The 144,179-nt window shown below is 39.4% G+C and overlaps 4 protein-coding genes across 9 annotated transcripts; 2 read left to right on the top strand and 2 right to left on the bottom strand.

The window, feature by feature from the left end:
- Positions 1–32,185: 32,185 nt before the first annotated feature.
- lg6h4orf33 (linkage group 6 C4orf33 homolog) lies at positions 32,186–38,355 on the bottom strand. 5 transcript variants are annotated; one of them, XM_044028696.1, is made up of 7 exons: positions 38,251–38,355; positions 37,594–37,703; positions 37,012–37,205; positions 35,725–35,785; positions 35,059–35,110; positions 34,776–34,975; positions 32,186–33,000 (listed from the first exon to the last, which is right to left on the bottom strand). In XM_044028696.1, exons 3-7 carry the CDS (start codon positions 37,190–37,192, stop codon positions 32,904–32,906), a joined length of 591 nt encoding a protein of 196 aa, XP_043884631.1. In that variant the 5' UTR covers positions 37,193–37,205; positions 37,594–37,703; positions 38,251–38,355; the 3' UTR covers positions 32,186–32,903. The 5 variants fall into 5 exon arrangements, with proteins under 5 accessions (XP_043884631.1, XP_043884632.1, XP_043884630.1 ...); XM_044028697.1 differs by lacking the exon at positions 37,594–37,703; XM_044028695.1 differs by lacking the exon at positions 38,251–38,355 and having other exon boundaries at positions 37,594–37,849.
- sclt1 (sodium channel and clathrin linker 1) lies at positions 37,877–50,130 on the top strand. 2 transcript variants are annotated; one of them, XM_044028691.1, is made up of 22 exons: positions 37,879–38,069; positions 38,337–38,388; positions 38,913–38,980; positions 39,216–39,268; positions 39,394–39,466; positions 39,615–39,670; positions 40,074–40,209; positions 41,153–41,275; positions 41,472–41,537; positions 42,250–42,320; positions 42,393–42,483; positions 42,742–42,833; positions 43,074–43,251; positions 43,438–43,536; positions 45,488–45,559; positions 45,712–45,786; positions 45,931–46,073; positions 46,274–46,466; positions 47,705–47,901; positions 48,833–48,911; positions 49,764–49,859; positions 50,000–50,130. In XM_044028691.1, exons 1-22 carry the CDS (start codon positions 38,046–38,048, stop codon positions 50,057–50,059), a joined length of 2,097 nt encoding a protein of 698 aa, XP_043884626.1. In that variant the 5' UTR covers positions 37,879–38,045; the 3' UTR covers positions 50,060–50,130. The 2 variants fall into 2 exon arrangements, with proteins under 2 accessions (XP_043884627.1, XP_043884626.1); XM_044028692.1 differs by lacking the exons at positions 48,833–48,911; positions 49,764–49,859; positions 50,000–50,130 and having other exon boundaries at positions 37,877–38,069; positions 47,682–47,804.
- A 414-nt stretch (positions 50,131–50,544) lies between these two features.
- On the top strand, positions 50,545–102,904 carry dnah6 (dynein, axonemal, heavy chain 6). The gene is given in 84 exon segments (XM_044027370.1): positions 50,545–50,606; positions 50,877–50,911; positions 51,472–51,598; positions 51,693–51,766; positions 51,996–52,175; positions 53,412–53,750; positions 53,899–54,033; positions 54,138–54,240; positions 54,333–54,399; positions 55,381–55,567; positions 55,685–55,786; positions 55,870–55,977; positions 56,097–56,186; positions 56,291–56,411; positions 57,327–57,478; positions 57,965–58,117; positions 58,233–58,484; positions 58,606–58,734; positions 58,823–58,936; positions 59,619–59,762; positions 60,025–60,180; positions 60,369–60,419; positions 63,484–63,576; positions 63,683–63,802; positions 64,117–64,297; positions 64,386–64,482; positions 64,689–64,917; positions 65,523–65,687; positions 66,116–66,226; positions 66,394–66,519; positions 66,647–66,802; positions 67,070–67,231; positions 68,702–68,839; positions 69,217–69,384; positions 69,482–69,630; positions 70,848–70,955; positions 71,093–71,219; positions 71,862–72,074; positions 72,152–72,373; positions 72,556–72,678; positions 73,970–74,036; positions 74,039–74,142; positions 74,791–74,934; positions 75,914–76,135; positions 76,404–76,551; positions 76,991–77,148; positions 78,292–78,423; positions 78,630–78,801; positions 79,861–80,007; positions 80,114–80,187; positions 80,292–80,446; positions 81,467–81,698; positions 81,803–81,955; positions 82,853–82,993; positions 83,111–83,353; positions 83,495–83,662; positions 83,755–83,990; positions 84,962–85,106; positions 85,358–85,474; positions 85,718–85,841; positions 86,030–86,226; positions 86,787–86,990; positions 87,440–87,565; positions 87,669–87,833; positions 88,476–88,543; positions 88,641–88,821; positions 89,695–89,874; positions 90,015–90,248; positions 92,900–93,035; positions 93,234–93,397; positions 93,699–93,889; positions 94,509–94,669; positions 95,455–95,543; positions 96,180–96,326; positions 96,463–96,601; positions 98,409–98,528; positions 98,655–98,776; positions 99,461–99,590; positions 100,013–100,140; positions 100,517–100,702; positions 101,243–101,315; positions 101,487–101,638; positions 102,413–102,635; positions 102,740–102,904. Coding segments are annotated over 82 exon segments (12,117 nt in total). The 5' UTR covers positions 50,545–50,606; positions 50,877–50,911; positions 51,472–51,528; the 3' UTR covers positions 102,844–102,904.
- A 3,660-nt stretch (positions 102,905–106,564) lies between these two features.
- Positions 106,565–139,294, bottom strand: LOC122770489 (neuronal acetylcholine receptor subunit alpha-7-like). The gene is made up of 10 exons (XM_044027371.1): positions 139,177–139,294; positions 131,757–131,896; positions 126,872–126,916; positions 123,505–123,614; positions 117,381–117,460; positions 116,434–116,601; positions 113,843–114,037; positions 113,306–113,392; positions 111,094–111,203; positions 106,565–109,982 (listed from the first exon to the last, which is right to left on the bottom strand). Exons 1-10 carry the CDS (start codon positions 139,244–139,246, stop codon positions 109,395–109,397), a joined length of 1,593 nt encoding a protein of 530 aa, XP_043883306.1. The 5' UTR covers positions 139,247–139,294; the 3' UTR covers positions 106,565–109,394.
- Positions 139,295–144,179: the final 4,885 nt, after the last annotated feature.

Consider the following 144,179-nt stretch of genomic DNA (forward strand, 5'->3'; position numbering starts at 1 on the left):
CAACATATGAATTACTAACATATCAAAACACATGTAATGTGCATTAACAAAACTGTGCAAATTAGCCATTTTCCCAAGGTGGAAATTAAGGAAAATGAAGTAGCAAACTGGACCAAATGGACAAACCAGCTACCGTGTGAGTGATAAATGAAGCCACAGGAATCATTAAACTAACACACAGACATAACCATCATCAGGGTGAGAAACTACAGCCCAACTATAATTTGCCTAAAACAAAAAAAACACACACAGCCGTTTCCCTCACTGTCATTAATCTCTTGCAGGATGATTTCCTGCACTTTTTCTTTGCCAACTGCAAGAACAGGCAAAGTACTACTTCACCGAGTTCTCGTACGTGACACCTAATATAAGTTTTGCCCCAGAAGTGAGATGGGAGGCAGACTTTATTAATTTCATGGATTTGGAAATGAGCCGTGGTGATAAGGCTATCACTCTCTTATCTGGGGATGGCGGGGGCGTAATTAAGCCGATAGCCAGCGATGATGAGGAAGTGGCGTGAAAAAAAAAAGCCTTGGGGATATGAGGGCGGATTCTTCAGGGCTCGTTTACCAGCAAGATGATTAGATTGGCATTTAATTGCCACCTTTTCTATTTTTAGGGTGGGAGGTTTTCTTATAAAGCTCCCTCCCCCGCTTTTTCAATTCTTCTTTTTTTGTGTGTGTGTGTGTGGTCAAGGTCAGTTTAAAGAATGTTCGATTGTGAGATGCGCCGACTTTAGGGCAAAATGGTATGTGGCGGGTTAGACTGTGGAGGTGGAACGTGGATATGTGGGAGATTGGGGTCAAGAGTGGGTGGATTGCAGCATAAGACAGAATGTTTGTTGCAAATGGCCAAGTTTCATCTCGCGCACCTCAAACTCTGATAATAGTTTCGCGGCAACAAACTCCAATCAACTTGTTATTGATTTCTGGCCTCACTGTCTCACTGCACCAACAATCCAACCTCAAAGTCTGGATCCTGTGAATCCTATTTCATGTCTGATTATGACCAGGTCAACTGTACAAAAGCTGCTCCTAATATAAAATGGCTGTGTTCTCACTCTCTCTCTCTGCAGTCTAAAGTTTAAAACATAAGTCACTCCAATCAGAATCTGAATTCCTGACAAGGTAAATTGAGAGCGAGGCAGAGGAGCTGCCGGGAGGCAATGAAGATATTTTCCACTGGACAGGTGTCAAGAAGAAACATTGTGGTTTAAATGTTAAACCACAAGTCAATATCAGCCTCCAGTGATTAAAATAAATCTCTCTCATTGAAAAGACCTAAATCCACAAAGTTTTTTTTTTTTCCATCCGTCTCAATACTCTGTGTTTTCCCTGACCTTTAGATGTTTCCATGCTGACAGTGGTGTGTTGGGTCAGTTCTCATTTTTGTTGGTGGTTTGATTTCACTTATAAAGTAACTGCTAACACAGTGCACATATTTATATTTCATTTATATTACTCTAAACCACTTGTCTATACTTTGTATATCACAGTGCACTTTTCTGTCTTTGCAAAATGACAATAAAGTTGAATCTAATCTGATCTAATCTAATTACATTTATGACAGGTTAAAAGTAACCCTACAACTGCAACCTAAATCCAACTGTTGCTGCATTTGTGACCATATATATGAACATTTGAGGTCCAAATCCCTACTATATCTAAATGTTCTTATGTCTAAACATCATTGTTGTTGAGTTTTAACACTGTAATATCTAATTTCTTTTCATTTTAAGGTTTTATATTTGTTGTGAATGTCTTGTTTTAATAAATTTCTTAACAGAGCCGTCATTCTCAGTTTTCCCTGCCAGGGAAGGACAGATGTAAACGAGCTTATAGCTCACTCAAGTGCAGCCAAAAATAAACCCTCTACACACCGTCCCTGACAACTAAACTAACAAATAAACAATGTCATGGACCTCGGTGTCATTAAGAAGTGTTCGCTTGTCTCGTCGAGTCTTTGCATCAGTGATTCTCCCTTTGGCAGAAATGTAGGTGTGATACCTCTGTGCAACTGGACAAAACAAATTATAACTACATCCTTGAATCTAGGGCTCCAGGAATGCTAATATCCTGTGGGAGCAATAACGTTTGATAGTGTGACTTTGCTCGTCCACTAACAGATGATTGCGCGACGTGAGGCACACAAAGCTCTAAACTAATGAAGACCTTTGTGCGAGCCAGACGTGAGAATATTCCTCTGCCGCCCCCTGACACCCCTGATACCTTTCCAGTGTAAACATCCAAGCCTGCAGAAAGGGCCTGCAAATTGGCAAAGGCTGCCTGTAAAACCATAATCCCTGCTCCTTCTACAGACGTGCAGCAGAATAGAGTGTTATCACCCCACCTGACACACTCCGGTGTTTTCCCCCAGCATCCTCAGGGGTTTATCACTCCAGCATTTCATTCCATTATCCTGAGCACACCGGGGCCGTCCTCGGAGCAGGGGAACGAGACGACTTGTCAGGGTGGCAGAACAAAGAGGGAGCATGTCGAGCAGCAGATTAGACTGGGAGAAGAAGTGCAGGGCTTTGGGGAACGGAAATAACGTAAAAGAGGGGAGGGAGGGGGGGGGATTCAGGTGGAGAGGAAACACGGGGGATGGAGAAACTGAACAAGGGAGTGAAGGAGGAGCAGCAACTTTTTTCTATCTCACCTGTAGCGGTGATTTCCCCTTCTACTCATGAGTGGGAAAGTCCCCGCGTTTACAAAATCTCATTTGTTGCTTCTTTATCAAACGTTATACCTTGCATGCAATTCCCTGCGAGGAGAAGCACATCATTCTTTTAATTTTCTTTTAAATTGTGCAGTGAGTTTGGATTTGTGCACCACAAACTATGATGAATTACAAAGGAAGACGAGCAAACAGGGACAGGAGAATTTACAAAGACCTTGTTTTTGCCTTATACTAACAATCATTTGAATTACTGTAGTCATTATTCTAATCTACTTCCTGCCTTACCTAAAACATCTGCTTGGTATTTGTTTTTCTTATAATCTTATCCTTCAAAACACTAATGAGAACATTGTACATTACAGTGAAGGCAATTTATATATAAAAATCTTCAGTTGATACAATAGATAACTAATGAATTAAATGTCAATAAACTAATGTAAACATGAGTTTTTTTTATGCTCATGTAAACCATTTTATTTTTTAAACTAGACTTAGTTCTTTCTACTCAAATCAATTTTAAAAATAAAAAAACGCTCTTTGATGTTAAGTAAGTTAAGTAAATGTTGCACTGTGCACGTCTTTGGGCACAACATTTAGAGGTTATACGGTCTAGTGGTTTTGGAGCGTCTGGCTCTTGTAGTTTTAAAAGATCGAGGCTGTTTGTCAGACAATCAATGGCCGGCTCGAGCGAGGCATCCTGCAGACACAGACCTCATTTTGTGTTTAACCACAGCGGATTAGACTTTAACTATGTGCATGTTCCACCCACACACACACAGGTGAGACATCATAGCACAGTACATCCACAGAGCATCCACAGAGCTATAAGGAGTAGACAAACACACGTGGCAACCCCTAGATCCCACACTTCATTACACTTGCCGCCATCCCTGACTGGAGTAAATAGCTGCAGAAGCGGTTGGGCATTTGGGCTTGCACAGAAACTACGAACACTTTAAAGATGGTCCTCCTTTGGTCTAGGAGATCACCCAGCTGTCCATCTTCCAGATGACTGCAATTGTTTCTGATGCAACATTGGAGCAAAATATACAAACCTGATGCTGAAACCAGTTATTCAAATTCATAGTCACTCAAACCACGTTTCTTTTTCCACTTGCACTTCAGCAGGCCATCTTAACCAGGACTTCATGTCTAAATGCCTTGAGTTGCTCCCATTGGCTGATAAGTTAGTTGAATGTGTGTTAAAACCCAGAAATGCTCATATAACAGAGCATGCCATTGCAGTGTCTGGAATAAAGTCGCAATCTGGTATTTTCCTTTACATTTCCCCCTCATTACTCACTCTTGGTTATCTAAACGTTTGACAAGCACATGAATTTCCTAACTATAACTACACAACACAGACATACATTTAGAGGAATTTGAAACAAAGGGAAATAAATCGATACAACTCAAAAGAAAAACTTCAAACATCACTGTAGTTGCCTGACACTATTACACTATTAAGAGGGAATAGTCAAAAAAAGAAACATAAGCTTTATCACTGGCCACTTAGCACTGTGTTATAGACACAAGATTAGAGAGGAGCAAGGAGTTGAAATGTCAGGTTTGGGGAGAACGTGCCCAGATTGAGATTCACTACCATCCTTTTAATCACTGAGTCACGCTATGCTGTGTGGAACACTGCCAAGGTGTGTACGTACGACTGCGAGTGTGTATATCATGAAAAGCGAGAGGCAAATTTAATGGAACCCCACATCCATCTCATCGCCGCTCCAAATTGAAATGAGACATTTTGCCTTTTAGCGATGAGACATATTAATAAGCATGGAAGAGATGCTGAAAGGTTACACAAGTTTTTTTTTTTATACCGGGATTTTAAATTACGTGGATTGTCTAAAGTGCTTTGAGGCTTTAGGTCTGTGTGTGTGTGTGTGTGTGTTGAGATGAGGTTAGGCGAGGCAAGGCAGTCGGACATTGGAGATAAACCAGAGTTGAGTGGATCAAGAAGAGAAAGGTTGCTCAAACACTGGTTAAAGGTCTGTCTCAGTTGTGAGACTTGGAGAAGTGTTTTATTATGCTTGAAAACAGTAAAAGGCAGCCTGCCTTGTGACTTAGTCACTTCCTTGCCTATACTTCCATCTCTTTCACACCACCCTCCAGTTATTTCATTACTTTTCTTCCCATACCTCATTCCTGCTTTGTCTCTGTCCCATTGCTTCCCTCAGTCCTTATCAGAAGGTGACAGATTGGTTGTGTGGCACAGCTCAGAGTCACTCTGTAAAAGGCCATGCGCGGCTCATTCTTGTTTTGGAGAGCACTTGTCATTTGCTAATCTCTTTTAATTGTCTCATTCCCTCATTTGCAGGTGGAAGCAGTGGCATTGGAGGGCGGCAGCTGCCTCTGATGTTGTTATTACCTACACAACAGATCTTGTTATCATCTTACCTCAGCATAAATGCGCCTTGGCCAATTTCTCGTAGGCGTGATTAAAGCTTTATTGTGGAGTACACTGCTGTTTGGTGATTTTCATAATGATGAGGAAATGGACTTGTGTACGTGCAGATGTGTGTTTGCATGCGTGTGTGTCTATTTATCATGTGAGCATGTGTGCTTGTGTGTTTAATAGAGGGCAGAAACCTGACCAGGGCCTGTTAGGTTGTGTATGAAAATGGATGTAATCTTCCAGTTGCAAAATGAGCTCCCATTGTGAAGCAGCAAGATTCAAAAGTCCACAGACGTCATCTGTTTGACAATACCAGCTGTCAATCACACTGCTGTCCAACTCAAAATTGCCATGCCTTATCATCCATTTCCCAAAATGTGTTCTCCACACGGTTGGTGTAGTGGTTAGCACTCGTGCCTTTCTGCATGGAGTTTGCATGTTCACCCCGTGTGTGTGTGGGTTTTCTCCAGATTCTCCGGTTTCCTCCCATAGTCCAAAAACGTACAGATTTGGGGATCATGATGACCAAATAGGATGGACATCATGTTCTTTTGAAGAAGACCTAAAACTAGTAATTGAGATCACATTTCAAACCCTGAAAAATGGGTCGAGATCAAAAAAAACTATTTTTGAATTGTAATTGGATTTGGGTCAGGTTTGGTCGCACTGGTTTTAGTGTGTGTAGCATCATTTGTGTTATTATTTCACATGTACTGTTTGTGTGTATTGATGGGGCACACTACATGTGCCTGTAAACAGGAAAATGAACAATAACAAATGTAACTGTTGCAAGACAGGTACAGGGTATCACAAAGAAAGCATAGCTTCTATAAACTGCATCAGGTTCTGCCAGAAAAAAAACTAAACCCCTGTTAGTTCATTGGTCAGTGTGTTGGTCAGTGTATTGGATATAGGATAAAACTTTTATGGCAGATTATGTGCCTTAAAATATCTCTCAGTGACAGTGTGATTACTGAGTGGTCACTTCCCTTTAGCACTTGGTCTCACAACTTCAGAATACTATATATCCCTCTCTAAATTTTGATCCATTACTGCTCCATTTATCAAATGTGTCTTCACCTTCAAAATGTTGGACCAAGTCTCCTCCCCTTCACAATTTTGAATAATCACATGGCAGCTGAAATGGAGAATAATACATCTTTATTTCTCATTCTAATGTTCTGTACAACTGCCAACGAGGAGATGAAATCACAGGTGCTGTTGTCATCAATCTTACTGGCTTGTTCTATCTCCAGCACAACCATGGTCTGCTGGTTCTGCTGTCAGAAGCCTGAATAGAAATGTGTAAGAACAAGAGGCTACATAGTGATTTACAATTTAAACATGGACCAAAAAAAACCCAAAAACTGATATTGCAGTTGAAAATACTGAAAGACATTTAGGGGCAATACATTTACTTATATCAGGATAGAGGAGCTTGCTTAGCCTGACTCTTTTTTGCCTGACTCGTATACCCCATTCCACTGGTCAAAAAACTAATTGGACTAGTGAAAATAATAATTAATGGGCATTCTCTATTGGGGAAAATTTACTCTCTAAAGCCCACTGGGATTTTTATTGTTTTCAACTCTGATTGGTATTGGTGGGAAAGCAAGACCGTGTAGAACACAATTAGAACAAAACCATTTTTGGCGACAAATTCAAATTCTTGCTTCATTTCCAGCGTCCATCTTCAGGCTATTAGCATATAAATATCATTCAGATCAATTGAAAGCGGGGCTGAAGTGGATGACACAAAATAGTAACCATCATGATAACGTTGTCATTGAGGTTCATGGGGTTGTTATTTTCTTCATTATTTGACTTGTGTTAATTGTCCTTTTTTACTGTTCTCCCAGGTTCTTAAATCCCAGGTATCCCTGTGAGTAGTTTTGAAGATGTTTATCACATACATATACTGTATACAGTATATATATATACAAGCAAGTAGCATGACTTGTCATCAAAATGTTACAATAACATTACTACTACTAGTACTACTAATCAGAGTGTCTCCACCTGCGTCTCCTCCTGCACTTCCTCCTCTCCCTCCTGCATGCAATCACGTTACCTACATCAGGAGCACACCTGCTCTCAATCTCCTCGTCCACGCAGCATATTTATGCTCTGGGTCTGCAATCACTCATTGCCAGATGGTTACAGTATACCCCGCGGTAACATCACGGTCCTCCTGAGTTTTAACTCTAGTGTCTACTCGTTGTTGGTGTTTTCTAAATCATGTGTCTTCTTGTGCTTAGGACCTAATTCCGTTCGCATGCTGCCTCTGACGCTTATACACCATCTATACACACACTATATACCATTCATCATTTGTTAGCAAACCATTAAAACTGCTACGCCTGCACCTGCATGCTTTGGGTCCTAACTGACTCGTAGTTGGATGTGGATCCTGCAACCTTTGAGATACATGGCCAGCAAGGACAGAGAGAGTATGATTGTTATTAGTAGTATTCTTCTTATTATTATTATTATAGTGTCAATGTCTGGATCTGGATCCTGCAGCTCTGGAGCCACAGGTATCAGCGGAATTGTAACCACTGAGAAACCTACTATACATTTATACATTTAGAGACTAGGGAGTAGCCCGGCTATTAGTATTTTTGCTTTAAAGTTATAAGATAATGTTTGTATCACTCGCTAAAGAATAGCAGGTAAAGTAAATCCAAGCACGTATGACAGAGCATACAAGCTGTATACTCATTGCTCATTCATGGGTTAGAAAGCAGCAAACCCTGTCATAATGAATGAAAACAAAGAACATTAGTGTTATTACTGGCCAGACGTTGTAGTAGACTAGTGACATGCTGTCAGTGCCCCAGTAAAATGTTCATAGGCTCTTGTAAAGAAAGTTAACAGGAAGGTAGGCAGGCTGCCCAATTACTAAATTCCCCTGACTTCTCCTTTTTTCCCCTTTCATTTTCCAGACAGTAATTCGGGATACAGCTAATTAGTCCATGCACTAAGCTCACTGGTGTCATCGTGTTGGTTTAACACAAGCACTCCTCCAATGTGCATCTTATTTTTAGAAATCTCTCAAAAGCTACCAGGGCATGAACTGTCATGTCAACATGTTGCCAAGCATGGCACGTGTTTGCACTTGATTAACATAACATTTACACATTCTCTATGTCCATCACATGAGCACACGTATGTGTTTATGTGCCCAACACTCATAGGCAGCTTTTTTTTTTCCCCGTGCCAGCTGCAAGTGTGTGAAGGCACGAGCAATTGGAATCACTGTAATTATGCATCTTCCTTTCGGAGAGTAAGGTGGTATTAAGGAACAAATGACAAGCTGTGAAGAAATTGGGAAGTGGAGGGGAAAGCGTAGAGTAAATCAGAGGCAAACGGGAATCAGAACATGATGCTACGTGAAATTGTCATGCCAGAAACTCCAGTCAAGTCTGTAAAGGATGTGCCTCCACCTTCACTCTTCTCCATTAATTTGAAAACTGCCAAATTATAGAGAGCGAATCATTTATTCTGCATTGCATCAATAAATATTCTCCCTTTGAACACGATTTGACAGAATATTGAATCCAAACACAGTTCTGTGCTTTCCATCGGAAACACTCAACACAAATATTCGTTTTCTTGAATTTCTTCTTTTTTTAAAATAACAGGCAGTCTTTACATCTTTAATCGTTAATCAAGGCATTTGGTGCACACACACACACACAGTTGGCATGTAGTTGATAAAGGGGTTTGGGTGGATTTTTTGGCTGAGGAACTGTTGTGGTAAAGCTCTGATGTGATCCTCAAGGGAAAATGTGAAGGATATTCACAGCCAGTGGAAACAGCGATAGTGTGAGAGGAAGAGGAAGAGCAAGTGGGAAGAGAGAGAGAGAGGTTAAATGTACAGATTGTTGAGACTGTAAACTTTAAGTCTTGAGACAGAAAAAAAAGAGATGTGGCCGTATAAGCAGAGAGACTGACCCAGAGTGTAAAGGAAACTGTCAGGGAGCTGAACTGTATGTGTTAAGAGCGAAAGGGGAACTGACACAGAGAGACTTATCTCAGTGAGGGGGATTTAATCACAGTCCCAGCAGTTAACCAGTAACATCATCACCCCCTGTTTCCCCTTATTCCCTCCAACCATCTCTGCGTTCTTCTTTTTCCCAGGACACAGACGGTTGACTCCACGCAACTACCTTTTCCTCACTGCTGCGGCCTTAGTGGAAAATTAAAGGCATTTGTTGATCTGAGTCAGATGCAATAACTCTCTAAACAGAGCTTGTTATTCCATTATCACCCGTGTTTGTGTGCATGCAGCGTGCTTATGTGATACCTAAGCTGTCCCACGACAGTTTAAGAGCAGAGTCATCAGGTGCCACAGTGTGAGTCATAAAGGATGAGTCAGTCACAGCAAGGAAGCAGATTGGGATGATGCGTGTCAGACTGAGGAAGTTTCTCATGCGCAGCCCCTTCAGTGCACTGAAACACTCTTGCAAGATTGGTTTTAAAACACTTCATGTCTAAAAAAAAGCACATATTGTCAAAAGGAACATTAGAATTGGAGACCCAAGCTAGGGATATTAGGGGCTGTCCACACGAAAACTAGTCTAGGTGAATCCGTGAAGGTTTGTTTTTTTTATCGTACTGGCATTTTATCCACACGGAAACTGTGTTTTTAAACTCTACTTTGAGAAAACGGTGATGTCATAGTCCCACCTCTCTCTTGCTCTGGCATCCGCTGTCGCTGTCGTCATCATTGTCGCTGTCTTCCTTCTCTTGGGTTTGGAGATTGTTTGGTCGATTCCCATTATGATCACTTTAATTTTGGCTTGGTCCCTTCTTGGTCCTTTTCCATTATGGAGTTCTAGCGCTACTCGGATCTACTTGACTCGACTCTTTTCGGTTTGGTATCAGGCATTTTCCATTACTTCATAGTACCTCCTCAACGTGCGCAAACAGTGGCTGCGCAAAACTGTCGCGACGTTGTTTTATATGCGACACAAACACACAAATTAGTGACAAGCGAAAGCAGCTGTTTTCAGTGTACTGAATCATTAGAATCAGTTCATTAAAAAGATTAGTCCAATACTTCCTGCACAGGAGCACAGACTCCGTCTGACACAGTCACTGAACTGAAAATACTGAAAATGCTAAACGGGTTGTGATTCGGCGCACGGTCACTGGCTCTCCTCTATTAAATATTGGGATTTTAGATATTTCCTTGCTAAATGTTGGAGATTAACCCATGTTTTCAGGATTTTTAACGGATCTACAGTTTGACATTGTTCAGTTAGATTCTTGTGTCGGACGCCACACTCATGACTCGTCCAGTGACAACAGTCTATTTATGTCTCATTTTAGTATTGGTTCAGCTCACTTGGAATTTCACCAGAGCAGGTACTAAAAGAAGCACCCGGTAGCCCTCATGAAAAAGCAAAAAAACGAGTAGAGACAAGCCGAGCCGAGGAGTTCTAGAACTGTTTAAATGAAAAATGAAAGTGCCATAAGTCTCTGTTGTTGTAGATTTAAAAAAATAATAATAATATCCAAAAAAAAATTGTTTAGAATTTGTTTGTGGGTTTTTGTCTGGATGAAGACATTTATACCTGAAACAATGCCGTGTTTACGGGAAATCTTTTCCAAAACAAACACTTTAGTCTCATTCATAGATTCACTCATTTTGCTTCGAACTTCAGTTTCGTTAGAGACAAACAAGACGAAATACAAAAGCTGTATCGAAGACACAAATGAATGTTTTTGTGAAAAAAGGAGATTTGTTTTACTAATATTTTAAGACTGAATAATAAGTGCACAGAGCAAAGCATCTGTTAGGAAACTGTGAAACATAATGCCTAATTGGAAGATGGAAATGAAATGCATTTCACTAGGGGTTGGTGAAGTTCACCAATTACCAAAGAAGGATGCAGGAAAACATTCACAGTGACAAACAAGGTCATATACTGTAAATATATATGAAAGAAAAGGGTCACAAGCAGCTCTGTGTTCTTCTTGTTGTCAGCAATCAATGAGAACTTGAAAATTCGAAGTATTAATGGAGATAAAACACAACAGTTCTGCGAATCTATACACTTATTCATTGCAATACAATCCGAGCTGTATTGCTTTCCATAAACTGGTATGTGAATTGCTTACTTGACCTGTGCATTGTGCAAATTAAATCACACTTCAGCTGGAAACTGCTGCCTCAGCATCTCCTGTCGTTAGTTATCCATACCAGTCGAGCTGCAATCTATTTTCCTGGGGATGCAAAGTCACAAAATTTCTACACTGAATCTGTTTCCCACTGCGCTTATTTATGCATTTACTTTTTAAACTTTTCCGTCTCCCTCAAGTGTAAAAATGTTTGTGCAGTATTTAAAAATTCTAGTCAGGGTTTATTATGCTCAAATCAAAATGCGCATAAAAACAAACAAACAAAAAAGTTGTGTTTATCAGAACAAGATTTTTTCGGATTTTCTGTGTTTCTATTCAGATATTTTTGTTTGTGCAAATCAAAAATGTGCATAAAAACAGCCTGACTGAAATCCACCTTGTGTTGTGGTGTCTTTCCACCGTGTAGAACATTCAGCTGACTCAGTCACTCCTCGCAGTGGCAGACACAATACACGGCAAAACAACACAAAAAAGACACCATATAAATGTATCTGCATACCCATAAACACGCATATTTCACATCTCATGTCATGCCTGCACACACGTGCCTTTAATACAAATCCGCACACAATCACAATAAATCAGAAATTAAAGCACCTGAGGCAGGGAAATTGGGCGCAGATTGAGGTTGTGTTTAGGCTATCCTTCATAGACATAGGCTATCCTTCACATCCAAGGTTTATGTGCAATTTCCTATCAAGGAAGTGGGTCACTTTCAGATTGGTACTTGATATTGATGCTTTGATTCACAGCTCTGTACACAGCATCAGAATTGGAAATGACTACAGGGAGAAAGAGGATTAAGCACCCGTCGCTACAGCTCGGCCCAATCTCAATCCTTTTTTTTACAAGTTGATTTTTATTTACATTTTACATCTGTTGTAAAAAAACAGAAACTGGACTGAATTAAAACAAGCTTCAAATGATAGTAGTATTACATCTAGTATTTATTTATTTATTTTTCAGATACTGCATCATTACATTGAAAGGACCTTCCGTGATGCATTATTCCCTCAAAACGACAGGACTCCATCTACAATAATCCCCACTCGGAAAATAGTTATAGCCACACTCAAACTCAAACTAATTTATTTTCATGTCATTCCCATGGCTTCCTGTTTTCTTACTATAATGTGTCCCATGATTACTGTGTAAGTGCGTAATAACTACAAAATAATCACACTGCAATCTGACTGTGCTCTTAAAATATTCAAAACAAATCCTAGTAACCAGCTTTCAAATCATACTTTCCCTACTTGATCTCTCTCCTGTGTATTTTATTTTATTTTATATAGCTTTTTGGTACAGAATATTATGATAACTAATTCAGTTGGTTAATTTAAGGTCAAAGTGTGAACCTGAGGTGAATGTAACTACATAAAGTGTTTCTAGTTGACCATAGTTCATCGTGTGAATGCTGACATGGAGTCTTGATTCCTCAGTTCTGCATTATTATGCACCCCGAGTGTTTGGGATGAAACAGTCCCTCCACCAGCCAGCTACAACACACTGAATTATCTCCTGTTACATGGGAGCATTTATATAATATTCCCACTGCTGGTACAGTTGGATTTATGGACTGAGAGAAACTGTGTTCCATTCCTCTTTTCTTCTGTCCTCTTCCACAAGCAGAGTCTGTTCATCTGGAGGAAGATGAAAGGTTGACTTTTGCTCACTGATATAAATAAATGGAGAGAGAAAGAAAGATGAGGCGAAGCAGTGTAGGAGGGGAGATATCCTTGGGGCAAAAGAAGGAGTATCGGAGAGAGGGATGAGCCGACCACAGGGAGGAGAGGAGGTGGAGGGTGAACGTCAGAGGGAGGTGGAGAATGAACAGAGGAGATGCCCTTGCGGGTCACTATATTAGGCACACCTCATTTACACAAATATCTAATCAAACATGGAACATGGAAGCAACTCAGTGCACAGTATTAGGCATGTAGACATGGTGGAAATGACCTGCTGAAGTTCAAACTGAGCATCACAATGAGGAAGAAAGGTGATTTAAAATTACTCTGAACGTGGCCAGACAGGCTGGTCTTATTTCATAAACAAAACAGAGAAAATATTCATTGAGCACTTTTAAAGACTGACCTCTCTGGTCTTCACTTCAAAATGAGAACATTTTATTCAAACTGACAGATCTTACAAGACTTTTACCATTATCTATTTTACTTTTTTAATATCTTATTATTTGACTGTTTATTATGATTGACTGTGTTTTATGTTCTTGTACCTTGTTGTTGTACCTTGTATAATTGACTTGAGACTGGTTCAAGATGATGAAAACCTTCAATCCTTAAAGGAATATGTCACAGATTTGCATTTAGCTTTGTATTACTATAGAATAGGGGTAGTATTTTTGAAAAAGTGTGCCTCCCAACCTCAGTTTCCTCTGAGTCGAGAAATATCTTGACACTTGGTCACTTGGTCTGAGGCTTGAAACTGCAACACTAATTCCCCCCTTTAAAGGCCACATAGACTGGAAACTCCAATTAACGCTGTGTTTGTGTGTGTGTATCTGCGTCATTACCTCGTTTATGAAACCCTAAAGTTTCAGAACAACAGTTCAGCCACTGCTGAGAAAATAGTGTTGTATTGTTTTCCTGGGCTCTGCGAAGCGGGTCGGCACTTCCGTAATTTGATGTCGTCATCAGAAATCCTCACCACTCCCCTCACTAGTCCGGGCACATCCGGTTGCGTACATTCAACCGCAGAAGAACAAGAACTACTCTCGTTGTAGCTGCCACCGTGCCAGAGGGTGAGCTGTGTATCTGAGAGCTGGCCTATCTATTACGTCACTTCCAGGTACCTGGCCAATCACAGGACAGTAGGAAAGCTCTCGTTGGCTGGCCAATCACAACACAGTCCACGTTCTGGGGGTGTGGTTTTGGTCTGAAACAGCACGGCTGACGAGAGCGCCAGTGAGGAGATATTTTGATCGGCTCGTTTGCAGCGATTAGGAGGTTTTTAATCATGAAAACAAGTTAATATATGTAAGTAGACCTCCATAACTAACATATACATGTGATACAAGCATTCTATGTCACCTTTAAGACCCACTCGTAGGGGGAACGGGACCTCATTCCAAGAATGTAAACAGTGTCCACCATCTTTGCTAACAGTTACGCTAACAGGACCAAGTGTCACTGGTGGGCGCTTAACAAAGAAAAGAATGAAGATATTTCTCAGACTGAATACCAGAAAATGGAAGAGAGGTGATGCTTGTCCATGAAAATAAACCTCTTTACCACTATAGCACAGTTTCTCTTACTGCAAATTTTATTGGTCTTTGTATATTTGACTACTTATTAAACTATTCAATTTAATTAAGATTTTCTGCAAAATGCAATAGCTTACAACATTTATCTTATTTGCTCTGTTTACATAGCAATGCTGACACCTATTGGTGATTTACTGGTACTACTGCCTTAACAATGACACTCGCAATGGATAAGATAAGAATAATTTAATAGCATTTAATAGAGCCTTTTAGTAATGTATAAATACGGTAATAAAAGTCAGAAAATTGTCTGATAGACCGTTTAATATACGACACATGACTTATTTTGGCATACAAAGAACCAGCTCGTAACCAAAGACTACGCTATGTAAAATGTGAATTAACTTTTATTAGTAACTTTGGTGAGTTTCAGATTTCAATTCATAAATAACATCGATGGAGGGGGGCCCAAAAAATACACTCTGCCTAGTATAGTCAATTTATTTAATCCGGCTTTGGCTACATCCAGGGCTACATCTGTACCTAATAATGTGGCTGTGAGTCTATGCATGTAAAGACCAATTAAGGAGAGAGAAATAGAGGAGCAATTCAGCAATGTCCAGAAACACTGTTGAAGGTAGTGTGAGTGATGAGATTGGGTGGAATGATGCCTTTTACACTTACTGATGGATGAAGATGCATGGAGGGTTACATGTTGGCTTGGCGAAAAAGATGGATAGATGAAATCAGATGGGTAAAAGGACTAAGTGTGATGAATTGTTAGTTCTGTGTGCAAGGTTAACATTCACTTTTTAGTATATTCGGAAAAAAAAGAAGTGTATTCTCTCTGCAGAATGTTAAAAAACAAAAATACTAAATACAAAACATGGCCGATACACCCGAGGAAAAAGCACAGTGTTCTCTCAAGGCCTGATATTGAATATGTACTTAAAACACAGTTGTTTTTATCATCTTCGTTGACAAGTTGCTGATTAAGGTCATGAGACTGAAACATCATGCCTTTGTTTCTTAGATTTTATTTTTAAATTGGCCTTGGGTAAGTATTTCTCTTTCATCACCACTCACTCTAAACACAGCGTGGCATGTTGCAGAGGTACTGTATATTATCAACTTTGAGCCACTGTTCAACCAAGAAATGGTTCGGTGTTTTATGTAATTTGGCAAAATCGGATGCATTGTGGGTAAAAATGGGTCCACCTGCTAGGCCTTTTGGCCTCGCGTACCATCAGTGTTACCTGTGTGCTGGCTGCAAGGATGTTAACCAGAAGCCCCCTCTGCACTGATTTTTGAATCTCGGAATATAAAGGTGATGGAGCAGTGGTAGGTCTATAGGGACATCTTTCTTTATTGTCCCCTGCTGCAGGCCCAAGGATCCTTGCTTTCTCCAAAAACGTGTCCTGACTTCAAAGCCAGAGCCAGAAGTTCCCTTGTTCTGCTTCCTCCAGGTCCATGAGAGCTTCCTTCAGCTTGCAGCCCTTGATCCCAGGAGACTTAAAGAAGCACTGGGTGGTTGATCTGGTGTTGCCTTTTTAACTCTCTTTCACTGGAGCTGAAGTCTCTCCACCCTGCTTGGGAGCACACAGCTGACAGCTATGTATACTCATCCCTCGCTCTATTGAAAGGAGCTCACACCCTCTCATGGAACAGTCAGTCCTTCAGAAGTGTTTTTTTTTTCTTTTCTTTGTAATTTCAGTGTTATATTACGATACTGCACGTTAATCTTTTCACAGGTAATTCCCTTGTCTATCTCTTGGTTCAACTGCTTCAAAAACATTATTATCCAGCAAGAGTGATTGGAATGAGACCACAAGCAGGAAACAACATTAATCCTGAGGTCTGAAGTAATTTCAACATACCGAGGATATCTTTGTTATCTGGTTTCATTGAGTCTGACATCAGCCGTCCTGGGTAAGTTGTATCATGAAGCTGATTATCAGCTGTCTCAGGTAAACCTGTGTTTTCCCAGACAGGGAAGTTAATTGGAACATGGTCAGAACCATGAATAATGTACTTCTGTGGGGAAGGGCGTGGTGGCATTGAGCTGCACCATGTAAGGTGATTAGCACAACTGTCAACAGTTAACTAATCACTCTCTCTTATTCACTGTTGAAGTGTCCTTGGTCAGACATTGAACCACAATTTGCCCTAACTATCTGTTCACACCGAATGAGGCTAAAATGTGTCACGTAACCAAATTACATACTAAATCAATGCGGAGTGGCACAATGGATGTGACATGATGCTTTGTCACGTCAAACACGTGAGTTGGAATATTTCAACCGACACATCAGAATTGTGTAATTGGCAAAATCTTAATAAGACCATGGTGAGAAAGAAGCAGTGATGTCGTACTCGAGTCTCGAGAACAATTTCTGATTTCTCGGACTCGTCTCGGACTTGTTCCTTCAAAGACTCGGTCTTGACTCGGACCACAGTGGGAGGAAAAGGACTCGTAATTTCAGACCAAGTCCTCGAGAGCAACACATTTTTGCGTGTTTGTTCATGTTATGTCCTAACTATGATTAAAAAAGTCAGGGTGGGCTTAACATGTTGATGACAGAGCAGCACTGTTGAAGCAGTTTATAAAAATAGGCAGAAGATGATGCATGTGATAGGGATTTTTTTAATGATAGTAAAAGCATAGTCCATATTAAAACGTTAAGACTGCTCCTCTAAACAATTCCCAATCCAGCTTAGTCTGTAGGCCTAACTGTTGATTATTAACTGGGGTGATACTAAGTCATGAATATGAAAACTGACATGTTTTTATGGTCTCGGTCTCGACTCCTAAAGGACTCGGTCTTGACTCGGACTCGAGTGTATTTGAAAACCAACGGACTCGGTCTCGACTCAGTCTCGACTCAGTCTCGGCATAGGCGGTCTCGTCCCCATCACTGGAAAGAAGGACATAAGAACAGCAGCTGCCTTTGTGAGTTGTATTCTCCTTGGTTGGTTAGACAGAAGTGGGAGTCGGTATGTTACAAGGTTATATGGAGACATTCTTGAGATCAGTTCATATATATCAGTTTATTCTGCAATTTTCCATTACGATAATTGATTGTCACAATTACCAGTCAACGTATGGATCTTACTGACGTCCGTGACATCCCATGTTGTTTGAGAAATGAAAGTTATAGTTGCAGCATGTGGTCACCAGCACTTCTGTGACACTCCTACTTTCCACCAAATATAGATTTCAGCCATAGTTGATGGTTAAAGAAAATAAATGGTTGCTCTTTCTCTCTCTTGTCTTCTAGCTGGTTTCAGGAAATGACTTCAACATCTTTGTGAGTGAATAACGAGTTAAACAGTTAAACAGTTAAACAACATCCGTCTAGTAATCTTGAAGCAGAAATGTTAGAAAGTGACTGGACCTGTGCGGGAAGAAGCTGAGCTGGACTAGCATTGATTTATTGTGTATGTTTATTAACCCATCTACTACAGCTTTATATGATGAAAAGCAATTCATATATTCAGTGATAGTGACAGACATTAAACACATAATGATAATAGACAATAAACATTCTATATTATTTTTAATCAATGTAATCAAAGTTGGCCTCAGCATATACAGGAATTAAGTTTTTTTAAGTGCTTTACACTACAGTTTTGCCATTCACTTAATCACACACATATTAATACATCACACCCATTCATATGCTGCTGGTACAGCTGCTGCCAGGAGCAATTTGGCATAAAGTGTCTTGTCCAGGGACACATCGATATGTACACTACAGGGAATCACACCCTTGACCTTCCTGTAGGAAGACGATCTGCCCTGTCCACTGCACCACAGCTGCCCCAAATCGATTGTTATGCCCCATTCATTATTGGAATTAACCAGACAAAACGACCATCCACAGAATTGATAAAGACATACATGTATCAATCTGTCAATCCTGTCCATGTCCAGGCTTGGTGAGGATCACTCTTGGTGGTTCTAGCTTTACAACCATACTGATTTGTTTTGTTATTTTTTTGCTTTTTTTCACTTTTGTCTGATGAGGAACGAACGATTAAAGACTTGTGATCCAGATTTAAAGAAAAGCTAAAGTCGTGCCAGACTGCAGAGAACTAGCTCATGTCTGATGAGGTCATCTGACTGAAATGTTAATTTATTACCAGGTGACATATTTGACAGTGAAATGATAATTTTTCCATTAAAGGACAAAAGATTACTTTCCATTTATCTTCAAACAGTCTCCTCATGTTGTTTTGGCCTCTGGTGATGAAAAAGAGTAATTTTGTATTTTCTTAACAACATTATTCTTTCAAAATTACATGAAAAGTCTGGAATAGCAACATGAGCTGACAGGTCTATAAAAAGGTTGTGCATAGCTCTAATATTCCCCACTTCATTCATGTCCCTGTCAGTGTGGAGTAAAAATTATCACACAGTTTTTCCTATGATCTGATTGGTCAGCCGTAGGCCATTGATAGGTGTAGTGCAGTCTCTCTGTATGTGCTGTCACCAATCCGGTGTTTGACGAACTGCCATGTGCCGCACATTTTTATCCCGCACTGTGTTCCAAATTTGCCTGACAAATCCAAGATGGAAATGATTGAGAAATGATTTTCTCTGACCGCCACATGTTTGCTTTCCCTTAATTCTTTTAGTTAAGCTCAGGTCTTGAAGAACTTCTCTCCTGATTGAATGAGATTGTAAATGCCTGCTTGTATTTAAGAGTTCTCTTGCTCGAGGCACCTCCTCGTCAACAAACGAGACCCAGAGCATGCGTTGGTAAAAGCACATCTCCACCGAGTTTCAGCACTAAGCCGTAGAGGGTAGACCAGACAAAGGCTTTGAGTAATCGCTTTGACTGTGATCGACAGTTTTCGATCGTTGAATATGGATGTCAGTTTGTTGTATGTGTCTTTTGTAAAACTTGTTCTCCGTCGGATTCCTTAATTGCCTCGGGCATCTGAGGTGACGAGATGCTTAAGTTTCTGGTCCATAAGTGGCAAGTTGGCGGGGCCTCTGACTTCGAGATGACCTTTTCGAGAAGGGTGGTATCATCTCCATATCTAAAATTGTTGATATTGACACGGTTGATTGTTCCTGAGGTGACATGGCACATCCTTGACGGACTCCTCTTTTTATTGGTCAGTCCGTTGCTTTCATAACACACATGGCTGGGCAGTAATTCAGTAACAATTATCATAATATAAATTGTTAAATATCAAGTTCAATATACTGTATATCAATATAGCGTTTATGAATTGCACAAGCCCACTTGGAGGTATAATGCATATTATTACTTTAAGCTGTATGGTTTAAACTAAAATTTAAAAAATAACTAAAGATAATATATAATATCTGACATTTATTGCAATGGTTATCAAAATGACCTGACTTGTGTTTTTTGCTATGTCATCCATCCCTATTGATCCTTAGCCTGCAAGAGCAGTCCTTCATCATAGTGGTGTGAAATGATTACTTGTGTTTTCTTGTGGATGTAAAGTTTTAGGATGAATGTAAAGCCATGCAGGTGAACAGGAAAGCATGAAGTAGAAAAGCAGGAAAGGGCATTTGAGGCTATTGAAACTCCTCTGTAATTAATAGCTGGCAAGTTGCTTCCCCAACCAAACTGTTGGGAGGGGCTGACCTACATCACACTAATTTGATAGACAGGCATTGGATAGAATTGGGTCCAGCGAGATTTGGCCACTCTCTGGTCCAGTCAGTCACCTTCATAGAGTCTGACATCAGACTGCTTTCTTCTAATTCAAACTTCACATCCAATCACTTTTCATTTTCTCATAAATCTTGTTAGATCCCGCCTCCCTCCCTGTACTCCTATTAGGTGATTGTGTTTTAATTTGTAGGAGCGAATTAACCGCTGCTGACACGTTCCCCGTGTAATTCTGGAAAGAAGCGGAGCAGCTGTGACAGTTTATCCTCATTCACTTTGCACACGTGCACACTCTCTTGCAAACAAAATTAACCGCACCTACTTTTTGGAAATGAGATTAGCCAAGCTCCCAATTCTGCCTCGACACATACTGAAATACTGAGAGAAAGACTGAAGATTAAAAGAGTGAAATCGGCTGTGTCTGTGCTGTTAGGTACAAAAGTTAGATGTGTGCCAACACTCTGATCACATATTCGCTAGGTAGTTCAGACAGAGGAAGAATGGGACAGGGGAGAGATGCAGACAGGAAATGATTTTTGGTCTTCTTTTTTATCAGAAAGGAGACACAGAACTTTAGTTAATTGCGGTTGCAGGAGATGTCAGTGCATTATCTGCATCTGCTTGGCATCAGAGTTGACTGGCAGCTTAGATAGAAACCTTATCAGCAAGATAAAAAAAAAAAAGAAAGTGAGAAGGGGGTGAGGTAAAAGAAGAAGAAGTGAGGAAGAGGGAGCTCAAGTGATCAAAGTCAAGAAAAGAAAGGAATAAAAAGCAGCTGGAGCAAGAAGAAGGAATAATATGATATATTGTATATGAAAGAGTTGACGAACGTGAATGAATAATCTGTAAAATCAAATAATCTTATTCCATACCTAAATAATAGTCTTTGTGAAAGAGGAGAAACAGACCAGGCCTACTATTTCAGGATTGTCATACGCCTTTTATCCACTCTATATGTGACCTATAGCGTGGGGAACCTGCTGGTGACATTCAGCATCTTGTTTTAATGTATGTATTAAAGGATTTATATTAAATCCTTTATAATGACTTTAACAAGCCCTTGTCTTTAGTTCCCTTTGCAAACCTGACCTCTCCTGCACCTCCTCAACGGAGCCATTTTGACGTAATATTAATATCTTATCTTGTCTCTTATATAATGTCTTTGTCTCGGCTCCCTGTTGCCCTTTGTTTTGCTCTCCCATGCAACTCCTTTGTCTTACACTACTTTTTCTTTGTGGCTTTCATCTATACCTCATTTTTCCCCTTCCTGTGTTGTTTATCATTTTTCCGTTTTTCCTCCTCTCAAATCCCTGTATTATTGTGTATCACCTCTTTGTATATCCTCTCTCCCCTTTGCTGCACTGTTTTTGTACCATTTCCAATCATATTCCGATCACATCGTGATATCAAAGTTGCCAACCCTCCAGGTGGTATTACTTTTATGTGATGAAACTTGCTTATAATCCTTTCAAAGCTCTAAAGCCAAGGCTGAATATTAACACTCCACATAAACTTCGACTGATACAATGCTTCTTTGTCAGTTTTCTGACTGAGAAAGGACTTGGTGTTCTTTGCATACCAACTAAACACTGCACACTAAATTTAACAGGAGGTCAACAGCAGAATTTGTTCGAGCAAAAAGGACACAGCAGCAACATGGAAACGCACAGAGTTCAGTGTGTTAAACACGCTGCACTGTATTTTGGCTGCTCAGTTGTAGTTGTCAGGGTTGAATTTCCAGGCGCTCTTCAAAGTTCTGGTCCTGTAGCTGAGAGCAAGATAGCCTCTCATGAACCGTTTCACTCTGCCAATGATTAACATCATTATTAAACCATCCATCATACCGCTTATCCTTTGGCAGTCACATGGGGAGTTGAAACCAATCCAAGGTGACATTGCAGTTGAATTATTCTAGCTGTATTTCTTGTAAAGATTTTCAGATTTATAGTAGATGACGAGTAGACAACACCTACTTCTTGTATCAAAGGCCAGTTATTCGTAAAACTGTTTTAGGGCTGGACTATACTTTCTGTCAGTCTCACATTCCATGCCATTCGCTCTCATTGGTATGTTATCATATTCTGTGAGGGCTGAGTTATACAAGTGGGTCCAGGTGAAACTCCTCATATAGCTTCAAGCAAGGGTCCATGGTTACATTCTTCATTGTTGTGTCTTTTGACCAAACAAAAGGCAACCGGTCTGGAACATGTGTAGCTGGTGCATTCAATCCACGTGGACCCTATCTTTCGGTGTGCTCAGATTGTCCATGTAGAGTCCACACAGACCACCACATAGATGAGTAGATGACGTCGCGGACGTCTGCAGATACTTGAGTGTGGAAAGTGTGACCAGGACCTTAAATTCAGCAGAGTGCAGGAAAATATTGTGGTGGTTTTCTCTTGCTGCCTTATTACTGCTTTATTATAGCAATCTATCAATGTGCCAGAATACCTGGCTTTTAAAAGGAATAGAAGAAGCTTCTGTTGGTTTATTGCATATTATGCCCAAAAGAAAACAATCCTCTTGAGTGGTGGGCCTAGAGCAGTGATTTTTCTTTTCTTTTTTCTGCTGGTAAACAAGCTAAACTTAAGGAAACGCCTCCAAATCCACGAGTGCCATTTGCTGTAGACATGTTGTCCGCAGTTGTGAAGAGTGAAGCCAGTTTGTGGAAGTGCCTAAAATTAGTTTTCTCTTGAGTGGCCACCAATGTCAGGATCAAGTGAGGAAAAATCCTTTTACAGGGAGCTCAGGGACTGTCTGTCCCTCTTCCAGGACGGACAGATATGCAGTTGGTGTCACATGTACAGAAAGTTCAGCAGATACAAATCACAAAAAATATAAAAGGTAGAAGATCGGAATTCTAACTAATAGAACTAGAGGAAATTAGTCTATGGGATGGACCCCCAGTGGACCACCCTCAACCTCGTGGGAGGAGTCTGAGAGATCACCTGAGAGAGAGAGAGAGACACCGACCTTGTATACAGCTTGGAAACACAGACGGCAGGATTAAGTCAATGAGAAAATATACCACATATGATAAACCTAATACTGGATGGGATTTACCTGAAATAAGGAGCAATTATAGCATCTTACTGAAGTTGTTACTTTGAACTGCTCTCTGTTGATTAACCTGTTTAATGATAGTGGCAGATTCACTTAGTCAGTGGAGATAAATGACTGTGCACTGATCGCCCAGTGACTTTCAAACCATTGATTTGTCCCTTATCTTGACTTAAGGGATTCTGGTAGCAGAGGACGGAGTGACAGTGCTAATTCAGACACAAGCCACAAAGTTTTACCTGTTCTCTTAGCCGCAGCTATTTAGACCAATAACAGTTAAATTATCGAACAAAATGAACAATTGAATCATTTACTTCTAATAGAAGTGGTAGCAGTAACAGCACTGGGCCATTCTATAACGTTACAAAAAGCACAGGTGCACTTTTTATTTTGCTTTGTGCCTAACTGTGGAGAACATTGTGGTCTTATTATGTTCAAATTTCTGTTAATATCTTGCATCTCTTTGATTATAAGTGTTGCAGAGACTCTCTTCAATCTTATTTTTCCCACATGTATTAAAATATAACTTCTAATTGTAACAAAAATGCAACACAGTCAACTTAGTATTTATTTTTCAGAGTGAATCATTTGTCCAGGGACCAAGGATGGAAAAATAGGTACATTTACTGAAGAAACAAATAAATCAAATTGATAATATCACCATTTAAGAAAAAAAACAAAAACAGAAATAAAATGTTGTTTGGCTGTTTATTCACTGTCAATGGAATTAAATGAAATGACACCCACACAGTTCTGATAAAAGTGGTACGCCATGTTTCTAAGTGTTAATTTCTTTGCAAAAAGTAATGTTTTTTTAAAACTGACTGTTGCACTTTTAGTCATGAATATTTAATGCCAAGGAGACATACTTGTCACGTTTTCAGGGGTTTTAATAAGAGTAAGAGGAATACTTTATTGTTGGTATTGTGATGCACTTCAGGTTAAAATTTAAGTCTGAGCAATTTCTCAAAAAGCCTTTTATGAAAAACAACAACAACTCAGAATTATTCCTTATTTTCATTTGGGGTTGATTTGTGGTGACAATAGTGACGATACATATGTATGTATATATACATAATCCACAATAACCAATACGACATCAGTCTACATTCTGCATTGGAAAAATGTTCATTTAAATTGTACACTTCATCTTTTTCTATGTAGAGTCTGCTTCCTTTTAAAAAGAGCAGTGCAGGTGTTGAATTGATGGACTGCTTTTAAAGTCATTTCAACCTTTTATGTGCATGTACTGCAGCACAGGCAGTCGTGACTCCTAACCGAGATAAATACTATAATTATCGCTTCTACCTCTCACAGATCACCCGTCTGCCGATCGTCTGTCATATCCATCATGCCTACACACACACACACATGCGGCACTGTTTTGATGTGTCTGATCTGTATCCATCAAAACAAGTCAAAGTGAGATTTAGTGCAGTGCCCTGGTGCAGTAACCATGGGCGAGTCCATATTAAATTGTCTGCGGAAGTGGGCCAGATTGTGTTCGGCCACCCTATCCATTCATCTACACTAATGCCCTTTCTGTCTCCATCCATTTTTAAGAACTGAAGGGGACTGGAGAGAGGAGGACAAAGCCCAGGAGGAGATCAGAGAGGGAACGGGGAAGGGATGAAGAGGAAGGTGAAAAAGGAAAAGATTTAAAAGTAGAAAGAGAACTGAAAAAAAAGCATAGTAAAAAGTAAAGGAAAAGGCAAACTATGTTGTTTTTGTTCACTGTACGCAATTAGAAACATTGTCCTTTCAACATTTGTCATTGCTTTAAATGAGCAAGCTTGTAAACTGCACATGTAAGAATAATACAGACTAAATAAGGCCTAATAGAAAGAAGCATGTCCTGCTGCTGTAGCATTAACACAAGAGTTTTATGGTAATGGGCTTAAGGTAGTGAAAACACATGGGTGGACACACACACACACACACACACACACACCAGCACTGCGATACCATCAGCATACCTTTACTTTGCCATTACTACTCTTAAGTGTTTGTTGCCAGGACAACCGTGTGATTTATTTCCCAATTAAGAGTCATTGAACATGCTTACTTACAACCGCTAACATCAAGCTGCACATAAATTACCTTTGAGCGTAATGTGGTCCATTTTCTATTAAAAAACAAACAGAGTGTCATCATAACGTATTACCCGCACGCAAACTTCTGTATCAGAAGGTTGATTCTTAGTGAGTTCATTGTACAAGGACAAATATTCTCTGATAATTGTGCACCACAGCTAATTGGGAATGAAGGCGTTCGCTTAAAGAAACAAAGGAAAAATAAAACGAAAAGAAATTTCATGGGCTTCCTTTTTCAACCATCTACCGTAAAATGCAGATAAACAATACGCGGATGGATGAGAGAGTCAGAAGGCAGGTGGAAATGTAATGGAATCAATTAGGCAAGCGCTCATGATTTATATTCGGTGTTGATTACTGAGAAAGCTTAATTTACTTTCTTTTCCGCTCTCACTGATATCATTTATTTCTAATGTTTATGCAGTGATAACATACGAGTTCCTTTCCTGCATGTGACAAATGCCAGGAGTGGCTGTTATGTATGCAGAGAGGTGTGTGTGTGTGTGTGTGTGTGTGTGAACAGCTGAAGTAACTGTTAATTATTAACTCTATGAAATTTTAATGCATATATATATATATACAGTACACATATATATGTTTCTGTGTATCTGGTTAAAACAGATTACACTGGGTTGGTTTCCATCAGCCTTTTTTTATGGGCATTATCAATTTGTGCAGTAATAAAAGTCTTGAAATATTGCATTTACGTCTTTACGCTTGAGGGAGGTGGGAAATGTATCATAAACAGTCTCAGGGAATAAAGGATGATGTTTAGAAAACAGGTGATTAAAAGACGTTACTCCGACTTCCACTTTTCATTGCACTGGAGTAATGGCGGAAATGGCAGACACGAGGAGTAATGTGTGGACTGATAAGGATGACAGAGAAATGATGTGCACGTCACCTCTTTCTTGTAAATGTCAAAGGCCAGAAGAATACAAAAATGAAAAAAAGTAGAGCTAATGCACAACACTTACTCCATGCCACGCAACTTTATTGACGACCTTTTCGATCCACACCAGATTGAGTTTTGTGGCATGGAGAGAGTGCGCGGGCTCTACCTCCTTTTTGGACAAATGAGTAAACCACAACATCCCATGACTAAGTGCAAGAAGCAAATGTGGGATGCTCTAGTGCTCTCTGTTTATGTCGTCAATTTGCAACGTATGATCCTTCTTCTCTGGTGACTTACACTTTCAATTATGCACCACATACTGCTGCTATCTATGAAGCTCCTTTTTCTTGGGCCAGCTTCTCCCTGTAGTGGTCGCCACACGGATCATCTGCATATCCCTTGTGTCATCGTCTGTCACGTCAACTGTCCTCATGTCCTCCCTAACAACATCCATGAACCTTCTCTGTGGTCTTCTTATTTTCCTCCTGCCCGACATCTTCAACATCCTTTGTCCAATATAATCACTATATCTATTCTCTGCACGTGGCCAAACCATGTCAGTCTTGTCTGTCTTACTTTGTATCCAAACATCTCAAAGATACTGATTAATAATCCTGTCCATCCTGGTCAGTCCCAACGGAAATCTCAGCATCTTCAGCTCTGCCACCTCCAGCCCTGCCTCCTGTCTTTTGGACAGTGCCACTGTCTCCAAGCCATATATCATATGGTCTATCTGTAGACCTTCCATTTTACTTTAACACACATTAGCCGTGACACTCATCACCACCCTCTCCACCCTGTCTGCACTCCCTTCTTCACCTCTCCTGCGCCCTGTCCATTGCTTTGGATGGTTGACCCCAGGTATTTAAACGTTCTCTACCTCTACTCTTAGCATCTTCACCGTATCCCCTCTCTCACTGTCAGTCACACACAGGTATTCTGTCTTGCTCCTGCTAAGATTCATTCCTCTTCCCGCCAGTGCAGACCTCCACCGACCCAGGCTCTCATCCACCTGTGCCCTACTCTCACTACAGATTACAATATCATCTGCAAACAACATAGTCCACGACTCCTGCCTGACCTCGCCTGTCAGTCTGTCCGTCACCATTGCAAACAAGGGGCTCAGAGCTGATCCCTGATGTAATCCCACCTTCACCTTGAACCCATCCGTCACGCCAACTGCACACCTCACCACTGTCCTCATACATGTCCTGCACCACCCTCACATATTTCTCTGCCTCTCCCGACTTCCTCATAATTCACTTAACAGCAGTGGATAGAAGCACACATTCATGTGCATTTCCTTCTACATAATGTGTCCCATGTGCCTGAGTGTATTGTTGCAAATGAATGGATTTGTTCATGTGGGTGAAAAAGACACTCAGTTGCCTAAGTTTGCAAATTCTTGAGCAACATTCTAATGTAATGAAACCCCACTGTTCCTCTTTCTTTTTTCTAATCCCCTTATTCTCTGCCTCTTTTCTCTTGCTCACTGTGATGTTATTGAGAGGTAGAGCTCGCCTGGCCCTCATTAATATCCCTGGCATTTGCTTGGCTCTGCATCTCTCGTCTTCTCTCTGCATCCCTTCACAGCTTCATCCCACATTCTACCCATGCCATCCTCGTAACACTCTCAGGCTTCAACTGCAATTAGAACCTGCACCATTAAGCATTAAACACACACACATTCACACACAATGCACGACGTATTTTAGGTCGACATCTTTTTTTTGTGCCCAGCATGAGTCTTGCCATCCTTCACCTCCACGGGCCTCTCAGTAATGATGGACTAATAATCAGGCGGTTGGTCCAGATGAAACATTGGAATGGAATTCCATATGTACTGTATTTCATGTTTTAGCTCTACTTTTTTAGGATTTTTGGAGCATTGAAAGTGAGGCACACATTTTTTCTAGCATAGATTAGAAAGGTACAGCTTAATTGCAGAAGACAATACTAAGGTGCACGATAACTTATTTGTATGGCAAACATAAATGGGTACCACAGGACACAAGACAGACAATACAAAACACAAAATGTACACACATTTTTCTAACATACAAATGAAAGATGGGGCCACACAGTGGAGCCTATGGCTAGCACTGTTGCCTCACAGCAAGAAGGTTGCTGGTTTGCGCCCCGGTCTAGTGGAGGGGTTCTCCAGTTTCCTCCCACATGTCCAAAAACACGCACGGGCTAATTGGACACTCAACATTTGTGGGTGTGTGAGTGAATAGTTGTCTGTCTATTTGTTGGCCATGTGATGGACTGCCTTTCACCCTATGTCAGCTATGATTGGCCCCAGCAGCTCGGCGACCCGCATGTGGAGGATAAAGTGGTAGACCATGGATGAATGGACAAATAAGAGATTAAAAAAATACTTAGATGTGTATTGTGCATATTGTACTTTCTTTGCCTTAAATGATTATCTTTATTACACAAGAAGGGGGAGGTGGGCTGGTGATATTGCACATTTACTTTATTGCACAGGGATGGTGTATTGGGGAGAGGGCGGTTGGGTCAGCATGTGTATGTGTGAGGTCAGTGTGGTTATGGCTTTAGATAACATTCTGTTTGTCCTGGTTCTGATACACTTGTATCGCCTGCCAGAGGGCAGCAGGTGGATGACAGGGTGAGGACTGTCTTTGATTATGCCTTTTCTTTGGCCTTCTATAAAATACACTTAGCTGAATTTCTGAAATCATATTTGTGTTCCTTTCTGGAGAAATAGTGTATTTAACTGTATTCATTATTTGCAGTCTTATTAATGATGCTTATGGCCCCTTTGTGTGGTAAAACTTATTAAGTTTAGCCTTGTTTTAAATGTCCATTCACATATTCTTCATGAGCATTATACAGTAGTACATGCAAAGCCCATTGTATAGTACTTTTTCTACATTTTCTGCAGTTTGTCACAACCATTGACTATTATTTATGAAAGGAAAATCTTCACCACTGCCATTCATAATGTATCTCCATCAGTACCTGTGGTCACCGCCCAACATCGTCAATTCGACTCTCCGTGCTGCTGTCACTGTCTGCAGGCTGTGAGTCACTGCGACCTGTCGCCGCAGTAATGGAAGCACAGCTAGATGGTGGAACACACAAATCATTTGTTGGATTCATCTATTGTTTCGGCTCAAACTGCACTTTGGTGATTAGTTACGAGGAAGTCCCACATGAGCGCTGATCAAAGTTTGTTTGTGTGGTGTTGGAAGGCGGCCATACAAGGATTGTGTATGACAGTGTGGTGATAACTTCTATTGTTTTGTATTATCTAAATCTGTTTTGGACATCAGCCTGCAAAGTCTATTCCACTGCTTTATTCACCCCAGTATGAATCTTTCATCTTGGTCTCTTCCATCAAATCTCTATAACTTGGGCAAAGTCATCACCGTTTTCACTTTTTCAATCTCTCGCTCTCTTCATGTTTCCGAGATCACTCCTTTATCCCCTGCTTTCTATTTTTCATAGAAACTTTATCCGCATTCATACCCTCAAACACTCTTTAAACTTGAAGAAATGAAATGCATGTCTTTTGGGGGAGAAAAGGAACTACGACTGGGTTGATCACCAAAAACTTTCTGACACACTGAATCACCTTTAAGCTGTTGCTGAATGTTTTAAAACAGGCTTTTCTCCCCCTCTCACTCTCTCTCACTCTCTCTCTCTCTCTCCTTCTTTTCAGTGGGGGATAAGTCAGGTCTTGTGTCTGTGTGTCTGCTGAAGCTTTGGAGGTAGAGAAGAGGCGGCTACCTGCTCTGCTCTCATCTCTTCACACTAATTAGGGAGAACTAGGTTTAAATCTGAATGTGGACACACATCTTCTGTCTGGCTGTGCGCAGGTGGGTGTGCGGAGTTATGTATTCATCAAAGCGTTTGGTGATGATTCTGTTTGTGCATTCACAGACATTGTTTTAGGTCAAATTTTATTAGTGAGAGACATGCTGATTGAAAACAATGTGTCAGCCGCATGCGTGTTTGTATGTGTGCGTGCATGTGTATTAATGGTGTGCTATGTGGTGGCAAGGCACCACAGGCGATGATAAGGAGGGGGCTTAAGCAGTGGGCTCTTTAGGCCTAATCACTGCATGCATTTCAAAGGCGAGAATGCCAATTAAAACTGATAGGGCTCAATATGGGATTTTGGGCTGCCACAGAGAACTGTAACACATCCAACATGAAAATCAGCCGGCCCTATGTCTCCTGGTCAGGAGAAGCAGTTTGCCAGCCAGTGATCTGAGAAGAGCCTCTGATAAATACATGGGCTCTACAAGGAGCTGGGGCAGGAGTAAGACAAAGATACTTGCAGGGTCATTGAGAGAAGACAGGGATTTGTGAATCCGCAGTCATTGTGTGTGTGTGTGTGTGTGTGTGTGTGTGTATGTTGAGGATCAGAGGGCCTGTGATCTCGAGCTACTCTCGAAAAGTAAGTGAGTGTCTTTGATTTGCTCTCACTGAGTTCTTTATTAGCAAAACCAAACTAATACTCATGGGGTTCCCTTTGCTTTTTTTTTTTTAAAAAAAGCTTTCTTTTGGACATGGATTGCACAAGATGTTGGAAACTTTTTGAACACATTGAATACTTTCTGTCTGCACATATACCGTCTGAACTGGTCCACGCTGATGTTGCTGTGGGGAGGTGCGAGTTTCTGTTTGTGAAACATACAAGTTCAATGTGGTTATTGTCTCCATGCTGCAGTTTAGAAACACTGTTGCCCGACGGCAATCGAGAAACAATTTTGTATTTCAAAATTGAACTGCCCAGCTCGGTTTGGAAGACAGTCAGACAAGAGTGGATAGACGGCAGCACAAATGGCAGCCTCTGTAAAGTTCATATTAAATTATAAGCCTATTAAAACCAAACAATTTTTAAGCAATTAGATAATGATACAAACAACATACTCATAGGGAGTACATTCAATTTCAACCAGTGAACCAATCCAATGGCTGGACAGAGGGGAGCAGGTTAGGATCATCGAGTATAATGATACCGAAACAGCAGTCTGCAAGGATCTGATGGCTTATTTGCATATTTGTGCAGTTTAGTGCATGTAGGTTGTTCTCTCTGACAGCCAGGTTGAGAACCAGTCATTTCAATACTGTCATTTTTTGTGGGTTTGGCCATGTTCATTTACCACCAGCGTAGGAGGGAGCGTCATGATTACCTAATGTTTGGACAGTGCAAGCACACTGTGGGCAATCCACTGATCATTGGTGGGTCAAGAGCTTTAACTAGCTACAGACCACTGTGCTGGTATACACATGCAGACTATGCAAGTTGTCTTGATACTTTATTATTATTTGAAAGACAGTTATGTTTTTGGTGCCATTTCTTTCCCAGGCTTTTAGTTACATTACTCAGAAACTGCAGAAGTGGCTATCGTGCAATTATATGAAGGAGCGCAGCATTGCATTGTGGAGCAGATTTAAAGGGGTTAACAATGAAATACATAGCGGAGAACAGATCTTCCTCTGAGCAAAAAGAGCATGAGTTGAATAAATTAATTACAAATAGGAATAGGGACAACCATTCCGTATGTTACATTACATTACATTACATTACATGTCATTTAGCAGACGCTTTTATCCAAAGCGAATTTAAACATTTGGGTACAAATAAGAGCTAGAAGTAAGTAAGAGCTGTATTTAATAATAAAATAAACTTATCACACTTTATTGTCCCCCTTGAGGAGATGGTGCCAATCCCAGCTGACAGGGCAAAAGGCAAGGTCACACCCTGGACATTGTCACCAGTCCATTCTAACAGAGACAAACACCTACGGGCAATTTAACGTCCAATTAACCTTTGTTATGTTTTTTGACCGTGGGAGGAAACTGGAGAAATGTAAACTCCATGTAAAAAGGCCCTTGTTCTGACCAAGTCACACACCTGGGCCTTTTAGCTGCAAGGCAACAGTGCTTGTACTGTATATTTGAATGTTTTTATATTGCTGCACTGCTTAAGTAAAATGTGCTTCTTCTGCCACTTATCGAACTCTCAGAACAAAGAGACAAACACTGTTTCCACAGTAATCAAATGTTGCTTTATTAGATAAACATAGCACTAAAACCCGATCATATATCAAAAATCCATTTATAAAAGAAAAAGTGACATTTGTCACACAACCACAGCAAGAGGACAAACACTTCACAAGCAGTAATTAATTTATAAACAAGTATAATCATAAAAGGAAACCACTGAAGGTAATGGAATGACTGCAAAATTGCCTAATTAGAGAGCAGCCATAATTCAGAAGCTCTACCATGCGTCTCCACTTTAATGGTGTGTGTGTGGTTGTTTGAGTGTGCGTCCGCTAATGAGGCAGAGACACACAAGAAGCCTGCTGTGTTTGTATGACCGAGGTGAAACGCACAGGCTGCGCAGGAGCTGAAGGTCAAAATGAGCATGCCTCGCCACCAACCGTGGTGTAACTGCTGTAGGTCACAGTCTGCTGAAGCAATAGAAGGTGACATCCAGTTGCTTGCGAGGTGTGTTTGTGTCCGTGTCCGAGTGTGCGTATAAATGTGTGTGAAGGCTAATACGCTCGGACAAGCTGATAACAGATTTCTTGTCATATCATTTGACATCATTAACTAATAAAGATTGATTGCCCTTTGTTCTCTGGCAATGAGTGTTTGTATTGTTACCCTGCCACCGTGTTGTGTGTGCGAGAGAGACACAGAGACAGAGAGAGAGAGACACACAGAGACAGATAAGGCAAATATGTTTTTGAAAAGCTCAGGGTTTTCCTTTCCACAGATCAGACTCTGGCTGGACCCAGCCTTCTCCCATGATGCTTTGGAGGCGGAAATTTTGGAAGTACTCCAGGCGGTGGCTAAGAGACAGAGAGAGAATTTAATATCAGATACATAAAACCCCACACATACATACATAAACAGTGCATCTCATTTCTAAATGCAATTATCTGCACGGGTGTGGGCTGCAATTCCAAATTGAAAAAGTGTTTTTTGTTTGAAAAGACAAAATAAGAGAATATATTGCAAGTCTGGCCAAAAAGGAGAGGAATGAAGGTACAAGTCATTGATTTTATGCAAAAGATCAGTTGACCCTTGACAGGTGCTGCAATGGACTGGTGACCTGTCGGGTCGGGGGTACCCTGCCTTTTGCCCTCTGTCAGCTGGGATTAGCACCAGCAGCCCTGTGACTCTCATGTGGAGGATAAAGTGGTAGACAGTGGATGGGTGTGATGATGTAATGAGGATTTTCTTGTCACAAACTGGGAAAAAACATGGACAGTCACAGGTCAGTCTAGTGAAAGTTACGACTGGATTTGCAGTTTTATGACCAATACTATGAAATAACTTACATATGTTTACTTCAGCTGTTTTGAAGATGATATTTTTTCCCCCATCTGCATTTTAAAAGATCCTACCTTTAAGAGTTTAAGAGTGCAGTGCACTGTAAAATGTTAAACTTAGATTCCTCCTCTGCCTAGATTAAGGTTCACCACAGTCGACCTGAGCCACAACCTTCCTTGGGAGGAAGGTTTATTGTTTAGCATAAAATCAATTAGAGATTGTCACGCCCTGCAAGTTTAAATGATCTGAATTTAAATTAAAAAATTGTGCCAATACATAAAGCTACTCTATGATTTCAACACAAAGAGCAAAGGGGCTGATAATTTACTGTACAGTATTAATTCATGGTTCATTATTACTCTGAGAACCAATGGTCATGACTTCAGTTGATTAAGTGTTCAATTAATTGTTTAGTTAACTTTAGTTTATTCAGTTAACCTACACACACACACTTTCTAGCATGTAATGCATTACAGATTAAAATATGACAATTTCTTTCTTGTATGTAAAAGGAAAAACTTTATATATTTTACCATGATGAAGATACATGATTACTTCAGAGACTCTGCAGCCTTCATCTATTAGACAAACAGTGTGTGAACGAAAGACTGTAGCAAAACACACAATGTTAAAATTTTTATAGCGTAATTTTAATTGATAATAATTTTATTCATATAACTTGGCTTGACAGTATAAAACATATACTGCAAATACCATGTGAATGCAGCATACATAAAGATTGAATTCTTATAACTGGAGTACATTAACAAAAGAACAATTCTGAGTCTAGTGGAAATTCAGTTAACCCCATCGTTGCCGACAGGATTTGGCATGCATTTGTGATATCTAGAAAATTAAAAAACTATGGACTGGCGATCTGTGTGCCAGGGTGTACCCTGCCTTTTGCCCTATGTCTGCTGAGATTGGCACAGCCCTCAAGTGGAGGATTAAGTGGTAGAAGATGGATGGATACCGGAAAGCAGATAAATAGCATTACAGTAACCCTCAGGATTTCTGTGGAACGATGTCACGCGTTTGTGACGTCAGCTTCTCAGTTCCTAATTGGTTAAATAACTGCAGATATCAAAAGTGAAAGTTATCTTGAAAAAAATAAGAGGGGCAGACGCACTCTATCATTGAACATTTTGACAATTCTACAGCCATAAAAATCTCAATAAATCCAGGCTGCCTGATTACCATGATGGTCATAAGAGGGTTAACAAAACAACGATAAGTTTCTCTGTTAACGTGTGTGCAGGTGCGTCGTCAAAATGCCAGGCACGATACTCACAAGTCGGGTGTTTGGCCTTCCACTATCTCTGCCTTAGGAATGGGGTAGAGCGCCTCGTACGTCCGCTTCTCTCCTGAGCCGTGGATGGCATAGGAGTTCATCTTGTTGACATTAGGAGGGAAGTATGTCCAGGGGATGAGAGCCTCACCTGTCCACCTGCCCCCTGTGGTTGTGGCATTAAAGACCATTGGCAGTTGTTGCTGGAAAAGGAGGAGAAATTTGAGAAATGTCCGCTTCTAAAAAAAATAAAAAAAAACCCTTCAGTAACCCCATGTCTACCCACCATGAATGCTTGGCGTACTCCTGACAGCAATAATATCAGGTGTTGTCCATGTCTAAAAAAACAAACAAAAAAACCCCACAAAAAACATAGATGATATTTAATTCTTGTTTTGACTTAAGAAAAAAGGATGTAAAAATGGTGTAACTAAAGTTGTTTACCATTGCTATAGACCAGTGTGGTTTTTTTCTGTTTACAAGAAGTTAATCTTAAAAGTTCGACCTGCAGCAGTTTCTGTTCCGTTGCCACAGAGGAGACAAATTCGTGATGGGTTAAAAACAAGTTCTTAATGTCTCCCAGTGTCTTCACAGCAGAAATTAAAAGGAGACCATCTGTCAGACTGCCAAGAATTATATCTCTTACAGATGATGAGGTCAAAATAACTCAAGTGTGGAAAATGTTAAATGCTGGAGGAGGGTGAGTGTGGGGTCGACTCGCTACAGCTACTCAGTCTGCTGACTGGTGGCCCCTGGGAAAGTGAGCAGAGTGCAGACGTCCAATTGAGCAAAGGTTTTGGCAAAAAGGCAAGAGCTGTAACATTGTCAGATGAGGATCTCAGATGATGTCCACTTCCTCAGTTAGCATATGTGTTTATAAAAATAAAAACTGATACTAAAATATCTTCATTGGCATGGACAGTGCAACAGCCTAGCTGGTGTATGTACTTACGGGCAAAGCTCTACTTCCAGGTAATTTTCTGTCGTGCTATCAAGGAAGAATGACTCAACAACTGTGGAGACATAAGAAAAAAAAGATAAGACCTTTAATCTTATAAAAAGGTGTAATTAACCTCATCAGCACCTTCTCCAGAAAAGAAAGAAAATACAATTAAATACTTAATCTTTTCAGTCATTATTTAAAGTAATAGTTCAACTAAAAGTAAGAGTGAGTAATTGCAAAAGTAAGCGATACATAATTAAGTGGTGTGTACATTAAGTGTGATCAACTTTCAAATAGGATATGAGGATCAGTACACCCACTAACCTGGCAGTGTACTCATTATCTACCTAGATTATAACAGGGTTGGTTTGCAGTCTAATAATTAACATTAATGGGGCTAAATATGTGGAACTCATTAACCAGAAATCGAACTTACTTAAGGTCAGTTTGATAGGATTGTTGTGACTCAACCTCATTATAAGGTTTAATTGCTGTATCACCTTAATAATGATAATGCAATCATTATTATGACCTCACAAACATAGATAGTCCCAAGTCACTCTAATCTCATTGGTCTAAATGCACAAGTTTATCTTTGCTTGTAGTGTGTCCTAAAAATTGCATTACAAGAGTTACAAAAATATGACTACTTGTTTCAAGTTGTTTCATACTACAATATACAGAGTTTGTGCAGCTTCAACAATTGGGATGTAACAAATTAATTTGTGTGCTCACGATGTGAACAGATATGAGAGTGATGTCAATCTCTTACCTGTTGAGCATATTTTAAAATAAATAAATAAATAAATAAATAAATAAATAAATACATTTGATTAGCCATGCTAAAAAAAAAAAAAAAAATTTGTTGCACATTCAAGTGAAAGGCCTTTTCGGAAAAAACAACCTCTCAACATGGACTTTACAGTCTCCCCGTGTGTGCGTGGGTTTTCTCCGTGTTCTCAATGATTAGAAAACATGCAGAATTTGGTATGTGTATGGTTGCTTGTCTCTATGTGGCTCTGTCAGCTGGGATTGGCTGGGATTTAGAGGATAAAGCAGTAGTAGATGAGTGAGTGATACAAAGATAAGATTGAAAATGGGGCCAATTAATTTTTAAACATGATTCATATCTTTTAAAGCCCATTTTTAATGTAATACATAATAAGCAATTGTGGAAGAAGTGGAAGAAAAAGCAACTTTTACAATCACTCTGTTCAAATACGTTCATCAGTCTTTCAAAGGTGTTGCCTGTATCAACAGTATATTTAAAACAAGAAAAATATATAATGCTCCCACCTTCATAATCCCAAAGTCCAGGGAAGGGCTGACCAGGAGGTCCTGGAGGAGCTGCTGGGTCATTGAAGAAGGGACCATCCACCTCCATCTTCAGCCCATCCTGTCCAGGAGAGAAGATGATCCTGATAGGGTCATGATCCACAGGATTGCTGTCCCATGTGTGCTTGATTGCAAACTCCATTCGTGTATGAGGACTGAAAGACAAAAATCATTCAGAGTCATCCACAGAGTCACAGTGCAGCAGCAGCTGCAACAGCAGTTGACTTACAGAGATGCACAGCACAGCAGGATGTGGAGAAGTGTTATACACTGAAATCCATGAGCTACCTCCATGATGTTGTATGATTTCCAAGGCTCACTGGCTGAAATATCAAGTGTGTCCCAGCTGAGCTTGCCAAGTCTTTATATACCAATTAGGCCAATAACTCCCGGCTGCAACTAGTGGCACTCACAACACACCCCCACTTCCTTCTTATAATCTACCTTGGTTAATATCACATACATTTCTGTTACTGAGTAACTCATTCAGGTACAAATGCCCACTTCATTACAGAACAAACGTTCAGCTGTAAATTGACTAACCTGATGGTTGTGCTTTAGATTAGATCTGAATATACTGTAGTTGTTTTTCCACGGAAACGTTAGCGTTGCGTTTTCATAGGCGACTCAAGCCTCTCCACTTGTGTTACTTCCTGATTAACAGGAAAGTCGTGTTAAGTTAAAATATAATTTCTTTTAGAGTTTCCAAAACATGCAATCACACGTATTGTCACGTGATCTAACGTCATTGGTCTGAAAATAAAAATATCCAACACATGAATCTTGTCTACGACACAAAGTGGAACCTTTGTTCTTCTCTCATGCATATACGGAACCATTTCAACAGAGCGCCTCTTCGCTGCCATTGGTTGTTATTTGTTTGCTTTGAAACGGACGGCGCAACAGAGCTGCGGAACAAAAATATCAATCGTTTACTTTGCATTTTAAACAATTTTCTGAAAGAGAATACATTTATAACACCCATAAGCGCCATAATGTTGTACTCTGCTGCAATTCAGGTATTTGTGTTACATATCAACACGTTTAGTTAGCTAAACCGAGCTGAGATTAAGTAGCTGTTCCTGCTAACGCTAGCCGCACCCCGTAACCACACTAACTAACACAAGCTCGTGAATGTTTGAACAGCTTTATAACACCGTGACATTATAGACAATCAAATAATACGTCCAAAATAACTACCGGATGAGTTGTGCCCGATTATATCTTGACGCGAGTTAGTGGTGACCGTTTTCAAGCTGTCAACACAAACTGTTCTGCTATTATAGACCAACCCCTCTGTCAACATGGAAGCAGAAGTTGAGTTCCTGCGTGATCAAGGTAAGAACAAACTAAAGGGAAGGTTGCACAAATAGACTGCCGGCCAAATTAAAACAATCTTACTGTTTTTGTATAGAAAACGCAAGCTACTGTTATGGCATGTCATAGACATACAGTCTATGCTCTTTACTTAACAGATTACCAATGCATGCAACATAGTTTTCACACACTGTAATATATAATTTGTTATTCGTTTGTTATACTAAAACATACAATGAGATCCAAATCATCAAGAATGCAGAATCACTAGGAGTGAGGAAACTGCCATAGTACAAGAATATGCACCAAAATTAACATCATTTTGGGCAACATGCAAATCCTAGGTTTGTCGTTACATTATGTTAATTAAGTTTTTCTTTTAGCTTATGGTATGATATGCAAGGGATAAATCGAAAATTGGATTAAATGTGGAAATTGAACACTCAGTAACCCTGAATAATGTACTGTATACCATGTCATGTACTGTAGTGTGTGTACTGTATGCTTAGTACTTTATACTTTGGTGTCTGTATGCTTGTTTTCAGTCGACAGGTTAAATTCTGCTTTAAGCCAGTACCAGCATGGTCGCCACAATCAATCAACTTCATCTCGGGTAAAAAAAAAAAATTAATAATCATAAACCTTTATTAATTGTTTAAGTAACCTTAACTATATCTTGTGTTCATATCAGGACAACAAGATAGACAGTACATGCACACAGATGTCATTTTGATTTATGAAACTTTGGTTGGAAATTTTGTTTTTTGCTTCAAGTCTTAAGTAAAATTAACACCCACTGAACATGGCATCATGCTAACCCTCACCCCTGCTCTTCCGATGTCCCTCAGGTTGAGGGGGAAAGACCAGCCGGGTCTCCAACACACTGGATTGCAGACAGAAGGTCAGGCATGATTTAAGTTGTTGTTTTGTTTTTGACAATGGACATAATCCGACATCCTGTTGGTATGAATGCAGCAAAGAGAAAACTTTTTCTTCCTCAACTGACTTAATTAATTTGTGTTACAGTATGATGGCTCCTCTGATAGCAGAGTATGATCAACATGTGGATGAAATGACGGAGAAGCTGCAGCGATACCAGGTGATAAACAGAAATAAACGGCACAAAAATTCACTGACACTGTTTTAAGTTGTCATAGTTTTTACATTTGAGTAGGTAACTGATAATGTTTCAGAATACCTTGACTAATTAACAGCACACCGTTTCCTCTGTTTTTATAATTATACAGGCCCAAATGGCAGATGTCAAAGCAAAGTTGGAGAGGGTTGTCAAAGAAAATGAAAGGTAAAAAAAAATCTACTGATGCTCCACAATAGATGACTGTATGATATCAGTGAATATATATGGTGTCAGTCAACAACAATTAAATTAAAATTTTTATTATTTTAAATTTTTAAGTGAAATGTTATTAGAGTGTATCAAATATTACATCACTTTCTGACTTGATTAGTTTTGCACTGATTGACCAGGTCTTTAATTATGTGTCTTAGCTTAAACAAGTTTAGTTTATAATTAGTTCTTAATTAGGTCTTTGTTGGCAATCGATGCAACCAGATAACTTACATTACAGCCAAATGAGAGTTTCGTTAAACATCACAAACTCTGCAAATTTAAAACTATTCCTCCAATACCTCCCCCCGTAAGTACTTCACTATCAAGCCTCATTATCAGCACTCTTCTTCTCCAGGCTGCATGCTGAGCTAAGGGAGTCTGTGGAGAAGCAGCTGCATGCTCTGCCCATGGCCTCAGGACTGGAGGGCAGCTCACAGGAGGAGGAAGCAGTCATCAGAAACCTCCAGGAGCAGATCCAGCTGTCTGAGCAGGTCTGCACATTCCATATGTGTTGTCTAAATCTTTGTAGATTAAGTCTTCCATGATGACACAATTATGTGTTTAAAATCTGCATATTATTTTTCACAAAATAATGCAGGAAAAGGATGCTTGTTTGCTGTCTCAAAGCCTGTGTACACACCATCTGGTTGCCTTGCATCCTGGCTTTGTTGCAGGCGTAGGAGAAGATTTGCTAGCATTCAGTTATTTCTGTCATTCTACGTCAACTGCTCTAACTTTTCATGATGCACTGCATTTGTTACTGACTTTGTCATCACACATGTACAGCAACAACTAGTGTTTTTGAATTTCAAGTATCTCAAATACTAGTTGGCTTTTTCACCCCGTACAGCTACAGATACAACCCTCTCTGATTTTTACTCTTCAGAGCTTCAGAGGCGTCCACTAGTGCCAGGTGTCAGCGACTTAAGTGAACAGGCCCCTCATGAAACAAAAAGTTTGACTGAAATGGAGCATAAAATATGATAAAACAATAATTAACTCAAAAATGTTTTTAAGAAAATTGTGCAGAAGATTAAAATGTAAAAATGTTATATGAGAAAAGCAGGGTTTTTAACCTGGATTTAAACATATTCACATTTGGTGCTGATTTCAGTTCCACTGGTAGGTTTGTTCCACTTGTGTGTAGCATAGTTGCCATTATTTTTAACTGAGTAAAACATTTTATGGGTATGCTCCCTTGCCAATAAAAAAGCAAGCTGAAAAGGGACAATTTTGGATCTGGTTATGCAATATTATTCCTCACTGAATGAGTCCAGCTCCTTTCCATGCTTTTAGTGTCTGTTTTATAGAGTACACAAAGATGTGTGGTGTTGCTCTTCTCATTGAAAACCAAGGAGAAAGCAACAATGTTTTTTGACTGCATGAATGAGTGTGTCTAAATGAGTGTACTCACATTTATGTGTATGGGTTTAGGAGCGGGCTCAGGCCATGGAGTTGTGGCAGGCGGCAGCTCTGGAGCTGGACCGCCTCCAGCAGGTCTACCAGAAGACCATATCGGATGGACAGATTCATGATGCTCAGAGACAACAGCTCAAGGTTCAGCAATCCCACATTAACAGGCAGAGCCAGTGTGTTATTAGGACATCAACAGTTCACCACTAGTTTGAGCTATTATTATAATAAAGATTTGGTTAATTAGAGCGGTTTGGCCTCAGTTAATGCTCGATATATAAACATGAGGTAATTACAAGCAGTTAAGTTTTATTGAACGTCCCCCCTTTTCCCATCACAGGATCAGCTTGTTCAGTTCCAGCAGCACTCACACAAACTCCAAGTCACCAATCAGAAATTGGAATCGGTAAGTGACGGTTAATTAAGTGTGATACATTTTTGCCTCCTAATTAGCCATAGGATTGAAATGGTGTTCATTTCTCAAAAATAAACCCAGCTCTTACAATTAATCTTGCAACTAAGTGAATTGGTTTCTGAATATTCTGGTAGTCGGCCAGAACTGTATGGGTCGTATAATGGAATGTCAGCTCACTTGGTAATCCTCTAAATGTCCTAAATTTGACTTTTTCCTGCTTATACAGCTGCACCCAGCCCTACTCCCTTTCTGTCTCCTACAGTCATTGATGAACGCTTTCAGCGACGCTTTCAAACTGATTAAACTCTATTGAGACAGATGGTTAACCTGACTACGGCTCAACCTTGTAGATAAGTGCACACAAAATATTTAGCATATATTCATTCACACGAAAACCTGTAAGCATACACACACACACACACACAAGCAGTTGTCATTTTAGACCTAACAGCATGTGAGGAGATAGTAATACTATGCTTCTCCCTCTGATGCATTTTTAATGAGAGAACAACCCTTTTGCTTCGCCCCTTCTCTTCATTTTTCACACATGCAGCCTTTTTCAGTCATTGTATGTGGAAACAAATGAGTTTGGAGCACTGCCTGCTCGACAAAGGCTCCCTGGGTTTTGTTTTTAAATGTTTTGAGGAAGTTGGAGTTAGTCATGCCACACAAATGGCAGTCTTGTCTTTCTTGTCACACACAGACCAACCAGCAGCTTCTCAAGACAGTAACAGAGCAAAGTACAGAGATGGAGCAACTACACATCCAGCTCAGGTAACTAATCAGGCCATTATGAATTCTTCGTTGTTATTTGTTTACCGTTTTCACTTTATCCTTCTATTGTAGGCAAACTAAGGCAGAACTGAGGACGGCCACAGCCAAAGTGGATGAGCTCACCAAATTATTGCAGAATGTCCAAGACAAGATGCAGAGATGGGTGAGGAGTGAGGAAAAAAAAGCTGAAAGAAAAAATAAATAATGGATGTGTGGGTTTCGGTGAGTTGGTGAAGATGTGGTGCTTGAACAAAGGAGTCAATCAATATGAAATGTGTTTTGGTTATATCATCACTTATGTCATTATATTAGATATTTTTCATACACGTCTTCATATAATTTAATTATTTTGCACTGAATATCCTGGTTCCCTGCGGTTCTGCTCTGACATGTGCTCCACGACCTATGTGTTTGTATTTAGGAGGAGGATGTAGTGCAGTCCCGGGGCAGAGAGGAAGCGGCCGACAGACGGCGCCAACAGCTCCAGGCAGCCTTGAGCCAGCTAGAGACCAGGTGAGCACATTAAACTGTGAAATATCTAAATTATTTATGGCATTTCTGTAGTAGTAGTAGTAGTAATAGTAGTAGTAGTAGTAGGAAATCTTACGTATGCACTTCCATTCTGTTTTTCCTTTTAAAAGGAGGTGAGTTCATGGTGCACCTGTACAGTTGAATCTCTGGGAAAGTCATGATCTTTTACATCAAACTCATGAGGTTCAGCTCCCTGTCTTTACCTCTCTTCTCCACTGCCAGGCTAAAGGTTACATCTCAAGAGGCAGAGTCCTTTCGCAGAGAGCAAGTGGTGTGGGAGAGAAAACTGGGTGAACTCCAGGCACGTTGCACCACCGTCGAAGAAGAGAAGTATGAGACCATGGACAAATTACGAGAGAGTATTCAGATGGCTGAGGAAGCTGCACTGCAAAAGGACCAGGTGAGAGCAGTTGTCTCTTCCTTTATCACTCTATCTCTTTTCTTTAAGTCTCTTTTCCTCTCACCAAGCGCCCCCCCCTGCAGTCTTTTTACGTCTCTGCTATCCTTTTGATAAATGTCCTCAGCTTTTCAGCAACTTTTCTCACTGAAATGTGAGTCTGTGCCTGTCTTTACTCTCTCCCTTCAGGCCTTGTTAAGAGAGAAACAGAAGATAGAAGAACTAGAGAAGACAAAGGAGGCCATCAAACAGTTGATCCAGGATGCTGCAGTCCACACCAGAAAAGCGGTAGGGAGTTTTTATCTACAAAACACAAACATCCTCTGCAGCAAAAGGAAAAAGTAGATTTATTTTTTTTGTCCATTACATATCTATTAAAATCAACAACTCTATATGTATAAGTTTTTGACTCTGTCTTGACCTACGACTTGAGCATTAACTGCATTTTGACTTGATATTGCATCTATTCTAATGCTACTATATTGTGGTAGTATTGCTGTGTTCAAACTGTAACATGCATTGTTACATGTGTCCAAAGCTTACAGTATCAAGATGCCTAAAGAGTTGCTCCAAAACATGCACGTTGTGTAAACAGATGTTATATTGAACTTCAGTTACACAGTAAACAAACCCTTTTTTATTTGCCAGTCTTGGAATTTGACTCTGACTCGACCTTGATGACTCTAATTAGAAATTGGGTGCTGACGAAATAAATGTTAATTTCTTAAATCAATTTAAATTGGCCTTGCATAGTTGTACCATTTCCTCATCTTAAGTTTTTTTCTTAAACACATTAACTCAAAGGCAAAGCACTGCTGTTTCCGTCTGCCTTACTTCAGTCAGAGACATGGTGATTAATGCTCTATTAATGGGTCTTTTTCATCAACCCCTTCAACTGTTTAATCCTGTTAATGAAGCCTAGTGCGACTACATAACAGGCTGTCATCTTATTTTCTGGCCAGCCTTCAACAGAAGATGAAATATAAAAAGATTAGGTGTTGATGTATACAACTTTCCCCTTAATCTTTTAGGTAACAGGTCATTTTTGTCATGGAGTTGGGGGTTAAAATCAAACAGTGCTGCCAAAGTGGGGGTGTTTTTTTGTATATTTTTGTTTTTTTTTACCTTGATCTCCTCTCACCGTCATTCTCCTTTTAAGTCATGCAATGTTGGAATGAACATGTGTGATGAGGAATTAATCCCTAAACTGCCTACATTAGTAGTCAGATCTCAGACTTACTTCAGGACCTAAGCACCACTCAGACAGTTATGCACAAAGGTTGTATTTTCCTGAAATAGAGATGTGAACCTAAAGTTACCCTGAGGACATTTGACCACTAGTAGCATGATGTAACTGTATTTACAAGTGGCTACCATTTTTATTTGGATCTTGTACACCCACACAGAAACACATAACAGTTTCTCTCAGTTCTTCTGTATGTGCAGGGATTGAACAACAGCCCAAAATGGTAGTTCTTCTCACAATCAATTGGCTTTTTGTTTTGCTTTAACTTTGATAGGTCACAAATCCACAGCTGCCGGTATCACTATAATTTTATTAAAATATTAGTTTTTTGTTAATAATATATATTCATGAAATGATTCATCCATACAGTACAGTTTGCAAATGATACAGCATTGCAATTTAGGGCTACATTAACGATTATTTTGTACTTGATGAAGCTTTTGATTCATTTCCCAATTAATTGATTACATTTCATAAGATGAAAATGATGTTCTCAAATGTGATTTCTTTATCATGTGGGGCAAAGGAACTGGAAAATATTCAAATATATGAAGCTGAATAGTCAGAGTTTGTTCAAATAAAAAAAAAAAAACACTCCAACCAATTAATTAACTATCAAATATAGTTGATTATAAATTAAGTAATCAGTTAATAACCAATTCATTGACTAATCATTATTGCCCTGTTACAAAGTTGGAGGTGGATGTGTTTTCAAACGTGACCTTCATTTGTTTAATCTTAGATAAATGTGTTGCTCTTAAGCACATTATTGCCATTCCATTTATGAGTCAAGTTTCCCAACCTTATCTCAATACTAACTATAAAAGCTTAATTTGATTTGATTGGCAATAGCTCCTTCCTAAGCAAGCAAATAAAAATCCTCACAACTTATTGGCTCCTCACGTGGAGCAAAGGACTGAAATCACTTCACTTCAGCTACAGTTGAAAGAAAAATGAAAACATATTTAAGCTTTTTGACTTTATCTTTGACAGGTAGGAAATGTGCGCAAGCAGTGTAATGTTCAGATCCAACGTATGGCTGAGGAGCTGACTGCACTACAGCTGGTAAGACCCTTTTCTCTCATGACAAATTCTTTTCATAATCATACAAAATCACTTTTCCTTTGTCTGGACCTGTCTACTCATCCTTTTTATTCTGTCTCTAACCCTCCCTTTTCCCCTGACTCTCCTTGTTCTCTCTTTCTACCTGTCTGTAGGAGTGTGCAGATAAAGAGTCTCAGATTGAAAGGTCTATGCGCGAGAGGAAAGCTGTAGAGGAGGAACTGGAGAAGGTTGTTATCAAACACTGAAACTGTGAAAAACACCTACTAAGTCTAGGCCTGGAGTTTAGTGTTTGATTATATGTTTTTTTTTGTTTTGTTTTTTGTTTTTTGTTCAGGCAGTATTATCGATTGTTGTAATGCTTTGTGTGTTAGGTGTATAAGGAGGGCAGGGCAGAACCAGAGTTCAGGAAGATTGATGCTCTTCATCAGAGGTGTCTGAATGCAGAGAGGATGAAGGAAGACATGAGCCTCACTCTGCAAAGCACCCAGAACAAACTAAAAAAAATGGACATGGAGTAAGTGAACTAGCTAATTGTTTTATGTGCAAGACATTAGGTCATTCATGTTTATTCTATTCCTCTCACATTCATAGTTACATAAAATGGCAGGCATTTGTTGTTACCCATGGAGGTTCATCTGCTGCCAATAATAATGGTGATTATAGTGGAAATTTCTGTGTTTTTTTCACTTCTTTCCATCTTATTTCCATCTTCAGCTATAGTGAGAAACTATCCCGGTGCCAAGAGGAAGTGCAGCGGTTGCAGGACTCTCTGGCTGCAGCCAGGGACGACTGTGTTGGCATCAGCGAGGAGCGGCTCCAACTGCAACAAGAGAACTTGCAGCTCCGCAGGGAAATGGATGAGCTGCGCAAAGCCACACTGCTGGTCCAGAAGAAGGCCAAACAGCAAGTAATACTATAATGTATATTGAAATATTAGTAAAAAATAATTAAGTTTGGTAGTAAACAAAGATGGTCTCTGCGGTGACACTGGAGAAAAACTGCACAAGGCCAAAGTGCTGGCCTTTAGCATGATCTACAAGAAGAGTAAAAGAAGAAAGGATAATATAGACCTAACACAAGGAGGATAGATGATTGGTAGAGGTTTTCTAATGTCTGTCAAGGTTCTCAGTCATCCAGGTCATTGTCTTCTTCTGTAGTTAGCTGTAGGTGACTGGACTTTTCTAATGGCTTAGCTGCACTCTTTCATTACTTCAGGGAATTTATGGAAAACAGATTAAAACAAGGATGAAGTATCTACAAGCATTATTGCATAATGGTGCATGAAAAATCTTGCCACTGAAATTTCACAGAATTGATTAAACCTGCTGGTAGCATGAATGTCTCCATGGAAACTCCAGTCAATATGTTTTACTAAAAGCTAATGAAGTCACCCATGTGTTGCTCCATGAGTTTAAAACAGGACTACCAAAGCAATTCATCCTCTGTGAATGTCCATCCAAACTTTCATGAATATCCAGTGTTGTGTCTGTCTGGACCAAAGCAGTTGACCAGCTGAGTAAGTGACCTTTAGAAAATAAAGCCATGCTGCTGACTTGGCTGGAAGGAGTGGCCTTAATTGCTGAAGCAGGGGACAAGATATCCTGACTTTTAGTCCCGAGTGTGGCTCAATGTTCTGAACCCTGTATCCCACAATTTTCTCAGTGCAATTATTTAACACTTATATGACTGACTGACCTTCACAGTGTGGTAAGTGTACAGAGACCTTTCAAAACGCCAGTCTTCTAGTTTGCAACACAGGATTTCTGTTAAAAAGCACTTGTTTCCAAGTGAAACTGAGATGAGACTGATGATCTTATCAGTGTTGTTTCCTCAAACAGCTCTCAAAGCCACTGACAACAACTGTTGTCGAGTGGTAGTACTCATGACAAGATGAGTGGTGTGCATTTTTTGAAGGTGGAAAGCCATTACTTGAAGAAATACCTACACCTCCATGAAGGTTTGTAGGTTAAAAAAAAACAAACAGAGAAAGGTGGACAGTAAAAGAAGCAGTGTTTCACTAAAGTCATGCCTGCTTTAAGTGGTGTAAGTAATGTAGAATTTATTTTACTTCATTCACATGAAGTTGGCTGTTTGAGTTGGCTTTTTCTTTATCGATTTAAAGGAATCTTGGATCCCCTGCCACAGGTGTCACAGATGGAGCATGAGTATAGCCTAAAGGAGCAGGGACTTGAAGCGCGGGTGAGGGAGCTGGAAGAGAGCAGCCGGAGCTCCACTGTTGATCTGACACGCCTCCTTACAGCGCAGCAGAAAAGCAGTCAGCGCTGGAAGGAAGAGTCTAAAAACCTGGTCCAGGCCTTTGAGACTAAAACTGCTGGCCTCAAGTAAGACTTTTAACATTTAATTTTTCTCAAGATTGGAAAGAAGGATACAACATCTTAGCTGATCATCTATAAATAAAGAGGGGGAATTGTTCAAGAACATTACTTATTGTGAATTTACAGTTTGTTTTTCCTTAAATAGGTAAATGTGAAGCAATTTGATGCTTAAAAGAGAGCAAGTCGCCTGAGGAAACACCCTCCAGTTAAATTAGCACCTTAAAATAAAGCATGTAGTCCAAACCACTCAAATGTATAATGTGGACTAACTGACAGGCTGCTGTTTACGTCCAATGTGTAACATTTAGGATCATTTAGTGGCAGAAATTCAATACAGTATACTGTACTACCCTTAAGGAGGATTTTTAATATAGCCTTTAAGACTTATAATAAGCCTTTTGGCAAGCCTTGCATCTTGTATCACCGTTGTTTCTGCTGTGGCCAAAGCAGAAGCTGATTACACAAATGACTCCACCCTCATAAACCTGAGCAGAGTCTTTCATTCATGGTGAGTCAATCTTACCATTACATGTCACATAAACATTCTTAGACAGTGGACCTCGAAGACAGCAGACACCTTGATCCCCAATGTGACAATGAGAATGTACCATTTTGAACAACATGTTATAGAGTACAACACAAACAGTGTCTTTATTAAATAGGAAAAAAAAATCCTTATGATACTTCACTACAAACACTCGATCACTGATGATGAAGCAAAAGCTGAGAGATCAATATTTTGATAACGGCTGAAACAGAAATTGACTTGCAGTACTGCTTGAAGCTGTTTGGCCCTTTGCAACAGCTGCGCTGTGCTGAGATTTATTGGAAATATTGAACATTTTGATAACAATTCACAATAAAGTAACAATATAAATGTTCCTTTTCTCTGTGAGCGACAGCTTGATTCTTATCTGTCTTTAAATGTTTGTTTCAGGGCAGAGCTGAGTCGACAGAAGCAGCGCTCACACGACCTAGAGTTGCAGCTTGAAACAAATCATAATACCATTTCCGAGGTATGTGTGTCATGTCAAGAATTTGCTATGGTGAGATGGTGAACCTTTCCTAAAAAAAAAACTGGGTCACAGGATAGCTCACCTGGTTAAGTTGGCGCGACTAAGGCTGTGGCCTTTAGCACAGCTTGGGTTCGATATTCTTGTAGCTGCGTCTCTACCCTTTTCTCTCATTCTTTCACACGTATACTTTCTATCGATTAAAGACAAACACGTAAGAAAATCATGGTTTTTAAGAGAAAGCGTAAGATGGTCGCCCTGCCCCATGTTATATCTTCTACTTGATGGGAGGAGCTGCCCTTTCCTGTTCAGCTGATGTTAGCCTCTGCAAATGTCAGCCCTCCTGGCAGCATGACAAGGGAGCTGGCTAAAGTTTAGTTCCACGAAGTACATACTTTGTACTGCGTGTATATGAGGAATAATAACGTAATGAGAATAAAATCAGTCCACATATACAAGCAAGAGCAAGGAGAGCACAAACCTCCACCAAGGTAGCTTAGTTTCCTATGGTGTCGATAGACTTTCCTTTTCTTGCAAGGTTAACAATTGTTTTGATCCATGTCCATTTCAACACCAAAATCTAATAATTTCTTGGGCCGTAACACATCCTGAGGAAAATGTCACACAAATCCATCCTTCATTTTTTGAGTTATGCTGCTCAAAGCCCAAAAAACAAACATGGCTGAAAACATTCTCCTTGGAGGAGGTAAAAATCGACAGGAAAGCAAACCATTATCAATCATGGCAAGTGGTAATTACTGCATGATATTCTCTTCTTGTGGTGTTGTATTGGAAATATTGGACGTTGGACTTTTGTGCGTTTGACTTCATGTAATTATCTTGGTGTGTGTGTAGTACGAGAGACGGCTTGTAGAGCATCAAGAGAAGTCCACTCGTCTCCAGAGACGACTGACACAAGCTGAACAAAGGGCAGCCACTGCTGCGCAACAGGTGTGTGTAACTACTGTATTGAAAGAGATATGATGTGCCTTTGACATGCAGAGATACATTCTTATTTTCATTTTCCCTTGTTTTCTTATGGAAGACTGACGTTATTTATGTCTTTGTGTTTCTGTGTTTGTTTTTTACAGCTGAATCTACTAGCATTGCAAAGAAGAAAAACCTCCACTAATGATTTAGACACTGAATAAAGTTTACTAGTCCAAACTATGTCATATTTTGTTTTTTAATTATGTCATTATTGGCAGCAACATGTTTAAATGTTTACAAACAAATGTCTTTCTGGAACAAAATAAATACATCATTGTCTTTATTGTGTCAACTGTGTGGACTTGGTTATATTTGTCAAGCTGCCTCCAAAATAAGTAACTGATATTAATATATGTAGTGTATGTGCCCAGTGTTAAAGGGAGTGAGTTCAGTGCTAATGGCTTTTAAAAGTATAATTATATTATTTTTATTTTCAACTATTCTCCATGGCTATATACAGCAACACTAAAGCCTGTTAGAACTTTTATTGTTGTGGGTAATGACTTTTTGTCTGTATATATTATGTGGCGGCTGAAATACATGGTGCAACTTAACACCAGCAGTAGCGTGCTTTTGTTTGGTTGTGGTGCATGCCGGGAGAGAAGGCAGTTGCTAGGAGACCGTAAACCTCAGCTCTAACCAAGGACCACTGCAGACCGTTCTATGAAGCTATACCATTGCAAATTGCAAACTTCGCAGCTGAATACGGTAGGCATGTTTGAATATCTTTTGTGCTTCATCATAATGTCGTCAGAGCTTGAATGTGTAAGACGGTAAAACAGTAATGTCAAATAAAATAGATATATTCGTCGTCTTACATTTAAGAAGTTTCTCAAAAAACAGTTGGGACGCGTGTGCTAAGTGACGTCACTGATCCGAGCTGCGTCTCGCGCGCCTCTGGTTCAAAATTGTTTTGCCATTAATTACATTTTTTCCTTTTTTTTTCTTTTTACATACTTCTACTCAACTAAATACCAGGACTTCAGATTGTGAAACCCACTCCCAACGGCTATGTGAGTATTTCAAAATAAAAGCGACGCGGAACAATGGGTTAATAGAACCGACAACCTTGACTGCTTTTACTTTGAAAGTGGTACCGAAGGTGTGCCATATGCAACAGAAATGTTTTATGTTTAGTTTAGTTTTTTTGTTAAGTGCATTTTCAGTTTTATAATTAACTTTCAAAAGCTGTAAAATTGTGATGATTAATTTCACTAAGTTGCTTTGCAAATTACTTTTATGTGGATGGGTTATTATGTCAGGCAATTTGTTCTGTAAACCAGAAATGCAATAACAACAATAATAATAATACTAATAATTCAATGTTCAAGTGTTATTTTGTTCCTGAAATAATGATATATTTAAGTACTTGAACCTCTTGTCTGTGTTGTTCAAAACTATGATTAAAGATTTTGGTGAGCTGCAGAAAATGTAAGAAGTATTTAAATTGGAAAGTGTTATTCTTACAGCATAATCTAACTGATCTAGATAAATAAGCTTGTCTTTAGTTTTTTTGTGTCTTTGTCTTTGCAAAAAAATTACCTTAAATCAGGCTGATGTCACCACTTTTTAGTATAATTCCCCTCCTCTCTCCTGCGTCACTGCCCCAGAGATTGTGAGGATTCATGCCATGGCCTCTACACCACCAAGGTCCCCACTGCCCTGTCCCCTTGGACAAAGCAGGGACAATGAGTTCCCAGGTAGGCCGACTTTATACAGGGTTTATTATTATTTTTATTATTATTGAAAATGCACTACTAGTTCTGTCCAAACTGAAATTCATTTAACACACAGACCTGCACAAGCTCCCTGAACTTCAGAGCTCCTCTCTCTTACCAAGACCTCCAGGCCATGTTAAAGACCCACAGGTATGACTCAGTAAACTAAGATCAAACTTAGACAATAATATGAAATGTGCCAGTTCTACAGCAGACAGTTTGACAGGTCACACTGTCACAGCAAGACATGTCACACTGTCCCAGTTGACATGGACACCTGTGCCTTTCCTTCTAAAACATGTATAAAAATAATAATGTACGTATTTTTAGCCCACGCTCGACAGATGTGGTCGATCTTGTTTTCTTTTCCTTATTGTAGGCTGTGCTGAAGAGGCCGGTAAAAAGAAAAGACCCTAGTTTCAATCTCTTAAAAGCACGAGAGCGGATGTATTTTCCAGGCTGGTACACACAGTCACCTTCACCTCAGCGAAGAGAACCGCAACACAGGATACGTACACGGTCACCTGTCCACCTGCCTCCTCTACCAGCCACTACAAAGGTCAGTGACTTTTTACTTTTATGAGACAAAAAAAACATTACTTTTTAAAGGTCCATTGTGTAACATTTGGGAGGATTGATTGGCAGAGATTGAATATACTAACCATATGTTTGAATAAGTGTATAATCACTTTAAAATGGCAGTTGGTTGTTTTTTGTACAAACCTTTTATACATTTATATGCAAGGGCCTATCTTTGCAGAGGCCAGCATTTTGTGCCCATACTGAAATGGTTTTTACAGAGCCTCAGAGCGTGGGCTTTTCTGTGTGGAGTTTACATGTTCTTCCTGTGTGTGCGTGGTTCTTCTCTGCTCCTGTAGATGTAAAAGTGAATGGTTGTTTGTCTCTTTATGTTGGCCCTGTGATGGGCTGGAGACCTGTCCAGGCTTTACCCCGCCTTTCACCCTACATGAGATGAGATTTGCTCTACCTCCTCGCATGGAAAGCATGGAAAGCATCTTTATTTGTCATTATACAACAACTGTCGAGGTCAGATGGAGGGTTGATCAGAGCCGCTGTGACTGAGAGCGCCACCACAAGGGACCAACCTGACCGAATGTAACTATGTTTTGATGGTGGGAGGAAACCGGAGAGCCCGGGGAAAACCCACGCAGACATGCAAACTCTACACAGAAAGGTCCCAGATCAGGAATTGAACCCAGCACCTTCTTGCTGTGAGGCAACAGTACTAACCACTGTTCCACCCTCATGTGGAGGATAAAGTGGTAGACAATTCATTAATAAAAGCTTATTATGAAAACGGGGGAGAATGGCACCACCCATATAAATACAATGCATAAACCAATGAAAAAGGGATGTGAAGCAGCAGGCAGAGTGGGAAATTAGAAAAGTGGAGAGAGTTGTCAAAGTCTCGTCTGGCTGGTGAAGGCCACTGTAGTCTCACCATTTCATGCTACTAGTTTTTACACACCTGTAAAACATCTTTAGGGCATGATGGTCAGGTTCCCTACCTATCTTCTTGCTTGAAATAGGTGACAAAACAGATGGTTCATTAGATTTTGTCATTTTATTCCCATGCACTTATAAAAATGCTTTGTTACCTTGTTACAGCTAAGTGCTTTGCACAAAATGAAATGTATTATTTGTACTGAAGTTCTCATAATTATCTTAATCTCAGGTTCTTTATGCAAGTAGACAAAGGTACTGATAATTCACCTCGAACGAGCTGCGTTCAGATAAAAACTAAAATGTTTTTCTTTGTGTCTTTCATTCCCAGAAAGTGTTGTCAACCCCCAGTCTACCCAAAAGGCCCTTTTCCATTAGAAGTGGTGAACAGCTGGATAATTCCACTTTCAAAATCTATGAGTACAGCAAAGATGACTTTTTGATGATTAGCCAGGAGGGTGTGGTATCAGTACGGGAAGATGAGTACGACTTTGTAACCCTGGAGCGCTGGGAAGAGGAGTACAACCACCACTGTAAAATTATCCGCATTCCCTTCTTTGCCCACTTCAAAAAGTGGAAGCCTTTCTATATCTGGCGTACCAAAGTTCGTGCCAAGAAGACTCATTTGGCCAGGGAGTCCCTCCGAAGACGCTTGTTCACTGTCAGTCAGGTAACTGACTGTGTATACATTTCTATGTTTACTCCTCAAATTGTTCTAATAATCTTGACTATGCATTACCATACAATGTAATTATTACAATGTGTAACTTACAAGTTTGGACATGCTGTTTTCATTAACATGTGCAACTTTTATACAGTCTCTAAGTCCTGCACTGATAGATATCAGGAAAATGTGTTGCCAAATCAGTGACACAGGCTTGTGTCACATGGAGAAAAAACACACTTACGCACTGCAGGAGTTCCAGGAAGCCCAATTCAAACAACTGCAAGAGGTGTAGTAAAACATTAATAGAAACAGATGTTTGTAATGTAAACTAATACATTTGATACGTGCATTTTCAGAAGCTAATCCACCATATTTATTTATTACTGTCAGAGGTTGAATGACTTGAAAAAGTTTGAAGATCTGGTAAAAGAGGTGACAATTTGTGCCTGCCGCAACTTCATGCTGGAACCTCAGTCCAAGTCTAACAACCCATGTAAGTATGTAAGGTATATGAACAGATGTCAATGTATACTCTCAACTGTAGTGCTAAATGGCTCTGATGATACTGCTCTCTGTGTGACGCAGCTGATCAAAAGGACAAGACACTGATTATGCAAATCAACGAGACAATTCTCTCCAGTCGCCTTGTCTGGTCGGTAATTTAATTTGATAATCCTTTTACTGTCTTTCTCTTTTTATTTGCCTCTATTTTATTATTATTATTAGTATTATTATTATTGTTATCATTATTATTAGTATTATTATTAGTATTATTATTAGTATTGATAATAATAATAATAATAATAATAACAATATTATCATTGTTATTATTATTATTATTATACATTATTGTGCATTGTCTTTCATTCAGCAGCACAATGGCACGCACCATAGTGTGTTGGCTTCACACTATGATTGAGCCAAGCACCGGGGGGACAGGATATCAGGAAAGGCAGATTTCTGATTTGCTGTCAAAAATCACAACATACATTTGCATACGTCATCTAGAAAACATAGAGATGTTAATTGTTTTGTAAAGACTGACAAACTGACGTCTAATTATGAAGAATATGAACACAGAAACAGAAAGAATTACCAAGCAACTGTTGCAAGCAGTGGTTATAGCACATTTAATCTGAATCTGTGTACATCGTTTGTGACAACTGGACAGTCGGAGGATGCCCTGCAGCGAGGTTGGTGCTAAATGAGCAAAACATGTGGGAGGTGATAAGGTTAAATAACTTCTACAACAGCAAAATATAAGTTTCTTCACATTTGGGTCTATATTTTGCTGCAAGTTGTAAACCTATAGCTTGTGTTTGCAGCTAAGGATGTTTGGCATGGGACTGAGCCCATGTGGGAAGTTTGGATTATTTTTATGCATGGGAAATTGGATTTCCTCACAACAACAACAACAACAATATCCGGAAAAACAAGAGCGCCTCCTCACCAGTTGGTGCTTGGGCCTTAATAATGAATTGTCTGATTGAATCCTACTTCGGGCATTTGAATAGAGCGGAGGCACCTTCATTGTCACGAGTTGCATCACCTGCAGCGACAAGTCTGAATGTTATACATCAGACGCATCTACCGCATAAACCCAGTCTGACCCCACTGTCTCTCACCTACACAGCTTTATCCGCCTTGTTGACTATTTGGTCGTCAACACCTTGCACACACTGGTGGTGAATGAAGCTGCCAAACTTTTGGCTGTGCTTCAGGAGCAGCTGCATGAAACACCAAGCCATGCAGTCATTCAGAGCTGGAGTCAGCCTTCTGAGCATGTTACCGAGCCTGCAGATGAGGAGACTGACACAAAGGTAGGCTGATGCTTTAGTTTTTTCACACACTTTTAATCACTACATTTGTCTGCATTGTCGCTTCCAGCAGACACAGACAAGCACTCAGTTTGTTTTTTATTGATTGGTCTTTTTTAGTCTGGTGAGCCAGAAACCCCCCAAGTTCAACCCATGTTCATCTGTGAGCTGTTGCTGGACACACATGCCTTGACCTTCAACCCCTCTGAGGAGAACTTTCAGGTTTGTTTCCCAAATTGTAATGAATTGTTAATTACTGATGAGTTACTGATACTGTTCTTCCCATTTAACTTTTTATTTTACAGGAGACCAGTGATGAAATCATCGAACAGTTTGAGAAGACTGTGATGTCGGTCAATACGCTTACAACTGATCCAGATTTTGATTCACTGATACAGCCTGGAGAGTTTGAGGTAGCATGAAAATTAGATATTTCAAAGAATATTGTGGTTACCATACCATTATTTTATGGTGTAATTAGTCTATGATCTAGTCTCTTTGTCTCATTCTATGTATGTTTCTTTACCTTCAGACATTGGAAAATAAATATGAAAAGGGCCCCAATTTGGAATTAATCATGAAGACTGATGGCCACCTTCAAAACATTGTCCAAAAAATCAAGGTCAGCCTCTACTTTACCTTGTTATCTGTCTCTGGAAATTGTACTCTGCCTGTATACCATACTGTAAATGTTTGGTCCTGATTTGTTTGTTTTTTTTCTCTTAGGAATCAGTGCAGGTTGCCTTTGAGGCAGCAAAAGTGTACTCACACATGTTTGAGCGCTTTAGACTGTTCTATAGGGAGAACGAGAATCTGGATGTGGATGCGATGCAACAACAGGATCAGGGTGATGTACAGGACATCAACGTAGACATATTTTTGAGCACATCTCCCACTCACAATACAAAGAGCAGTACAGTTGAGAATAGTGCTGTTTGGCCTTATTTTTGTGTTGTTTTTTTTCAGTATGAAAGATTCCTTTTTACCATGTGTACCTGTACTTGAAACCTACAGTATTTTGATCATTCAAATTCACGTATTTTGTGTTTTAGGAAAACCATCTTGAGAAAGAATTTTCTTAATTTTAGAACATTGGAATGCATTTCAAAGCACTCTGTTTTAAATGATTTCCTTACTTATTTTCCTTACTTGTGGGAAGTTCTGACATCTGAGATGTGAGAACAGATTGCGTGGTTTGCATTCACAAGCACCAGTCAGTCACAACATCAAACCATATTACTAAAAACACTATTGAAGAAACACTTCTTCTTCATATTCTTTCAGCTTCTCCCTTTAGGGGTCGCCACAGCAATGCACTTCACATGTTTTAAACTACATCTGCCTCTGTTGTGCATATTTGAAATCAATGTATAGGTGTAGTTTTCTGCGTGTTTGTACATGTTTGTGTTTAAGACCTCAATGATGACACAGATTTGGTAAAATAATAACTTTTTTGTTCTTATTTCCTATTCTCTTTGCTTTAAATTCACTGAAATTATTATTATCACAGTTGTATAAGTACACCTGTGAGTATGATAGGAGATGATGGCAGATGATGTGTAAATTAGTAGGTCAGGGCTATGGATGCACTTATCCGGCGAAAATATTCCATTCCAGATTTGACAGGCAGGAAATATTACAGGCAATTCTGGCCATTAAAAAGACAAAACAAAATACGAAAGACAAAATGATAGGTTGCAGTTAGTGGATAGAGCAATCAAGGTAAAGTATATGGTTATTTTAAGCTGTCTTCATTTCACAGGTTTGTCCTACTTTGAAAAAGCACTGCAATTGTACCACACTGAGCATAAAGACGCCTTAGCCATTCAACAGAAGAGACATCTGGGTTTACTGCTGGTGGACAAAACAAAACTGAAAGAGAAGCTTGTGTCTTCCCCTGTACGCTGTCTGGAGGTGAGGATAATCATATTGGCGCACTACCAATACAGATATGTATCCAAATTCTATTGAAATGTACAGTGGTGTACCACAAACAGTTCATTCAAGCAAGGCAGCAGTAAGGCCTTTTTGTGTAGGTTTAAGGTCCAGTATGTAACATTTAGCAGGCTTTATTGGCAAAAAAAAAGGGTAAATGCTTAATGCAAGGGACTTGTTTTACGGAGGCTGCAATCTCGTACTGCTATGTTTCTACATTAATTTTTGCATTTTGAATCAGAAGCTAAGCAAATGAAGAAAGATGACTTCCTTTCTGGTCTATGAAGGTCACAGTAGTCCGTTAATCCTTACTCTTTGGACATTTAAACCCCACTCACAAAAAATAGCTAGGTTGAGTGTCCCAATGATCAATTGGAAGATGTAATTTTCAGGAGAACTATCCTCTTGACACTTCATCTCATATTTTCAAAGGAATAATTGGTTTGCCCTGAATGTTTCTTCCAGGTCATCAACGAGATGCTCACCAAACTGGCAAAGTGGAGACTTGATGCCGTCATTGCTGAGGCTTGTGACGCCCAGTTTAAACTAGAATTACATCCCACTACTACCACTGAGTTTGCCAGCTCACTCACGTTCCTTGATGAGATACAGGACAGGGTAACGCATGCCATTTGGAAACCAAGAAAAACCTCATCCTTTCCCTTCTGTCTCTTTCCCCTCTCCCTCTTCTCTAAATGTCACTGTTCCCTTTGCTCTTACTTGTTCTTACCAGATTACAGTGCTAGAGGAGGAACAAGAGGCGGTGTCTCGGATGTACAGTCTGATTAAAACATATTCAATTCCCACTCCACCTGAAGATCTGGTGGTTTTTGCCACCTTGCGGTCCTCCATTAATTCACTCCACAGCATCATTGATGAGGCAGTGACAGAGAGGGAAAGCTGCATGGACAAGTTTTCCAATGCCCTGCAAAAAGACATAATGAATCTAAACCGTGAGGTCATGAAAAGCAAACAGAAGATACAGGTACATGGGAAACGTCGGTTACCTATTTACCAACATACAGCTACCAAGTCTAGGATTCTACCATGTTTTACAACTATGCTATTACTATTACTTATTTGTCTTGTACATGTTGCATGTGCAGGATCCCCAAATCTTAGACATCAATGCAGACTCTTCCCAAGTTCGTGTGCTGCTCGGGGAAATACAGATTTCTGTTGACGAGATGCAGGCCCACGCTTCAACCTACACTTCCTACCAGAAGAAATTCAAGGTGCTGTAATTCCTTAAGTGCTATCTGTAAAAACATGACGCAAAAGCCATTAACCCAACCCAAACTAGTTTTCCTTCTTTATATACAGATGGAGGTGACCAAATTTGACACCCTGGAGGAGTTAACTGCAGAGATAAGGCTGAAGCAGCTGCTGTGGGACTCTCTTGAGGAATGGGACTCTCTCCAAAGTGGGTGGCAGCAGGTGAGGTGCAATTAATGCAGCTGAAATTTACTGTGTGTGCAAAAACATTGCAGCAGTGTGGCTGCCAGATTTTCCTAAAATACAGAATTAAGAAACTACACGTATGCCTAGCTTTAAATTGTGTTCAGGCACAAACACAGACACAACTGTGTCAGCATCTGTTTTATTTTTTATAAACGTTGAACCGTTGTGGTTCACTTGAGAGTGAAAGTGTCTGATTGAGAGCAGCACCGGAGAATTATCACGTGAGAGGGGACAACAAGGCGACAATTCTGTCAGTTGTCAACTACTTCACTTCCAGTCGTCTATATTTAAACTCATCTCCACTGCAGAGCCTTATTTTCTCCTCTGGTTGAGACATTTTTGAGAGTGGTATCAAGGGCTTTTCAGGTTTGGTATTGTTCAGTATTGATGATGCTTAGCAACTAGTGGGATGCTTGGTCTACTAGCATCCCTTGTGTTGAAGTGCTACTAGTTGTTTTTTAGGGTCGAAAGCAGTGGGTGGTGCAACAGACCAAAACACCAAACAAAAACATAAACACGGTTTCCTGCCCGCATGAATATACTGGCTACATCATTGTTATCAGTTAAGCCTGTATTTCTAGCATTTTCTCAGTCTCTGATGAGATATCATGACCATTTTATATCTTGACTCTGTCCTTACACATTCTCTCCTGCCAAGAGCACACTTGAACAACTGGACTTGGAGCAGCTCAACTCACAGGTGACCAAGTACAGCAAATACGTCAACCAGCTGGAGAAGGACTTGCCACGAAACAATGTACTGCCAAGTCTGAAGGATAAGGTGGAAGTCATGAAGCACAGGGTGGGTAGGATAAAAAAAAACTTGGGAATTATGGACATTTATGAGAATTAACTGGAAAGTCATATACAAATAGAAACATTTTGTTTTGTCGTAAGCAGACATGCACGCAACATGATACATAACGCAGACTCATTTCTGAGTAGAACTTCATGAATGCTTAATTCTTTCATGAACCACAAAAACATGAGTATTGAGTAAAATGTGGGAACTGTAAACGACTGCTTTGTGACTCTCTAAAAAGCAGCCTTATGTTCTCCTTCAGCTGCCTGTGCTCATTGATCTGCGTAACCCATGTATGAAGCCAGAACATTGGAAGACCATGGAGTCAATTGTGGGGACCTCTTTGAATGTCACAGACCTCACCGTTGCTCTTTTGGAGGAAATCAACATATTCTCCTTTGGCAAGGAGATACAAGAGGTACCATACAAATGATGACACAATACACCTGCCTTTACTAAATCCAACCATGAATGTTAAGCTTAACTAATCATTATGGGTATTTGGACCTTAGACTGGGGTTCAACAAAGAAATTCACATTTTAGCAACAATTCAGGCTAGTTCTACTTAGTGGGTAAAGAAGACTAACACAGTACTTGACTTTCAGGTGTCGGGACAGGCTTCAGGAGAAGCGTCCGTGGAGATCATTGTTGCAAAGGTGAGTAGACTACCAATATCTATTCAGATACTATGTCATATGTGTATATGTATATTGCAGCTAAAGAAAACTCAATGAGCTGACTGCAATCATGAGGACTATTGTTTCTAATATGTGCCCACATAATACACATTTGGTGTGTTACATTTGGTCCTTCAGAATTAAAATCACACTCAAAAATAGAAAAAAAGTTCAAGACAACACAGTACTAGGAACATGACGAAGTAAGTGCTTAGTAAGAGGCATGACCCTTTAAATTCTATGGTATATTACTGAATAATAAATAGAATGGGTGGATGTAATGTATTTACACAGTTACAAACACATGTAAATACATAGATTGATGTATTTTAATACTCACTATCTGATACCTATTTTTTGTATTAAAAAAAACTATAGTCTAATTTTACCCACCCAAATTAGTGTGATGGTGCTCCATGGAAATATAACATTTCTCTCAAACCAGTTGGCTTTATGGCTCATGTCTAATGTGGTGGTGGTGTGTGCCCATGGTTTGAGACATGTTTGATTTATGCCATGGCAGCAGGCATGAACAATAGACAATTATAATCAATTTTATCTCTCCACTGCCGCATGTTTTTTATGGGGTGGGTGGGAGGTTGCAAAATATGGCCAAAATTATATTACGCCTGCCAAAGATAGGTGAGTTTATGGTTTGTTACCGGGAAATACTTTGATTTGATTTCATGCCATCAGTGATATGAGATGGGTGATATTAGCTCTCATATTTGTCAGAAAAAATATAACTACAGCCAAGAGATGCTTAGCTTAGTTTAGCTTAGCTTAGTTTTCAAAAAAAACTGGAGGCAGGGAGAAACGGCTAATGTTTTTTGCCAAGATAAACCAAAACAAAATCTGTCTCTTTTTTCCTCATCTACCAAAATAAGATACATGTTCATTACTGAACTCTCCTTGTGATATTTTTTTAACCATTATACTGTTTTAATGAGCAGCTTAAAGCTCATTATTAATGTTCCCACCAAATTAACAAAATACCATAATTGATGGGCTCAAATTATTTTCGCAATTAATATGTTCCAAACTGTTGTAAACCAGTAAAAATAGCTCAAATAATTCTGCGTGGCAGATGGTGCAGCCTCTGCTGTGACTCAACTGGGTTTAATTATAGTTGATAGTGCTGTAAAGAATGATGATTAACATTTAATGAGGTATGTATGAATGCAAGTCTACCTGGGTCGCAAAGGAGTATAGGCATAATCCTTTGGTTATAAACATAGGGTCAAAATCCATACTTCAACTTTACACACAGTGAGAGATTTTGAGTTGTTGAGCACGACATGACATTTTCTGCATGGTATCTGCACACAGATATTTAATTTTACAATCTATAAACATTATAGGTGAAGCTAATTATAGCGCTCCTGATGGTACAGCAGATCTGTGCCAGTGGAGGGTAGCATTCACATGATAGAGGTTACTAAAACCAAAAACATAAAGAACAACTCAAATTGGGCTCAACGAATTAAATCTCCTCATTCCACCCTTTGGAAGTGAACCTGATACAGACTGTCATATATACTCTTCCAAAAATCAATAAAGACTTGTTACATCCTCCAGCTTGACTGATCGTATCTTGAAATGGATTTCTCACAGAACCACTCCTGCAGTATGTGTTGACTTTCGCATTAAAGACTTAGAGTGTGCATCGTCCTTGTACCTCAAAGACACAAAAGACTTTCAAAACAATTTGAAAGACGGTCTATGCACCACTGATGCATCTGTCTTGTACGCAAATACACCTCACAAAGATAGACTGGATTAGAAGCTGAATCAAAGAACTGGAAATCATTCCTCAACTTTTTGAACAACGACATGTTGACAAAGTTTTAGGATCTATTGTGTTACATTGGTGGTTGAGGTTTTATTTACAAAAACATTAACTCTTATTGGAGGTATATTTGTGTTTTTATTGAAGTGACAATACTAAATTCATAAAAAAGTTTTGTGCTGTCATGAATTCAAGAAAGCTATTTTTTAAAATGCACATTGCTTTATGATCCAAAACTTAAAAAAAGGACATTAAAATATATAAAATGGAAAATTGTGGTTATTCATATAGCACATTTACATTAACGTGTTTTAAAATGTGACATACAATCACACAAGATTAAAAGCAAGATTGAAAAGGTAAGACTTTAAATTTAATTTAAAAACATCAATGGTAGAATAAGACAGATGTGTGACGCAAGACTATTCCAGATCTTAGGGTGAATAATTATGTATTAACCAGTGCAGCTGTTTTGTAATGGCAGTGGTATGTTGTCTTTTTTCAATTGATAAGAAGTCTGGTCGCTGCATTCTGAACCATTTGTATTGTAGAGATGGTGGGGTTTGACAGATCTGTATACAGCAGGTCTTTTCCAGATAAACAGGATTTCATTTTGGTTTTCAAATGAATACTGGATAAGCATCTTAATAAGGTACATTAAGTAAATTTGATCTACTCAAACGTCTAGTTCTAGAGATGGAGTCTCTCTCCTCATGGTCTCCCTATAGTCCTATCATGTCTGTGTTTCAAGTGAATTCAAGTGATTGTTGCCTGTGTGTCGGATTCATCTTTTTTTTTTTGTAAAATGTTTAAATTTCAGTAACACACATCATGTGAATGTGGCTCCCCCTGCTGAGAAAGACCAGGCATTGTGTCCATAACAGACCTGTTTATTTTGGTCATAAAGTTGTCTTTATTCTCCATTATTCACCACTTTATTTCAAACTCAGGACATTTTAAATTTTGACATTTATGATAAGATAGCAATTTATGACAATGAGCATATTCTACAAATGCACAACCAACATTTCCCTTGCAACTATACATAAACCAGTGTGATCAGTTAAATTGTACTTGAGTTAGATGTGTGTAATGGCATGAAAACAGGGAATATTCACAACATGTGGATGCTCTAGACCTTTCCCATTCATTTTCGGACACCTTTGGAAGAATACGCGTGGTACGATATGTGTAGAATGCAGTGGAGCCAACCCTGTGTTATTTAATCTTCATCATCTACTGGCCTCCATGCAGGTTGAGGACGTGTGGAGAACCACGGAGTTCACTGCTCTGTCTCACGGTGACAACAAAGACGTGTTCATTTTGGGAGGCACAGATGATATCCAGGTAGTAACATGTAACGCTACCACTCTCACACATATAACACACTTACAGTCATACATTACATCAACTTGTGCATATTTGTGTGTTTCCACATTTGCTTTCTGTGCAGGTTCTCCTGGATGACAGCCTTATTAATGTGGGCACAGTGGCATCTTCTCGCTACGCAGCGCCCATCAAGCCTAGGGTGGACAATTTGCTGAGGCAGCTGACTCTCTTCAACCAAACACTGGTGAAAGCTTTTATTAGATACCGTGTCACAGACTGTGTTGTAAATAAAATTGCATTAAAATAATCTTTTATTTGGCTGCAAGTGATTGTTCTCAAACTGCATCATGTGGAACACTGTAGCTCACCCTAGTGGCTACAAAAGTAATTATGCTTTGTTAGTGTTTATTGAGTCTTATATTTAACTGAATGTAAAGGAAGGTGCTATATTTTAGACTGCAGCTTCATTACATCATTAATTTCCTCGGCTTCTTTTATTTTCTCTTGACTTACATTCTCTCTTGTTACTCATTGCCCCTTCTCACCCTTCCTTGACAGGATGAGTGGCTCGCATGCCAAAGGAGCTGGCTGTACCTGGAAAGTATTTTCTTAGCTGCAGACATCAAGAGGCAGCTGCCTGCAGAGTCTAAGATGTTTCTTAAGGTGGACAAATCCTGGAAGGAGATCATGGCAAGGGTCAAGAAAAGGCCCAATGCCCTTAATGCCGCCACTCAGCCTGGTAGGTGATATTTCGAGATGAAATAGCCCAAAAAAGATGTTAATTGTATGTGGAGGCAACATACACGATGATGTTCTGTCCTATGCAGATCTGTTGGAGACTTTTCGGCACAACAATGCTCTTCTGGATGAGATACAGAAGTGTCTGGAAGCCTACCTTGAATCCAAGAGAGTCATCTTCCCCAGGTACACACATGTTTTTTTTGTCACATATTAGAAAAGCAGATTTAATTTTAATTAAATGTTTAGTGTAGGTTTAGTGTAAGAGTATAATAAACGTAATATCCCCTTGACAGATTACCAGCTGTTAATCTAAACATCTTCTCCCAGTGAGCTCTGAGTGATGAACACTGAGACTGCTTTGATAATCATCCTGTATCTGTCCCCTGCAGGTTCTACTTCTTATCTAACGATGAGCTGCTAAAGATCTTGGCCCAGACAAGAAACCCTCAGGCTGTGCAGCCACACCTCAGGAAGTGTTTTGATGCTATTACCCGGCTGGAGTTTGCTTTGCTGCCTAAAGAGCCTGCTGGTGCAACAGGACCAGCACACAGTGCCGGAGAACAGGAGAACATATACAGCAAAGATATCCTGTATATGATCTCTCCGGAGGGAGAGAAGGTCAGGTTTTAGTAACCTTTACACTTTTGTTCGTCACGCTGTCTGATTGTGGTTTACTGCCTCTGTTGTTCTCCAGTTTCAGTTCTTGCCAGGAATGTAAGAGAGAGTGAGAGGGAAGGAAAAACATTCTATGTCACACTATCTTCCTTATCACTGTACTAACCGTAATAGTTTTTCCCCTCGTCTGCCATCTTGAGTTTTTTCTATAGATTTTTTTTGAAATATCATATTTGGTTTGACATAATCACACAAAAGCTGTATTACATCTGATTCTGCTTGTCCAATTTTGCACCACAAATACCCAGTGGTTTCTCACTCTGTTAGTAATTAGGACCACTGCAATTACTGTGGTAAATTTGTGTCTGATGTCTTGATTTCTACAACAAGAATGATGAAACATTTGTGAGGCAATTTTACCTGCACTGATTGCTTACCAACTGTGTCGCACATGAGCACAGTCAGTTCAGACCACAAAAGTTTATTATTAAGCTTAGCAGAAAAGACTGTAAATATTAATAATATATTGCTGTTAGAAGCAATTCACAAAAAATAACAAAACAGATGTCCTGTCATTAATGGTAGTCTTTGTGTGTGAGTGAGTGTAGGTGGCTCTGACGAAAGGTCTAAAGGCACAAGGCAATGTGGAAGACTGGCTTTGCAAGGTGGAGGAGGCCATGTTCTCTTCACTGCGACGCCTCAGCAAGGCCGCCATCGCAGACTACCAGACCAGGTCCAGGGAGGAATGGGTGGTGGCTGGACATCCGTCTCAGGTAAACACACAAACACACAACATCATTTGTGTTTTGGCTTGTAAATTAACCTTTTATTGTAAGATGGATGGATTTTCTTTACTGATCCTTATAACGGCAAGTGTTTGTATTACAGCTGCATGGTTTCTGGCCCCTTACAACTAAAATGTAAAGTATAGAAAGATTTAGAGATAACATGCAGATATACATGTAAACTGAGTATTAAAAAGATATAAACAGCTATAAAAAAGAAGGCTATAAAATATTAGAATGTAGCCAGATAAACAAATCAACAATGATGAATTTCCATAATTAAACAATATACTATCTGCTTAACAGCACTGTATGGCTGTATTGCAATTAGGTGACCGTTTACTTACATAAACTATCAAGCTGTTTTATTGTTGTTGTATTGTGTGTTAATGGAGGCATTTGTGTGTGTCCACCAGGTGGTGCTGACCATCTCACAGATGATGTGGTGCAGGGACATGGATGGTTGCCTGGAGGGAGACCATGACCACTTTGCTGCCCTACAGGAATTCGAACTCACCAACATTGTTGTAATCCTCACTTTTGACCACATTGCTTGATTTTGTCATTAACTGTGTAAAATTCTGACGTGATAAGATAAATGTTCACTTTATTGCCTTATTACCATCTAATTTGAACATTTTGTTAGTTTAACTAAACAACTAAACAATGGTTGTGCGTTTTGTGTTTATTCCAGAGACTAAATTCCCTGGCTGCATTGGTACGAGGACAGCTTCCTACTTTACACCGCAATATCATCACTGCCCTCATCACCATCGATGTCCATGCAAGAGACATTGTCACAGATCTCGTCAAGCAGAAGGTACAATAGTGCACTGATGCAATCACCATCATGCAGCTTGTATTCTTGTCTGCTCCTGGCGTGGTTTTATATTTCCAGGAGCTCACCAAGCATTTGAAACAATTGACCCACTCACTTTCTTTTGTAGGTTGACACCAGGTCTAACTTTGAATGGCAGAGACAGCTACGATACTACTGGGACTTGGATATGGACAACTGCGTTGCCAAAATGGCTCTGTCCACTTACATTTATGGCTATGAATACCTCGGAGCTTGTCCACGGCTGGTCATCACACCACTTACAGTAACAAAGAATATGACCTTAAATCTGCACACTGGAAACACTAGTTGTTTATCAGTTTTGCTAGCTTTCAAACTGGCTTCAATAACAATATGCTTGTTCACTGAGATTGCACATAAACCCACAGAAATGTCCCATGGTACGAGTTTAGAACAGAGACACAGAATACCATGTGTTTATTGGTTATTTCATTGAATGTTTTGTTTTTGTTTGCACGGTCTCATCTGATTCCGTCCCTCTCTTGTGTATTTTTGCTTGTCTAATGCTCAGGACCGTTGCTACCTGTGCCTGATGGGGGCTCTTCAGCTGGACTTGGGAGGTGCGCCAGCTGGGCCAGCAGGGACAGGCAAAACAGAGACTACTAAAGACTTGGCCAAGGCACTGGCCATACAGTGTGTGGTCTTCAACTGCTCTGATGGGCTTGACTATAAGGTGCTCTAATTGATCATTTTAAAACTCTAAATTGGTTCCATCACCTCATCAGCCACCATTCATGTTTGTTGTTCTTTCATTCTCAATACCTTTCATCATCCTCTATGTAAGACAGTGAATCACCATTCAGAGCAAGCTCTCTTTTTCAAGGTCGCTGTGGAAAACATCACATATAAAATATTTATAAATTACTTATCTTAAAACAGGAAAAAACAAGATGATAAAGTTAACAAAACATAGTGAATGCACTAAAAACGGGCAGGAAATAATTGAAGAAAGCACATATGTTCACATACATTCTCACTGCTCTAGGATTGTTAAAAATGTTTTGCCCTGTTTGAAATTATTATGAAAGACTGTACCTAATGTGTTTCACCTTTAGATGGCACTATTGGAACAGAAACATCTGTATCAGTGCAATCACTAAAACAGCTACACTAAGCCGTAGTGTACTGATAAAACAGAACTTCAATCAAGATCCAGACTCATCATTTTTATTTATGTTCCTGAGATATTTTTTCTCTAACTTGTTCCATTGTTTGAAGTTAATTGTATGTTTCAAATGTTACTGTTTTACTGGTGTCATATTTGGCTCATAGTTGCCTGAAATATCGCATATGTCTTTATTTAATGTAACTAATATTTTACTGAAAGGTAAAATGTATGCAAATCAAACAAATTTAAATTCTACGTTTGCAGAAAAAAACCCAGGATTTAGTTATTGTCTCAGTTTATGCACATCATTCCCTTTTGATCTATCATTATTATCACCTGACAAACACACAAAAAATACACTATATTTTATCCATAATTAGTAATCAGCAATTCTATACGAAAGCATACTATGCATTTTATTAGAACTTGGGATTGTGACCATGACCTTGAGGTGCAGTGTGAATTTCTATTTAATGTTAAGCAGCGCTGTGTCTTGCAGTGCAATGAGATTGGAATCAACACAGCTGAAAGCACATACTGACAAGCCAGCTGGAAAAGCTATTCTCTCTATGTCTGCTGTAGTTAGTAATTGATATAAGACACGTGAAGAGCCAGACAGGGCTTTGATTTAATCAGGCTAGCAGCATAGCCTTCTCTAGGTTTATTTATTAATGCTTTGGTCATGTTTCACTGTCTGCTTTGCAACATTTAGCATCATGGTCTATGAGATATTAAAGTCCCTGTATCTTATGGTATGCCACAGGAGAGAGTGTTACTAACCACCTTGCCAAATTTGAATGATTAAAAAAAAGTTGCCAAGTGTTTGAAAATTAGGTTTCAAATCATGTAAAATTTAGCAACTCTCAGCTTTGAGATGCTTGGGGTGTGTCCTCTGGAGGAGCTGAACACACACACACACACACACATATACTGACCTATGCGCCTTAGTGGAGACCAAGAGTCTGCGAATGTCACTCTTTATCAGTTTATCAGTGGCCTGAGTGTGATTTCTAATCACTTGCATCTGTATTCTAGATGATGGGTCGCTTCTTCAGTGGACTTGCTCAGTCGGGAGCCTGGTGTTGTTTTGATGAATTCAACCGTATCGACATTGAAGTGTTGTCTGTGATCGCCCAGCAGCTCATTACCATACGAAACGCAAAAGCTGCTAAGGTAACCCTGCCTTAACACACATTCAAACCATTAACATTGCTTACAAGCCATTGTTCACGAGACACATGCATACCATGGAGAATAAAGGACATTTTGCTTTATAGATCTCAAGAGTCAGTCCACTTTGTAGCCTCAGGGAAAAAAAAAAATCGGTAACTTTATTTATTCTCTGTTATTTTTCATTAAAAACAAATAAGCTTTCACCTACAGCATATGCTTTGCTACAAGTCCATATGCTACTCTATTTTCCATATGGTAGGTGGCAGAGTAGTGAACCCCAGGTGACATATACGCCACTGCATCACATATTTTGCTCACTTTTGAAGATATTAAAGATGCCACACATTAACTGGAACTCCACTCTGCGTGTCATGCAGCTGTCAAGGTTTCGATTTGAGGGCCATGAGATCAAGCTTGTGATGACATGTGCAGCATTCATCACCATGAACCCAGGCTACGCTGGGAGAACAGAGCTACCTGACAACCTGAAGGCTCTCTTTAGGCCCATAGCCATGATGGTGCCAAACTATGCTCTTATTGCTGAGGTAACAGACTCTGCTATACATACACGATATATTATGTTTGCTTGTTGTATCTTCTTTCTACATGACAGCTTTTATTCCCTGGCATCTGTCATTCCAGGTGATTTTGTACTCAGAGGGATTTGAATCGAGTAAGACCTTAGCAAGGAAAATGACACAGATGTACAAGCTGTGCTCCGAACAGCTGTCTCAGCAGGACCACTATGACTTTGGCATGAGAGCCGTCAAGTCTGTCCTGGTCATGGCTGGGTCAGTACCACACACTCACACACACACACACACAAGCTGCAACTGGAAGATCAACAAGCAATGATACTTGACAATAGCCATTTTTATGCTGTTACTGTATCAATGAAGAATTGTCCATATTTGCATTGTGGTGAATCTTGAAACCTTTTTAACATATATCAGAATTAAATAGAAAACTCACTACTCATCTTTCATATTTTATCCTAGATTTGGTATCATCAGCAGATGGTCGTGTTTAGTGTTGAACTCTCATATATAATATTTTAAATACATGTAAAAGTGAAGACATACAAGTATAAGTGATGAGTCAGAGTATATTAAAAGCCTCTGACTTTGGAAATGCTCTTACTCTTTATTGCTGTAACTAAGAGAGATGAAACCAAATCAGTTCTGCTTCATTTAGGCACTAATTTCCCTGTGTGATTTGTGTGAAATTCCTTCACTTAATCAAATGCACCTCATACACATCAGACTTAAGTCACATAAAGAGATGGAGAACACAATTAAGGAGACAAAACTGGAGACGGCACAAACACAGTGGTCCCTGGTATGCGTGGGTGCATGAATTGATTCAAATAGGTGCTGTGGTCCGCATACAGTGAAAGTTATTCTTTGGCCTGTTTGTTATTAGCTGAAGCTCAGCTAAGTGTTGTAATTGTCTTGAGATTCAATGTCTGTCTTTGTCCAGATATTACTCCTCCGAGTCTGTTCCTTCCAGGCAAAGAACACATTCATTACCTCCTGCCATAAGTGCTTGTTGCACTATTGAATATTCAGATCATGTTGGCTGCTTATTATCTGTATTACATCTGTATTTGTAATAGGTTTTTCCACTCATTGCTTTACCCATTATTAAATAAATGTTCCCATATTAACTTAATTGAGATGCAATAACTACCTTTGAAGAGCTGGCTGTGTTGTCACCTCCCAAGTTAAGTCCATTTTCTTTTTAAATTGCCTCTGCATTTTCTAATTATCCTTGATATTTGAAGGCAATTATCGAAAATGCAATGCTGAACAACATGTAAATTGAAAACTGATGAATCTCCTGCTGAATATTTAATAAATATGCACACTGGAGACAATCCAGAGTAAGGAAAAACAGCACACTGCCTGCTTTTTATATTGCATCGTAATTATATGTAAATTAGCATGGACTAACATATGGGCTTGAAATCCATCTAATTTGTAGTGTACCACTGTGTGTTTATTGTTAGGTCTCTAAAGAGAGATAACCCCCACCTCAGTGAAGATGTGGTTCTTATCAGAGCGCTGAGAGATTCCAACCTGCCAAAGTTCCTCACTGATGATGCTGTGCTGTTTGGGTGAGGCCTTCGGACACTTTTACGAGGACATATATCTTCCTAGTGTCCATACACTGAAATATAATATAAAACTATATCTTGTTCTTTGTTTTGTTACATGTCTAAACAGTTATTATATATTTTGTGTACCCCTGCAGTGGTATCCTGTCAGACTTGTTCCCCGGTGTGTGCATCCCTGAGCATGACTATGGTGTACTGCACTCCACCATCTTGGAGTCTCTGCTGAAGCGAAACCTCCAGCCACTGGATAGCATGATCAAAAAGGTACAATATTGATTTAGTTTATTTTTTTCATGTTAATATATCTTGCATTTGTAAAACATTTTGAATGCACTACTAAATACTTTTTCGGTTATGTTGATACTGAGTTTTTATTCCATGAAATGTCGACCCGTTTTTTATTGACAAATAAATCATATTTTGTTTTACTTTCATTAAGGGTAAAGAAACCGGGCAATACACACGCTGAAGTTAAACAACACACTGCCTAATCAAGTTTTTTGAAATAGTTAGATATTTGCTAATAACCATATACTTTTTTCATACATTCACAGCAGCAACATTGTTTAAAAAGGCTGTACAATTTCCCATTAACAAATATAAACAGTTCATTTGTTTTCTGTATTAGTGAGCACTGGGGCACAAAAATGATTAATTATTGCCAACCTTATTATTTAAAGTGTTGGTTGATTTCCTTACTTGGTCTCTATTTCTATTCAGTCTGGCAGGCATTATAGTTGCATGATTAATGCCACCATACCACCACCACACACACATTAGATGTGAACAGAAGTATTTTCTATGGGTTTGTTTTATTAAAAAAGCCAAACAAAATTTGGAAAATCTGAATCATCAGATCAACTTTTTCCTTAAGCTGATCTTTTTTCCTTTTTTTTATATGTTCAGGTGATCCAGCTCTATGAGACCATGTTAGTGCGTCATGGTGTGATGTTAGTAGGGCCTACAGGTGGCGGTAAGACCACTGTCTACACCATCCTGGCAGACACTCTGGAGACCCTCCATCGCACAGGACACAAGGCGAACAACTCTTTCTATCAGCCTGTCAGGACCTATGTCCTCAACCCTAAATCTGTCACAATGGGAGAGCTCTACGGAGAGGTACTACAGATATGAGAGGAGATGATATAACAAAGTCTTCACTAGTTTTGCTACATATATTTCCATTAACTCCAAAGGTTAACCCTTTGACACTGGAGTGGCGCGACGGACTAATGGCATTGAGCGTCCGTGAGGCAGTCAGTGACACCAGCGACGACCACAAGTGGGTGATTTGCGACGGGCCGGTTGATGCCCTGTGGATTGAGAACATGAACACAGTGCTGGATGACAACAAGATGCTCTGTTTGGCCAACAGCGAGAGAATCAAACTGACTTCATCCATACATATGGTGTTTGAGGTCAGTACTGAACACATTGTGGTGTTCAGAAAGTAACATTTTCACTGTTATGCATGGGTATACCAGTAAATTACAGTTCTACAGCTCCTTTGTTGACTTATCAAATCCCTCAATGGAGCACCTCGTATGTCCAAGAAATTATGGATTATGTTAAGGTTTTTTGTTTTTTTTTCTGTTTTTAGGTGCAAGACTTAGCCGTAGCATCTCCGGCCACAGTCAGTCGCTGTGGGATGGTATACATTGATCCTGATGAGCTCAAGTGGATGCCCTATGTCCAGACATGGATCAGTGGTCTTGGAGAGAAGGTTATTCTTACTTTTATACAAATTGATGTTGTTTCTATAGTTTTTTTTTTTTACAGAACTTCATACAAAATCAGAGGAGGTTGTTTGTCACATATTTTAATTAATATGTGACATGTGGTCCCACAGGTCAATGTCAAACCTGGTGCTACCCAGTGGTCTTCTGCATAGCTTGGTTTTGAGCTGCTGTTGCCTTTCCATTTCAAGCCTGTATCGCACTAAAAAGATATTTTTATTCACCCTGAAAAATGGGTATTTTCTATTTTTCCATCTCGCACCAACAACCATGCCACGTTCAAAGTCACTACAATTACCTTTCTTCTCCATTATGTCATATACGTGTCTGAGTGCACTGAGTTGCTGATATGTGGTTTATTAGATTAGATTTGCATTAACAAGCAGTTGAACTGGTGTACCTAATACAGTGGCCGTTGAGTGTATATGGATTTGTTGTATCCAGTTTTCCCCCTGAGCAATGTTCTTCTGCATCCTTAATCACAGTTCAACTTACAGGAACCTAACACACATAAATGTAATTTACTGTATATCACCAATAAATAAATGACCATTAAAGGTTCATCTGTCCCCATCAATGGTCCTGATGGGACTCAGTTCTCTTTCTGTTAAACTCTGGCTAACACTCTGCGTTGGTTTATATGTTAATGTCCCTTTTCCGACATTACCTGAACTTCAACATCAGCATAAACTTAAATGGCAGCACATCACATCAAACTTTATGGCTCGCAAAATTAGCCATGAGCTTTTTAGGTTCAGTGAGAGAGGGTCATCTCCTCTGTCAACTTTTAATTTTCTTTTTCTTGTTGTGTATTGCTCTCTGTCTCGATATGTAATTGGCTCAGATTATTCTCTATGTTGCCAGTAAAAACACCTGGTAATATTTAAGTTATTTATTTATTTTGTATTTCTTATGTCTGCTTTTTTTTTTTTTTTGCTCTCCACATTATCTCACACATTTGACTAATTTAACCTCTGCATTACTCCATACTTCACTCAGGTTCTCAGCAGCCTTTCTTTACCAAGTGGTGTATTCTGCTTCATTGGGGATAGCTTTGATTATACACCTCAGCGTAATAATTAGAGTTAGTTAATTAGATTTTTCAATTAAGCATGCATTGATTTCTACTTAGTTCAGGGAGTCAGTTTCCCCTTGCCTCTTCAGGCCCATATTAACTTTTTCTTTGTCCAGTAGAGTTGTTCAAGTCAGCAACATGTGTACCTGTTATGATTTTTGATGCATCATCATCTCTTTTGTTTCCTTCACTGTCTGCTTCAGCTCCCAGACCCAGTGCGCACATACCTGCTGGAGCTGTTTGAGCGGTATGTCGAGAAGGGTCTCCAGTTCATTGTGGCCAAGTGATTCGCCAGGTGGAAATCAGTAAAGTCACCACACTGTGCTTCCTGCTGGAGGCACTTTTGCTGGGCCAAGGAGGACCAAACCTCAACATGGTATGATGAACACAAAATCAAATGTACTGTCACAAGTCTGTTTCAGTTGATGACCACCTGCCAGTGCACATCATGGCTTGTCAAGAAGAGCAAGTGTGATGAGAAAAGAAAATGTCCTTGGTAACATTTTACATCACAGCACAGTAATATACGGTAATAGTGATGTTATAATTTTGTAATAGAGAGATCATGCTATGGTAATGCCATGTAATTTTACCATAATCCACAAGTAATAGCTTGGGTATTACAATGAAACGTGTGTGGGATATAAGAGAGGATTAGTTTCAACTTTATAATAAGTTAATCAATTCGGATCAAAATGATCATTTTCATGTTTCATTACCAAACTATTACCTGTATATTTCTTTGGAAATAACATGGTATAACAGCAGTATTATGTAATAATTACCATACTATTACCACTGTTTATACCAAGGTCCAAATAGCATTAGAAATAAGATTACCTTAATTCATGTTATTTATTAAAAACTAATGATAATTAATTATAAATGTAGTAACTATTAATGTTACCTATCATTTGCATACAAGAGCATACTGTAGGTTATAATTCAAGGATACATGGATCCACACCATTACTTATGGACTTAATTTGTTTCTCCTCTTCTTTTGTATTTATGTTGATGTCAGGATTCCAAGGTCCTCAACTGCGTATTATGCCAGACCTTTGTGTTTAGTTACATATGGGCAGTTGGTGGAAACCTGCCCAGTTCTCACTGGGATGCTTTTGACTCATTTGTGAGGGAGCAGTTTGAAGACAACAGCCTCGCTAAGGTATATACACGTGCACACATACTCACAGAAACATACAGGAACCACATGACAGGGTTTTTGCTACATATAAGAACATATCAGCAGTTACCACATCATTGCATTACTCCATTACTGCATGAAGACAGAATGTCTCAATGTGCCTCACGTTTCCAGTTGTCCCTGTTTAAATATTCTCTGCTACTCAAAGCATATTTTGTTCCATTTTCTAACATGGTGGCTGGCATTAGCATGTGAAAAGGCCTGAAGGTTAGCTCATATCATATATTACACCAAAGTAATTTAGACACTGGATGTATCTAGCTGGAGCACATCTTCTCTGAAAGGGGATTCTATTCATATTTCAGTCAGTCGTGGGTGATGAAGACATTAACAGTGGATTTCAAAAGAATACATTTCTGCCATTGTTATACAAGTTCATTGTATATCTTTATTCTATGTTGCCATGAATTGAGAAATATGAATTATGGGTTACTGAATGGAAGAAATCGTTTTTATTTGTAAAGAATGAGGTGCAGATTAGATTAAATGGGCCGGAGCCTTATATTATGGGTTTTTCAGCTTAACACAAAATGGATGGAGATAACTTTTTGAGGGGTTTGACTTTGCTGGCAGTAGCAGCAGATGACAGAGAGAATTTCTTACCAACCAAGGCAGAACACAGCAGGGCTCACTTTACTGAAGGTAGAGTATGGTAGAGTATGGCGTCCCACGTACTGTATTTCCACATCTGTGCAAAAGAACCCAATGTTTGTTGTGTATGACATCAGAAATCTGTGTGGGTATGTGTATCTTTTGGGTGTTTACTGTTAAAATGAAGCCAGTGCACTTTAACAATCCACACAAAACAGTTAATAACAGAGGAACAGTTGTTTCCTTCATCCTTGATTTCTTTAATACTAACTTTGTACAGTCTAATGTTGACAGGCACTTTCAAAACAATTATTGTTTTAATTAATCTGCATTCATGTGTTCTGTGTAGCTCCCAAAGCATGGCACCCTGTGGAGCATGTACATGAACTTTGACCACAAGCAATTGGAGTCATGGGAGAAGATAATTCCTTCATTTAACTACAACAAAGAGCAGCCATTTTTCGAGATGCTGGTTCCCACCACAGACACTGTTCGCTATGGATACTTGATGGAGAAACTGCTGTCTGTTGGGCGTCCTGTGCTCTTCACTGGAGACACTGGGGTCGGGAAGGTAAGTATCCTGGACAGTTACAACGGTATAGTATTTTACATGGTAGCTGACTCATGGATGCATATGATTCAACAGGATAATTTAGCTACAATGCTCGTTGATAAATGATTTGATTTTGAAGACACTTCTGCTACTGTATAAAAGTATACATGCACTAACTGCAACTATTTAGATGATATGACAGATAAATGACTCTTGTGCTGTGATGCCTTATTTATTGTGAAATGATATTGAGTCTGAAAACAACTGTTTTGTACGTGTCTTACAGTCGGTGGTGGCTCGGGACCTTCTTAACAATATCCAGGAGAAGGCTGGATACCTTCCCGTCTACATCAGCTTCTCCGCTCAGACCTCATCTGCCTGCACACAAGAGATCATTGAGTCCAAGCTGGAAAAAAAGAGGAAAAACCTCCTGGGTAGGACATCTGCATAACATCACCTGCATAACAATGTTGTTGACAGCAGTGACACGTCAGGCTTATTTGTTGCAGCAGTGCATGTTTATTATGCATCCTTTCATTTATCCTTCACATAAGAAGCAACTCATATTGCAGCAGACTTTCAACTCATTTTGGTGCTCGTGCCACCAAACCATATTGGTTCATATAGATGCATTTCAATACATTTATCCATATGTTGCAATCTTTCTGGAAAAAAAAACAGTCTGCAATTATGGACTGATGTTACAGCAAATTAAAGTATGTTCCTTTGTTCGTGTCACCATCCATTCATCACTTTGTACAATTGTCCTTCAATTTCCCACTTCCTCCCACATGTCATCCAATCACACATCCATCCATCTGTTGACCCTTTTCTTCCTGCCTCTTCACCCTCATCCCTCCTTGCTCCCTGTAGGTGGCCCCAGTAACAAGAAGGTGGTGGTCTTTGTGGATGACCTAAATATGCCCAAACTGGACAGCTATGGCTCTCAGCCGCCCATAGAGCTCCTGCGACAGTTTCAAGACTTTTCTGGCTTCTATGACAGAAACAAGTTCTTTTGGAAGGAGATCCAGGTACTTGGTTGCACAGATAAAATGAGCTGGTTTGTTTGGATCTGTGACAATGTATGGACTTCAGGCTGGTTTTAGCTGCTGGTGTTTGTCTGTTTTATAAATTAGCAAGAATCTGGTAATTCCATCTACATTAACATAATGCTTAAGAGTTTCCTGTAACTTTAACAACAGGGACAGACCTTCAGGGACTCTGCAAGTGGTTATTGACACCACCTGACATTAAGCGAGAATAGCTGTAAATAACTGTAAATAAGTTTTATGAATTGTTTCCTAATTCCTTAGATGTTAAACAGAGAAGACACAACCTGTAAACAAGAGAGTGTTGGAATTAAAGCAGCACAAGCAAAGCAATTTTGCTGTTTCTTTCTATTTCCAGCCTTTGTGCTAAGTCATATACTCTCTGTAGTTTACTTTTAGAGAGATAAGTATTGATGTTCTCGTAAGTCCCTTTTTTATGTTTGGGCTTTGTTTTCTGTTAAGTCAGTGTAAATGTACTGTGGCTTTTTTGTTTTTACACAGTCAGCTTCAGCTCTATTTGTCTTTTAGTTGGAGTTTTAATGAACACTGTCTGTTTCTGAAAGCGACCCATTCATCTCATGTGCCTGAGTTTTTACAATATGCAGTTAATATGAATCTTCCCTGCATTCATTTGTGCTGTACAAACATACGCACACACACACACAACTGATTTTTGACTTTATGATGAGACTTTATGGGATTCTGTATAAAATTAGGCAACATCAACATGTTCAAGAGAAACAATAATCTTTAATAATCACACAACATCATATATATATATATCTATATAGAGATATATACACATTCATGCAGCAGTATCAGTGTTTAACCAGGACTGGAGATCTAGAATCTAGGGTTAGTTTTAGTCCTCATATATCACATATCAACATTAAGATTTGAATGTGCAGTTTGAATTCTACAGTGCAGTGCAGCATATGACAGTACGCACAGTTATTTTCTACACCTGGCCTCTGTACCTGTGTACATCCCACTTTCACTGCCAACATATGGCTTCATTTTTCATTAAACATGTAAGAAACATGTTTTTATGTTTTATGTCATCCTCCTCTGTTTCAATTTGAACAGTATCCTCCCTTTAGAATCTCATTTCCTCCTTTCCTACAGGACATGACCATTGCAGCAGCCTGTGCTCCTCCAGGAGGCGGACGCAACCCTGTGACCCCCAGATTCATCCGCCACTTCAGCATGCTGTGTCTGCCCACACCCTCAGAGCACTGCCTCAAGCAGATCTTCAAAGTAAGGATACCTGTACACCTTAACACTCACATACAGCAATATATGAAAAGAAATTGGTCTGAGTTGTTTTGTGGGGTTTTACAGCTTTAAAGATCAATTGCAGGTGCTCTAGCTCTCTCACTCTCAATTCTCCATTTCACTCCACTCCTTCAGTTTTCTTTAATCACACTTTACTCAAACCCTTTTCCTTCCCAACTTTCCTCTAGGCTATATTGAATGGTTTCCTCAGTGACTTTTCTCATGCGGTGAAGGACTGTGCTGGACAGATTGTGGATGCTGCTGTGGAGATTTACAACCGTTTAAGCGTGGACCTTCTCCCCACTCCAGCTAAGTCCCACTATGTCTTCAACCTCAGAGACCTCTCCAAGTGTGTCCAAGGTGAGATTCACAGTAAATAATACGCCCCAGTCACGCTGTACAAAGTTTTAACACACACACGTACACATCCAGCAGAGGTATTACAGGCTCACATCGGGGATAATATTAGTAACCAGTCAGAGAGACTGCAGTCTGAGTTATTTGCAGTGTCATGAGTTGTAAAAAATTCTGTGGATGAAAAGGTTAATATAAATTTGAATGAAATGAAGGAAAACATGCTCGCAATGGAAATTCAGAGAGCACTGGCATATATTTTGTACAATGCCACAGGGATGAACTGATGTGGCTTCTACTGCTGTTTTCTACACACTACTTGTTTAACATAGACAGAGTTCTCAAACACCCACTGCCCCTTAGCAATATATACAGCACTGTTGGTGAGGGGATAATCAACCAGCACTCACTCTTCCTATTTGATATCATATCACATTTGCATTCAGATTTATTCATAACTATTATCTTTACATGGCAAACAGAAAAAAACTTTTCAGAAACATTGATTCCCACACATCTAGATTTTACATTTGGATTTCTTAACTTATTTAATGCAAATACTTTATATATGTCCACTGCTATTTTTTAATTGTAAGCGTATATATTGCCCATAAAAATTGTATGATTACTTCTTCTTATAAGCTTTATAATCAGCCATTCATGTGCACTTTAGGCAAGGGCCTTGCTTTACTTAGGCCACAGTCTTGTGCCACCATGTTTCTATGGCAGCCTGAACAGCTGTTAGCTTTACTGTTTCAAGTGGAAGCTTACTGTACAAATGAAGAACGGCTCGACCCATATACACTCAATACATGAATCAGCAAAGAAGATGGAAGAATTAACAGATGATTTGAGAGTTGTTAAAGTGTGTTTACATTGTTTCAATGATGCAAAGGCCACCAACGTTCCCCCAACACACTTGGGAAAGGGAAGGAAGGGCGAAAGAGTCTTCTGTTTGTCACACTGTCCATTTTCTCCATTAGATGTCACTGATTCTCACACACTGAACCTTTGAAAGAAAACCCATATCCCTTATACAGCATATGCCCCTCTCTTGATATGCAGGCATATTGCAGTGTGAGCCGAATCAAGTGAGAGACAAGAACCAGATCTTCCGTCTCTTCTGCCACGAGTGTCAGCGGGTCTTCCACGATCGACTCATTAACAATCAAGATAAGACCTATTTCAACACCATTGTCTGTGAGATGGCGAGTAAGAAAAAGTAGTTTTCTTTGCTGTAAAGCATACTGTTATTGACATAGTTATCATATCCATTAGAGAATCTCCCTCTTTGTGACCATATCTCTATTTCTGCTAGGCAAATATTTCAGTATTCATTTGGAGCCCTCATATTTTATGAATCAGCCCATCATATTTGGAGACTTCATCAAGGTCAGATACATTTTCAGAAAACATCACATATCTGTTTTACACTGAAATACCTCAAAAACCTTCATTTATTCTTGCTCTCTTCCATCTCATAAATTATCTCACAGGTTGGTGTAGACAAAGAAGATCGTCTGTATGAGGATCTGACCGACATGGATAAGATCCAGACTGTCCTCGAGGATTACCTCAACGATTACAACACAACCTTCTCTAAGGAGACCAAGCTGGTTTTCTTTCAAGATGCCGTTGAACATGTCTCCAGGTTTGCATTTACAATGTCTGACTTTTTAAGATGGTTGTTAATTGATTTTCACGGTACAAGGACAAGTTAGTTTGGTACTTAGTATCAATATTATTCAGACACTGGTCTTGAATTTGATCCAAAAAGCCTATAAAATATAATAATATCACATCAAATCATCACAAAGCACACACTGTGAAAAAAAATTAAAATAGAACACAGCAACAGCATTTTAACTGAATCATGCTGTGCGCTGTTTATTTCCTCTTAATGGGAGCATAATATTTTGTGACACAGTCGGAGAATTATGTTTTTCAAATGTCTGGCCATGGATATGTGGTAAATGTATGGGCACAAATGTGCCGCTAACAGCTTAGTAGTTAAAAAAAAGGTTAAACTGTTGTATTGGACTGATATACGGGCCGGTATTGTATTGGACACACACACCAAAGAATTTACACTAAAAAATGGATGATAGCTGGGAAAACTGCTGCACGAAATGGCACATGTTCGACTGCTGACCAGAAACTGAAGATAAATTAATCATACTTAATTAGAAAAATTGTATGAATGTTTTCCATTACCCCAGAATGAGCCTTATATTTATACCAGGGGCCAGGTCAGTTTGAAGGAGACCACCACGATTTAACAAAAACCCATAATGGACAAACTAAACATCTTTTGACATTTGAGGCTAACTGAAGACCACATATGTTTTCCAACACACTTGGAAAGAAAGGGTGGTGAAGGGTATTCTGCTGCAACATGCAACTTCATGAATAAATGTTGCTAAATTTGACAAATTTAGACGAGTTTAAATGTCTTTTTTTGTGACTGTATGCTTGTCAACAGTAATGTATCAAGGAATATAACAACATATTTTAGTAATAATAGTGAGTACACTGACATTTTCTTTTGCTTAAAGTTTTTTTATGCTGTAAAGACAATGAAAAGACACATGGCACACATGGCATGGTACCTGTTAATGCCTTTATAACCATAGCACTTGTGTTGACAATGCTTTGTTCTCTCATCCCCAAGAATTGCCCGTATCATTCGCCAGGAGAGAGGCAATGCCCTGCTCGTAGGAGTGGGAGGTACAGGCAAGAAGTCCCTCACACGGTTAGCAGCCCACATGTGTGGTTACCGCTGCTTTGAGATTGAGCTCAGTCGAGGCTACAACTATGACAGCTTCCATGAAGACTTGAGGAGACTGTGTAAGATGGCTGGTTTGGAGGGCAAAGACATGGTGTTTCTGTTTACAGACACTCAGGTATGAAGGGTGTATTTGGCTGTAGAAAGCAGAATGAACATTTCCCCTATTCCCCCTGTATCTAAGTACAATTACTGCTGGCTGCTTTATCTTGCCTGTTGTAGATTGTGGTGGAGGAGTTTTTGGAGGATATAAACAACCTGCTGAACTCGGGCGAGGTGCCCAATCTTTTTGAAAAAGATGAACTGGAACAAGTTCTGGCTGCAGCACGACCTAAAGCCAAAGAGGCTGGAATCAGTGAGGAGAACCGGGATGAGGTAAATAGAAGCACTGTTGAATACATGCGGTATATAATTCATTTACGCAGTATACAATAATTGTTGGTCAGTATAAAATGACAACATGTGCAAACAGTTAAATGATTCAAATTGCCTGTAATGCTGTATAATTATTGTTTTTAAAAGTCAAGTTGGGAAGCATTTATCAATAAAATTGTTTTATTTTAACAACACATGTTAATACAAACAATATGTTATATTCTGATTTCTATGCAGCTTGTAGATGAAAATTATTTTTCTCATTTGGACTTGTTTCTTCACTGAGATCAGATGTCGGAATGATGAAAAGATGCAGAATCATAAAGTGGAACTGAGTGTGCAAATCATGAATGCCCCACAATCTGAAACACTGATGATGATGATGATGATGATGATAGATTTGATTTTGCGACTGCAAATATCTAGAGTATATCTTTTTGAAGTTGATTTCTTAAGGGTGCAATTTAAGAAACAGACATTTTGTGATTTGTTCTTTTTGCCCGAAGTTACATGATATCATTGACTGCACTCTCCCTCTGTAGGGGGGATGTGCAGCCACAGCCATCAAACACTGAGCTTCGCTTTACAGAGAGACTGAAAACAGTGTGTCAGATGTTTAATAAAACAAGAGCTCAATCAATATCAAAAGGTGCTCTAAGATCTAAGTGAAGTAAAATAAGGAATGAATGAAAAATATATTGCTTTATGTTCTAGAAGCTACATGCATACACTGTGTGTTCAGCAAGTGGCCAATATAGCCTGTGGGTAAGGACTGTGGGTAAGGACTCTCAGTCAAACCCAGTGCCCTTAAGCAACCCCTTTGAAAAAATGTGCATATTGTGTCATCTGCCTGAACTCAAAAGTATGGATTGAGTGTATATGTTTTAATGCCTTCAGGTGTTCCAGTATTTCATCTCTCGTGTACGGGAGAAGCTGCACATTGTGCTGTGTATGAGTCCTGTGGGCGATGCCTTCAGGTCCCGCTGTCGCATGTTTCCTTCACTGGTAAACTGCTGCACCATCGACTGGTTTGTGCAGGTAAATTGAGACTCTTCATTTTGAACATTCATCTATGGTACTCTGATTTGTGTTCTCAATATTGTGTATGCATGCACAAACACGCGTTTAACTTACCTTGCACCTTCTGTTGCCCAGTGGCCTCGTGAGGCGCTGCTCTCCGTCTCTCAGGCCTTCTTCCGGAATGTGGACTTTGGTAGCAATGAACTGAAGCGCAGCTTCTCAGCCATGTGTGTTGAGATACATGTGAGTGTCACTGATATGGCTGAGCGATTCTACTCAGAGCTGAGGCGCAGATACTACACTACACCCACCTCTTACCTGGAGCTAATCAACCTCTACCTGGCCATGCTTGAGGACAAGAGACAGCAGCTAAAGCTAGTATGTTTAATCATTCATTTTCAGCTGTGTTTTTTTAAACAAGTATTATCTGTAATCTCTTTGTGGCCAAGACTTTGAATCGCGTAGATTTTGTCTGCAGGCAATCATACATGTGTTTGTGGGGTTGTTGTTAATGCATAGGCCAGGGATCGTGTGAAGAATGGTTTGGGCAAACTTTTAGAGACCAATGAGCTGGTGGACAAAATGAAAGTGGACCTGTCTGCTCTGGAGCCAGTTCTGAAACAAAAGTCCACTGATGTTGATGCCCTCATGAAGAAACTGGCTGTCGACCAGGAGCAAGCTGACGAGGTCTGTGTGTCACAAAACTCTCAAACCTCTGAGACAATACAAAGCCAATAGCATTGTGTTGTGTGAGCATAATTCATAAATTCTTTCCACAGGTGCGTAAGGTGGTAAAAGAAGATGAGGCTTTGTCCAAGGTCAAAGCTGAAGACACCCAGGCCATAGCTGAGGATGCCCAGAGGGACCTGGATGAAGCTCTGCCAGCCTTGGAGGGAGCCAATCAGGCTCTTAGTTCTCTTGACAAGGCTGACATTTCTGAGATCAAGGTTTTCACCAAACCTCCAGACTTGGTTATGACTGTCATGGAGGCTGTCTGCATTCTTCTCAACTACAAGTCAGTATGCTTCCTTCTCTCTCTGAAAACCACTATTATTCAGACAGTTGTATCTCTGCCTATTTTTAAACAGAATAACAAAATTAAGTCCATCCAAATCCATATATATATATACATATGATTATTGATACGCTTGCACCAAAAATCTGTTTCAAATTTTCAAAAATACAGGGCTCTAAACAGATATTCTTCTTGTACTTATCACTGGAATAAGGGTAATATGAGGAGAAGCTGAAGAATTTGACAGTGGGGAAAATGGAGGACAGTAGTGGGGAAATTGTGTTTTTCAGTTACACAAATATTGTGATTTATGGTTTTATGATTAACTTGCAATATATTCATTATCACAGTCATTATAATGTATTTAGGACCACTATTATATAGTGTGACAAACCAGGCCATTCCCACCCCTGCTACTAATATTTTATTTCAGAAGTAAATAAATCCAAATAAGTCATCTGCTGTGGCTTTTTGTCACAAACAAAGAGGAGCAAGGGGACAGACCAGGCATTATGGCTTAAATTAAATTTACAGTATAATGCTTATAAATTGTTTAGATGATCCATTACAAGCTACATTATCAATCTTCTCAGACAATGGCAGTGGGTAATAATTACCGTGATATGCTCAGCAATAATTATCAACATCATTCCTGTCATTTTGAATATGCTCATCACCATTGTCGTTTCCCAGTGTGTCTGACACTTCCTCAGCTTTCAGCGTAATCACACTTATTGTATGTAGCCATTTCACTTACTGCTCACTGCTGGGTTAGTAAGAAATTAAATGAAACATGAATTGATATACAATATGTGCATGTCTTACTGTAATGTGTGTAATGTTATTTATAATCAGATGTTTCTTAATATTTCCAATGCCATGACTTACATATTTTGACACAGCATCCATTCATTCACTGTGTATTGTTTTTTTGTTTTTTTTTACTTACTTTCATGCCCTTTTCCTTTCAGACCAGACTGGCCCGGTGCCAAGCAATTACTGGGAGATGCCAATTTCCTCAGGCGTCTAACAGACTATGACAAGGATAATATCAAGCCTCAGATCCTGCTGAAGCTGCAAAAATACATCAACAACCCTGATTTCATACCCGAGAAGGTCTGTTTTGAATTCATGTGGAAAAATACTGAACATTTACAATACAAAGTAAACAGGCTGTGGAGAAGTGGAATATCAAACACACCAGCAGTTTTGAACATTTTAATGTTGGAATTGAAACAGGAAGAAAATAAAAAATGTTGATTGTAGAATTGTACTCACACTGAAATGAGCTATGCAGTTGTCATGTTGTCATTCAGTGTGTGTTTTGGTTGATCTAACTCCACCTTATTTGGATGCTGTTATTGTAGGTGGAGAAGGTATCCAGAGCATGCAGATCTATGTGCATGTGGGTCAGAGCCATGGACCTTTATGCCAGAGTTCTTAAAGAAGTCGCACCCAAAAGAGAAAAACTAGCCATGGCCCAGGTCAGTAAAATAGAGTTTTATTCCATATACTACTCAGTACAGAAACACAAACACAAACATTTTTTGGCAAAAGGAAAATGAGAAATACTTTGCGACCAAGATCTTCATCCAGTAACACCAACCCATTTTGTATTCTGTAAAATTGCTCACATACAGACTTAATGATGAGAGTGAAACATTATCTGTGTGTAATAAATTATATTTCCTCTCATCTTCTCTCACTTTTTTTCTAAACCCATGCAGAAAGAACTGGATATGACCATGGCCACCCTGAGGGAGAAGCAGGAAAAGCTTCAGGAGGTGGAAAACCAGATCAAGGTGCTACAGGAGCAGTTTGACAGCAGTCAAAATGAGAAAGAGAATTTGGGTGAGGGCAGCACCTTTTATATTTTACCATACACTCCATCTATTCATCCACAGTATATTGTTTTATGGATTTATTCCCAGATTGAAATGAATTTATTTCCTGGAAGTCCACTCTTTGTGTTTTCATTAATGTGCATATACGTTATCTATTTGTCTCTCTGTATTTGTAACCCATTTCCTTCCTCGTAGTTAACACCATGTCTCTGACAAAGGCCCGTTTGACGAGGGCAGGGAAGCTAACCTCTGCTCTAGGTGATGAGCAGGTCCGCTGGGAGGAAAGTGTTGCCTTGTTTGAACAAGAGATCATCAATGTTGTGGGCAACGTCTTCATTGCAGCTGCCTGTGTAGCCTACTATGGAGCATTCACTTCTCACTATAGACAGCTGGTAAGTACCAGAGGCTTGGTGCTGTTTTTTTGGGGGTTAATACTGCAGTTGTACACATTACTCACTAGTTCACTCAGTAAAAAAATAAAGTCAGTTCTCTTACCTCTTTGTGAGCTGTCCCTGTTATAACAAGGGCATCGTGTACATTAAGTAGGAAATTAAAAGGCAAAAGTGATAAAAAAAAAAATATATAAATGAAAGATTAGATCAGCAGGGTTTAAAAAAATCAGCTGAAATCTTATTTCAAGCCAAAAACAAAAAAGAAAACAAACAACTGAGGTTGACCTGTGGGAACGATAAAAAACTGATATTACCGCCTTCAGCTGAAATTCAATCTGAGTAAATATGGATGCTTATGGGGACATTGGTCTAACAGAAGAGGACGCAAGGGATAGGAAAGGATGTAGGCAGATTATCCACTGTGGCAACCCCTAAATGGAGAAGTCAAAAGAAGAGGACACATGGGTGCCCATATGCAATAATAATGGAGACATTTTGAAACATGCCTGCTTCTTGTTTATGTATCTATTCTGTGAGTCTCATGTGCTCTCTTTGTCCAGCTAATTGATCAGTGGATTAAACAGTGTCAGGAGCTAAAGATTCCAATCAGTTCCAGCTTCAGCCTGATCAACATTTTGGGTGACCCATTGGTCATCCGTCAGTGGAACACTGAAGGACTTCCCCGTGATACCGTCTCTACAGAGAATGGAATCCTGGTGACCCAGGGCCGCCGCTGGCCACTTATGATCGACCCACAGGATCAGGTGAACTAAAAATCAAAGTAGCTTTCATTCATTGTCATTCCAGACTGATGTGGGTGATACTCACATTATGATTCAAAGTTGTATTCATAACAAAAGAAACAGAAAACCTGTCTCCAAATAAAGTTTTCTGTCAGACACAATCAGAAACAAAGTCACAAACAGCCTTCTGTCCCCAGGACACTCAGTGTCCCTACATAGAATAAAGACTAAGTCCATCTCCTCAGAATTATAAACATGTAGGAGGGAAATATTGCCACTGCTTCAATTTTTCAGGCCATTTTGTTTTGACTGCTGACACATCTAATCTTCTCCCTCATCATGATTGAGTGTTTTTCCTCCCTCCCTGTAGCACTTTTCTGCTTCTTATTTTTTACAAATAAAAATGTGTGAAGATGTAAAGTGACACCTTTCTAATTACATTTATATGTATTTTTTTTTTTCACACTCAGGCCAACCGATGGATCCGCTCCAAGGAGACCAAGCATGGTTTGAAGGTGATCAAGTTGACAGACCCTGGTTTTCTTCGTACCTTAGAGAATGCTATTCGTATGGGAATGCCTGTGCTGCTGGAGGAGGTAGGAACACAAGACTCATGCTGTGACTAAACATGCTTAGTTACATTTTTATTGTACAGCAAGTATTTATATACATGTGTGTTCTTATACTGTGTTTGCATAGTTAAAAGAGACCCTAGATCCAGCACTCGAGCCCATCCTACTGAAGCAAACCTTTGCAGAGGGTGGGCGCACACTGATCAGACTTGGGGACTCGGATATTGACTATGACAAAAATTTCAGGTTCTATATGACCACTAAGTTGGCCAACCCACACTACCTACCTGAGGTAAGAGCAGAGTGTTTACTTCTTTAAATCTGTAGATTAGTTTCAAATATACAGTAGCATATCAGTGGTACAGCGAGTCGTCTTTTAACTGGAAGGTTGTTGGTTTGATTGTGTCCTTGGCCAAGACATTAGGCCCACGTTGCTCCTGATGGCTGTGCTGGCAGTGTGTGAATGGGTTTGAAAGATGTGTGCTTTAAGTCATCATTTACATGTTTAAGTTATGTATAATGTAACAGCTGTTGGCTGGGTTCCTGTTTCAACGTTTTTATAAAAATATAAACCTCTAAAAGTACCTTGCTGGTACACTTGCTGCTTGACCTTGTGGATCGGCATCAACAATTTTTCATTTTTTAACATAGTCGATCAATAAAGTAATTTGCCAGACTTCCCAGTGTGCAGGCAACTCTTTATTCTACAAGCTTTTTCATTCAGCTGGGTTTGAAAGCAGCAGCAGCAGAAAAGCATTTGGCAGTTTTCTTTTAAACTTGTTTGATATTAACTGCCAAGTGCACAACGTTTTCAAATTGACATTTCAGTTAGTATCCAACATGATGCACATAGATGTGTGAATAATCATGATTGTCTCTCATTTGTAATGGAAGTGCATTCTGTTTATCTTGTTGTTTCTCTTTTATGTTTTAGGTGTGTATCAAAGTCACAGTCATCAATTTCACTGTGACTAAGTCTGGCTTGGAAGATCAGCTGCTTAGGTAGAGACACAGGGAAGAAGGGATATTGCCACCATTGAAACCATGATATATGTCATATTTTCACATAATTTCACAACAACCCCTGGTTCTTCCTCAGTGATGTGGTGCGCCTGGAGAGTCCACACCTTGAACAGCAGAGGAATGAGCTGATTGTCCGCATCAACGCTGATCGCAATCAGCTGAAAGATATCGAAGACCGCATCCTCAAGCTCCTCTTCACCTCTGAGGGGAATATACTAGATAATGAAGAGCTTGTTCAGACGCTCCAAGAGTCAAAGGTAAATCTGGGACAAATGTGGAGGCCTGTCTTAAAATTAAAACACAATCTCCCATCATATTCAAAGAAAATGTCTACCTTGTGTTGAGTTTTACTCTTTATTTTCTTGGCGTGAGAACAATTCTGAAACTGTGATACAAATATCCACAAGCTTCCTCAACCTGTCACAAATGATATATTTTGATTAAAGGTATGGTGAAAGTGCTTAATAGATAATAACTCACAAAAAGACAAAGACTCTACCTGTTATATTAAGAATAAGTGGGAAAAGGAAATGAATATAAAAATCATGTGAAAGACACATCTCACATCCACAGGTCTAACGTAGCGCGTTATTTCATGACACCAAGTAAAGTGTTAAATCCACAGCTGAAATACAGTTAGAATGTGGATCATTCATATATTTTTTTGGGATATGATCAAGGGTTATTGTGTTTTGGAGTATTGTGAGTATAGTGACATCAAGCATTAGGCTACAGCATAGTGTTGAAGAAATATTTATAATAGAGTAATTAACACACATATTGAGACATAAAATACAATAACTGGAACAAATGGACAATATATTGTGTAAGATTATTACTAATGTGCACTGACATCTTCAGGACTTCTACAGGGGATTCTTGTCTCCCCTGTTTTGATGTAATGACAATGTTGTGATTTCTTAAAAAGAAAGAATACGACATTTTAAAGAAAAAACAATGAAAAGAACATTAGATATGGAGTCATTACAGCCATATTATTCACCACTCATGTTTTCTCACTTTTATTTAAGACCATTCAATTCCCACATTCTTGCTTGTGCTTGTTGTTTCTCCGTTTTTCTTTTTTTTTTATGTTCTTTTTTTTTGTTTCTGTTTTCACCACTCATCAGGTGACATCTGAAGCCATAAAGCACCGTCTGGAGGAGGCAGAAGCTACTGAGCTGATGATCAACTCTGCAAGAGAACGCTACAGACCCGTGGCCACCCGAGGCTCCGTCTTGTACTTTGTCATTGCCAGTCTCTCTGAGATCGATCCTATGTACCAGTTCTCCCTCAAGTACTTCAAACAGGTGTTTTAAAGTTTGACAGACAAATCCACATTTCTTTAGTCACTACAATATATAAAGGCTTCAAGCAACCTATTCGCAGAATTTCCATTATGGTGCACATCTTTCTGCGCCATTCACTTTACTGTGTTTTTCACTCTTAGTTATTTAACTCCACCATTGAGACGTCAGAGAAAAGCAGCGTGTTAGAGGAGCGTCTCCAGATCTTGCTGGACCAGATCTTGCTCAACTCCTACATCAATGTCTCCCGGGGCCTGTTTGAGCAGCATAAGCTTATCTACAGCTTCATGTTATGCGTAGAGATCATGAAGCAACGTGGGGAGATTTCTGATGCGGAATGGCAGCACTTCCTAAGAGGAGGAGCTACTCTGCAACAGGTGAGAAGTCAAACATTTCAAAGTGATACATTTCAATATAGCTATGTGTTAGAAGGTCACATTTTTGCTGGGGTTTGGATGAATTTATGATATATTATCATAATCATCATATTATCCTGGATGGATGAAACTTGTGATGTGTGCTGTACAGAACATATAATACATAACAGCAAAAATATTTGAATGGCCATCTATGAGGAAGAATGTAAGCCATAAAAATATCTCTTCTGACACCTAGTCAAACATTTAAAAAGGTGTTCAAAATCTCCCTGGTATCAAATCACTGGTTCAATAAATGTTCTCCACAATTGTATATTTTTTTTTTTTACATGTTCTCAGCCAATATTTTCTAACACAGACAGTATAATGCATGAAGAGGAGACTTTCTACATTTGCTTTACACGCACTTTAAAGAAAACCTACCCCAGAGTGAACTCAACCTGAGTCTGGAGAGAAGGACCACCATGAAGCATGACAGTAAACCGAAGCACACGATCAAGTCAATGCAGGGATTATTTAAGGGAGTGTCTGTGACTGTCCTTGAGTCGCCCAGTTGAACTGAATTACTCTTCATTTCTTATCTCTCCTTCACAGAAATATTTATATTGTCAACCTCTCCACTGAAACACTTTATCACATGTTCTTTCAAATCACTCCTGCTGCCTGTGTTCTCATCAGTGTCAGTAGTTCCTCAGCGCTCAGTCTGCTGAGAGAGGATGACAGCCTGACTTTCACTTTGTGACAAAGGACCTTTTTTTAATTTAGCTCAACTCAATACTAACATGTGAGGGGGGAGAAAATAAAGATAGCCGAAGGCCAACTTGAGAGAATTTCTGAAGGAGGATACATAAATCAGCCCCATGTTTGTTTGTAGCGTTGAGGATCCTGACAACAAACTAACAATTCTTAAAAAACTGGAATACCAAAACTTGTGAAAAAGGGATTTATTTTATATTTTTATTTAAAACTCAACTCAGTTGAAAATGGGCTGTTATCTCTCTGCTCTTGTTGCCAGTTAAACCTTGTGCTTTGACTCAGTCTGGTATCACAGGTAGAATCTCCTCTAGAATTGGACAGGTCTGAATGGCTGACCAGTCTACCTGCTACTACTGAGAAGAGAGGTCCTATGACAGTGCAAAAACATCCTCATGCTTCCAGAGTCCTAACATGCAGCCTGGAAAAGTATGTCATGCGTAGAGATCATATTATGCCCTCACTTCAAAGTGTGCCAGAGATGTGCCATCTCTGTGAAGTTCTTCTGAAACTCTATTGAATACATTCATACATTTAAAAATGTATGACATCCTTCAGTGGCCATACTGAAATATTAATTGATTGTAGTGATCAGATTGCATTCATTCTGCCTGGAGCAGAGCTGAGTTATTCTAAGAGAATGAATTAACATTTCAGTTTATTTGGTTCCTTTTGTTTACTTTCACATCTTGAATTCTGTCAATATACATTATACATGCAGCTCTCTTTCTGAATGAGGTTTAGCCTTTTAGCTAATATCTTACCACAATGTTGGCTGCATAACATTGTCTCTGTTGGAATGGTTCCTATAGTATTTGGACACTAAACAGGCAAGTCTTCATTTTAACCAGGTTAGCTGCATGTTTCCAGCTGTAATGACACTGGAGATTTGACTTCTTTGTCACTGCCAGTCCATCCCTGCAAAGTAGACACACTGGATGTATTTTGCTTCAACAAAAAGGATATACGTTTAATTCTTGTAAAATGCGACATACTTTTTCTTGACTGTCATATGTATTGTCAGCAATGACACAGAACAGATTATTTTTTTCACTCCTCTGGGTATTTTTCCAAAGAAAAAGTGTCCCACAAAATGCAAAAGTAATGTGGTGTGGATCTGGATAATGATCTTGACTGGTGGAGATACAGTATATGCTGTAGAAGTAAGTTGTACTTTGTATTAGGAAATTGCCTCATGGGCCAAATCACACAGTCCTGCAAGTCAAATATGGCTGAAAATCTCTTGTGTTTTATGTTTGATGTGTAATTTTGCAAACAGTTCTAAAAAGCATCTCTAGTTTTCCATACTGTATGCAGATTAATTTGTAAAAAAAGGGAATGTGTATACAAAGATTTTTTGAATGTAGATGTTTGTGTAATTTCATCTTTTCCTTTCTATTAACACACTTTTCTCATCCTCTCTTTCAAACCCCACTATAGGGCAGCAAAGTGTGCAACAGAGGTACAATTCATACATAAGAGGAAAGGGGTTGAGTAGCACAATGAATTAAAAGATCTTTCAGATTTATCTCTGGTGTTATTTACAAGTTCAGGTGTGGTTTTTTTTTATTTAGTAAAACATCGGTCAATTCCACCCAGGAAGTATGTTGCTGTTTTCACCCAACATTTGGCTCTCATTTCTATGACATTACTTAGGCTGGTGGTGCTGCCTGTCAAGTGCCACAATCCCCATGTTAATTCTGTCCTTCACCTTTCTCTTTTTCCATTCCAGCATCTCACAACTATCATGGCTGCCTTTCTTTGCCAGATATTGCCAGACACTTTTACTGGCATTTACTTCTTCTTCTGCCTCTCCACTCAAAGTCTTTCATCCATCTTTTATCCACCTACTCTTTTGTCATTATAATTGTCTCTTCTTATGTTTCCCTGTCTTCCAGGACAAGCCAGAGCGGCCCGATGTGCCATGGCTTAGTGATTTTTACTGGCAGACAACTTGTGAGCTAGAGAGCACACTGCCTTGCTTCAAGGGCATCTCCAAGGAAATCACCAGAACCCATATTGACATCAGGCTTGGTAACCCACACCAGCTGTGATCCTGGCTGATCCAGCAGCATTGTATTTACTGCATGGGTGTTTAAACTAAATACAAAAATGGCAATGATTTACTGAGCAAATGTTCATCTATTAACCAGTAATGGTAGAGGAGAAATCTGCTCACTATACCACTGTAAAAAAATGTGTAGCATTAAATAAAAGCCATGTCGCCTGCAGGACGTTTTCAAGCATCTATTAATCCAGAGACTTGGGAAGACTATGTGTCAGAGTTGCCTTCGCTTGGAGAATTGAAGAAAGGGAGTGGCATCAGAGGTTATTGGAATGAGAGGTTGGGAGCCTTTCAGAAGCTTATCCTTATCAAGAGCTTTGTGGAAGAAAAGGTAAGCCCACAGCATTATTGGAGCCCTCAGTAAGACTCTGCCAAAACATTATTTTGTCTATGATACAATTGAAAACCAGGTATGTCAGCAAATGAAGCAATGGTGCTCTGCCTACATTTGATGAAACTTCCTATTAATCACATTGTATTTCTTTATCCCCATAAAGCCCCTGGAATAAACTTATAATTTTATTTTAATTTTATGAATTTTTTTTTACAATATTTTATAACTTCCCACCATTTGTTTTGTCTGTATCTCTGCAATCCTACTTGTTTACTTTTGTTATTTCTTTTTTATTCAGGTGGTGTTTGCAGCAACAGAGTTTGTGATTGTCAGCCTTGGGAAGCAGTTTGTGGAAAACCCTCCAGTTGACTTGGCTAACCTTTACAGCGATATGTCCCCTGTCACTCCACTGGTCTTCATTCTAAGCACAGGATCCGACCCTATGGGAGCCTTCCAACGTTTTGCCAAAGAGAGAGGATGTCTCGACAGGTAAAGGAAAAACAAAGACAAAGAAATGCGCATAGCTGAAGAAGAACTAAGTGTGAACTGTGAAGCTTGTAGTTTATGGTAATGGTTTATCTGTGCTACCTGTGAACAGCAAACTGCTAGCTGATATTTTCTGACCATTGTTAAGACATTTTTAACAGGCTTCCTAACCAAGCTAATAATACCTAGCTTTATTTTAATACTACTTTATGTAATACTATATTTTATTCATTCATTTTTGATAACAGTGCTATATTTGTATTCATATGTTACAATTTGTATATAGTCACAATTTGTATATCCTCTTAATCAGTGATTCTATAAACAAGAGATTTTCCAGTAGTATGTTTTTAAGAATGAGTCACAGTATGTTGATTTTGAAAGCATGACTATAGATATCTATTGTCTCTTTAGGTGTGTTATCCATATGATCCCATTATTTATTGTTAAATTAATCATGCAATAACCATGCTTAACCATGCTTAAACATCTAATTGTTGAACTGCTAACTAATGTGATTTATGTTCCTCATCTTGCTCATATATTGCATATTATGATATGTGTTATTATCAGTTGTTTATAAGTAATCACAGTGGTATTTCTGTCATTCCTTGATTCCCAGAGTTGAGTCTATTTCATTGGGTCAAGGCCAAGGACCTATAGCTGAGAAAATGATCTATGAGGCACTGAAAAGTGGCAAGTGGGTCTTTCTGCAAAACTGCCATCTGGCTGTTTCCTGGATGCTGGCCATGGAGGAGCTCATCAAGACCTTTACTGAGCCGGGTATGGTCACATTACCATATAAACAGTGGCATACATGCACGGTCACACAAGGGCTGATCATTATGGCTGCCTCAGATGTGTCCCATTGTCACATTTTGAACTCTGCTTATATTATAATAGATTGACAGTACAATCAATTGTAGTTTTGAAACTTAAATGCATACTGACCGGAACATTATGAATTAATGAAATAAAATAACAAAGTTTTTTTTTTTTTTAAATACAACAGAACATGAGAACAATTGATGTATGTTGATAAAACTACTTAAATAGTGAAATAGTGACCCAGATCATCAACCACTGTGGTTGACTTTTCATGAAATGAATTACAGTCTTGGGATTATATAAGAAAAAGCCTTTGGCTCCAGTTTAGTACTGTGCTTGACAGGTGGACAAATAAATGTCTACAGCCCTTTTATTACACACCAGGTGTGTGGTATGTGAAAGTCTGCAAGGTACAGAAAAAGAAGCAACTGGGGAGGGTTTGTATCTGTGAAAGTTATTTTGGAATTTGCTGACACGGCACATCTTAGCATCTCTATGACTTAAACCATGAAGCAGTAATGCATAGTGGCTGGTAGTGCACGTCAGTGCAACATGTTGAAAATACACTGCTGTAGTACAAGGACACAACTGACAAAGTGCCTGGTGTTTTTGTAGACGTTTCTTTTTTCACAGCATTCATGTAAAGGAAAATTCCTTACATTAATACTTGTGATAGAAAAGAATACCCATTAAGTCTTGTTTTGCCTTTGAAAAACGTATTCATTTCTGTTCCTGTGTAGATACATCAATACACCAGGAATTCCGTTTGTTTCTCAGTTCCATGCCGACCAAAGTGTTTCCTGTTACAGTGCTTCAAAACTCTGTGAAGGTAATCAAACACACATACACACACACACAAACACAGACACACACACACACACACACACTTAGATTACTGTTGTTAATTCATAAGAGCTACATAGAACTTACATGAGAACTATGAGTACTACACAAGCTCACTGAGCGTGTCCTTGCTACAGTGTGCAAAGTAAATCATTAAAAATAATTGGTGTCATAGTGCAGTGGTGCTTAAGGACGTGTTTGGAAGCTCATATTAAGAAAATATTGCATTCATATCTATTCGGTATGCATTCAAAAGAAGGTTAATAGTTCATTTCAGTACCGTTTAAATTGCAGCGATAGTAGGCTGAAAAGAATTCAGTCACTTAAAGAGACAATTATATTATGCCGAGACACTAGATAATAACTAATGTAATGTTCTCTTAATATGTTGCATCAGTAAAGTAAATGTAATGTTGTGCTATCAGCTGAATATTCTAGAACTGTTTAACTGTCACTAATTACCAGTTTAATATAAATTATAACAATATAATAATTTGACTTATGTTTGCAGATGTACAGGTTTTATCTGTGTCCAGCATCTAAAACACACTAACCCCAGGATTTTTTCTGAGCAAGATTCACTGTAGATTGCTGTGCTTTGTTTTACTGTTCTCATTTCCAGGTGACCAATGAGCCTCCCAAAGGCCTGCGAGCCAACATGCTACGGGCCTTCAGAGAGGTCTCTAGTGATTTCTTCGAGGGGCACGTTCTGGGACGTCAGTGGAGGAAGATTGTGTTTGGAATCTGCTTTTTCCATGCAGTCATCCAGGTTACCCCGTCATTACTGTGTCTGGATACACTGTATTTCACTTGCTTGCTTGCTTGTGTTTGACTCAGTTTATCCACTTTGTGCATCTTATGTGTGTGTGTGTGTGTGTGTGTGTGTGTGTGTGTGTGTGTCTCAGGAGAGAAAGAAGTTTGGCCCTCTGGGCTGGAACATTCCCTATGAGTTCAATGACAGTGACCGGGAATGTGCTCTTCTCAACCTCAAACTCTACTGCAAAGATGACATCATCCCCTGGGACGCTCTCACCTACATCACTGGTAAGGAAACCTTCAGAGATGTGTGTTCAGTTTTTGCATGCCGGTCTGTCAATATGTGTACAGGCTTACAAATGCTACACAACAGAATATTTTGGAAACTGGAAGCTTTTCGTGGACCCCCTGGTACTGGCCATGGAGCCCCAGGGGTCCACAGCTTTGAGAACCTCTGCTGCATGGCACACATTTGTGTGTATCATGAAGTCAGTTCATGAAAACTGAAATAGTTCATGTTATTGTTTGCTGGCATGTTTGTTGTGTTCATCAGAGTGTGACACACATAGGCAGCACATTGTGGCTTCGTCAACAACACACACACACACACACACACATTTACATTTTCCGCATCAAGTCAAACGGGCAAAGCATGTTTGCTGGTTTCACATAGCGGGACAGTTTTTGTAACACGATGTCACTCCCTTCTGTGGCTGCGGTATCCGTTTCTCCACACTGGGTGTTTATAGCATGAAAACATTTCCCCACAGCACACACCAGATATAGAAATCAATCATTTGAAGTCATGTAAAATTACATCATTTCGTGATGATGTTTTACTTTATCTTTACTTTATTTTTGTCTTGCTGTATATCCTGGGCACCCATACGGACATAAATGAGAATTCAGTTGAATTAAATGATGGTATTTAATATTGTTTCTCCTGGACTTACACAACAGATATTTCCATAGTAACTGTGAAGAGGAAGGATCCCTTTCATTTACAATACACATCATATCTCCAAAGTTCATTTGTTTCACTAATCTGGTTTTCAATTACACCTCCAAATGATTATGTGCTGTGTTCAGTGTCAGTGGAGCGTGTTGCATCAAATTGATGCCTCTCATTGTTGTTATCACACTGCGGTGTTATTAGTTTAATCCTTAATTCTAACAGTACTTTTGAGCCAGAGGGAAAAGTATAAGGGCACAAACCAGGCATGATATTGCCTTTCTACTTAACGGAGCCAAAGTTTCTCTCTTCTGGTGCAAAAAGTTCTCTGACAGCTTTGACATGCAGCTTTACTCCTGTACAGATCTTCATTGAATGCACACATTTCAAGTGTCAAATTGTCATATTTTAAATAGAATTGTAAAATACTGTATACATATCTTCTCCTTTGCTCTTTGGGAATATATATTTTCTGCTTCATCCCGTGTCTGTCTTTCCTCACTCCCCTCATATCACTGCATACTGTGCAGGAATGTCTGTGCTGTACATGATTACGTGAGTGTGTCAGGGAGCTGGATTCTATTGAGGCACATGGAAATATGTGACTGCAGTCACACTGTTATTTTTGTCTTTTTAAAACTGTTTTTTGCAAGAAATCGTTTAAACTGTCTCTAAACCACCTGCTATATTTCTATGTGGACTGAACTGCACCACTGCAGGGTTCTCTGCATCTCTCTGCAACACTTTGAGAGCAGGGTCACGTCTCAATCATGTGTCTAATTATCCAGCAAACCTGCTGCCTGGTCAACAAATCACTCTCTGTCTGTCTAAATTGTATCAGCCCACCCTTCCTTTCATCCCCTCACCTCTCACCTCTTTCAATTAACTTAGTCCATGCCTCATTTAAATCTGTATGTTTAAGTGCGGTCAGATGTTGCCTGTAATTTAGCTCAGGCACCTCCACAACCTGACTCCCAGGGCGTCCACCCAGTCCACACAACACACTCGCAATCTCAGCCTCATTCGGTGTAGAATTTAAATAATTTAACCTACATTCAGTCGTGTTATGGTGAGTGTTCTCAGAGTTGCACAGCAGATTACAGCTGATGCAAATTAATGACGCCACGTGTTCTGTGTCCCCAGGTGAAATCACATATGGAGGCAGAGTGACAGATGCCTGGGATCAGCGCTGCCTTAGGACAATCCTCAAAGGTTTCTTCTCCCCAAAAACTCTGGAACATGGCTACATCTATTCCTCCTCGGGTATTTTTCGACCTCCTCCATTTTCCCTCTGTCAGAAATATACATGGGATTCAGAACAGTGTCTGTGTCCATGTGTTACAATGCACTCACATACTTTATATTTTCCGCTGTGTCTTGGGTGTTAAGGTATCTACTGTGCCCCAGAGACGGATCAACTGGAGCAATATAAGCAATACATTGAGAGTCTTCCAATCATAGATGATCCTGAGGTCTTTGGCATGCATGAGAACTCCAACCTGGCCTTCCAGGTGAGCACCAGTACTGAAATCATGATAGAACTATTAAAATATGAAATGAAAAGTAAAGTATAGAATATCTTTCTGTTGGTCTGCTGGTTATGCTAGAATCATGTGAGCAGATATTATAAATGGACTAGTTTGCCATTTGTTTGTGTTTTGCAGAAGTGATGTGCAAATTAGCTTAGTGTAATCAAAAGTTCATGGCATCTCTCCAGACACAGGACTTAGTTATAGTTCTACATTTTATGTGCTTTTAAAGATGTTCAAAGATGCTTTCATGTAGACAAGCATTTAATACATGTGTAAAATCAATTTGAAATAGGTACGTTTTTGGACTTAAAGGTGAGTTATCCTGTACAGTTGTTGGCTTTGTGGTGAAAGGTCCAGGGAAAGAGGGCAGCTTTAGTGAAAGCTCTGTGCGGGTGCAATTTTTGGTGATGAAGAGAGGAGGTTGGAATGTTAGGAGTAGAGCCTGTGAGACAGATTGTGGTGGTGGAGCAGGTCAGTGAGGTGGGAAGTGACTGGTTATGGAAGACTCTGTCAAGAGAAGGACTTTAAACTGAGGGATGGGGTCTCCAGAGAAGGTATTGTTGAGCAAACTAATAAATGTGATAATACATTTATAAAATGCCAGCAAGTGTATTTGTGTCTTCCTATTTGTGTGTGTATTTATTTATTTGTGTGCCCCCACAGCGGCAAGAAACCCTGACTCTAATTAACACCATACTGGATGTTAATCCTCGCTCTTCAGCTCAGCATGGAGCTAAAAGCAATGATGAGATCATCTGTGAGCTAGCTGAGTCTATACTTATCAAGCTACCAGGTACAAACTAACAAGCACACACACACACACGTTTATATAGCATTTATAGTGAGGACATTCATTGACATTCAAGTGCCTTTTGCTGTCCTAGCTCTCAAATGGTGGAACAAATAGAGAAAAAAAAGCACTACACTAATCAAAAGAAAAAAATAACAGCTGACACGATCGATTAGAGATCAGACATGACACTCTGTTCAGAGCTGAGAGAGAGAGAGACACACACACACACACAGGGAGAGAAAGAGCCTCTTTCTGTGACAGTATGCTGTTTTTAACCCTAAAACCAAGTCTTAACACACACATTTTATAATTGTTGTAGTGTTGTGTTACTGCTTTCACATGTGGTCAGTGTTCATCACAAAAATAATATCTAATGCTGTGTTTTCCATGTCCTTCTTGTCTCTCTGTCGCTGTGTGTTCAGAGCGTCTGGACATGGATGAAGCAGTGGAATCTCTGTTTGTACAAGATGAACATGGCCGCCTTAACTCCCTCACTACGGTGTTGAGCCAGGAAGTGGACAGATTCAACAACCTGCTGAGAGTGCTGCAGGTGAAGCACACATAAATACACATGTTGCATAAATCAGTCTTTTTACAAACGGATGAATGTCATGGCTCAGTTCAAAACCTGGGCTAACAAAAGAATGAACAGTCACGAGGTTATGTAGTTCCATACATATTATTTATTTCATAGACAGGTTACAGAAACATGCGCTCCATAAATTGCAGAAGCATTTTTCAATACAACCTATCCACATAAATGTATCAAAACTCTCTTACAGATATATTTGAAAGTTATTTAAAAAGATTGTAGTTCTATTGATATGAAACAGCTTTAATGTTACTATTTGCATGATATGACTTTGAACCTATCTGGACAAAAAAAAATATGATTTTCTCTTCATGTGTCATACTTTGCTTTGCAGGCATCTCTCATCACTCTGAAGAAGGCCATAGCAGGTCTAGTGGTGATGTCAGAAAAAATGGACCGTATCTACACGAGCTTCCTGAACAACCAGGTTCCAACACACTGGGCAAACTCTTCCTACCCTTCTCTCAAACCCCTGGCATCCTGGGTCAGAGACCTTGCTCTCAGAATCTCGTTCATTCAGGTCTGGAAGCAAGCGCAAATGTTCACACACAAACTCACAAGTTTTATTAGAATCTATGTGAATTACTCATGCTAACACTCCTTTTTTTAAATAATTTAAATAATAGGAAACACTCACTCTCTCTTCCTTCCTCCTTCCTCTCTTCTCACATCTGCTCTCAGCATTTGGTTCATCTACCCTGACTTTAACTATTCTTCCGAAAGACTGGTTTGAACATGTGTTGCAAAATTGGGTTCACTCACTCTCTCTCACTCTCTCTCTCTCTCTCTCTCTCTCTCTCTCTCTCTCTCTCTCACTCGCTCTCTCTTTAACACACATGGAACAGGGGAAAACTGGGAGAGTTGCATTATTTGGTGAAGTGGTGATGGGCTGCCACTGAGTCAGACTTGCACATGCTTGTGACTTCAGAGGAAGTGAACTTTTTCTGCCAGTTTGAGTCACCTTCAGGTCCCATGAGCAACTAAAATGCTAATTAAAACTGTTTTTGCTATCACTTATTTACCTCCCTCTCTCTCTCTCTCTCGTCTCTTCCCTTGCCAGACTTGGATCACACGTGGTCAGCCCAAATCTTTCTGGATCTCTGGATTCTTCTTCCCTCAAGGCTTTCTGACTGGTAAAAACACTGCAGCTCCAAACTAACTTCCATGCTTTTAATGTACCATGGGTGTAAGCCAAAGTATTCAAATTCTATGTGATTTGCCTCTAAACCCTCATTTTCCACTCTTGAAATGTGTGAGATGTTGCAAAGGAACATGATGAAATGTGTCTGCCTCCTGGCCCACAGGTGTGCTGCAGAATCATGCAAGATTCTACAAGTTGCCCATTGATGAGCTTAGCTTCCACTTTAATGTGCTGCCAGTGTACAGAGACCAGGCAGCAATCTGTGAGGCTCTGCGAACTCTGCCCGCCAATGCTCAGCTAGACATGGATGATGAGGTACCTGAATGGGGATGTTGACTTTATTTGGAAAGTTTGGGATTTTTGAAGTACTGATATGTAGCTGTAGTTGGCTAATCTATGTTAGCCTTAGTGCACACTATCCTAAGTATGTATTCACCTATTTATCTTGCCATTTGAGTCTTTTTCAAGCAGGAAACTGAAGTTTGTCATTTTGTAATTCATTCATTGTCCCTTACAGAGTCCTTAACAGAAACAGTGATTTTACCTCAGACACATACATACTGCATGTTGTTGCTTCCATAACCAAATTACTTTTGTTATTTTGTGACCTTGGCGTTTGAAGGCTTTACCCAAGTAACACACTCGTGCTTCTTGGCACTACAATTACAAAAAAATCTACTTGGTGCTACAGTATATAAAACCTGATTACTCTGGATAATAACTAGAGTTGTAATACATGAAATTAAGTTTAACAGTATGTGGACACTAAAATAGTCCTGTGGAGCAAAACAGTTTTATTAGCTCATCTAGGTGTTTGCAAACCATTAGCTCAGCTGAAATTTTCCATCTCACCTCAGATTCTTACTGTAGGGAAATAACAATTTTGTGAACCATTTCACTCAAATCTATCAGAGGTTCTTTAACGTTTCTGCATTATAAACAAAAAATGAAAATTGCTGACTCATAATATATGAATTGTCTTAATAGAATCAGTTGCTACCATCAACTTTGTTCTTTACAGTCTTAAACCAGTGAGTCAATGTGGTTTGTCTCCCCGCCGCTTTATCTCAAATTTTGTGGATACAACAGTTACCAGAACCGGAGGACGGCGTGCTGGTTCACGGCATGTTCATGGACGCCAGTCGCTGGAACGATGACAACATGGTGGTTGAAGATGCTTTACCTCGAGTGATGAACGCTGTCTTGCCGGTGGTGCACTTTGAGCCACAGCAGAATTATGTGCCCGAGTTGGGCCTCTACCATGCTCCTCTGTACAAGACCTCAGCCCGAGCTGGGACTCTGTCCACCACTGGTACATGCACCGTTTACCTTCACAGATACTTTGGTTTTAGGAGTGGATTTTAAAATCTCTTTTGCAAAGTTTTTTTCTCATCTGTTATTTCTCTTTTCCTGCAGGTCATTCAACTAATTTTGTTGTGACGGTAATGCTTCCCTCCAACCGACCCAGTGATTATTGGATATCAAAAGCCTCTGCTCTCCTGTGCCAGTTGGATGATTAAGTTTTTATTGGAGGACGAAGAGGAATTTGAAATGTAACTTTAAATAAATATTGTATCTTTTCTGGAAGTATTAACATTTTTACAGATATAATTTATGCTGAAAAAGTAATCTCTCCCTGATCTATGACATCCTCACACCCAAGTATTAGTAGAATGCAGCTACAAATTCTTATCATGCCAACAGTAGATGAATGTGGTGCAGTTATTATGTCGAGACAGAGAGCTCCATTTACACTGTGCAGTAAGTCACTGGAAGAATTGAAATTTGCAGTGCACACTGACCTTACAACAGGATGAAGTGAACGAATAATGGAATAAACACATCTGATCACTCACATAAGAACATAAAAGCGAAAAATGCAAACTATTGCTTACATTTATTAATGATTCTCCTAAAAAATCTACAAGGATCCAGACTCAGCTTTTTGTGGCTCGCAGCTCTTGTTGATGGTTGTTTCACTTCCCTGATGTTGAAAATGAAATTGGGGAAATAAGATTTATGTTAGACACCCACGAATGTGGAGGAGTTAAAGTCTGTCTGTTTAGATCTCCAATGCTCCGTTCTGTAGTCACATGCATCTCACTCGATCATTTTGTTGTTAATATGTCCATGCATGCTTAACAGCGAGGACAAAAACATACAACTGGAGCCCCACTTGTGGCGCCCACATGTGATCACAGGGAGAGAAGAGATGAAGGGATGGACAGCAGACAGACGGACACATACAGTCCATGCTAATGGTTTGCAAAAAATAAACATGAGCTTGCCAGGAGGAATGAGTTAAGACCAGGTGGAGACAGGACAAGGAGTGATTATCATCAAATGATCAAATGTTGCCACCTCAGCCTCGACACCCATCAGACGCCTGTTGGTGTCACTTGGGGCCCACAGTGCCAGAACATAAAATATGGTTCTTTAAACACATTAAACACACCCCCTGCGGTAATGGTGCAGCATGCGGACACACTCTGTCTCTGTCACACACACTACACCTCCACAGGCAAGCAAGAAGGGCATATGTAAACGTTTTATTTCACACCAACCTGAGGAAAAAGCAGCACAGAACAAAAAAGAGAAAGAAAAATATAAAATATTCGCTGTAGAAACACTGATACAATGATGTTTCACCACAAAAAAGCTACTTGTGATTCTTCTCTTTTACAGTGCATACATGAGTTTACATGGTTTAAATCTGCTCTTCTGCAGTGTGTAAGATAATGAAAATGATATGAGTCCTGACACGTTTACACATTTTTTTTTCCACAAGGTTCCACCAGAGACATGCCCACACAAGTTTGTCGCAATGACACATATTCCCATACAGACAAACTGGGAAACATATCCTCAAGTCATCATGTTGCACTGATGCAAGGGCACATTCAAGGTTTACAACCGTTTCAAGTGATTTTTGGCCCATGGATGATTGAAACGATCAACTCGACTACTGTGATAGCATTCTGTGTGGCCTCCAGAAACTGCAATACATACAAAATTTGGCTGCCCGGTTACTCATCCACCCTCGTCCCAGAGCCCACATTACCCCCACCCTCTGGCTTCCTGTCCATTACCGCATCCAGTACAAATTCCTCCTCATCACCAACAAAGCCCTAAATATCCTCGCCCCCTCTTATCTCACTGACCTTATCCACTGCCATTCCCCTGCCCACTGTCTCTGATCTAGTGACTGAAATCTCCTGACCCCCATCACCAGAACCAAGCACTGGACCTTGGGGGACCTGTTCAAACTGGCATCCCCACAAACATGTCAAAAGAATTAGTTGACATGTCAAACCAAGAGTGGACAGAGCTTATGTCTCTGGATTGATCAGAGGAAGAGAAAGGTTGGTGTTGTGACACCTTGTGTATGTGAACAACCTGAGCAAAATGTCTTAATGCGATTTATTTTAATCTGATTTTACTGCTGATTCTATGTAGTTGTGATGACCCAGTGACCTGCAAAATGAAGTGTTGGCTCTGTGCACATGAATTTAGATGGCCCCATATACTGTAGCTGCCCAGCTATCAAGCTGGTTGCTGAGTGGTAAGACCAAGTGGCAACTGGTCAATTGATGTCACCCTTAAGAATCTGAACTCACTGGCGTGAAGTTGGCCTTTAGAGGCATCACCTGCAACCAGACTGCTGTTGGATGATATCAGTTCTCAGTCACACTGTATGTAGATCTATGTGCAGCGTAGATCTGCCACCTTAGAGCAGTGATGAGTTGTCTGGTTTTGCCTGGCTTGTATTGTAGGTGTGCTCCATCCAGTCATGTCAGTACATTCTATTTACTAATCTTACCTCCATACAGATTTAATCCCTGTTACTGAACATATCAACAAAGCTTTGACAATGAAAGTCAAGGGTAAGTACTGCATTGATCTTCCAGTTCAGTTCAGTTCAGTTTTAATTCTGAGCAATTGCCATAACTAGTGCAAACACGATGACTGCACAAATGACTTCACACATTTAGGATTTCTTTTTTTTCTCATGAAGAGGGAACAAACGGTTTCAAGGAGTAAATTAGATTATATGCCCCAATCACTCTGAAATCAGATTAACAGAGTTTTAAAACACACACACACACACACACAAACTTTCATCCCAGGGGATTGTATCAGGGGGAAGGGGACATGGTTTTTAATTGAAAACAGATGGGGCCATTAGAAATTTCTGGCTTTTTTAAAGAGGGAAATAAGATAAGGGAAAGTAGTGATTACAAAGTGATTTGGACATAAAACACATAAAATTGATGACACCAGCTGTAGGACGATGAGGAAAGAATATCTGGCAACTGTTTGTCATGATGAAAATCACAGATTGACCGGATTGGGTCAGCGTCATGTGCTCATTAGAGAAATTAATGTGTCTTTATACTGTTTGTGTTTGTGTGTGCATGTGTTGTCCCTGATTAGGCTTCCTCCCACAGTGAAAGAAATACAGGTTGGGGTTCAATTAACTTTAGATTATTGAGTGTAGTTGTGAATGGTCATTTGTCTCTCCATGTCAATGCTATGTGACCTTTCTCCCAGTGTCAGCTGACTTTTGCCTAAGCTCAAAAAACAACCTCTGTCAGCACATGGTACAAATCTGAATGAACAAAGCCTTTTTACCTCAGTTGTGCTAAGGTATAAAGTTATTCTACAAAGAAATCGTAGTATTATGTAGTAGTAATAGGTACATATTTATGACAGCTCTTTTTTGATTTATTTTTATGATGTATAAAATGATGGTGTGGTATGTGACTTTTTTAGTTTTAGTTTGAAGCTATAAGCAGCCAGGTTGGTTTAGCACAAAGACTAGTCATCAGTTCTGTCCATAGGTAACATAATCAGATTTGCAGGTGAGTCGCAAATGGTTGCTTGGCAACTGCGCCCGGTAAAAGTGCGTACTGTGATTTTACCAGCTTTGGTTTTGAAGTTAAACATGATGTGACCTGTAAATTGCTTAGCAAAAAGATGATGGTGTTTGTGAAGTATTTGGCCCTTTTATAAAAACTTCTCTGTGAGTACAAACTAAACTTTTCCATTCAGTATTTTTTTTTTGTTGAACTATTTAAAATGTGACATATTTCTGGGAAGAATACCATAGGAATGACATGGTCTGATTAAACATGCTCATTAGATGATAATTGTCATTGTGCTGCACTGACATCAGTGTGCAACCCTATTAAATATAAGTGTGTTATTTAGTGAATTTCTGCACATCAGCCACTCAAACCGTAGCAATTATTTCTCATTTATTTTTCACAAAAAAGAGTCATGAACAGTGAGCATTTATACACATCAGACTGAATATCTGTGCAGAGGCACAGGCGACAAAGGAAAAGACATGGACAAAAGTACAATAGTGGTGACGGAAACAGAGCAAAACTTCACATTTGCAGCACTATTTTTACCAGGCTATGGTTTCCATGTCAAAGTGGCAGAATGTACTTTACCCTGAATTCTCTTTGTCCTGTCACTTACCGTAATAATGACCTTGACACTCTTTAAACAAAATCTATTTCTCATGTTGACTGATGATATCGCAGAACAGACGACATAAACAAGTTGTTTTCCAAGTCATGTGTGTCTACATGTTTACAGTGTTCTTACTTTCCTATTAAACAATAATTTCTTGGCTTTTTTTCCCGATTTTTTCCTCCTCTGAAATGTATCTGTGTCACTTCAAATAATGTGTGACAGCCAGAATGTAGTTAGCCTAGCATAGCATAAAGCCTGCAAACGGATGTCAAATGCTAGCCTTGCTTTGGTATTTGGACCAACAAAGATGAGCTTAAAGACAAAAAAGTTTGAAAGTGTGTTGATATTTGTAGTTCTTGGGCGGCTGCAGGGATTTACTGAAATCTAAATGGGTTGCGTTTATGCTGGGATAACCATTGATATTTGGATATTTATTGTTCATGACATGGCATTGGGGCCTTTTGAGAATAAAGTTGTAATATTATGAGATTATTTTGTGTCTATGTATTAATGTATTATTGTTAAATAGCAGCAGCACGCAGATGTAACTTCACAAAATGCTCCGCGTTTCTCATCTTGACGCAGGTTGCAGCTGACGATATTCTATATAATATCCTATTCTCATAATATTACGACTTTATTCTTGAAAGATTCATTCAAAAAAAACATAACTGAGGTAAAACATTAGGATGCAAGCATGAGCTGAACAATGATTTGTGCACATCGCCACTGAGTTGTACGTGCCCCTGTCCCTCAAAAAAAAGTGCTCAGGATGCTTTAACCCACACTTGCTTGTTAATTGCATTTATGATCACCAACTAAAGCTTGTGAGAGGTGCATCAGAGATGTAAGTTTGACACTGTAAAGTTTTTTTTTGTGTGAGGTTCTGTGGATCAATGAGAGAGGAGATAGATGGTCCCTCTTCCTTTTGCTCCTGCACCACTTACATAACCTGCTGCAAAGCCAACACAGTCCTCACCTTTTGTCTTTTGTCTGTCCAACAGGAGTGGCTATGTTCTGAAAATGCGTCACAGTGTTGCAGTCATTAAGTGGCATGAAATTACTGTCTGTCTTTACTCGACCCATTTATTTAAATGTAACCACAATTCAACTGGCTGTTCCTGTGGCAGTCTTACAGTACACCAAACATTGCTGCTTTTAATCTTCCCTGATTTCTCCCATTCGTATTCGCTTGAATTGGCTATAAGTCAAAAAAAGTAAGTTCAATTACTTGTGGCAATTCACTTGTGTCTCAGTGCAGAGGATCAGAGAGGAGACTTGGGCAGTGAAGAGAGACGAGGACGCAAATCTGTTACATAACATCACCCAGTAATCCTCGATGCATGTTGTTACTAGAGATTAGAGAGGAAAATGTTTGCCTTTCACCGAGTATTAACGAGGAAAATCACAAAGCACGCGACACAACAAATGATTAGTACCAAAGGCATCTCCACTGCGGTTATGTCCTTTGAGAATACTTAAAAAAATCTGTCACAAGAACAAATATATCAGCTTCAATCCTCTGTTTCCTTTGTAAATCTATCTCAGAAAACAGCAGCACATTATTCACAAACACACACATCACCATCAAAGCATAGATGCATTGTGAATGAGTGTAAAAAATTAAGTAGCCACACTAACACTGTATAGTGTTGAGCTCAAAGGATGGAGATGCAAATAAAACCACTGGGAGATCCCTACTGAGAAAGACAACTCTATATGTGTGATAGTATGTCACCGTTAATTTGACTTTTCATGTCTTTATAGAAACAGAACCTGGATCTGAAGTAGATGGGAAGCAGAAAAGAGGAAGGAACAAGAAAGGGGTGAGAAATGTGAAAAAGACAGTGATCACATTGATGTTTGCATGGAATTTGAATTGGTTTTTTTTACAATAATGAGACACAATATTGGGGACTGTTGAATACAATGATTTAAATACATCACCTTGAGTGTAGAAAATAAAAATAGTCACCACGTTTTGCTCCATTTAGAAGAAAAGTGCAATATACAGTGCTGCAAGTGAACATGTCGGTAGCGAAATCCACCAACTCATTGCAAAGATATCATCTCACTGCCACCTGAATGAGTAAGCTGGAGATGTATTTACGTCATATAAAATACTATCATTGCTAGAACACAGGCCTGATACTGGTCTACAACGAGGACAGGAAGTGAAAAATGTGAAGAGTAAAGAATAAGCTGGACAGAAGCGAGAACAGTGTGTTGTACTGAATGAGACATATGCTCAAGTGGTGGGAGGTAAATGACGGGCTGCAGCAGGAATACAGATGAAAAGTGCAGTAGCATGAGTTCCTGCATTATAAACCACTGTCTGTAGCCTCATATAGCACAGGTGTTACCTACCCTGAAATGGAAAACAGTATTACTCCACTACACCCAGATATATTGACCAATATGTGAATTAACTGTGACTTGTAACAACATCTAAAATAACTGTATCTTGTGCTACCTCACATTGCCGATGCAGAGAGGCATGTGTTGTGTGTGTGTGGCACAGTTTTAGTCGTGTCAGGATTCCTAGCGCTGCGTCTCGTTCTCCTCTCAGAGCAAAGTGGCGTCCGCTTTATGTGAAGTCTTTGGAAACCGCCTCTATGAAATTGGGGGCCGACATGAGAATGGTGAAAGTGCAGATGATGGAGAAGAGCGAGAAGGCCACCAGGCATAACCTATCCACCACCGCCGCCGCAAACTTCCACTCGCTGCAGATCGCCTCCTCCTCGTCCTGCTCTCGGAAGCGCCTCGCAATGTACTGCACTTCCTCCAGGATCTGGGAAATTTCCGGCAACTGCTCCAGAAGCAAAGTCCGCGTCTGCTCTGAGTGGATGTCGTGCGGGGACGAGCTGTTATGGTGGCCGCCTCCGCCGCACATCACCACGCCTGAGTCAGTGCAGGATGGGAAAGCTGGGTTGTCTGTGCCCATTGAGTGATAGCCAAAGTACAGGTTCATGTTCCCATTGGTGGTGGTTGACTGAGTGGATGCCTGGCCTGGTATGGCACTCATTTGGATGCTGCTGGTGCTGGTGTGGTGAGGTGAAGGGTGGGAGTATTTGTAGTTAGGGGTGCTACTGGAGCTCACGACTCTTTTGATTTCCTCTCCAGGCTTCTTCATGCGGAGGAACCAAGCGCACCAGTTGAGCAGAATGACTCGAACCTGGACAAAGAAACAGGAGGAGGCAGGGAGTTGGAGGACAGAGGTGAGAAAAGGGGGTAGATTTTTGTTGGATTACAGGCAAAGAAAAAGAAAAACAGAGGAAAAGGGAAGAAAGAGAGAAAAACATGAATCAAACTTGATTCTGCCAGTGCGTCTTTTGTCAGGTTTTCATGGAACTTGACCTGTTATGTGGCAAAACCTCAGAGAACAATAGTGTATGACTCTTCTCTGAGTGCATTGATTCTTAAACAACAAAAAAAACAACCTACATTTAAACAAAATCATAGCTGCAGCGCACATGTTTGGTGATTTCTGTTGTGTGTAAACCAGAGCCAGACCAAGGCATAAGTAAACTAAGCAGCTGCCTGGGGCCCCCTGATCACCAAGAGTATATAGAGAAAAAAAGGAGATATCTTTAGATATCGAAATAGTGTTCATCTAAAGTTATTTGGTTTTATTTTGGAGTTGAAGATTGCTTGTTGCTTATTTTCCCCAAAATCAAATTCAGCTTTAGGCCCCATAAAGGCTTGGACCGGCCCTGTTATACAGTATACACTGACAGTGCAGGGGCAGGCGGGGACAGGAAACATTTTACCCATCAAACTGCTGAATATCTGGGTTCTTTGAGCAGTTCAATTCAAATCTGAAACATTACTTATGCGCTTCTTTGTGTTTTGTCTGCTGGAATGTAACTCAAGACAAGGCATCATGAAACTTAAACTGAGAAATACAGAGAGGGTCAGGTGGAGCTGATAGGTCTAATCAGCATTTTGTGAACACATTTGGCAATGGGTTTGAATGTAACAGACATTTTTTTGTTTTTTAAAAGTTACTCACTACAGTTAGAATTTAATATCTAAAAAATAACTGCATATCCAGCTGTTGGTGGTAACTTATAACCAGTAACCAGTTGTCAACACTACCACACACCTTTTGCATTAATGTCACTTTAACACTCCAACAAATGAGCAACAGCTTCACTGAGTAGTAGTAGTTAATATTAATGTGTGATTATCTGACAATAATGCACTCAATCACATTTAATTTGAACATTATCTGTTTTAAGGTGGTTGTGAGATTTAGTGGTATATTAAAATTATTATCAACCCACCCATTTAGGCATCTTTCCTCCATGTGGGTCATGGTGGTGGAACTGTAGGACCAGCACTGTTACCACCACAGACAAGCCTACGATCATCATGGTGCTGGCGAAGTACTGAGCTGAAGAGAAGAAGCGCACATACGTTTCAGTCGTTAAAACAGTGAAAACACAGATATATATGGATATATTCTAAACTAAAAGCTTAACGGCAGATCACATGAAACACATTATTGTATATTGAAAGGCTGCAATTAATATTTATTTTCATAATCAATGAATCTGTTGGTTATTTTCTTGATTAATCAATAAAATGTCAGAAATTGTTGAAAAGTGTTTGACTACGAAACCACAAAAACAACAAAATGAGGACGTTCTCAAATGTCTATAAAACCAACCAATGATTTCTCTGTTATATGGAGCAAAGCCGCTGATCAATTTAGAAAGTGATTGATAATCGATTAATCATTGCAGCCACAGTGCAGTACTGTATCAACCTCTATATGTATTATATTTTTATTATTTTAATCTATTTCCAACCTTTTCTTTGCTACATTTATATGTAAAATTACCCATTATATATATATATATATATATATATAATATAATATATTATAATATGAGGAGGAAACCTTCAAAGGTGAGCATGATACAGTGTGTTGGCAAGTCTAGTCAGTGGGAAGTTTTTTCTCAGTCAACAACCCTAAGGTCATAACACCACAGGGACTCGTTGGATGATGAAACACTTTGTTTCCTAATTTACAAAGCAACAGAAACACATCCACAGCTGGGAGAGCTGCCAGACACAGACACAAGAAAAGTGCATGTAGACAAATACTCTCCCTCTCTTCACATGGAGCCCTCATAAACACAAACATGAGACAAATCCCCTTTAGAAAAAGAATATGTATGTAATCCAGCTGTGATGTCAGTGGGCTCACAGTTCGATGGACCAATCAAATTATTCTGTGCCATGTGAGGGAGCAATTCAAGCTGTATGAGGAAATGCTTTGAGCGCTGAACGGCATTTTTATCTGTCTCTTCAGTCCAGCAGTTCTTTACCCATCTGCAATGTGGTAATACGTCCACTCGGCTGAAGGCAAGTTCACTAATGGCTTTGTTTTACATCACTGAGCGGCCAAATGATGCAGAGCAGCGTCTCTGTCTGCAGCCTCCTCTCTCATCTCTAAGCCGATGGCCTCGTCTCTTCTGGTCAGTGTCAGTGCGCTGTTACACAATGCGACGTAGTTTGTTTCCTATGCTGTGAACATAATCTTCTCATCAACAGCCTCCCGTGTCCCCCTCACACACTCAGCCAAAGCGAATCCATCAGCCTGTGTCTAATTGCTCCTCCACAATCTGCCCAGTGGTGTGAATACAACATGTGAATAACGCAGCAGTTTTTCACTCAGCTGTTCTTTTTTTACAACTCAGCCCACCATTCGCCTCCTGCCTGCTGGGTTAATGATTCTTTGCATCCATCAGTTTCCCTGCATCCTCTGTGTGATATCTCCACACTAACCCATCAACCATCCTGGAGTCTTACTGTATGTTCACAATGAGTGTATGGCTTCATGCCGAAGCATGGATATAAAACAAACACTTAACTGTAATAAAAGGCTGATGTAATATGAAGTAATCACGCCAGTGGGAATACTCTGGTCCAATACAGACCATTGAGGATTAATGCATCAGTACATCAGTCTACGTCCGTGATTCTCAAACTGTGGTATGTGAACCATCGGTGGTACGCAAGCTTCCTCTAATACTTGGAGGCAAATCAGAAATCGTATTTTTGACTTTGCTCGGCCTCTTTACGCCACTGTAAATTAACGTTGGTGGTAACAGTGTTACTGCGAGAGCACAAAGAGTGCAAACAGATGGAAACAGCTAGTCCTGTTGCATGTTAAGTGTGAAAAAGATTAGATCTTATTCAAAGCAACATCTTGCTTATGTAATCAGAAGTGTAAAAAAATGCAATTTGAGAAAATTTGCTTCAAATTTCTTCAGATATGAACCCTAGCAAATGCCCAGAAAATACCATAGTTCAGAACCTTTTCCAGAGTTTGATGTTCATGTATGAAGAATACTTTCCCACCTGCGTTCTTGCATATTAACTCTTTCCCTCTACTAAGGACTCACTCATGAAGGCCGTACCCTTGTCAAAAATAAATTATATATAAAATGAAATAAAACCAGTAATCATAATCACATCATGTCTTACCAATCAGGGGCACAGAGTCTGAAGTGGCAGGCATGATCTCTGCTACCAGTAACATGAATACTGTTAGAGACAGCAGCACAGTGATACCTGGGGAAAACAAAAAGGAAAGCAAGTGAGCAGAAAAACAAAAGAAAGGTTCTCTTTAACAACTCCTAATAAGCGCATCTTGTTGCGTCAGAAAAGGTGAGAACAGTTGTGATGTGTGCTTTTGTTACGGGAACACTCGATAATATATTTAGTCTCACTGAATGGCATTTTCATAACAAGCTGGCATTTTCAGGTTGAGGTAACAATCTTTATAATGGAGCTTTTATTTGTTTTCTAATGAAATGATTCCAACACAGATGCTAATTCACAGCCATAATGTCAGCATTAACATATATAGAGCAATGAAAAATGAACAGAGATGGGTAAGAGAGCAATATATTTTTTTTTTCTACGTGTCTAATTATAATCTGTAATCCTGTAATGTATCATTGTGTTTGTGTGAGTAGAGTAGAGTTGTGTGATTGAATGTTGTGTTTCTCTGCCTAGTACCGAGTGAGATCTTCTCTCCGGAGTCAGCGGGGAGGAGGAAGACGAGCAGGGCCAGACCAGATATGAGGACGCAGGGGATGAGCAGGTTGAGGCCATAGTAAAGTGTCCTGCGACGCATGGTGACGGTGAAGGTCACATCGGGGTAGGGTTCTTTACAGCACTCGTAATACAGCTCATTACGCTTGGCTGGCACACCTGAGGGAGGTAGGAAGGAAGAGGTCAACATCCAGGTCAGAAAAAGTTATAAAGTACATGTTCGGTTTGCAGTTCTGCTTGGCTGGATGCCTCTGAAATGCCAAAATTGTAAAATGTAACATTTCAATACAATCTTGCTTTTAAGTTGCTTTTTTTTAAACTAACTTTGGAGGTCAAGGTTGAGGTCATTTTAATTTATATAGCACATTTTTTTTTTTGATAAAAGCGCAATAAGGTAAACAATCGACAAACAAGTTGTCAGCAACTACAAGGAGTAAAACAACGCAATAGAGACAACACATAATAGGGAAATGAAAGGGGACCAATATAGCGTGCACCCATTAAAATGTTACTAGATAGATAAACAAATAAAAGACTAGTTCAACTGGGATTAAAAGTGAATAAATAGGTCTGGGCAGCTCTTTCATGCTTTGGCAGACTATTCCAGAGATTAGAGTCTGCCTTGAGCGTTAAGTCTGGAACATGGAACGTCCAGGAGCCGCTGAATTGTTGACCTCAGTGCTCTCACTGGAACATGATGATGCAACAACTCCTTTCAAATGTGCTCAAATTGTTGAATATTTGTGTGTGTGGATTGGCGTAAGGATTTGAAAAGTGTCCACATTTTTGCACACATATTGTGCACATCTGTGACAAGGTTGAGACTGTTGTCTCTTCATATGCAGCAAAGCATGAGATGTGTTTGTTATCACTTTCTTTAAAGTCACAAAACACAAACATCTATATTTGCTCTATGTGAAGGTAACATTACAGACTATAAATGAGCATAATTGATGTGATTTTAAGGAAGCTCTGGATTTTAAATAAAACATTAATACCATAAGGACTTTGCGATGTTAACATTAATGTAAAACAGTCAGAATTTGTGCATATTTGAAATCAATTTAGAACAGATCTGTCTGCCGGGGCTCTCGAGTCAAGACTCAGTTTTTCTGCAGCAAGTGTGATGCCACTGCAAAATGTCTGACTCCTGTGTCTGAGCAGATTTTGTTTCCCTGCATCTATAGCTGAGCAGCTGACGTTGCCTCTCCTCCTGGAGATGACCCGAGGTAAGAAAATGCAATTTCAAAAAGTGGAGATAAAGATGCCGCAATTAATAGAAACACAAAGAATTCACCTCTCGGTGGAACGAAGGCAAAACAACATCACCTTGGTCTGTTCAAAGTCAAACGATCAACATGGATCTCACAATGAGGCCACATTTCTTTGATGGTAACTACAGGTGGTTGTGTGTGTGTGTGTGTGTGTGAAGCGTTGGTACTATATTGGCATCAGATTCAATCAAAAATACAACTCATTTTGGGGCGAGATGTCACAAAAACAAACTTTATCTTTAGCCCCTAGACAAAGAATTTACTAGAACAGTGTCGCCTAAATACTGAAGAGAAATAACCTTCGTTAGCCATCTATTAATTTGATGGATTGCAGACCTGCAGATGCATGTGTGTGCACATGTGTGTGTGTGTGTTTTTGGGGCCAGTGTGAACAGTGTGATTTCTTGGCCAGTTTGCTGCCTGAATGTGCCTGGATTAAGTGAACCATCCCTGGGCCAGCTGTCGCCACACAAACCCATGGCTCCCCCTTCCATTCTCCATGCCAGCTGGGTCCACTCAGTTTGTATGTGTGAATATGGATTCTCCTCTTGGCCTTAGGTTAATATGCTAAATTGAGTTGGAGGAGCACTTCATTTTTATTTTAGTAAAAACTATACAATTAGAATTGAAAGTGAAACAAAGAGCAATATTAGACATAGCTTTGTGTTGAACTGTCTCTTTCTTTGTTTCTTGGGAAGAGATAGAAAGTGAGAGGAAGTGTAATTAACTGGATTTTTTCGATGAGACACAGTAAATCCAGTATATACTGTATCACAGCAGGAATGAAGCACAACATTGTTAGAACTTTAGGAAGAACATTCTTCCTGCAATTTTTTTTTTATGTTTCTAGAAGAAGGAATTTCGTGGATACAGCCACAGTCAGCAGTGAATACTATTCTCCAGGTTATCTGCACAACTCTGGAACCGGGACTGACTGACAGGAAAATGTCAGTGAGAATGACTTCTTACAAAGAATTTGACATTACTAAAACACCTGCTGTCAGAGCTGACTGACATAGAGTCGATATCTGAACTCCCTGGAATATGACACAAAAGACCAGATATAGGAAGTCTCGATGTTAGACTCTTCATTTATCTGCCTTTCAGTGTCAGTTTGATGCGCAGGCTGGAAACTTTTCAAATACTGTCTGCCCTCACACCTCCTCTTTATTCCTTGTTTGTCAACATATATAGATGTATGTACTGGATATAGATTTTCAGTATCTTGAAGACAGTGTATGTCAATGTTAAAAACATTAGTTTTGATTGTTTTCTTCGTACCTACTAGGTCCCACTCTCCATTAGGTATGTAGGTAGAGATGTCCACGTCCATCATCTGGAGGTCCAGCAGCCAACCATTGTGAGTCCAGGAGCCAAACTTGAGGTCACACTTCTGCATGTCAAACGGGAACCATCGTACATCGATGTAGCAGGTACTTTTCAAGATGCCTTGGGAGACAAACCAGGAGAAAGCTTCTTTTGAAACTAAACTGTAACTTTGTTTTAATGTGCTTTTTAAAAAAAACTGCTGCTCTCAGTGAGCCGGATCTGTAAGAACTCGCTAGCTGCCTCGCAAAGACCCGACCCCAATGCCACCGCCCAATGTGTGGACGCATATGCGCCTCAGCGTTCGGGCTGCGTTCTCACCTCAGGTGCCATTGACATCCAAGAGCTCTCGTAGCAACAGTATTATCACCAACGTTACAATACAGTGGTGTAAATTATTGTTATTATTATTATTGCATTACTTTGTTTCATTTTCTATGCACTTAGTGCTTCATTTGTACCACCAGAGGGAGCTTACACGTACCATAGATTGAGAACCATGAAACTAGATGACATATACAAAAATAAAAATAAAATCAATGTAAATTTGAAGCCAACTAGAAAAAAAAGATTAAGTGAAGTGGAAAATAAGACAATTAAAGCAGTAAACATAAAGACTCTCATTGACTTCCATTCATTTGAAACAGGAATGTTCCAAAAATATTTTCTTGCTTATTGGGAAAAGGAAGTGAGTTGCGTGGAATTGAGGAACAGTGTCAACAATGCTAATGATAATGAGTCTACTAATGAATGAATGTGTAAAGAGTATCATGTTGATGAGAATAAATCCCTCCCATATTCATCATTATGTCGTAATTATGAATCGCCATAAAGTGACGATAGTAAGAAAAAAACTCATCTAAAAATGCAATATAACATAGACAATATTTTAAATGGGTCACCTGGTGGGATGTACTGGCACGATCCTGAGGCATTGACCAACACGTTTGTATGGAACGTAGCATCAAACCTCTCATCAGCACTGCAGAGAGAGAGAGAGAGAGACGTGCAAAGATAAAAGATTAAAACAGTCATGAAGCATTTAACCATCAAGAAAATGTGACAAAAAATATACAAAACACAAGTCAATGCAACACATAGACAAGTGACGCAGGTGAGAGTGGAGGTGAAGGAAAGGAGATCAATTTTAACAATCATCTTAAATAAACACTGATGTCTTCAATTGAGATGTCCTTCAAACAGAGTGGCATTGTCTAGACTCAGGAACTGACATACAGACATCATAATTGGAAAATTGTTTTCTTTTTTTTCCAGAGAGAAAAACCAAAGAGCTTTACATTTCTGAGAAAAGACAAATAATTAACTGTCATTACCAATGTTGAAAGCTATTTTTACGCTATATATTTATATATTTTATGCTGAATATAAAGGGCCTTTTTGAATAAATTACAGTGAAAAGGAAGCATGGGAATTAATATTAAACATGTTGAGACCTCAAAAGTGTATTTGGTAAAGAAGTATTTAATAAAAAGAGAGAGAGGGACAAGAAAACGTAAAAAAGAAAATGCTCTGACACTGAGTTTGGAAACATGGTGAGGCTATGGAGGAAAGTAAATAGAAAACAACCCTTTTTGACACAGAGATGAAGAAGTAAACTTACTATGACAGCAACATAGATTTTATTTATCAATTTATTTATAATTTTAGTATTTTAGTATGACGTGTCACTAAAAACACTGACTCATACACGGTTCACTGAGTGCATCTCATTTTAAAGAAGAAGCAAATGCTCAACCAGTGCCAGGCAATGCACAATCATCTGTTATTGTCCATTGGATTAGTCCATGGCTTCCATTTACAATATAAGAGGAGAAGCATGGGGACAGAGTGAGGGGCATACTTAAACTCTTGTAGGACAGGTATAGAACATAAATTTGAGCAAATGAGCTGGGACTGAGCCCAGGAGGCTTATAACAGCACAAAGCTTTACCCAGTTGCAGAGATATATTCACTATAGCAATAATCCAAACCTAATCGCTCGCTTCACTTAGCAGAGGTTGGGAAAATAAAGACGATGTGAAAATATTTGGGAACTGCTGCAATTTCTCTTATTATCCATTACTGGGAATATGCTAAACAAGTTAAATACATTTTTGGTCTATACATTGACCATATAATATGACATAGCTGGTTTGTATTTGAAATGACAACCACTCAGATTCTTATTTTAAAAACAATCTCTCAAAATGCAAATTTGGATACACTTATGTGTCCAACACCTTTCTTTTTCCCCAATTAAGGTTTCTGGATCAATTAAGGTTTCCCCACCTATTTCTGGATCAAATGAATTTTGTGAACCTTGTAACACTGGGAGATTAATACCATGGCTAAGCAATGCATATCAAGTATGTATCAGCATCACAGGGATTTCACTGAATAACGTCAACCACATCTTAACCAGATTAAGATGTGTTTCCAAAAGGTTATACTGTATGCCACATGGAAATGGTAAGAAAATCAGAGACCATTAAACAAACAAAAAACATAATTTAATGCTATACAGCACTTAATGCCCACATGGATCATAAACATCGATCACACAGGACAGGAGGATAAATATAGAATAAACTCTTTGACGCATACTGTGCTTTGTTTCAAAGGAACTATCCGTCCATCCATTATCTACTGCTTTATCCTGCACCGGTCCGGGAAAGAACATGCAAACTCCATGCAGAAAGACCCTCAAACCCAGGTATTCTTGCTGCAAAGGCAAGTGGCCCCTCAATGGAACCATTGAAAATATTGAAACGAAAATAAAGAAAAATGACATCATCATAATCACCATCATCAACATTGTCATAAAAGATGCCGTTGAAGTCAGAAAAGACACAGTTAGAGGCTAAATATACAACTGAAATCATCTCCAGATGTAAAGCAAACACTTGGAAAATACATGGTTTCAATTATTTACATTATACACAAAACCTTAAACAAAAAGAAGTCAGCCCTTTTATATACCAGCTTCCCATGTGTATGTAAATGGCAAAATATTCAAAATCTTCATCCTTTATTATTTATTATTTATGGCAAAAGAGATTACGTTGTTTGTTGTATGGGAACATAAAGACTGTTAAGACTTTTCAGATCCTCCACCATCTTATATAGAACTAACAGAACTGGCTCGCATGGAGCCGGATGAGTATGATCAAGCAATAACAGAATGAAGTCCAACAGCTGTGTCCTCTCCTGGACCAACACTGTTTTGCTGCATCGAGATAAACAACAGTGCGATCTTCTATTCTCAGAACACAAACTCATACAAAATCAATCCTGGAAGGAAGTTCAGGACAGAGGTGTGTGACCGCTGGCACCCTCCACCTCCTCCATTCCTTGAAGCTGACATTCTGGGACCCCCAGCTTTACCTGTTGCTTTGATTGACAAGGTTCAGAATCTAAGATTCAACCTTACAAGAGGTGGACTTACATCTACAGCTGTAGTACAAGCCCATACTGGCCTGGCTCCAGAAAGGTGACTCGTTCCCAAGGTTGCTCACAATGCGTAAGAATTAATGACAGCTAATGGTGAGACTGCAGAATGCAACAAATGGAAGACTCTTCCTCTTCTTCCTCTCACCCCTCCATTTCCAAAGTGCATCAGGGTACGACAGTGACATTTGCACGTCGGAAAGGATGTTGTTTTTCCTTATCAGTGTAGCACGTTTACTGATTTATTTAGCTGATTTGTACAATTACGCTCCCGTAGACACATTGTGGCACAGGATGACGGCCTCCGTTAAGCACTACCCTTGTCTAAAGTGCATCTAAAAGGCTTATTATCTAAGGCTATGAAAATCAAACTGTTTTTTATTTTTATTTTCAGGCCTTTATTTTCAGGTAATTTTCTATGGTATTCAATTTCGGCAAATAAGCCCTCCAAAATGTTACACACTGGCCCTTTCAGACTGCTCTATGCATGAAATAAACAACATTATACGACGTGTCAACCATGTCTGAAAGACAAAATTGTTTTTGAAAGCCGCAAATGGCCACACTCCAAGGCAAGACCAAACACCTGCCATCTTAGTAACTGGCAAAATGCATTTTTGTATTTTTAAACCGAGACATGCTTTTGGACAGTCACTCCTCAAGGGTATTCACTGTGAGGCATGTGGCTGTATACACACACACACAGAAAGTGATAAAAGAATGAAGAATTCGTCTGTGACTGAAAAGCGTGTGACCTATGCTTGGTCAAATTGCTTAAGACAGTTCAAAATATAATAAAAAAAGTTTTCCTTCTGGTAGAATCAAAATGCTGTGCTATAATCCAGTATATCTGGTATAGACTGTATTTGAAAGAATCAGATAACGTATTATGGATTATTCCTGCTTTTACAACTTAACATTCACAAAAAATGATTGATTTTACTCCTGATTGATACTGCATGTATAACAAATGTCAGTTTCAATCTGGGACTGTCAGGGCTGTATGGTTGCTATCGTTAGTGATCGCTGATCCCCTCAACATAAGCTGCTTAATGTTCGGCATCATCCCTGTTTTTCTCACTCCCTCTGTCTCTCTCAGACACACACACAACTCCAAGGTGGAAATCTGTCACTGTCTCCCCACCGTAAATAATCCTCAGTCACCTTGAAGAAGGAGCTAAAGGAAAAAAACAAAAAAACAGCACCATCAATCAACTTCAACTCTGCCTTGTATTAAGTTGTCTTCCCTCATTAAAAGTGTGATTTTTCGGGGGGTTGTGTGTATGTACGAAAGAAAAAAGTCCATTTAAAACATCAATTTAATGCCATCTGTTAGGCCTTGACAGTTAAATAATGGTCAATAATTGTCAGTAATGACACGACCTCTCTGCTCTGGTGCTTTTAAGCAACGCTCTTAAAAGCGGAAAAGGTGGCATTCAGACTACAAAATAAGGAGACAGACCTGTGTGGGGACCTGAATCAAAGTTCTTAATGTCACTCTAGGTGATAGGAAATAACTCTTGAGAGAAGAAAACAAAGGGTAGAGCAAATAGTTAAGTAATTGTTAATATTATTATTTTTCTTCTGTCATGCTATGCAACAGATCCATCCATTTTCTACCGCTTGATCCTCCACATGAGGGTTGTGTCAGGATCAATTTGCCTGATCCCCAAATCTTCATGTTTTTGGACTGTGGGAGCAAACCCATGGAGAGAACATGCAAACTCAGTGCAGAAAGGCCCTTGATCCGACCAGGTCTTGAACCCGGGTCTTGCTGCTAAGGCAATATTGTAAATGACACTACACAACAACACAGTAAAAAACCTGATTTTATGGGTGTACTGTAACATACATCCACGTTTATTTGAGTGTCTTAATTTGTGTATTTCTTATATAATGTCTGTTCGTCTAAGAAAGAAAAAAGCAACTCTCTAAAAAGCTATTTTCGTCACAAAAACAGCAGCAACACACATCACTTTCCTCAGGGTGCAATTCACTTGCACATTAACATGATTTATGGTGAGGAGGGAGATTCTCATTCAACTGCTTCCATTACTTCAGCTACGCCTTTAGATTCCAAGTGAAACTGTAAGAAATGTTGCTGTTTATATAATGTGAATAGATGTGATTTAAAGCCTTTGAATCAAGTGTACGTCTATCTTGTTGTTTCAGGACGGATTCAAAATCAGCTCGTAAAATCTGCAAAATCTGAGATGGAAACACTAGAATATTATGGTGAGTATTTCATTTTATTTATTTTTTTGTTTATTTTGAAAAGATCTGTCTCTTTTGGGGATAGAACAACATGCTGTGATGGATGTACCTCTTTGAGGCACAATGGACGCTGCTGTTGTCACAGCTGTTTTGTTCAGGGTTAATGTTATGCATGTTATTTGCTAACCGTGGAGGCAGCTGCCTATAAATGTGATGAATTGTCTGAAAGCAGCATGTGTTTGAGGATGAAATTGGTGCCACGCTCACTGGCAGACTTGAAAGGTCCCTGGATTGTTTTTTAAAAATGAGAAAGTCCAGAGCGGTTTGGAAATGTCAATCACCTGGCAACTTCATTTCTTTGGATCTATGTTATCAGGTTCCTTGTTAAGCGATCAAATAACAAGTAAAGCAATGGCATCTCAATCCACGCAAAATAACTGCAAAGTGGCTGCGGTGAATGGATTGGAGAGTGACTGTGAGTAAAAGTAACAAATGAACATACAAACGGGACACATTATTTCAAAAAACATGTTAGAATGTTAGTTACATTCGGTCAGGTTGGTCCCTTGTGGGGGCACGCTCAGTCGCAGCGGCTCTGATCAACCTTCCATCTGACCTCGACATTTCGTTGTGCAATACTAGTTGTATAATGACAATAAAGATGCTTTCCTTTCCCTATTTCTCTTGCTTCCTGAAAAGGTTCCTGTCTTTGATAAAGGTATGAAAAGAAATCAATTATGACTCAAACAGGACAGAAATGTTGCATTGGAACAGAAATAGAATCCTTGTTTTTACCTGCATATTCTTCTCAGGTTGGATGTGTTATTAGAATTCCTCAGTCTGCTGACATTCTCATTCAGCTCGCGCAGTGCACATTACAAGCAGCATATGCAAAGCCCCATGGGAGTTACAGTTTATATGCTCCCGCAGGGAATCGGCTCAATCACCTCATTACATGCGGCGATATCCATGAGTGAAATTTTATCTGGGGAATATTTTCCTCCACTGTGAGACAGCAAGGGGAATCTATGGTAACCATCCATGTATGACAGAAGACAAATTGAGGTAAATACACAAAAATCCAAGTGGCAAAATAGATGACGTGGTAGTCGTGGTTACAGATTGATCACTGATGCCTTTGGTCATTTGTTACTGTTGTAATTATTAGATAAATGAAGGCTTTCCTTCAGTCCTAGCTTGAAGCCAATTAACTTTTTTGATTAACAATTCTAGTAATAGTACATTTTACTGTGTGGGTAATTTTACATTGAAGTGAATTGAAGCAACAATTAGTAAGCAAGTTTGACTCCGGTTGTTTATGCGATGTGAGGACAGTCGAGAGCAGAAGAGGAGAATAAGACTTACCTGTTGTAAAGGAGAATATCTGGGACCCATATCAGATCAGAAGGGAAGCGAAGGTTCTGAACGCCAGGATATTGCTCTGGGTTCCAGGAAAGGTACGTATCTGTCCAGTGCTGACAGAAGCAATGGAGAAAAGGAGTCATCAAAGACAGCAACATCAAACAGGGACAAAACCCAGGATTATAAAAGTTGAATGAGTGAATGACTGGCAACAAAGTTGCTGCTGCTGTTCATGTCGCACCTGTTTTAAAGCTTAAATTGTGATTGTAATAATTATGACCTCCATGCTATACACACAATCAGAGTGTGCATAATAACATCTTAATTTGTAGTATTCCTTAAATCTCTCAATGATCATTAAAATGTCTCTTAAAAGAGGCTGTAGTTTCCCAACAACTGTATTTCCTGTTATATACGAGTGTGTCTAAACATACAGTACATATATAAATGGGAGGCACTTGGATTTTCTAGCTATAGGGCACATTCCCGATGGAGCAAACACACTCCCATTACTAATGTGGCCACAGTGCAATGTGTGTATATGCATGTGCACACAAGTGGGCAGAACGTCCGTATGCATGTTTGTGTTAACATGAATGAGCTCTTGGGACAGTTTATATACTGTATGTGCACGTACAGTTCAGTGATTTTTACAGTCAAATTCATCTCCTCTTCAAAGAAATCCACCTAAAGTGACCCTGCTGACATGTGTATGTCTCCACTCACTCATGCATCACATGACTTAACCACTAGTACACATCTGAGGGCCTCTTTTTTTTGCAGTTTGGTGCTACAGAGAGCTGTCTTTTCATGTTTGTTGGCTGGGAAAGACACAACCGAGAGCCAGCAGATCAAACCACAGCTCAGTACGTTTGTAGTCTGTCGGGAACAGATGAGGAAGACAGCGGGCAACATGAGGTTACAGCTGTCTCCGAATAGGTCTGTAGTTACATCACAGAAACTGAAGAAACTGTCACTAATTGAAGACAACAAGGTTGTTATTGGATGCGTGTGAATAAGGCTGATAAATACGTGCATATACAATATAAGAGTTATTAGCTTGTTTATTCAACATATAAATTGGAATATTTAATTTGTGGTGCATTGCTAAATGTAAACCATGTGTCATGTTATATATTTTAATGTCTGTTTTGTTTTTGTTATAATAATACATAATAAACCATTAGTGCTATAGCCATTGAGGATTCTTAAGAAAATTGAGCTCATTAAAATTCTCACAGGTGAAAACCCACACAAATGCTATCCGTTCACTGAGTGATAAACCTGTAATGAATCCTAAAGTCCTCCTTGATGGGGAGGAAGTGAACTTGCTCCTCTGACTCCCCGTCTGTGAGCTCGATAATGTATTTCTCATGCCTCCTTGAAAATCTGCTGAATCCGCAAAGCCCCCTCAAGCTATTACACGACAAGTGAATGCCAGCATTGAAGCGGTGGCTTCCTGAATATTTCATTCAGCGATTCATTCATTCATGAGTTGTAAGCCAGTCAGCAGCAGCCAAGTCAACCTGACTAAGTGTAACCCAGACCTCTTCATCTGGCTATTATGACTGGGCCTGCTGTGATAATGAGGCTACCTGAGTAGCCAACAAAGTTTTCTTGCCATTACTGCGTTTTGCAACATTAAATGATGTGCAATTCCTTTAAGGGGAGACATGTGCTGTAGCTGGGGTTAATAGTTTTAGATGATGGCAGTACATGGGTGGTTGAGAACAGTTGGCTATACTCTTATCTCCCATGATAAAAGCACAGCTCAGTGTGAGGATATAAGATGGTGGGGCGTGACTGTGCAGTGGCTCTTAGCTCTGATTGGTGTTTGTTACTTTTGCTTGTCTAGTTCTGGCCTCCCTGGACTACATCTCCGTCTCCCGCTGTCATTACCATCATCAGAGTCTCCGCCCACCCTGCACATCACGTGTCCCTCACCTCGTCCTCTTGGTAAGTGCTACAGGTCTATTAACACCAGACTGAGAAAAAGCTTTTTGCCATTAGGTGCCATAAAGTTAGCAAACACAAGCAAACGATAACCAGCATTCTCTAACTTAGTTCAATCATTCGTGAAATGTCCAATATTGTATTTTTTGTATTTTACTTTTTATCTACATTATATCACTGACTAGATTAGAACTATCTGTCTTGTTGCATTTTTTCACAATGACATTCAATCATTCTATTCTAGTCTATTCTAGTCTAGTCTAGTCTAGTCTATAGGCATGTCAGATATGACAAGCATTAGATTGACCAAATCCTGAAGTACTATAATTAAAACTACAGTAAGTGCAACACTCAGTATTTAAGAAATGTGGCTAATTTTAAAAACACAAACGCTAAAACATAAGGAGTGGAATAAACATGGTATTTAGTCTCTATTTCTGTAACTTGTAGACGCATGTATGACTAACTGCATTATGACCTCATGTTGTAGCTGCAGCATATACTGCATCATAAGACAAGCTACATTAGACTAGACCTGTTCATGACAAGAACAACTTAGCTGTCTTTGCTCTACAAGCATTTCTCTTGTAACATTAAAAATGGATACTAAGAATGTCTGTGGGTCAGTCACGCATAAAAAAAAAAAGTTAGCAGTAGGCAACTAGACTTAAGTTGATTTTGACCTGGGTGACTGAGAACCTTCACAGAAAATAAATGTAAGGACTGTTATTCACCAAATCACATTTTCTTGTTTTACTAACAGGACACTTTAGTCTCAGTCTTTCAGAACAGTATCAAATACATTAAGTAGTCATTAAGAGTACATTTAAGGCCTTTTTTTCCAATGTGTTTTGTTACTGAGACCGCTGTTAAAAATCTTTACTGCTGACAGTGTGTTCATCTAACTACCAACACTTTTTCTGTTTGGTATAGACAATTTGCTGTTTTATGCTAGTCTATTTTAGCCACCGTTTTAAACTAAATATGTGTTAAGTCAATGGAAAAATATAAAGACTTAAAGAACGGCTCAAAAACTATTTGTATCAGGCAATTATTAAACTATAAGCTATTTTAACACAACCTAGTGTCACTACTTTCATCACAGGGAAAGAAAACAAGTGCTAGCCCGGGAACTATTCTGACACTGACTAACCTAAGTTTCAGGTGTGTAGTGTGCACGTTGTCATATGAGACATTTGTCACTTTCTTCTGTTGCAAAGAAAAGGTTGAAGTTGCAACTTTAAAGCATACCTGTCTCTATACTTTCAAAGGTAGTCGGGGGTGAACACAGCTTTTTTTCTGAATTTGAATGACAGGAGAAAAACAGTGCACACGCACACATCGTCCACAAATATACCAAGTGACAATTATCACACAGTGATCACAAAAAAAAAGGTTGCTTGGAGAGAAGACGTACCAGCTGCAGCCAGGCGTTTGTGATCAACACTTGGTTCTTTTCATCCTGAACAGAGGGAGAGAGACAAACAATCAGCAGGCAGTATAGATTTAGAGAGATAGTGAGTGAAACTATTCTGCAGGCCATTGCAAGACCAAAAAAAAAAGTACTGCTTGTTTTGTAAACATAAGGTGAGATTATGAGGCAGATCGGCAATGAAGTCAACCTTTGTCCCAGATGGCTCAGAGCTGATGTGCTCACTGAATGACAATGTAATGCGCCGGCCCTTTTCTCTTTTATTGAGATTCTTGAAATGTTATCCAACAAGATGTGTGTATGCCAGTTAAGGCAAAAAATGATAAATATGATACATCAGACTATAAGTCATCTGTGCACCAGCTGTCCTGGCTGAACAGTTGTTATGACTGTGATAAATCCCAAAAACATCTCGACTTATTACAATTACTGAACACAATCTGGGTGGAAGACACGAAGAAAACAAAAGCACACCAACAAGAGGTCTAATTTAGGGTGTGTTCACACCTAATAGTCCGCTTCGTTGGTCTGTACCTGATGGAAATTGAATACATTGTTTAATTTTTCGGCTGTTTCGGCACAGGTTCACACTGTAGCGTTATTAAACTGCAAAAAATGCTGTTGTTTCTTGTCTGCAAGGAGGAGGGTCCAGAGCCCCTGATATTGCCCTCATCTTACATCCTATGGTCAAGAAACAACAGTGGTTAATGGCATTTTGGAGTGATGATGGATCATCTAATGTGCTAGTTTTCCTTCAGAGGAGGAAGAGTTGAATGACATGGCTAAAGTGGACGTGATGGAGGAAGTGAGGTGATGGAGGAAGTGAGGCTTCAGTGATTGCCACATACTCTTGTTTTACTTTTAAATATTTGGTGAGCACCAGACAGTTCAAGAATAAAGGTATGAAAGGAGTAGAGCAGACAGAGGCTTAGTTTGAAGACAGATGTCAGACAAAGAGTTAGTGGAGACACAAAAAAGTAGATAGGTTTCTTTCAATATGGTTCCGCAATCTCTCATAAAAGCAAAATGTTTTGCTCCTTGTTACTCACTGGTATGTTTGAGCGACAGCTCACTCCTGCAACTGAAAACAACGCGCTAACTGCTCGACAGCAATAGTGAGTCAAAGCAGCATCTTCTACTCTTTCGTGATGAAGTCCTTTTTGTTCAAACTATTGTGACTTATCACATTATCTTCCACCCGGCACTGATGCTGGGATAACACTGCAAGCTCAAGTCTTTGAAAACTTTTCTTTTATTGTGACTGTGCTGTAATCAAATCATGAAATCAATTTGCTCACTTGATTTCTTTCTATTCCTCACCTCTCCAGATCTAATCTACGGCGTAGTTTTCTTTCTTATCACAAAGTTTCACACTTTTCTCGCTTGTTTCGTGCTTCGTTTTTCACTCACATTCACAGAGGACAGTGCTTTGATTAACTTATCAGTGGAATAGTATGAACATAACAGAAGGATCATTTCTATCATCCACCTGTCAGTGGATGATAGAAACAAATCTGGAACTGCTTGCAAAAAAAACAGTGATACTGATGAAAAAGATTCCAGGGAACTTCATTTTTGACTAGGACTGCTCACCCATAAAGAATTACATTTTCATAATAGCTTGTAAAAATAGTACAAAGTTCAGAAAATTCCACAAACATTCTGTGTCATCATCGTAAAGATTTATGAGCAGTTACTGAAGGTGCTGAAACTCCTGTCATCACTGACGAGCAAAGCGACCTCTCTGCTCTTACTTCTCATTGTTGTGGAAAATGGATTTGCACATAAACAGTCTCTCTCTCTTTCCCTCTGTCTTTCATCCTGCCTTCTTTCCTCCTCCCTGTCTCCCCACACACTCCAATCTTATCGCCACCTTGCCTTTCCGATCTGTCCAGCTTTTAAGCAGCATCTTTTCTCTGCTGTTGAAACAGAGCTGCCTCCTATTGTGTGCTTCACAAAGCAGCATTTTCAGACTGTTCAGTGTACAATCTAGCACTCCATCAATAGATTTTGTGCATGACCTCTCTTTTGTGGTGTTATTTTTCCAGTGGCATGGCAACCCACTATAAACACTTTAATCTCCTCACAAATCTGCCCTGATCGGGTTGAAATCAACTGGCAAGGGATTGATGGACATTTGCATTTAGTCATTCAGTGAAAGCTCTTTAAACGTTTTTCACCGTGTTTATCATCTGACGTTATTTGGAAAGGTCAAAAAAATGTGCTTTCATATTGTTACACACGTTTTTATCTCCAGTGGGAAGCAACAGAATAAGTTCCTCCATATTTTTCTCTCAATCTACACCTTTGGATCAATGTTTCAAACATGTGAAATCAACAATACAGTCACAGTAAAGAGGACTTAAATCAAGTATAAATGAGAATTCCCAACAAAATAATGTTTATTTTCATATACTTTGAGAAAATCAAGTGTGAACACATGCACATGAGTACAGCCAGCTATCTTTTGCAAAACAACATTTGTTTGGGGGCCATTGCTTCAGGCCATGAGATAATTTTTTTAATCATGAAGATTCTTTGCGTGCTGATTTTGAAGTGTGCGGTTAATCTATTCCCTGAAGACAGCGAAGCAATTTAGAAGCAATTACACAAAAACAGCTCACCTACTACTTTTTTTGTTTATTTACCATAATTTGCGTCTGTGTGTTGATTTGCACTGCTCACGCAAGGTTATTAAAAGTGGGTATATTTAAAGTTAAGTTCAGACAACATCTGGCTAGCCATTTCTATCTGTTTTTAGTCTATTAAAGTTAGCGACTGGCTGTTGTCTTGTAATGTTCAGATGTGAGAATAGTATCAATCCTCCTCAATTAACCCGCTGCTACAAAGTAAATAACCAGTAAACAAGTAAAAGACCTGCACTGAAATGGACTTGGACTGGTGTGAGTGTAATAATTCTTTATTTGTATAAATAAATTGCATTCATGCATTAAGTAACATTTTATTGTTGTTAGTTGGTTTTAGTTTAATCCATTTCATGTGTAGTTTGAGTGGTTATAAGTTAATATCTTAAATTATGTCATAATACATATAAAAGACAACTTATTCAACAATTGCATATTTGTGTTTGGCAGATTATAAACATTAAAATTATACTTTCTTTCAAAACCAACAAAAACAACAGTCGATTGTCTTAGCAAATCTTTTTCAAAGACCAGCACATGTTCTCTTTGGGGTCATTTGCAAGCTTCAGGTAGGAGACGTGACCATTTTAATAATACAATATGGTGTAGTCCATAGTGTGCAGCTCTCACCACCATTAAATAATTATTTATATAAAAAGACAGGCACGTGTCAACTTGAGTTTTTTTGGATGAGTGCTTTGACTACGTGGTGAGGCTAACAGGCAAGAAGTTATGTGTGGCTTTGTGCGACGGTACGTGGATTGGGGAATAATGCAGGGTGACCACTGATGAAACAGAACATTAAAATATAATCAAATGTGACAGGAAATCTACCCAAACCACAGGAGTGTCGATCCAAGAGCGGATAGTCTGACATGAAAAAGATTAAAGAGGGAGGATTGTGGCCATATTGAGCTGAATGCACAAAGCTGCATTGTTTAGAATTAAGCTTTTTTTTTGGAGAAAAGTCCTTTCTTGTTAGGACTTAAAGGGAAACTTTGACAGTGCTGTCATATCTAATATAACGCTGCAGTTAGATGAAAGAACACAAACTGCTGGAAGCCTGAAAAACAGCCCCATTTACTAGCACTTATAAATCTCACTAATATATTTGTTTAAATCAGAAAATTGTCTCTGAGCATCATTGACACAAATTTGACACTTTGCCCTCCAGCTATCAGATATTCCTGTTTCTCATTAGCAGACATATCTTTGCATTGGTTTGCATCACTACAGGTACATTTGTATTTCTATTCACATACTTTGTAAATTCTCTGCACTTAGACTTAAGAAAAAAGCTTTTTTGGTTGTCTCTATCGTGTTGTTCTTGATTTTTTTTAATTATCGACTGCAATGGATTAACCAGAATCAACGACATTATGACTAATTCTATCTCTAACTTCCGATATGTATAAATCACCTAATGTAACTCTCAGCATGAAAGAAAATCAACACATTTTCTCAAAAAAGAAACACAAAAAGTAAGACAGCATATCGAATCAGTGAGACTGAATTTGACTCTGGAATGAAAGAAAAGATTAATGGCCTGCAGTGCCATGAAATGGAAAAAAACAAAGATCAAGGGGAAAAACACATTTTAAAGATGAATATTCTCACTCTGTTGGGTGCTACTGTGGAATGAAGTTTTAGGATCCGAGGAAGATAAAGTGCAAAACACATTAGGCAAGTGCATTACAGTGTCCTACTGTTATTGTAGATAAATCTGATTGGATACATTTACCACAAACACAACAAAACAATCCACTATCCTACAATTTACACACATACGCACTCATGTTCGCACAACTATCCTTGACTTGCAGTGACTTCCATTCATTTGGACAGCCTAAACAAAGCACTATATTTAACTATAACCATAACCAGTTAATGCCTAGCCCAAACATTGACCTAACCACTTCAACCATTTCAAAGCTTAGTCTTCCTCAGATATGAGGTTCTGCCTCATCAGGACCAGGTTTTGGTCTTCTTGCTGTTCAAGATCAGTGTTGGAGGGAACAAATACAAGAACACACACAAACTTGTTTTTATACCTTGCATCATATATAATGCATTCCCCTTCCCTCAAACACCCCTGGGTGAAAATGTCCTCACAAATAGAGATTTGTACCTTTTTTGGACATCACAAAGATATAAATACAAGTACATACATACACACACCTGCTTTTTCTCCACAGAAACACACACGCACATGCACAGAAACTCACCACATCAATAATTTGTAGCAGTGTGAAGCCGAGCTCCACCACGATGGGTGCCGAGTCATTCTGGACCGGTCTCTCCAGCCGACTGTAGTTGACCATGAGGTCGTGGTACAGCTTCCTCTGATACACACCACCATGACAACCTGAGGGGAAAAGACTCAGACAGTGAATATGAGAAGGGAATCAAGGAGATGAAAGGGAAGAAAATAACAAACTAGAATATAAAGTCAGTAAAATGTATCAAAGAAGATAGCATTCTTTTAGAAAAAATGTTTCAAAAGGCTGCAGGATATAGTAAGACATGTTAATGAAACCACAGTTTATTCAGGGAGAATTGACACAGTCAACACAAGTTACAAAGAATAATAAAGATGACCAACATTTGATGTAACAACTGCAGACAAATGACAGGCAAGTGCGGTAATGATTTTCTTTTTTTCATAAACCCTGAAACCCTGAAAATAAAATTGCACCACCACTTTTTCTTTTCAAGATCTAATAGTCAAATCAAAGCCTCAGAGAACACAAGAGAAAACAAAAGAGAAGCAATAGCAAAAAATACAAAACAAAAACAGTCAAACTGTGATCAAATCATGGTATTCCAGTCTATAATTTTGTTAATTCTTTCTATATGTGTCTGAAATGTGTGAAAAGTTATTTCATGATCAACATGTTGATCCAAACTGCTTTTGCTGTAACACAATGTGGTTAGAAAGTGTAAGTGAGTAGAAGAGGAAATTTTGTTTGTGGAGCACAATGAGGAAAGTGACACATTTAAACTCAGTTGCACTTCATTTGCAAAGACATAACAATAATAATAATAATAATCAACCCAGTAGTTTAATAAAGACCAAGTGAAAATATTGTCCCACACATACAGCATTAAATCCTGTAATCTAATCAACGCTATTATCGCACTTATTCCCAACATTGTTCATGCGGAGGCGAATGCCTAATGAACTCCCGATCAAGTCACGATATGCTGAATGTAATGAGTTCATTATTAACCGAGTGAACATTACTTGTGTTGACTGTGTTTTATTTTTGCCTCTTCTGTATTCATTAGGCCTCATCGAGCATTTTACACTGAACAGTGAGGCATCCATCTTTAACTGGAATTTTATTACTGCGTGCTCCCTGATGCAGAAGACGACCCATTAAGTCATGGAGATAGCAGGTCTTCTCTGTGGCATCAGGCTTTCTATGCAGATGTTGCACTGGTAGCATTACATCCAATGTATTCGCTGGACGATGTGAATGTGCAGTGACAATAACGATATTCTATTCTACCCTACTACATTTTTTAATAAAGCAATGAAAGCATAATTAACGCCAAGGTTAGCGAACAACCAGTGGTGTACACAGATATTTGGCAGGGCAGGGGCGAAAATGAAATGGGCACCTACAGCATAGGGACAGTGGGGAACTTCATAAGCGGCACCCTTTTGATCGAAAGGAAACCCATAGGAAATGAATTTGCAATCTTATAGGGCACTGCATAATTTTTTCTCCACTAGAAAGGCACTTCTTTAGAAACAATCAATGTTCTAAATTTAAATTTTGCTTTAGCCCTGTGATGGACTGGCGTAGCCCACCGTTCGCCCTATGTCAGCTGGGATTGGCACCAGCGCCCCCTGCGATCCTAATGTGTAATAAAGTGGTAGAAGATGAATTAGTGAGTGATTTTGCTTTAAAAGGCCACATATGGCAGCCAGGAGGACAAGTTTCAAAGATTTACATTATAAAGTACCACCAGACACAAAACTAAACACATGACATCACAGTCAGTAGTAGTAGTAGTAGTAGAGTAGCTTCCTCAAATCAAGGCTACCACTTTCAAAACTTTCACAGACCTTCCAGACTCCATCATCCTTCAGTGTCTCCCCTCATCCAGCACGGAAAAGGTCTCCGCCTTCATCTCCCTGGTGACCCTTTCCCAAATGAGATGTTGTCGTAACATATTCCAGCAATCATCCAGTGACAGCCGAGACGTGAGCGCAGCCAAAATGATGGAGTTAGTACCTTGCTAATTAGCTAATGAACGAAAATAAACAAAGACAGATTGCTGTGTGTTTGCGAGCGAGTGGCACATGGAGCAACCTCTATATCTCGGTGTGACAGTCACTCTGCATAATAGGTGAGCGTTCCAGCCAGCAAAAGTGTTGAGAGTCAATGGAGTGAAGCGAGCCGAGCGAAAACAAGCTGAAAAGGAAAAGGCTGCTAAAGAGCCGCTGTTGCAATAAACACTTTCAGAAAGGTGGCAACATAGCACATAGTGGTGTTGATGGTGTCACTCTCCATTGTTTCCACAGTCTGGACAACACTGGCTACACTGGCTACTGCTTAAATGTCCAGCCAGTAATATGTATAGGGTTTATTGGCTGGTATTGAATGTATATAAGTATATATATAAGTATATAATCACTTTAAAATAAAAACTATTTGGTTTTTATAGTCTTAAAATGTACTTTGGGCAAGGGCCTTGATTTACAGAGGCTGCCACCTTGCACCAACATGTTTCCACAGCAGCAGGAAGGGAAGTGTGTTTTGTGATTTGAAGCTCAGCACATAAACACTTTTTTTTCAGCCCCAGAGTAGTGGAAGTATTTCTTCTAAGCTACATAGCTCTAACTAGTATGTAGCCTGGGAGGCTAAACTGAAGGCAAATAAAGCACTAAATCAACCTTCCCACCTGTAAGTCGACCCCCGAGCTGCAAAGGTTTGCATGTGCAGTAAAAGAATGGGATATGCAGGTGAGGAGATCGTCACGAGTTGCACATGCAATTTTTTTTCCCTATAAACAGCCACATATTCTTAATATCAAAGCTTCCTGACATGCATAATCCTTGCCCCTATCGTCCACAGCTTAAACTGCATATCACTTGCTTCTTTTTTTTTCTCATCCCCAGTTCTCGGCAATAAATCCAGCGCTCACTCATTATCTGCATGAGCCACAACCTCAATAGAAACACTGAACATACCAAAACAGACACAGCCCTAATACCCTAAAGGCATGGATCAACTTCAAATGGCTCCCATATACTGTATATCTCTCGTTGCATTATTGGCCTCTCATATTTCATTTTTAGAGTCCACTGAGGGTCTTATTTGATCGTCAGTCATTAAAGCTGAGTTGTATTGTTCACAAATAAAAAAGGGCTTCATATTGGCTGCGATGCTGCGGCAGTAAACATGCAGGCAATTCACTTTATGAGTTGTTCACCCTTGAAATCACTCGCTGCCTTCAAAATGGTTTTTACAGACTTGGTCTCCAGAGTGTGTTTATTTTTTTATTGTCGCACAAAAATGACACTCACAGGTGAAATAAATCACTGACTCCAAATCTCTTTGACCTGTTTTCAGATCCCACAGGACACAGTGAGAGGCATTACTTTTGGAAAGTCTTTAAAAGAGGTTTCCTTCATGTGGATCGTGTTTATTCTAGTTTTGATTGAAATAAATGTGTTAATAACCATTACGTTGTACTCATTTCCAACAAAACTCCTTTGATGAGTCCCCCCAGCACTGACATATCTTACTACAGAGAAACTGTTGGAGAAACGTTAAGAAAGAATAATCAAGCAGAGGCTGCGAGATCACAACTTTTTAGTCCTTCGTGTGAGTCACGTTCCAAAAACACACGATGCCGTATCTCTCATAACATGTTAGAATTTCCTTAGATGTGCAGCCATGTCTTTCAAACTTCAGATATCAATTTTAAACCCCATCAAATTAAATTGAACTAAAATTAGCTCCTGAAATCAAAGAAAAAGCATACAACAAGTCCACAAAAACACCAGAGGCGTCACCTCACTTCCCTAATGTTTATATTTGAATATGTACATTTTACCGATACACACATTACAAGGAAAAACACACACACTGCTCCTATTTATCACTCATTTGCATCTGTGATGTGTTCCTAATAAAGTGGCTACTGAGCGTACCTTCCATATTATAGGTGTGCAAATGTTGCCATGAGCTGTTCACTACATTAACACTGATGTAATAGTTTAGATTGAAGCTTTAACACCTGTTAAGTGTTCAATAAACCCATAAACAAAGACTATCAAGCAGTAAGCTGATCACAGCATGGTCACATATAAAGCATGATGTAACGTTAAAAGAAAATCAAACATCCCACTGGGGCCTATTCAGAATGAGGTTGAGCAGCTGTGGTAAACTGTATAAAATTAAGACTGGGATTTAACCCACCATTGTGTGCAACTTGTTAGAGTTTTAAGGGGCCAGAAGACAACAGCTGACAGCAAAATTAACTTCACACTGTGAGAGACGTTTAAGGACAGTAGGGCAACGACTGATTAAATCTTTAATGACCGTAAAAGGCCGTCTGGTTAATGGATAATCAAAATGAATTGGACAAGGAGGAACAATAAATACATGATAAATGATTAAATAAAAAAACAAAACTAACATGTCATACCCAGTGGGCCACTATTACCATAACCACTCAAGAGGACACGTCGAAAATGAGGAAAACGACCCTCTGTCAATATTTATTATGAGAAAAAACTTGTTTACAAGGTCAATAGCTGACAGGGTAAATGACTTCATGCACTGAGGAGTGCCCCCATAGAGATTTAAGACCTGCATTGTGCTAAAATATCACTGTCTGAAATGTCATTCACAGGCTGCTGCTTTACATTTAGTTAAGTTAGTTAACTAAACTTAACTAAATAACTAATACTGTTTAGTATTAAGTAATACTAAACAGGTGACTTATCCCATATTCTTTACGTTATCACTTTATATATGTTATTATACTGTTTATTTTGAATGTTTCTCCCTCAAAACTACCAGTATGTTCATTTGTGATTCTAAACTACAAGGTGGAGACCAGATAGTCAGGATCGGTTAACAGGACACAGGGACTACGTCACTACAAAAAGATTAAATATTCATTTGTCGCAGGTGCACAGAACATCGACAGGGCAACTTGGCCAAGTTTAAAATCAAATGACATTAAAGCAGCTGGCTAACGGCGTAAAGGATCATTTGATTTTATAAAATCTGATAAGTAAACGAGACAGAACAGAATGACTGACCCGGGAGCTCCTTTTTCACAAGAATATCAAACAAGGTCACTTTGAGGCGGTCAACAAATAAGTTTACATAATTAAGTGGAGCTTTCTCTCAACCAGCACTACACAAACAGGAATGCAGGAAACAAGTGTTCCCATGAATGATGAAAATCCTCAAGGCTATCAAAACACATTTGCTTCACATTTACAAGTCTCTGCTTAACTGTTGCCTCCAATAAGACAGAAATATCTCACCACTTCGCTGACAACTACTCAACCAGCTATTGTATACTGTGCAATAAAAACACTAAATTGAGGGAAGTAAAAATGAAAAAAATAAATCAAAATTAATTGCTATTTTTTCTACTTTGAATATAAATGATTAGCCATTTTTGGAGCTTCATTATGTCCATTATTTTTTACAGCTTAATTAAACACAGGTCAAAAGGCCACAACTAGTCCTCAAGGTGACCTGTTTAAAAGTAAACCACAAAGTCAGAAGTGCCGAGTCACTGTGGAGGTGTGATTCCATCATCTTCATTTACAATCCTTGAAACTCAATGACTCATGGAACGGCAGATGTTTCCATGAATGAATATTCTCAATCAGCTGCTTTTACATGTGAACACAAGGCCAGCAGGCACTGGGATCATTTATAGATTGTTTGGAAGCAATAAAGGTGGAGCACTGACTGTCACTGTAGTAGGAAATTTACACTTCAATCTCTCACAAACGCAGGCTCTCATTATCAAACCACTGTCAAATCCAGACTATAGCCCACATGATGCACTTTGCCCAGAGGAAGTAATTGCAGGGAAATGTGTCTGGAACAGGTGTAGAACCAGGTGACATTGCCCCCCCCCCACCTGGTGCTGTGGGCTGTCATCTTGATTTTCTTTTAAACAAGACACACTTATATTTGGATGGAAATGTAATAAGGGGTGGATTTTTCAGCGGATCACATTATATGACACCATCTGCCCTCAAGCATTCCCTGCTTTATCACCCATTTGACTCAAAATGGGGCCGTCATTTACAGAATGGACATCATTCCTTATTGAAGAAGACCTTAAACAAGCGGTTGAGACCAATAATTACTCGACCAATGTTTACAGGTGTTATAAATCAAGTGGTCCTTTTCTAATAAACTTAAACATACACAGACTTTTTTGTTTCAAGCACATTTGCACTGGCTTTACTTTCCAGACATGCAGGCTTTGTGCATCATTTACATACAGTACAGTCTGTGGTTTGACACAATATCAGCTACATATGTGAACAAAGGATTAAATCATTTCAGATCAGATTAAATCCTCCTGCCATGTGTTGCACAACAGATTGTTGCCACATCTCTAAAGAACTTTCTGGTGCTCTTTAAGAAGCAGAACCTTTACTTCCCTCAGGGATGAACGAGGAACCGGTCTATTTAACACAAACTACACTCCAGACACTTTTGTTTAATAATTAAAACTGTGTATGCCTAGTTGTAACAGTTTTGTTCTCTGTGCCTTTAACAGCAATATAGGTGGTTTAATTTGTTACTCTTGTGTTAGTTTGTCTGCAGGGAGAGCAGCCTCCAGAACTTATTTTTTGCCTTTTTCCAGTTTTTGTCCTGTCCATTCAAAGCAAAATGTATCCGAAGTGTCATCAGCAGGTCATGATTGCAGAAGTAGGACGATCTGAATGTTGAACACACACGTGAGTGCAGATGCAGTGTGTGAAGCGAGGATTCAGGCATATAACAGAGATTTAACTCTGAGGATCGTCTCCTTTAGGACTCGCCACTGAAGTCACACGCACTGGACAATCCTTTAAGTTTAAGTATTACTCTCCTTATTCTGGGACAGATGTGGATCTGGTGATGGAAGCGTGCTGATGTGTGCACACAAACAAACACAGCTGCAGATTTTGTGAGACAGCAGTGTCTTCACATGTGATGGACATTTTAGCAGGATCCAGGTTAACTGCTATAATTAAAATACACATGTCAAAATTACTTACCAACACCATGTGACTAAATGAGTAAAGGGTGTTGTTTTCAAAGTAAGTATATTAAGTAGAAATAAGCATAGTAATCAAAGTCATTTTTAGAAGGGGTAAAGAATAATTTCCACCAATGAAAGAAGCAATTGACGCATTCTCAGAGGAAACATCTCTGAGAAACAAAATCTCAGGTCAACCTTTGCGCATACCTGTTGGATTTTGGATACAGATGTTCCTGACGCACGAGATGTCGGAGTAAGCCGTAGTCTGTCTTAACATCAGCTTTAAATAGTCTGTCACAGTATGTGTATACATGATGGTAAATGACAATAGAACGACGCGCCGTGCACTTTTAGTCTTTGGTTCAATTTGGCATCTTTAAATTGACAGTGACCCACCTTCACAGCAGAACATCGCCCACAGATAAAATCCAATCAGTACAGATCCCGAACTCTTCCGAAGCTCCATGGCAGCTGAGGAGCTCAACTCCGACCAGCTGCAGGAGATGTCAAACTTCAAGTGAGTGCAGCTTCTTCAGACCACTGCTCTCGCTTTCTCTCTTTCTCTCTCTCTCTCTCTCGCTCTCTCTCTCTCTCTCTCCTCAAACACACGCGCTCGACTGTGTCTTGGGTCGACTGTCACCACAAAAGTGACTGGACTCTGCTCCTCCCGCTGCGCTCAGCTGTATTTTGTTTTATACGTCCCACAAGCGGTGATGACGACACACAGTCACCTGTGCGCCAGCTGCTGATGCTGATGCTGCGCAGTGTCGTCAGCGCTAGTTCCAGTCATGTCCGTCTCATCCATCTTTATGGATGATGACTGTGACTACGTGACCACGCTCAGTCTCAATATACGCACACTAGAATTCCCATCGATATTGCACAAGCTCCACAAAACTTTACTGGCTCGTGCACTCAAGTAGAAACAAAGAAAGAAACCATTAATGAAAAATACACAAATTGACTTCAGTCTGAAAACAATGTAGCTTTAATTCAACCCCCTTTTAATTGTGGAGTTATTTCTGCTTTCCAAGTCTAATCACTATTCTTAAACTAATCCATTTTACTTTAGGAGCCCTGTCCTCTTTTGCAAGCCGTCAGCTCTTGTATATAAAAAAAAAAAAAACTTTATATGGCACCACCATCTTTCACTGTTTTCCCTCCAGAGGCAGGTGTAGAAACTTACGGGGCGTGTCAAGTTTAAAGCCCTAGTTCTTGACAGTGATAAACTGTGCCTTATTAATAGTCTAATAGTTTATGAGGTGCAATAAACACTGCCAAATAAACTTCAAACTGAAATCCAAACAGTCATGGGTGGATTATTGGACCATGTGTGTCTCTGTGGTCACATCTGGCATCTATCTTTCCGGTCACTGATTCTCTCATCAGGATTTGTATTTGATTTGTTTTCTTTATGTCATGTTTATTTTGGTTGTTGTGAACAAAGACACTGATTCTGGGGTCTTTTTTTTAAGACCATAACCCTAACCCTATTTGTGTGAAGCTGCTTTGAGTGTTTTTTTTTTGGAGAGAAAAGGTAACACTGCTTTTCTGTGCAGGCGTCATAAGTATTGCAAAGACCAAATTCTTTTCCATTTACAGTTCTTTGATGCAGGCAGTATAAGTGGTAAAGCTCACTACCGCTACAAAACAAACAAAAAGATTTACTGAGAGTATTATACACATCTTTTATTTCATTAAAAAAATAATCTATTAACGTTATCATGTGTAATTGCATTTGGTGCAAAGTCTTTCAAAGTTAAAGTAGCCTTCCAAATGTTTATATTTATTTTTGTTTTTAATTGGTTTTTCTTTAGTTATTTGTTGGTTGTTTTGTTCAAGTATGAGCCTGTGGATGTTAAGATACTTTCCTGCCAACAGTGTCACACTATTCCACTCATGTCCACGTGGCTGGACTGTGCTGAACTATTTGCCAGATCCATGGCAGGGAATTAGAAGTACAATACTGTCCTGTACAGTAAACCCAGTTAACATGAGCAAAACCAAAACATGTAACATAGGGAGAAGCTCCACTCAGCTTCTGGATTGTTCAGAACAAATTGGGATTTATCAAACTGTAGCCCCACAACTCTCAAACAGGACCATCCTTCTGGTCCCAGATGGCCTTTCCACCTCATTAAATGAATATTAAAGGAATCGCATCATTTGACTCAGCGTAGGGTAAACGTTGGTTCAAGGTTTGAAACTACAACGCCTGTTCTGCACTTTTTAGACTCATCCATAGGGGGATGAGACTTCATTCCCAGAATGTAAACACAGTGTCCACCATCTTTGCTAAAAGTTGTTGTTTTAAGGTCCTATACTTACCTTTAAACTGCAACCAGAAATGTGTGTTCTGCAAGCCAGAAATTGGGTTGTTCCATGTGTATAAAGAAGATTAAACCTTTTTTGCACCTCAGGACTCTCTTTGAGATTGCTTAAACCTGCAGTTAATTGTCTTGTCAGTTGTCAGCTCCTTAGAAGTTCATGAGTTATTTTTAAAAAAAAGCTGAATGATCACATCCCCATATGCTGCTCTCCTGTGTTATGAGAATCTGTGAGCAATGCAGGCAATGAATCAGGTTAGATGAAAACAATAACATGTTAGCAAACACCACTGATGCATTTTTAATCAGCGTGGCAGCTTTTTTTTTTCTCTGTGTGGCCAGAAAAAAAACATCTTCAGGGCACACAGGCAGACAGAACACCTTATACAACCATGACACGAGACACTGTGTTACTGTGTGTGTGTGTGTGTGTGAGAGTGTACACCCTCTTTAACACATTCAGACATGTTTCAAGTTGTTGCTTGGTGTGATGCACTGGTGATAGTTCCCAATCTATTAACTGACTCATAGATGCCACCCTCGCTCATTATGTGCCTTAATGTTCTCTCTCCCTCCCCCTTTGTCTTCCTCTTAGTCATCTTTTCACTCATTCTCACTTCCTCTGTTTGTTTCTTGCCACAACCCACTGAACCCCCCCCGCTGGTCCTCCTTTCTCTCCACTTCAGACAACCATCTTTCCTCTTACTCTGTTCCTTCTGTTATGTCCTTTTGCAGCTCTGCTTGTGAGCATCAGATGCAGTGATGCCCTCAGACCATTACATGAGAGCCTGCAGCATTTCCTCTCACTACCACTCTTCATCTCTGAAATTTGTCTCTGCTTTAGTTTGTGTACCCTCCTGCCCCTTTCTCCTTCTCTGTCGCTGTTTCTTCCTGTCTGGACACACATACGTGTGTGGGACTGCCATCACATCACATTAAATAAACATCCTTTTGGCTAAGCCTGCAGGGATTGAAGCTGTGGTGTGTGTGTGTGTGTGTTGATGTATGTGTTTGCACCTGGGTTGCCCCCCCCCACCTTTCCCTTCATAACCATAAACACATTAACACAAAGCACATACTGTATAGCAGCCTCAAGCCCCAAACCATGAATATCATAACCATATATAAGCAACATCTCAGGCAGAATCATCAACCCTTAGGCAAACCCTTGATTTATGTTGAGGCACATAGCACAGCATATGTCTCATCATCATGCTTCATCACCTGACATTAAAATATACTGTATATGTAGAAGCTCCATATTGTTTGAAAACCAACCATCTCTTTTACACAGGTTACCAGAATTAAAGAAAATGTAACTCCACTGTATATCTGGCTTCCATATCCATTTCTTGACTTTTCTCTTGTGTAAGTGAGCACAAAGGCGACGGAGGACATGAAAGCTAAAGGTCATGTTCGAATCGGACTCTGTTTTCTTTGAAAAGCTTGTTTTGCAGAAGTCTAAAGTGACCTTTTCACCGCACCGTAGTGTTCCTGGTAGCCTGAGTCGTACAGCTACTGTGGCAAAACACACACATGCACATAAACACACCAGGTTTGAATATGTGAGGAGTGCATCTTAAATCTTTAGCCCCTTCCCTGATATGATCAGTTATTTCCCCGAGCCACTTGCAACAATAGAACCAGGGACCTATAATTTCCCCACGGTGAACAACTTGGAGTCTATTTAATAGAAATATATGTGAGACAGAATGCATTTTTCCAATCCTCATCTTCAATCTACAGCAGTGATAAAAGATCTAATACACACATTTGAGTCCTTCAATAATCCCAGAACATGATGTGAACACTGCTTCAGGTTTCTTTCTTGTTCACTGCTGTACATCAGTGTCCCAGGAAACATCCTCATCCCATACGATTAGAAAACCAAGAAGTGACTGTACACTCTCTGAATCAGAAGCAGCTGTTATTGTGCATTTTGATTCTGTGTCTTTGCCAAGAACAGACATTAATTGAAAGTGCAATACTTTATACAATGGGACAGTCAGGCAGGATATATATATATATATATACAGACAGATAGACAGATATATGGGTAGATAGGTAGATAGATAGATAGATAGATAGATAGATAGTAAACAACGCTTAATTTTATACCAAAATTGCAATTCTTTTTTTAAACAGTAAATATTGTGGTTTTGCTAAGTTAGAATATGTTTAATGCAAAGTATGCATGTTGATTTTAACTTTTTAGATTCAATTAATTGATGCTCCTTTTCCTGACCATTTAATGCTGGCATATAAACATGTCATATTCCAGAGCTAACATTTTGGGTTAGATATAATATGGTTTACTGCTAACAATATAATTTAATTACTATTATTTGCTAACTCATATTATGGTCAATTCATTGGTTAGATTGTATTTATCATCCTCCATAATAATTTTTTAACAGTGTATGTCACAGTTCCTCTGCTTCCAAGGACCTGGTGGGTCTTGTTTATTTATGTGGACTCCTGAGGGCTACACACACACACACACACCTGTCTGCTCGAGTCAGATCTTCAGTTGTGAATAACAGAAGGAGGCTGAGGTCAGACTGTTGAAGTGCAGGAGAAACAGGGGAGAGGCTTTTTCTTAAGCTTGCCAGCTACTTTTAATGCGACAGAGGAAAAAAAGAACAACAACTTGCGTCTCCCAGAAACTAGGCCAAAGCACCGAAACACTATGATATCACCAGAAGCTGACACTTATTCGAACAATATTGGGTGTGCGAAAAAAAGCCTGTGGATGAACTTTATAGCAGTTAATAACTGGAAGGTCTACAATTTTGGCCGATAAAGAAATATGATAATAGGGTTACATCAACATGTCACTGTCTACAACTGTAGTGATAACTGACAATCAGAGGTGTCCTAAGTCAGGGCAACAAGGAGATTGAGACAACTACTACTACTACCACACAAAGGCTATAACTTAGTCCTTGTGCTTATCACATCTAATACCTGCCAAATAATAAATATGGAATCCTAAAATCCTAAAAATCAATTCTAAAACTGAATGGTAACCTACATAAGAGTAACCAACAAAAGCAATGTCACCTATAATAC

Source organism: Solea senegalensis, linkage group LG6 (assembly GCF_019176455.1).
Source record: "Solea senegalensis isolate Sse05_10M linkage group LG6, IFAPA_SoseM_1, whole genome shotgun sequence".
Classification (NCBI taxonomy): Eukaryota; Metazoa; Chordata; class Actinopteri; order Pleuronectiformes; family Soleidae; genus Solea; species Solea senegalensis.

Bases quoted from the DNA above. Each gene is read 5' to 3' on its own strand.
- sclt1 (XM_044028691.1), top strand. From the start codon at position 38,046: ATGTTGTACTCTGCTGCAATTCAG. The intron at 38,070-38,336 runs GTATTTGTGTTA...CTGCTATTATAG, and splicing joins TGTACTCTGCTGCAATTCAG to ACCAACCCCTCTGTCAACAT. The intron at 46,467-47,704 runs GTAATACTATAA...CCCCTGCCACAG, and splicing joins AGAAGAAGGCCAAACAGCAA to GTGTCACAGATGGAGCATGA.
- lg6h4orf33 (XM_044028693.1), bottom strand. From the start codon at position 37,344: ATGGAGGTAGCTCATGGATTTCAGTGTATAACACTTCTCCACATCCTG. The intron at 37,206-37,279 runs GTAAGTCAACTG...TTTGTCTTTCAG, and splicing joins CTGCTGTGCTGTGCATCTCT to TCCTCATACACGAATGGAGT. The intron at 34,976-35,058 runs GTGGGTAGACAT...CTCCTTTTCCAG, and splicing joins GAGTACGCCAAGCATTCATG to CAACAACTGCCAATGGTCTT.
- LOC122770489 (XM_044027371.1), bottom strand. From the start codon at position 139,246: ATGGAGCTTCGGAAGAGTTCGGGATCTGTACTGATTGGATTTTATCTG. The intron at 113,393-113,842 runs GTACTAGGCAGA...TGTTTTCCCCAG, and splicing joins CGGAGAGAAGATCTCACTCG to GTATCACTGTGCTGCTGTCT. The intron at 109,983-111,093 runs GTGGGTTGATAA...TTCTTTGTCCAG, and splicing joins GAGGAAAGATGCCTAAATGG to GTTCGAGTCATTCTGCTCAA.